We start from the raw sequence: 114,650 nt of genomic DNA, 5'->3' as shown, positions 1-114,650 counted from the left end.
TGAGGAATTCAAGAAGATATCCTCCACTGAAACTGCTAAGGAAGTATGGACCATCCTCCAGACAACCTATAAGGGAACAAAGACTGTCAAAGATTCAAAGCTACAAAGGCTCACTACAAGCTTCGAAGAAATCAAGATGGAGGAGGATGAGTCATTTGATAAGTTCTATGCCAAGCTCAAGGACATAGTGAACTCAGCCTTCAATCTTGGGGAAACCATTCCTGAACCCAAGATTGTGAGGAAGGTGCTTAGATCTCTACCCGAGAGATTCCATGCCACGATCATAGCAATAGAGGAATCAAAGGATATTGACAAGATTCCTCTGACTAAGCTAGCTGGTAATCTGCAAACCTATGAGCTAGGGTTGACAAGAATTGGCAAATCAGGAAAAAGCAAAAGCATGGCACTAAAAGCTAAAAGCAGTGAGGCAGATGAGTCATCAGACGATGAAGACTCTAAGATGAAGTCCTACATCACCAAGCAATTCAAGAAATTCATGAAAAATGCCAATGGAAAAGGCTTCGACAAGGACCGTAGGCAATCTAGTTCTTCTCAGTTCAAGAACCAAGATAAAGGGAAGAAGGATACAAGGGATGGCGGTCAATACATTGTTCTCACAGGACCCAAGTGCTTCGGATGTCAAGGTTTCGGTCACATGAAGCAGGAGTGTCCCACATATCTCAAGAGTATTGGGAAGAGCAAGGCACTAGCTGCTACCTTGAGCGACACTGAGCCTGAAAATGATTCCGATAATAAAGATCACGGAATTTTGAACGCTTTCACTGCCATTGTCAATCCTACTGAAGGGATTGTTGAAGATGTGGATGAAGAAGAAAAATTGGTGGAATCCAAGTTTAAAAAGATGGATGATTAAGATGATATCCATACAGCCTATGAGAAACTGTACAAGCTTTCTGAGAAGCATGAGAAACTCTATAGGCTAGCCACCAAGAAGCTCAGTAATGTGAAACTTAACCGTAAGGAACTTTCCACAAAGTTTGATGAAGCTAATCAAACTATTGGGGCATTAAGACTTGAGAACAATTTCTTGGCTGAGAAGATCAAGAAGCTTGAAGCGGAGCTGTTTCAAGTTAGAGCTCAATTGGAGAGGGCATCAAGTGCGAAGTTAGATGAGATGCTCAGCATTCAGAAATCTGCTTTTGATCGAACAGGATTGAGGTATGAATTCTCTTCTTCCAATATTGCTTCTGCTAGTACTACTGTTTTTGTTCCTCCTGCTAATAATATTAAAATTGAGAACAATGATGTTAAAACTGAATTAGCTAGTGAGAATTTAGACTAGGGTAAATCTATCTTAGGAGCACCCCCTAAGCTTGGAAAAAATGACACTAAAAACCCTAGGACTAAGAAGGCTAACTCTCAAAAGCCTAAACAGAAGAAGTAGCATCTCTGTCATCATTGTGGTATTGCCAGTCATACTCGACCAAATTGCTATAAGTGGTTAGCCACTCAACAAAGCAATGGCATGATAGCATCTAGGAACCAGAATCAGCTTCAAACCTCTCTTGCTCCTCTTGGAGATCTTCTCAAAACCCTCGTGTTCCTTTCGAACTTGAACGGTTTCAATCCTTCCCCCTCATCATCGGTTCAAGGATTTGCTAAGAGGAAAGTTCTTCCAAGTTGTGGAAGGAAAAGGGTTCCAAGTGATTTATTCACTTTTTCTCTCCCTCCCCTTCTTGTGTTTGTTTTTGCATCACTTGTGTGTTTTGCTTTATTGTTTTGAGTCAGTCTAGTTTTTATGCTTTGTTTGCTTTGTTTAAACATGTTTTTGTTTGTGTGTTTTCAGTTTTGTTTTTAAAAAAAATAAAAAAATAAAAAAATAAAAAAAATACAAAAACAGTGTGTATTTGTGTATATCGATTCCTGTGAACCTTAAAATGGCCATTGAAACAGAGTTTTCTAAACTTTGTATCTCTTGTATCTTAGATGAGCATCTCTATGCACAACTAAGCAAGTGAGTTTTGTAGCTCTTTGTTTGTGATGAGTAAGGTTAAGTGATCTCTTGAACTTAACACTCGTATCACTTTTTTGACGGGTTGAACTAGAAAATCCTAAAAGAAATGCATAAATAACCATCTCACCACTGTTACCCACCAATCATGAAATGACATCTGTATATTTTGGCATAGCAAAATTGCAATGTTAATGACATCTGTATGCTTCGGCAGAGCAAAAGTGCAATGTCAAAAGCTTAACATAATTGGGTATTTCTTTTCTCTCCTTTGTATACCCATGCATGGTTTGCTTAATAAAAAGAAAATAATAGCAAAAAGATCAAAAATGCTTTAAATATGATTGCAAGCGTGTTTTTAAGGAGATGTGGGAGTTATAGGATGTACCTCAAAGGTAATAGTCCCCATCAAATAGTTATGATTGTGTGTGAGTTAAAGTGATTTTCTCATATCTCAAATTGTCATAACATAGAGACACTTATGCAATCTTATAATATTTTTCACACACAACACGCAATATTCTTTGCTACTTTTGATACATATGCAAGTACAATGTGATTTGAACATCACAAGGGTTACATGTGTTGATGTATGCTCACTAAACTATCTTAACTTGTTTTTGAAATATAAAATTGGTTAGACTTGTTTAGTATGTGAGTGTGTGTTTTGAGATCCATGTGCTTAAGATTGTTATTGAGAGATGTTTTTGAGAGTCCTATATGTTGATTGGATCATTGGTTGAGTTGCATGATTGATTGCATTCATGTTTGTGTTTTTCCCTTATCGAATAACTGTTTTGAAAAGTTGGCTCGACACCTCCTTGACACCTCCTCGATACCTGGCTGTCTGTCGAGTTTCTCAGCTTTTTCTTATCGCAATCTCGATAACTTTTCGACACCTTCTGGATCAATCGAGAAACTTTCTGTCCTCTCGATAGCTTCTCGACACCTGGTGGATCGATCGAGCTTCAGCTCTTTTGTTTGTGTTTGGTTCTCGACACCTTCTCGATAGCTGGTTCTTTCGACATGTATTTCTCGACACCTACCTCGACAGATGTCTCGACACCTCTCGATACCTGCATCTGTCAAGATTTACTGAGGTGCTATATAACTGTTCTGCGCGATCCGGTTCTCATTTCTCTCGATCTCTCTCTCGACAGTTTTGTTTTTTCTCCTTCCCAAACACTCTCTTTCACTCCAAATCTTTTTCTCAAGGTTTCCTCAAGCTTCTTCAAGTTTTTATTCACTTGGTAAGCTTCTTATTCATCATTCTACATGCATTTCATTTTTTTGAAACCTAGATTTTGGGGTTTTTCAAAATTGATAAGTTTTTGTTGAAATTTTTGGGATGAGTTTTGTAGTTTTTATCTTAAAAACTCCATGCATTGCATCACATTCGCATTATAACAATATTTTCATACATTTAGATGTGTGAAATATGTTTGTGTGCTGGTAGAATTAGATTGAGTTGAGCTCATGATGTTGTTCATCGTGCATGTCACATATTCATGCATTCCCCATGCATACGTCCTTTCTTTTCAATATACTTGTTATATTTGAACTGTTTTGGGACTTTTCTGATTGTTTCTGTCTCCCCCCTTCTCTTTCTGTTACATTAGTAGTGTCTATGGCACCAAATCGTAAGTCTATTCTGACCTAGAACCCTCTTCATTCTAAGGCCTCTTCATCTTCTGATTCCACTCCTATCTCTATTCGGTTCCATGATGAGAAATCCCATAAGGATTTCTTGAAGAACTTCTCTAAACGAGGTGTTCATTCGGAACGCCACGTTGTTCTAGCAAACTTTGCCGACACTAACCTTCCCGATGTCTTTCAGAAACAGGAATGGGAGTCACTGTGTGACGTCTCGGTCACTTGTCCTTCCGTGCTGATTCATGAGTTTTACTCCAACATGCATGGATTTGATCATTCAATACCTTTCTTTGTCACTCGCATTTGAGGTACATGCATTGTCATCACACTGGAGTTGGTATCCGATGTGCTCCATGTTCCGAGGGTTGCGCATCCTGACTACCCTGGTTGTGAGGGTCTACGGATTGTGCCCAAAGACGAGATGATTTCTGCTTTCTGTGAGCGCCTTCTGATTGGGTTGAGCATCAGTATACGTCATGTCGACCTTTTGCTAAAGGTCCTCGGTTCTTAAACATGGTAATGACGTTTGTTTTGCATCCTTTTTCTTACTACAACTCTATTACAGAGCCTCGTGCTCGTTTTTAGTTGTCTCTTATTGAGGATCTTACCATTGACTTTCCTTCACATTTCATCTTTTCTGTCTTAGATGTGTATAAGGATACGGCTACCTATGATAAGCTCATCTTTCCTTCCGCTATCACGAGAATTTTACGCCATTTTTCTATCCCTTTTCCTATCTCCGACCCTTTTTTCTATTATGGTTGCCATAGATGCCGCTACTGTAAAACATAGTAAGGCACAGTTTCGGTCGCATTAGACAGGTTCAGCCGCTCCCTCCTCCCGTTCCGCTCCATCCTGATCCGCTCGTGCTTCATTCGCTCCCTCCTCCTCTTCGAGTGATATGTCACTAGGAGATATCATGGCGCAACTTCAGCGCATGGATGCTCGCCTCGATGCACTCTCTACAGAGTTGTATCAAGTGAATGTTCGTGTTGATCGCATTGCTAGGCGACAGGCAACCATGAGTGGTTTTGCTCCTGAGGCTTCTCCTCCACCACCTCCTATGGCTTCCACGTCTGGGGATGATGATGGTGATGATGATGATACTTCGAATGATGATGGAGATGCTAGCTCTACCGATGAAATGTCTACTTGACACTCTACCTTTTGTCACTCGTGACAAAAAGGGGGAGTAGTTTTGGGTTATGAGAGTAGTTATGCTTAGGGAGAGTATGTATAGGGACATTTTTATTAGGGAGAGTGTTAAGTGTTGAGGGATGTAGTGAGGATTACTTGTATCCTTTTCTTTTCTTTACTTTAGATACATTTTTTTTTCTTCTTATACCTTAGGTCTTGTGATCATTTTTACATACATTGTGCTCATTTTGTTATATATATATATGATGTTGTATGTTTCTTTCACCTATCTCTACATGTGATGTTTCTTTTTTTTTCTTATTCACATGTTTCTTTATTTGTATGCAATCTATTATTTCTGTTGCATACTAAGATGTCTTGATGAGTTTTATTTAAAGTGTTTCAGAAATACAGGTTGTCAAAGTCTACTTATCATAAACTCTCTTCTTGCAAAGTTGTTCAAGAGTTTGTGTTAGGATAAATTTTATTGTATTCAACAAGTGTATATGAGTTGAGTGATTTATGACTTCTCTCATATGTTCATTTGTTGGTTGTGGTTTTGTCACAGATTGCCAAAGGGGGAGATTGTTAGGACATATGTGTTTCACTTGTTTAGAACATATGTCATTCATTATTTATGTAATTGGCTAATCCTTTGTCAAAACGCACTTTACTTGTAATTGAGTAGATTTAGGATGAGGTTAATGCTTCAAGAAACAAGGTTTCAAGATCAAGTGTTAAAATCATGCAAGTCTGTTCAAGAAACAAGTTGAGAAGTGTTCTTCATTAAAACTCGACAGTTACATCTATCGAGCTTTAAAGAAGCTGTTCTAGCTCTGAGGCTCAACAGCACCTCGACACTTGTAGCTGTCGAGATTTAAGAAAAACAGATTCCTAGTTCTGTTTTAACTCTAATCCGTGGATGTGTCTTTGTGCCTTCTTTTCTCCTAACCCTAGACATATAAAAGAATTATTTTAAGGGCCGTCAAAGTGTGGCAAGTTGCACAAGCATTGAGAACTCTTTGTTCATGCAAATTGTAACTTGAGACGAAATTTTTGCCCTAGTTCATCTTTCTTGTGAAGAAGTTGCTGTGTCTTTGCACCGTAGGGTTTTGTAACCAAGCATCTTCTTGATCTTCATCGTATGGATGAATTGAAGAACTTTGTAGCCAACAAATCTTCTCTAGTTGGTGATTGAAGTCGCGTACTAGGATCCGCGCAATTGGTTAGTCACATACTTGGGAGCCGTGCATCAAAAGGAGAGTACTACAGAACAAGTCCAATTGGGTATTGGGGTAAGGGTTCAACTGTAGGTTGGTAAGGTACTTGGGATTCCTTTACTTGTAACCGCTTGTTGTGATAATAGTAGAGTTTCGCGAGTGGTGACATAAAATTCACCTGGCGGGGTTTTTGCCGTGTTAGTTTTCCCCATTCGTAAACAAATTACCGTGTTATTTATATTCCGTTGCATACTTAGTTTTATTGGTAATTTGTTTGTGCTACCACGCGTTTGCATGTTAAATTGGTTAATTAATTGAACTTGGCTAATTAATTAATTAATCCATAACAAGGGGTCAATACGTTTTTGGCCAATCAAACGGTTTGGGATTATTTTGAGAAGTTTATAGATAAGGAAGGTAGAGCTAAGTCAAGATGCATATATTGTAGCAAGGAGCACATGGTTGATAGCAAAATTTATGGGACATCTAATTTAAAAAACCATACACCCAATTGTCCTGAATATCTTTTTAATAAATTGCATGATGGACAAGATCCATTGTCCAAGAATGTAGAGGAGGGAAATCTAGTGCTTAGGACTTTTACAAATGTTGTGGGTAGAAAAGTTCTTGCTGAGATGATCATATTGGATGAGTTTCCATTTAGGTTTGTAGAGAATCAAGGATTCATAAGGTTTTGTAATGTCTTCCAATCTAATTTTAATATCCCATCTCGTTTCATAGTAACTAAAGATGTGAGTCAGATTTATTTTGAAGAGAAGGATAAGTTGAGAAATGCCTTGAGAGGCCATAGGCTTTGCCTTACCACTAACACATGGACTTCAATACAAAATTTTAATTACATTCTTACTTGTCATTTTATAGATGATGATTGGAAGCTACATAAAAGAATTTTGAATTTTTGTATTGTTGATAACCATAAGGGGAAAACCATTGGCAAAATGGTTGAATCTTGTTTAGAAGAGTGGAATATTGAGGGGTTTTTCACCTTCATGGTGAATAATGCTTCCTCAAATGACGTATCCATTAGTTATTTTAAAGAAGCTATTAATATGTGGAAAGGTACTGTTTTGGGGAATAAATTTGTTCACGTGAGGTGTTGTGCTCACATCCTGAATCTTATTGTGACCGATGGCTTAAAACATCATAATAAGTCAATTGATAGGGTGTGTCATGCGGTTAAATATGTGAAAGTTTCTCCAAATAGATTACAAACTTTCAAGAAATGTGTGGAGAAATTGAAAATAGATTCAAAGGCTATTCTATGTTTAGATGTGGGCACTAGATGGAACTCCATCTATAAAATATTGGAAAATGCTGAAAAGTTTGAACATGCATTCAAGCGGATGAAATATGAAGATCTTGATTATATTCTACACTTTTGGGATGGGGATTATGATAGGAGACCTCCAAATGAGGATGATTGGGAGACTTGTAGAAAATTTGTTAAGTTTTTGAAACTTTTTTATAATGCCACAAAGAGGTTTTCGGGTTCCTTGTATGTGATATCAAATGCTTTCTTTGATGAAATATATATGATTAGAAAAAAGATAGATCTATTTTCTAGGAGTGAGGACCATTTTTTGTATTCAATGGTAAAAACAATGAAAGAGAAGTTTGACAAATACTGGGAAAGCATGGAGGATTCATCAAAGAAGGGAAATGTGCTTTTGTATGTTGTTGTGGTGCTTGATTCTCGAAAGAAGTTAGATTATTTGAATTATTGTTTATCAAATTTGTATGGGGAGAATGTTACGAAGGATATCACTAACCTTGTGAAAGGTGTATTGGATGATGGAAAAATGCATTTGCGCAGCGGAAAAAAAAAATGGATCTACTTCATTCATAAAAGTTAACATGTACAATATAAGTTTCAGAATTTAAGAATAAAAGAGTGTACCTTGAAGCGGTGAATTTCAAAATCTGAAGATCAAAATCTCTTGGGAATACTTTCAATTTTCACTCTAATTTCACTAATGCCCAATATGTGTGGTCTCTCAATCAGTTCCAAAGGGAGAAGGTCAAGGAGTGTCTAACACTTCTTACACCACTTCGCAATGATGTTTTTACAAAATTCTCTACAGAAAATTCTGTATGTTTTTCCCTTTGTGTCTAACCGATTATTTAATTGGGTTGGTCTTTTGGGCCTTTCCAATTGGGCTTAAGTGTGTGGCTTGGAATGGGATCAAAAGAAACCAGTAAGACACCAGCTCCAATGGACCTTGGACTTTTCTGTCAACTTTTGACAATTCCAAAATTACCATTAACTATATTTAATACCACTATATAAATATAGTTGCACTCTAGGTCTTATCTATAAATTATATCTCAAGACTTTATTATACATGCAACCTCTTCATAAAATATTCGTAGTAACACAAAGTCATGAATGTAAACTGCCACTTTGTAAATTACTACATCTTATCCTTGAGTACCCGGTTTAATCCTTTAAGTTATTCATCATATATTTATGAAATCCAATTTCATAAATATATACTCTAGTAACTATTTACTAAAGTAGTTAGGCCTAACATTCTGAATAACAAACTCATTAAACTTATTTCAAAGGAATATTTTGTATCTCCGTTATGAGACTATGAATTTCATCTTGAGAATATATGTTTCATCAACACTAAATGTGATTGCCCAACATACTGAGGTTTTGATCGTCTCTTTAAACCTCACTCCTGATATATCAAAGCAACCTACACCCCATAATCAGGTCCATTATTCTCTCAGGATTAAGAGTTCATGTAAATATAAATCGTGAGTTTATTATTTATTTGACAGTCGTTAGGAGAATAATAAATCTCACAACGATCCAGTTCAATATGTTTTAAATCTTAAAACATATCAACATATCAACTAGAAATCTTCATTTCCATGATTAAGACAAATCATCTTAGTTGATATGTTATAATCTTCGCAGATGAAATGCCCAATTTCATCACCGACTACGAACTAAAATTCTGAGTTTACAAAGAACTTGTGATTTATATCTTCTGTGACTTTTCACATAAATCACATACTATGCATCTCATGGACTATATAATAATTTCACAATATTCATGTTACCATTATTTTAGATAATAGCAAAACAACTTTATTAAACACAGCATTAAGTCATACATAATGTCATACGTAATAACATACTTAGCATCATACAATAGGATTTAAGGGCACACATCCTAACATTGGAACGCTTGTATGAGCATTATAATTCAACTCATTCATCAATGTGTCTATACAAAGTGTGAGTGAGATATCAAGAATGATGTTGATGATGATACAGACAGATTTATTGCCTCACAATACAAGGCTTTTAGGCAAGGAAAACAATCTGTTGAGTGTGTAGATGAGGTTGCAAAATATTTGATGGAGAATAATGAAGGGAAAATGACTAAACCTTCAATATACTGGCTTGGTGGAAGTATAATACTAATAAGTATAAGATACTATCTCGACTGGCACGAGATGTGTTGGTTGTACCTGTTTCTACTATGGCTTCTGAGTCGGCATTCAGTATGGGAAGAGGTATACTAGACCCATTCCATAGTTCACTTGCCCCTGAGATGGTACAATCTCTCATATGTACTCAAAATTAGCTTAATCTTCAGTGCAAATTTCACTTCGACAAGCCATAGATGATGTTGAGCTATTTGAAGATTAAGGAAAATATAATGTTCTTAAAATTTATTAACTTGTGATTTAACTGAAATTTAATATATCTTGTGTATTTAATATATCTTGTAAGTGCATTAAATAAAATTCAATATATATTGTTGTTCTAAAATGTTTTGAAGCTTTTTTGGAAGCGAAGTTAGCTTCACCTTCAGCAACATCACCTTTAGCAGCATCACCTTCAGCATCACCTTCACCATCAAGCACTGTTACAAATCTTGACTGATCTGCCTACATACGTTGGTGAGTTTTGCTTCTGCCTAAATCTTTTGAATTGTGGTTTATCTTCTTAGTCTTTTGAATTAACCAAAGCACATGTCAGATTTACTTTGGTTAAGTGATATCCTTAGCAACAATCATTTGTGTGTGTGAAAAATCTAAGATACCAATGTTGAAAATATGAATTTAGGGTGTTCCACCCTCTATATTGTATGTTCTATAAATTGTTGTTGGACTGGCACGTTCAAGTCACAATAATAGTATTACCATACATCCAATCCATAGCAGTAGATGTATTGTCTGAATTTGACATAGTTCTATTTGATGTTTTTCTTCCTTGCAGGGGAGCAAAAAAATCTAAGAAGTGAGAAGTGTAACATCTCTAATGAACACATAGCAAGAGCTCAAATACGCGAATACTCTTTTGTTTCCTCTAAAGGACTTCATTTATCTTATCTATTTTAATATGTTCAATGAATTTTGCATTTTCATTACAAAGATTTAAATCTTGGAACTCTCACCTGTTAGCTTTTGTGACCTTATGGATACCTGTCTCTTTGGGACATGGGAATTTTGATTCACATTACTGTCAGTAGATGTAAGTACAGCTTTGCTTTTATTTTTGTGAGTTCTGTGATTGCTGTAGCCTGCATTACTCTGGTTTGACTGATTGGTTAGCTTCTATTCTTTTTTTTATTGCTTGGTGACTTATGGAGCTTGTCCATATATAGACCACGAATAGATGTTATCGTTAGTGATAAGTATTCATAAGTTACAAATAGTCAAGCTCAAGTTGAGCTCAAGTTGTCAATGATCTGGTTAGTCATAGTCTTTAAGTCCAAGGTTATATCAAGATTGATTAGCTAAAACAAGGAAATAGTCTTGGCAATATCTTTGGCCATATCCTGCATCTGCGAGAGTATTGAGTTTGACTTAAATAAGAGATGGATGTGACCACTGTTTTAAAAACCGGACCGGACCGGCCGGTCCGACCGGTTCAACCGGAAAAACCGGTGCAGTCCGATCCGGTTAAATGCCTTAAAACCGGTCAAAAATCGAAAATTTTGAAAAAAACGGTTTTATTCTCGGTTCGGTTTTTAAAACCATGGATGTGACTACCAGATTTGCAATCTTGAATGATCTTCCAGGCTTTATTCAGCTGGAAATTCAAGTTCTCCAATGCAGCTCTTGTTGATTCTAAACCTCTTGCTTCAACAACTTTCTTGGCATTCAATGAGCCCAAGAGGCTTTTAAGCTTAAAAATATTATTGGAGAATTCTTGAAAGTTGTTCTTGTTCAACATCACATCCCTTGTTTCGCTAAAAAAGTTTCACATTAAAAAAAAAAAAAAAAAAAAGGTCCAACCTGAGACCCGAAAATTAACCCAATTATTCGGGTTGGGTCGGGTTTCATGCAGCTAACAATTTCTATTGGGTCGGGTTTCGGGTCACATCAAACCCGACCGGACCAATATCACTCCTAAATAATTATTACTTGTGTTTCACATTCTTGGATACTTGAAAAGAATGAAGACGCACTGAGATTTTATCTGTTGACTAAGAACTTAGAAGTCAACTGCATGAGTAAAGAATGCAACCCCACGGTTTACGAGGAATTATTAGGAAAGTTGTATGATTGAATGTCTAAAATGAGCGTGAACGCAGTGAAGGCTACCCTCTGACATTGTCTCTCCCAGAAATTTCTCTCCCACGCTTTGTACTACAATATTCCTTCAACCCCAGGTAACATCTTCTATGCCTTGCTTCTTCTTTTTTTCTTGTTCATGTTTTTCTTTTCTTTTTTTCTTTTTTTCATGCTGTCTCAAAGAACCCTTTTGTTTAACTTTATATGTGTTGTGTCTGCTAACCTTCTTAGAGGTCTACTCAGTCCACAAACCTCCCACTTCTTTGGGATCTGGGAAAGGTGATTGGTAGATAGAAATTTTCCCAATTCTTGCAACTTCAAATATCTCTGATGCATTTTGCTTTGGTTGTTCTCTCTCAAAACTTGCTCCAACTGATTTTGTAGTTTTTTTGCATTACAGAAATTTGAGGTTACTGGTGAGCATGGCATCCTCATCCTTTGTCAGAATAACAGGTACTTAGCACTAGTTTATAAATAATCAAAAAGTAATTTCTTTGAAGCACCATTTATGTTCATAGATCCTTAATCCTTATAATATTCCAACTAGGATCTTTTTAGAGTTTTTTTGGGTAACTTCACCTTGAAATTCTTAAAATCCTATCCATTCAGTATGAAATTAGTAGTTCTGATTTTGCCACATTCTAATCCAAAACCCAATGGAAAAGGCAGTTCTTCAACCCTTGATACCAAGTGTGCCTACGGAAATTTGTAAGATTTCAATTAATTCAATTGGTGATTAGTGCTTTAAAGCCAGTTATTTTCCTTGATGCTTATGTCATCGAAGGGTTAGTTCAACTAGAGGATTACAAATTATACATCTATATATTAAGCCACCTTAGAGTTTTTGTTTATTTAATTATTGGTGTATTATAAAGACACTTTCTCCTCTTCCATTGCAGTTCTGCTATGGGCTGACATACTAACAGCTTATGCCCTATTTGTGATGATGACATACTTGACAAATGTCTGGAAGCTTAACTTTACCCATGCTGCTGCAATTGTGAATGTGTTTTCTGGTGTTGCGACCATAATGCCTATAGGCATGGCCTTCCTTGTCGATGCTTTCATGGGTGACTATTGGATGCTCTTGCTCTCTAGTCTTGCTTATAGCTTTGTATGTTCTCAAAATTTCCCTCATTTTTTAAATGTGTTTCTACCATGCTATGAGTAACGAGTATTGCCACTTTTGTTGTTTAAATCTACTTTAGTTATATTTATCATTTCGCCAAGAGTCTTGTAGCTCAGTCACATTGCCTTGTCTTGGGGTTCAAATTCCCCCTTCCCACTTGTTGTAACAATTGAAATTATATAAATAAATATTTACCACTTCAAACATCATAGTAATATAGGCACAAAACGTAGAATAAGTGATCAAGGAGCAACATTGGGCATCTCATCTATATAAATTGCTCAAACATCATTGATACATGGATTATTTTGACTGAGGAATATTATGCTGCATGATACATATCTTCTTCTTCTTCTTCTTGTTTTAAATTTGAATTAATTGCAGCTATCTGCCTTAAATTTTGGGAGCATTTATATTGCCCACCCTAAATTATAACATTATGGAATCAACACCCTACTTGAGATTAACTTACATTGTTCACCCTGCCGTCCATATTACTATGTAAATTTTTGTGGGCAATTTCTCTCAAATAAAACTGTCAATTGCAAAAATTTTATAGGTTAGGTTGGACATTGCAAATCCTTTCATAGTTTAGGTGTATAGCTACTCATAAATATGTTTATTAAAATATTGAATTGGATGATGCAGTGAACATTACAATTTGTACTATGCATTAAAAAATAAGCCAATTATTTATATCAATTTGTAATGCTGTTATGACAATGTTATTGATCAGAAAATGTTTCCCAATTCATTCTTTTGCACAGTATTGGTTTTGACAGTCTTAGGACTTACCAGAAGATGCACTAATTATTGGGTGTAACTGCAGGGGTTAAGCTTCTTGGCAATGTCAACACCACATGTTCTTCCAGATGCTGCAAGGAACTGTGATGCGCACAAGCCAGATTGCATTGGTGATGCCCAAAAGGTTCTCTTCTATACAGCATTAGTACTGATAGCCATTGGGATATCTGGTCATATCACATCCTTAGAGTCTTTCCTGGAACAACAAAAGGAGAACCAAACAAGTGCTCAAGAAAATTCTGAAAAGCCAATGCCACATCAAGTGGCAGGCAGCCTTTTTGTGGTCCTTCTTGCAATTGTTGGATGTATTGCACTCCCATATATAAAGCCATGGTCTGTCCGATTTGGAATACCAGCAATATGCACTGTAGTGGCAACTTTTCTATTCGCAACTGGCTCACGTTCATACAAACCGTCTGGACCGCAGCCAGAGGGGAGTCCTCTTACAACTGTATGTAGAGTCTTTGTAGCCTCTGCTTCCAAGACGTTTCGTCATCTCCCACCAAATGATATTCAGGAGCCTTACACGCGGAGTCTCAGGTTCTCTCTCTCTCAACCTAGAAACTTGATAATATGAAGTCATTTATTTCAAAACCAAGTGCCCACATTTTTGCATTTAACAGAGTTATTAGAAAGCATAATGACCTCACCAATGTTCATGATTTCTACCAATAACTATTTTCCAATTTACTAACTTCTAATAGTTGGCAGAAATGTTACAATATGTAATCAGCTATTAGATATGACAAGCCACAAAAATTTTGACCTCTGAAACATAATTTTTTTATACAGGTGCCTTGACAAGGCTGCCATTGAAGTCCAAACCCAAAATCAAGAGCAGATTGAACAAAGTAGATGGAAACTTTGCACCAGAGAAGAGGTGGAGGATACTAAAATGGTTATACGCATGATACCCATGTGGATGACCTTCATTATGTGTGGGGTTGTGATTTCCATAGGAAACACTTATTTTTTAGATCAAGCAAATGATATGAATCGCAAGGTTGGAGAATTGAAGGTCCCTCTTCCCATATTTAAATTTTTCTATGACCTTGTAAAAGACAAGTTCCATAAAAAGTATGTCAAATTAACTGAAAAATTAATGATTCCTGGAAAATATGTACCCCCCTATGGAATCATAGTAGCAATGCTGTTTTCTATACTTTGCTGTATCACAGCTGCAAAAGTGGAAACCAGGAGGCTTGACATGATTAGAAGCCATGGATTACTTGACAAACCTAATGACAGTAAGGAGATAATCCCAATGAGCGTGTTCTGGCTTCTTCCACAGTTTCTCCTTCTTGGTGCTGTTGAAGGAATGTCTAACTTCAGCATTGATCAATTCTTCACTAATCAAGCTCCTGCCTCAATGAGCCGCTACTTGAAACTTTTCCGCCACAGTGTAATTGGAGCAGGAACTGTAGGTAGTGTCCTTTCGGTTTATGTTGTGGGTAAATTCAGTGAAAGGGGAGGAAGAAAAAATTGGTTTCAGGACACACTGAATAAAAGTCGATTGGATAACTACTATTGGACACTGACAGTGTTGAGTTGTATAAATCTTTTTTTGTGCATCTTGGTGGCATTACAGTACACCTATAGAGACCCACCAAATGAAGATGTCAATTAAGCATCAAAGAATGAAGAACCTACCCAACATTAGGAAGATGATGTGCATTGTTATTGTTTGTTGTTGTTAATATTCTTAGACGAATTTCAATTTACATCCATTTCCTTGTATTCTCCAATTCAATGTGTCAGTATTCTCTGTATTGATTGACGTTTGTGAAGTTAATGGAACTGAAGAGTTTTCTTTTTCCCTCTCCCTTTTTTGATAATGTTTCTCACCAGACCTAATTATTAATTCCCTTATTTATCTTAAAGAAGGTAAGAAGAAATTATTATAAGGGCTTTTTTAACTATGATAAGAGAAGGGACTACAACTCAAGAACTGATCTCTGGTTCTGCAAAATGGAGGGAAGAGAGATGCCACTGAAACCCCGACAGGAAAGGACCTCCATTATTGATTGATGCAAGTTCCACTTCAGACAAGCCTGCCTGTGAAGGGGCTCCAGTCCACTATAACATTGAAATTTAAATCATTTGTTGTGTAGCCACTGCTCAAGCATGTTAGAATTATGGTTAAGGGATTAAACTCACAATTTCCTAACAACTTAAACTTTTGGAAAAATCGGTAATTTAATATGGTATTAAAGCAGGAGATCCTGAGTTCAATCCCTGTCTTTCCTAACAGTTTAAGCATTTAGAATAGTCGGTAATTTAACAAAGCGAAGACACAAGGCCAAACGTAATTAAGTACCATGGTGTGTTTGATAAGTAGGATGTGAAATTCCCAAGGTTGTGTTTCGATTTGAGGATTTAAGATCAAAGGATTCGAACAATAATTGCTAGTATAAATGTAACAAAACATGATAGTGTAAGCTTTGGGGATTTAGTTTAAACAAAAACATTTGTGATATTATGAATTTAAAATGGCATTTTACTCCTATTCATTTCAAATTCACATATTAACAAAGCTCAAATCCCCCCCCCCCCATAAATTTAATCAATAGAAAAAAAAAAAAAAAAGTCATTTCATACTCTATTTAAGTCATCTAAACTAAATATTGAAATCCAAATCATTCTCATTAAATTCCTTGATACAAACAAACCACTAGCACTAATCATCTTCATGAAGCTGGACTGATTGTTCACACTTCTTATTGTACCACAATGCCACCAAGATGTACAAAACAAGACTAATAGAACTCAATACTGTCAGTGTCCAATAGTAGTTATCCAAACGACTTTTATTCAGTGTGTCCTGAAACCAACTTGGTTTCCCTCCACTTTCACTGACCTTTCCAACAACATACACTGAAAGGACACTACCCATAGTTCCTGTTCCAATTACCCCATAAGTGAAAAATCGCGAGTAATGTCTCATTGATGCTGGAATGTGATTGGAGAAGAAACAGTCAATGCTGAAATTGGACATTCCATCAAGGGCACCAAGAAGGAGATACTGTGGAAGAAGCAAGAACATGCTCATTGGGATTTTGCCATTAGGTTTGTCATGTAAACAATGCCTTCTAATCACATCTAGCCTTCTGGATTCCATTCTTGCAGCTGTGATACAACATAGTATTGAAAGTAGCATTGCTACAATGATTCCACAGGGGGCTAAATAATTTCGTGGAATTATTTTTTTTGCTTCAATATACAGTTTGGTGAAAAGATCTTTTACAAGGTCATAGAAAATTTTAAATATGGGAAGAGGGACCTTCAATTTTCCAACCTTGTGATTCATATTTTTTGCTTGCTCTAAAAAGTAAGTGTTTCCTATGGAAATCACAACCCCACAAATAATGAAGGTCATCCACATGGGCATCATGCGTATAAAGATTTTTGTATCCTTCACCTCATTTTTGCTGCCTGGTTCATATGAACATGACTTACACGAGCCACATATGAATAGAAAAGTTGACAGTACTGTACATATTGCTGGTATTCCAAATCGGACAGACCATGGCTTTATATATGGTAGTGCAATACTTCCAATAAGTGCGAGAAGAATCACAGCAAAGTTGCCAACACAATTCCATAGCTTTTTCCTATCACCTGTTTGGTTCAGCTTTTGTTGATTCAGGAAAGACTCTAAGGATGTGATATGGCCAGATATCCCAATAGCAATGAGTGCTAATGCTGTGTAGAAGAGAGCTTTCTGGGCATCACCAATGCAATCTGGCTTGTAGGCACTACAGTTGCCTGCAACATTAGAAAGGACAGGTGGTGTTGACATTGCCAAGAAGCTCATCCCCTGCAGTGACACCCAATACTTAGTACATCTCCTGGTAGAAGTTCAGACTTTTTCAAAGCCTATATGGTGGAAAAGATTGAATTGAACATTTTAAGATCTATACTAGTACGAACATTATCAAAGACAATGTTGCTTCTCGACTATTCATTCTACATTGTTGCACCAATATTATATGATGTTTGAAGTGGTAAATATAAATTAAAGCAACTTAAACCAAAATAAAAATTGCAATATTGGTTGCAGAGTAGAAACACATGAATGAGTGAAGGAAATTTTGGAAAACCTACAAAGCTATAAGCAAGACTAGAGAGCAATAGCATCCAATAGTCACCCATGAAAGCATCAACAAGGAAGGCCATGCCTATAGGCATTATTGTGGCAGCACCAGTAAACACATTCACAATTGCAGCAGCATGGGTTACGTCAAGCCTCCAGACATTTGTTAAGTATGTCATCATCACCCACACAGCATAAGCTGCTACCATGTCAGTCCATACCAGAACTGCAATGGAATAGGAAAAAAAGTGCCTTTAGAATACACTAACAATTAAATAAACAAAAACTAAGGTGGCTTAGTATATAGATGAAGAATTTGTAGCCCTCCAGTTGAACTGACCTTTGATGACATGACTATCAAGTAGAATAACTTTAAAGCAAAAGTCATCAATTGAATTCTTTGAAATTTTACAACTTTCCATAGGCAAACTTGATTTCAAGGGTTGAAGAGTTGCCTTTTCGATTACTTTATGTTGAATATTCTGGATTATCAGGGGGCAAACTTCATTCACAATGAATAGATAGGGTTTTTAAAAGTCTTTGGTGGAGTTATCTTAAGAACTATACAGGATGTTAATATGAATATTTTAAAGATCTATGGCCATAAACGGTGCTTCAGCATAGTCACTTTTCACCATTACAAATTTTGGACGACTTTATGAAAAAATGGAGCAAATGGAAATCCTCTCCATCCAAATATGCCAGCTTTTGCAGATAGGTTTCATATCACTTGTAAGGTAAGGAAATTAAGGATGAAATGCAGGGGACTTATTCTCTATTGAAACTAATAACATTCACTGTATTGTAAAGAACCAAGTAATGACATCGGTTTCATGTGTTGTTCAGTTTTTTGAATTCACAATCACTTATTTGTAAAAGCAAATTTCTCTATAGCATGTGAATCTGTATTACATTAGGTCCTTCCTTAATAAGCATGCCAAGTTAAGCAATCATTCAGTTTTTTTGCACCTTCTGCTCAAAGTAATGTCACTCTACATTTTTTATTTCAAGTTAAGTGTTTTAACATACATTGTGATGTTAAATTTTTTATGATGCCTTAAAACTAAGTAAATAATATTATAAACTTCTAACAGATAAAAACCCTGTCGCATTAAATTAGTTTACAAGCTAGATTTTTTATTAACTTAAGCAGATGTACTGAAATGGTAGATTATTTATAAACTGTTAGATGGATTACCTGATATGCTGAAAAAGGATGCCATGTTGACCAGTAAACCTCGGCTTTCTATAATACAAAAATACTACAAAAACAGTGGGAAGTTGGAACCAGTATATTAAAATACTAAGTTCAGCACATATGGTTGAAGACCATAAAGTTCAAAAATATGCTTACCTTCTAGGAATGGTAAGCTTGTAGGATCTCCTATATAAAGATTAAGCAAACTTTAGATCAAATGTATATCAAAATGATGTTCATAAAGAAACCAAGAGAAGAAAAAAAAAAAAAAAAAAAAAAAAAAAAAGAGAAGAATGAAGTCATAGAAGATGTTGCCTGAAAATTACTAGTAAGGGGTGAAGGAATATTAAACAAGTCACCTCTTTTTGGTGTTATTTTGGCTGATGAAAGAAAAATGAGGTCCATGAGCAGCATAATTTTTTTCTAATCGGTTTCAGATTCCTTTGAATCGAATTATTTCCTTTTTCTTTCCTTGACCTATACTGTAAGAAACAAATATGCTACATGTGACTCACATAATATAACTATAAGAATACATTCCTCAAAAAAAACCTATAAGATCATACGATTATTGCCAGTTTGCCACCAAACTAGCATCTATATTTAACATTAACAAAATATATAAGTAATCTCCTAAAATTTAAACTAAACTAATATATGAAAAATAAAACTAGCAGCTATTTAATATTAACAAAATATAAACAAAAGAAAAGATACAAAATTATTGTTCTTAATACATTTCTACTTAATCATTTGTTATTTATCAAAATGAAATTTGAAATTCTTTTCCATCAAAATCACTTATGGTTGATTCCGTACTAAATGTCACAAAAATTTTCCTTTTAATATAAAAATTTTCTAAGAATCTGTTAATGCATCACTTTTTATTTAGAAAGCTAGTTTTTGAAAAAAATTATGACTAAAAATGTTTGCTTTATAACTATAGTGTAAAATTGAAAGAATAGATAGAAATACAATTATTCTATAATCAAAATAGTATGAACCATGAAAGTTGAGTCACACGTATAATCATATATGTCCATTATTATTCTTACTAAATCCAATTAGTGTTGTCAAGTAAAAACTATATATATAACCAAGCTATGAAATTGCACGCTTACCCCCTAAACTATATATTAATTAGGATGTCTTGGAAATGACTAGTTTTCCACCCTTATTTGCTGTTGGTCTAAAATTCTTACCTATGAAATTAAAAGGTATTCCATGTATTGGATAGGTTTTGAGGATATGTTTTTTGGTTCAGTAAAAAATGAAAATAATAGATAAGACCAATACTCTCTTCTACTCAAAGAGAGAGTGAGAGAGAGAGAGCCCTTTAATGAATTTATAATTCAATGGAAATTTTTATTAAATACAAATACTAAAAAAAAATAAAGTAAGGTTTTATTAGTATAGAAAAAATTTTCATGATATCTGATCAATAGAAATATATATACACATATATTATTGTTATAGTGTGATTATGTCCACAAAAGATCGCAATGAATTGAAATGGACTAAAGTGGTCCAAATTAGACTGAATGAATCGAAATATTATGCTGATATGGCTTAACAATAATAAATGTTACACTTCAGGTTTTAGATATTATATAAATATAGATGTGTTGAAGATGTTATAGTCCAAAAGAGTTAAGCATAATCCATTATGGTAAACCTGACCTAGATCGACCTGTGGTCACCCCTACCGTGAACATTTATCATCAAGTGATTGAACCAACCTTAAAAAAGTTTGGAGACTTAAACAATCATCTATGCACAAAAGCCCTATATCTCTAATTTAAACGACAAAACACTAGTAGCCGACACCACTCCAATCTTCCTTCTAATTATCGGTAAAACAATATTATCATCAATTCTCAAATCTTACATCGGAAAATGCTAAAGGTACAAACTATTTTATAATTTTTTTTTTTTTTTTTTACAAACTGCTAATATATTAAATGGTTGGTTATTAGTGAGTAAAAAAATTTATGTTAACAGTTGACTCAAGCCAATTCGCCAAACACGTTGTTAGATACAGCTCGTTGACAATCACATTCCATAAAACGCGATCTCACAAAGCGGTTTCAGAGTAGAGAAACTATTAAAAAAAAAAAACTCCGTCTCTGTTTCGTATTTGGATTTTGTTTTAACTTTTAACTCATTTCTTTCTACACAAGACACTCAGAAAAACACAAAGCAAGAAAGTACCAAAAACAAAAACATATTTTCAAAGTCTCTTCGTCGGAAAGAACAAAAAAAATTAAGCTATGGATGTGATAAAGTCACAGCAAATATCGTCGAAACCAATCGAGAAGGTGATCGTCCACCCATTGGTTCTCCTCAGCATCGTCGACAACTACAACCGAGTCGCCAAGGACACTCGCCGCCGAGTCGTCGGCGTTCTACTCGGTAGCACCTTCAAAGGCACCGTTGATGTCACCAACAGCTATGCAGGTCCCAAATCCCTCTTTTACATATATATATATATATATATATATATATATATATATATATATATATATATATATATATATATGTATATGTTTACCTCCTCAATTTTCCTTTTTTTTTTTTTTTTTAGATCTAATGAAAGTTGTAGATTTTAGGGTTTCAAAACTGTGGATTTTAAAGCACTATGTAATGTGATTGGAAATTTGAGCGTGGCATTACGTAATTTTGTTAATTATATGGTTTTGTGAAAACTTTTATTTTAGGGTTTTTTAGTGAGTTACTATATGAATCTGGGTTTTATAGTGGAAACCTTGATTGATTGTTAGATTTATTGGAAAGAGAGTTGCTATTGTTCGAGGGCTTAACTTTGCGATTTGTATCAAACTTTAATTTTCAACAATAGAGCCAATGCTACCCAAAAGTACAAGTTAAGTTACAATTAGGCTCCTTGTAATAGTTTGTACTTTATAGACACTAAATTGATTGACCTAGTATAATGCCAGATGTGAGACTTAGTACACGTGCCGCTGCTCACACTCGTATTGAATCCGATACTGGTTTAGACAATTTGGGCTATCAAATGTCTTGAAAGATTGGCTCCACTTTAAATGGCACACTCTTTTAATTATTTTTTGTGATGACACTAGTTTAATAGGATAATTAGGATTATTTTCTGAGTGGTTTCAAACTTTCAAGTCAATGAAATCACTGTTATGGCCTCTATGCTTTGTAATAGTTATATTGAGAGTGGTGTTTAGAGCAAGTGTACTAGTTAGGAAGAGTGTAGTCTAAATATGTCAATTTACTTTTATGTGTTTCTGAAAGAAAATCAAGGAGATTTTTTCTAATGTGTTATTACATATTGCTTTGTTGTATGGTAGTTGCTGTATAGTGCAAACTTACTAATAATTAAAAGAAAAAAATGTTGACCAATTTTATCAGGTCAAAGGGTTTCTAAGTTTTGTATTTCATTTCAAAGTATGATTCATTGCATAATAAGGGTTTCACTGGTATTACCTTTTCTTATTGGTGATCTTGTAATTTCAGTGCCCTTTGAAGAAGACGATAAGGATCCAAGCATATGGTTTCTTGACCACAATTACCACGAAGCGATGTTCTCTATGTTCAAGAGAATCAACGGTAGTTTTTGTTTTAGTTTAAGGGTAAATATGATGTCTGTTAAAAAAATTCCATGGGGAATTCTAACTTTTCTCTATATGTTCTAATAATGTTACAGCCAAGGAGCACGTGGTAGGTTGGTATAGTACAGGACCAAAGCTACGGGAGAATGATCTAGATATTCACAGATTATTCCACAAGTAAGATCATATATCTTAATTTATGAGGAAAAGTTTTTACAGCTGGCTATTCATGTAACTGTATCATGCGTTCGTATGTATGTATATGTGTGTGTATGTTATTTTCTGTCTTCAATACTAGCTTTAGGCCCTCATGTTCAATATCTTGTTGTTTTGACCAATCAAATATTGATTGAACTCTATAACACCAGCATGAGGTTTGGTGGGTTTGCAATATATTCTGTATCTCTCTCTCTCTCTTTATATATATATGTGTGTGTGTGTGTGTGTGTGTGTGTGTGTGTGAGGTTCATTTTTGTGATAATATATATATTTTTTGGGTGGTGTTGTAGCTATGTCCCAAATCCTGTCTTGGTCATTATTGATGTCCAGCCCAAAGAGCTGGGGATACCCACTAAGGCTTACTATGACGTTGAAGAAGTCAAAGAGGTAAGAAAAATATCTCGTTTTCTTATCTGCTATCTTTATATAGAGATTGCATATGGTGAACTATTGAGTGCAATTCCAATATATCATTTTAGAAGAGACTAATGGAAGTCTCAAAGTTATTGTTCTTTTCTCAACAAGATGTATCCAGTTTCCTCCCTTGATGTTAATCTAATGCTTGATTATGTGTAACAGAATGCTACACAAAAGAGCCAGAAGGTTTTTGTCCATGTGCCTTCAGAAATTGCAGCCCATGAGGTCGAGGAAATTGGTATGCCATGACATGAAAATTGCAATTTTCCTGCTAGCATTTTCCACCATTTAGAATTTGAAATTAGATGCAAAGTGACTTCATCTTTGAATTTATGATCTTTCATCTCCATTACTAATTGCATTCTCTTATGATCTATCTACAGGAGTGGAACACTTATTAAGGGATGTGAAGGATACAACCATTAGTACACTTGCAAATGAGGTTTTTTTTTTTTTTTCCCCCACACAGTTTCTTTTCTTTGTTTGCTGAAGCAACATCTTGTGTAAATTTCAGAATTAAGCTTTTATAAAATGGATGCTTATCTCTGAGCAAAAACATTTTGAAGAAGTAGATTTGCCTTTTGTTTTGTTCAGGTTTCTGGAAAACTCACAGCTTTAAAGGGTTTGGATGCGCGACTACGAGAGATACGTGGTTACCTTGATCTTGTTATTGATGGGAAGCTTCCTTTAAATCATGAGATACTTTATCATTTACAGGTATAGTTTGTTATTGCACATTACTCTTTTCACCATGATATTGTTATTTACCTGCCTCTCTTTTTTATTTTTCGTGAAGATAAGTGTATCTTTCTTCCCACATATGGTGTCAGCAGTTTTTTCAGAAGATTATCTTTTTTCAATGAAGTAAATCAAGTTTGATTGAGTTCAAAATAATATTTTAAGAATATCAATCGATTTGGTGCTTCCAATACTTTCTCTTCTTCATTTACCTGTCCCACATTTCCTCATATCTTTTAAAACTTCAGGATGTGTTCAACCTGCTTCCAAATCTCAATGTGAATGAGTTAATCAAGGCATTTGCAGGTAATACTCTATGCCACAAATTTAGACATTCTAATTTAGGCAGGTAGATGGGAGTAATCTGTACATAAAGTTTTTCTTTAAATCTCTCTTTTCCCTTTGTGCAGTTAAAACAAACGATATGATGTTGGTAATATATCTTTCCTCTCTTATCCGAAGTGTCATCGCACTCCACAACTTGATCAATAATAAGGTGACATGCCCTCTCCTGACACAAATAATACTTGCTCTCTCTCTCTCTCTCTCTCTCTCTCTCTCTCCCCATTGAGCGCACCTGTATCAATTCGGTTGATGTATGTAGGTTGTGTTTTACAGATGTTAAACAAAGAACATGAGAAAGCTGAGGATGCAAAGCCTGCCACAGTCCCTCCGGCCAGTGGAAACTGATTTTGGGTTTCATGATTCATCCTTTACAGAGCTCCATCTTTTGGGGCAGTGAGAAGAAACGATCTGCTGCTTTTGAGGCTTCTCAATCATGAGAATTTTGTGTTCTCCGTGGTGCAATCTGATATAGCAGGGTTCCAAAATTGACACCCATGTTGATTTGTTACATGATGTTAGTAAACTGTACTGTTTAACATCTTATGCCATGTTCAATTAGTCATTTTATGTAGACTTCCAAGCATTTTTCCTCAGTGTGCTCCAAGTTAAAACAATTCCTGCTCACCAAGATTAGTTTGCATTGTGGATATTGCATTGGCTGCTTGTATGCAGGTTGTGCGTGATATCCTAATCATTTGATTACATTCTTTAGGAACTTTTTTGTTTTCCTGTTTTTATCATTTTTCTAAGGGCCATGTTTGGATGTTGCTAGAAGTGTGACCAAAGAGCCTACTGTCTTCGGTAGGCATCTGTCGTAGCACACCAGATAGCGAAAAAGTGGCTCCACTTTTTTAAACCATTGGATTTAAGTCGATCTAACGGTTTAAAAAAATAACCTTTATTAATGCTAATATTCTCATTAAGATCTCATTAATTATCCCACATTTATTATATTTTATATCTTTTTCTAAACCCAAAAGTGTTATATTCAAGAACTATTTCAAAGCCAACTTAGACTTTGTCAGACAGGACTTGAGGGACTCTGGCAAAGGTTATTTCAAGAAGACGGTCCTTTGATTATCTTTAATCCGTACGGGGGAATGATGAGCAAGATTTCAGGAAATCCCATTTCCTCACAGAAATGGACTTTGTTCAAAATCCATTACTTAACTTTGTGGCAAGAAGCAGGTGATAAAAATGCAGCAAAGCATTTTGACTGGATTAGGAAGCTTCACAACTGCATGACTCCTTATGTTTCATCGTTTCCAAGGCAAGCTTATGTGAATTATAGAGATCTTGATTTTGGGATAAACAACCACACAAACATTGTACAAGCAAGCTCTTAGGGGAACAGATATTTCAAGGACAACTTCGACAGATTGGAAAAAGTGAAGAGAAACGTAGAGAGAGGGTTCAAATATAACACTTTTTTTTTTTGGGTTTAGAGATAGATATAAATTATAATAAATGAGAGATAATTAATGAGATCTTAATCAGAATATTAACATTAATGAGAGTTTTTTTTTTACCATTGGATCTAATTAAATCTAATGGTTTAAAAAATGTAACTTGAACCCCTCTCTCTCTCTCTCTCTCTCTCTCTCTCTCTCTCTCTCTCTCTCTCTCTCTCTCTCTCTCTCTATATATATATATATATAGACACACACACACTTGTATGTCTTTGTGTAACGGCGTGAAAGTTATTGGCCAAGTGGATACAAATGGACTATAAGGGTCAAAATGGATCAAATTAGACCGAAATTTATTATTGATACAAATGCTTATTATAAATATGAACTTAATTAATCTTTAATTTAAAGTGATGGGTAATATTAAAAAAAAATGGGAAAAAATATATTTAAGAAACCTTGAATTTTGGGTGAAAATCATATAAATCCAATGTCCTTTTAATTTGAAATTAGAAACTAGGTAGTAGGTTTATTGGTCATGTGACATCAATCCGCTCCCCTGTCAATCCATAGGATTTTCAGAGTGTCTTATGAATAAGGAGTAAATTAATTGGCCCAAAATTTAATACTACATTTGCACTTCAAGTGATTGCATCTTAATATAAAAAAAAAATTTTTTAGAAGAAATAAAATACAATAATTTAATTACCTTTTCCCTTCTATAAAAAAAAATATTTTTGTTATCAATATATATATATATCCGAATCTGTCAGAAACTTTTATCATTCTCAACCGAATTTGCCAGAAACTATTACGGCCCTTTGCAACAACTTTGTCCATTACTAATAAAGTCCATACAGCTTACTATATTGTCAGCAAGAACTATTTGTAAATTATGTTTGATTTTCATTTGAGTTTCGTGATCTATTTAAATGGCTAGTCAGTATTTGAAGGAAGACAGAATAGAGCCTTAGAGGTTTAGAAACCCTTCATTCCTTTCTATGTAAAAACCTTGTTTAATATAATAATATTACGCAATCTTATATAATCTTCTACTCTCCTTTATGCCTTTAAGCATCTTTTTATATTTCTTTACATGCTAGTCTTACACCCCTTTTGAATCTCTTATACGTTCACCTTTGTATTACTCGTGTTTATCTGTGTCTTTTCTCATATTCTCTAAAGATATATAAAAGATTGCTTAAAAGCATAAAGGAGAGCGGAAGATTGCATAAGATTAACTAATATTATTATATTAAACAAGGTTTTTACATAGGAAGGAAGGAAGAGTTTCTAAACCTTTAAGGCTTTAAGGCTTTAAGACTTTATTCTACCTTCCTTCAAACACTGACTAGCTATTTACAGACCACATAACTCAAATGAAAATCAAACATAATTTACAAATAGCTATTGTCAACAATATAATAAGCGTATTCTCTAAAGATATATAAGAGATTGCTTAAAAGCATAAAAGAGAGCGGGAAGATTACATAGGATTGACTGATATTATTAGATTAAACAAGATTTTTACATAAGAAGGAATGGAGGGTTTCTAAACCTCTAAAACTCTATTTTGCCTTCTTCAAACACTGACTTGTTATTTATAGACCACGGAACTCAAATAAAAATCAAATATAATTTACAAATAGTTTAAGTGTATATGTGTATAAAATTTCCTCTAGAGACTTGAACCCCGGTATTTATCCACCATATCTCACAAGCTTTTATACTTGTAGAGTGACTACCGCATCAAGAGTGTGCAGTAGTTAATATTACAAGCGTTGAACACTATTAGTCCCAGTGGTTAATATTACAAGCGTTGAACACTATTAGTCCCATATATATATATATATATTCCCCTCTCCCGTGGTATTTTTTAGGCCCATTATTATTTTTGGTTTGAGAATCTAGGCCCAATATTGCAATCGTGACTTTATTCATGTCATGAGAAGGCAGCAGTAGCAGGTCCAACATTAATCCCTGCAAACTAAATTTCTTCTGTCAGAAGTCCTGAAATAAACCGCCAACGACAACAATTTAGGTTTAAAATTCAGCGAACATACGTGTGTAACCACCTGTCGATTCCAAAACAAAATCCGGTAAGCTTGTATCTCTATTCTCTATAATTTTATCTGTGTTGCCCATGATTGTTTGATCCTATCAGCATACACATATGTTTGAGTTGCTTGTTTTCTCTATTCATATCAATGTTTGAGTATGCACTTAATGTGTTCGAAGAAATGTCTGAGAGAAAAGTTGGTATGTTTTTAGCTTGGTTGCCTTAGCAAGTTTTTCCATAGTGGCAATCAATCATGGAAAGAGCTGACAATTAAAACCTAATGCAATGAGAACAAATATTTGCTTTCTGCTAATACAGGGTTATTGTGGATTATATTTTTTCGTTAATTTTTTTTTTCTTTTAGAAAGAGAATTGTTGCCAATATGGGAATGTTGGACCATCATTAATTATTATTAATTAGGACTAGAGGGTGTTAATAGTTCAAAATTGAATATGGGCATGGTGGTTTTTACTTTTCAGAGTTGGATTCTTTAAAAGCTATTGCTGGCTTTGTTGCTTAATGCATTAAGGAATTACTCAGTCTAGGCTTTGTTTTGAGACATGGGTTTTGGTACTGGTACCAAATTTAACTTTAACTTAGTATGTGAATGATGGCAGTCTGTCATATTCTTGGTCGTTAACATCTTTAATAAATGTTCCTGTGATGCATAGTTTCCAATGTTTGAGCTGTTTTTGCATTTTTGGCTCTGGATGTTAATTTTTAGAAGGAAGTAATTAAACTTACTTGCTTAATTCCTGTTATCATCTTGAACTGACCCTGTTAGCAGGAGTCTTGTCTTTCCAGTTACCACCTACATAAGTACGAGTTATTTACAACATGGGCAAAGCTTCAAGAGACAAGAGGGTAGGTTTTCCATTTTGTGAGAATTTCCTTTCTCTCTTTTGTTTCCCAGCTTTTTAGTGATTAGTTCATTCATTTGCAGGATATATACTACAGAAAAGCAAAAGAAGAAGGTTGGCGTGCTCGAAGTGCCTTTAAGCTCCTTCAAATAGATGAGGAATTCAACATATTTGAAGGTGCATTAGAACTATATTGGACCCAATTTGTCTTGTTTTAAAATGTAGCTCAAGTGATTGTCAAAGCATTCTATAGAAATTTCTATTCATTTGATTGATTATCAATAGACAAATAGAAGCAAAAAAAAATTAACCATATTGACTTACAGAAGAAACCAAAAAAAGAAAAGAAAAGAACTGTATTGGACCCAATTTGTGTTGTTGATCCTACTACACTCAAGGTGTAGATGTTTTAGGTTTTAATGATCCTTTCCTTGAAACTGAGAAAGAAATAATAAAACCTGTAAAATTATTGTGTAAATAGGCATTGTTACCATTAACAGTTTATTTTATTTTATAAGGAATTTTCTTCATTTTGAGGCTGAAATTGAAAAATAATAAAATATTGATCAAATGCCTCGAAATGTGCAACTCTCTTTGGTTAGCCTACCATCCTAGAAATCTGAAATATTTGGCTGCACACTGATTTAGGAAATAAATTGAAGTTTGTGAAAACATTTTTTTTTTTTGTTCAATATATTTTGTATTTATGATTTAATTTCATATCGAACCTTCAACTCCTCAATTAGAATTTGATTGACAGGAGTGAAGCGTGTGGTAGATTTATGTGCTGCCCCTGGTAGCTGGAGTCAGGTATTTTCTCTTGGAATGCTAATTTTACCTTCCTTTGAACTATGTTGTGAAACTGCTTTTATAAAGAAAGCCATTACTCACCTTCTGGGATAGGTTTGCCTTACTAACCAGGCTACTCTTGAGCTTTATAGAAAATGTTACTGTTTGCAATGATGTGACTTCAGCATTCACATTGACTGTCACGGAAAGGGTTCAACCTCAAGATTTATGTTATCACTTATCAGTTTTTTCTCAGCATCTTACCTTCATATCATGCTTTGTCAGTACATGATTTTCCTCCTTTCAAATGACATGTTACACCACAATTTGGAACTTTGAAACATATTTCCTGCATCCCATCTTGTTGGAGGCACGATATATAATGATTGATGCGCCAATGCTTGCAGCTGACTTCCCTACCCTGTATATACCTAGTGGAAAAAATTTTGTGGTAAAAATATGTGAAGCATCTTGAATGGTTTTTAATACCTTGTTCTTATGTGTAGGTTTTGAGTCGTAGATTGTATCTGCCAGCAAAGCTTTCTCCCGATTCAAGGTAGGCCACCTTGCTTATGTCAGGTTTTCTTTGGAACTTATGTGCTTATTCAAAAAATTTCACGTTTTTCATACGCTCTTTTGTCAAATTTATGTTCTAAATCTACAACAAAATATAAGGTCAGGTATTCCCTAGGTTGGATGTATTAGATTCCTCCCTTCCAATCAATAGGAAAAATTGGAAGAATGTAAAAAAATGTGTATATTAGGATATTCATAGGAATCAAATTTGGTTAAAGTTGAGTTTGCATTTATATTATTATTTTTGATAAGTAAAAAAATGTGCTTAGACAAAAATTTGCATTTTTATATTATCATAACCAGTTTTTCAATCCTTTGAGTTCTCAATAATTAGATCCAATGAAATAAGAAACTCTTGTTCGGATAACTATCACCAAGCCTTTAGCATGTCGCACTCAATGTTTCAGAGGTATTGCATATAGTTACTATTCTGATCTGATGTTGGTGTCTATAAATTTTCTTTGAGGCCCTTAAAATCAGAAAACTCTGATCTTTGTTATGACTTTTTTAGGAAGGATTTATCCAAAAAAGTGGTGACATCTTGAGGAAGATAGCATTAATCAAATTCCAATGAATATATTTGATGTTGGCATTTAGAAAATCCTGTGGTCTAACAAAGATGTAGGTTCTGATTTCTGTCTGTTGGTATTGTTTTGAAATTTGGAGATTGATCTGGCCAATGCATTTTGCCTATAGAGCTAAATTTCATTCCATGTTTCTTTATCTAGGAATCTCATGGAGTTGTTATGATACTTAAAATCATGTTATAAATATTTAATTAAATTTTGGAGTTCCCTTTCATTTGCCTTAAAGTTAACTTATATACTACTACCAATTGAGGTTGGCTGTCACTCTTAAACAAATTCATGTTTGAAATGTGTTTTGTAACCCTGTTAATATCAAATCTTCTCCTTGCATACTACTTCCCTAGCAAGACCATAACTTCCTACTTCAACATAATATGCAGGGAGAGCGATCTTCCTCTGATTGTAGCCATTGATTTGCAGCCCATGGCTCCAATTGAAGGTGTTATCCAGGTGCAAGGTGATATAACAAATGCTCGAACAGCTGAAGTGGTAAGGACAGCCTTCAAGTCTATGTTATATGTTTTCATTTGATCTATAAAGACAAATTACATGTGATGCTTTTGCAAAATTTTATAGGCCACTTGAATTTGTTATGGCTCGTGTTCTAGTAGGATTTCAAATTAATTATTGTTTTTTCTTGAGCACTTTAAATTTGATTATCAAGTTTCTTTAGAAAGTTCTCCTATCATTAATACTACTTGGGAGACATTAGTGTTTAAGTATTCAACAAAGATTTGCATTAAAATGATTGAAGTTTTGTTTTGGCTGGTTACATGATCCATTTGTGCACTTGATGTCCCAAATATTACTTATCAAAAAATAAATAAAAAGAATGTCTATTTGATGTCCCTAACACCTACCTTAATATAGACTCTTGATTGATTTTGAAGATGATGAAAACCAAATGGTTTAGATTGACTGCATATATGTCCTAGCTAACCACAACTAGTTGGGCAAGACATTTTCATTTCAGTGGAATCTTTCCCTGTTATTTCAATCATTTTGGGTTCCTTTTGGTGGCTATGCTGGATTTGGGTCAGTCACACTATTCAAGTCTAATGTTTTGATGTTGACTACATAATCAGTTCAACTTCAATCTACATGTATAGATTCATGATGGCCAAATAACTCCAGTGAGTTGTATGTTTCGTTAGTTAGACAATATGGATGATACATACAAGAGACTCCCATTTTTTTGTCCTACTTTGCAGTCATTCATGTTCAATGTTTTTTACAAAGATTTTCTTTGCTGCATTATGGATCATGATATTGGTCACCCATTGTTTATCCTACTCTCTTTCTTTCTTTCATTTTTTTTCTCTCAAATTTTCTTCAGGTTATTAGACATTTTGAGGGTTGCAAAGCTGACCTGGTTGTTTGTGATGGTGCTCCTGATGGTAAAACAATTCTTTTTTTTTTTTTTAATGGTCCAGTATTGTTGTTTACCTTGCTTTATGCTGTACTGTTTTGCAGTAACTGGTCTTCATGACATGGATGAATTTGTTCAGTCCCAGCTTATACTAGCGGTAAATCCTGGTTCCTCATAGACCACTCAATGTCTTTCTTGGGAACAACTTCCTATAGTGAGTAGTTTTGGATAATGATTACCTTTTTCAGAAGAAGCACAAATACATGTAATGGTTACACGTGTGCTAGTGTCCCTCATTATTCATTTTCTCTCAAATATTCTATATTAATATTGGAACATTGACTACTGTGAGGTTTGTCTACCTTGTTTACAGTAGTTCTTTGTGACATGCATATGTTTTTTTACACCTTTTCTTCTCCTGATATATATATATATATATATCGATTTATTTATGTATCCATGTTAAATTTATATCAATATGAACAATTTAGATTTAAAATTAGGTGAAAGTTAGGGAGAAATGTATGACTTTAATTTATGTATGCAGTTTGTAAGAGGAACATTTGATGTTCTTTTCTTTTTTTTTAATCAATAAAATAAAAATTTATAGCATCAAAAATAGCTAAAAAAAAGACTCCCCTGTACACAGCTTGTGTACCAAGGAATCCATAATGCTGGCAAAAATTACATGAAAGTAATAAAAAAGAAAATTCCTCTTATATTTCTTGGTTGCTTTATTTTGAGAGATCATACAGTAACTAAATTGTAGTTAGAAAATTTTGCAATTGAAATTTGAACCAGTGCCATTCCATGAATCCTTTATATTTCCACAAATTCTTCCAATTTGTACTGCTGTTTTTGGCCATTTTATTCCTTGCTTGCTGTTTTTCAGGATGCAGTTGCTTTCAATGATATCTGAATTTTGTTGAAATTTAGAATTGGATTGATTCCACATGGACCATCTTTCATGCAGGGTTTAACAATTGTTACTCATGTACTTAGAGAAGGTGGAAAGTTTATTGCAAAAATATTTCGCGGGAAAGATACAAGTCTTCTTTACTGTCAGGTAAATCAAATGTTGTTGAAATTCCCAATATCAGTACTTAAGTTCCTGTGATATGATACAGCTGTATACTTATCCCCCAAAAAAAAAGGTCCTGTGATGATACAGCTGTCTTTATCCAAAATTATATCATGAGGTTTAGGGGCAAAGTGTGTGTAATCCTTTTTCCCATTCAATTTAGCCCCCCTTGTCAAATATGTTAGGTTTTGCCAAGTATTCACAGTATTGGTAGATCACATTTTCTGAAAATTCGAAAATAAGCCTGGAATAGGGACCTCCTTTTATAGCCCAAGCCAAAGGGCTTTTTGTTGGAACCTGACAGAGAATAAAATAAAAATGAAACAAGAAAAAAAAAAAGAGGTGAATACAATTCTCAAGTTGATTTTATATATACTGATCAAGGCTAATCTGGAAGTGCACTACTGGATAAGCTTTCAATCAGTGGGTACCTACTTATGGTAGACCTGAGGAATTTCTGTTGAGCTTTTCTACTTGTGGTGCAATGTTACTTCAAATTTGGCCAAGGCATCGTAGAGTTTTAATACAAGTAGATATCAGTTAAGGTGTAACCCACTTTATAAAGGAATAGTTTGGTGTCGGCATTGTGCATGATATTTCATGCACCTAACCAATTGATTCAAGCCCCATCCAACAATAATTAATCATGTCTATGATGAGTATCAATTGTGCAAATCTTGCTCTACCACCCCTTTCTTTAAAAAGAAAGAACTATAGTGAATATCTAAAGAGGAAGTGCCTTCGGAAAGTGTTGGCACATCTTTGTTCCCTTTCTATCCTTGTCATCTTTGGCATTAGTGTTTGTCTGTTTATGCCTTATTAGTGTATGATGAGAACCAAGCCTAAATGGAATGTTCTTAATGTTTTGCTTCTTTGCTGCAGCTGAAATTATTTTTCCCTCTCGTGACTTTTGCAAAACCAAAAAGCAGCCGTAATTCCAGTATAGGTAACACTTTCTATTTCCCTCTAGTACACAACCCCTGTACTTGGAGGCACTTTCTCTTCTTCTTTCAGTAAATAAAAAATAAAATAAAATAAAAAAGTTAACACTTCTATTTTACCTTTCCGGAGGCACTTAGCAATTTTGAAAATTATTACAAATTAAGGAAAATCTGCCTTAACATAAGATTAATTGTTATGGTCATCACTATTTCCCGAGTTAAAACGAAGAGTAGTCTTCTTAATCATCTTTATGATAAAATTTGTAGTAAAAGCTAATTCTTTTAACTCTTTTCATACAGAGGCCTTTGCAGTTTGCGAGAATTATTCCCCTCCCGAAGGATTTAATCCAAAAGATCTATATCGCCTGCTAGAAAAGGTGGGGAGTCCATCTGGAGGAGAAGATCTAGGTATTGTGATGTTCTACATGATTGCATTTGTATGTATGGTATATTGATTAGACATGCTTAGAATTGCATTATTGCTTAATGGATTATGTCTTGAACTTGGACAATTTACAAATGGTCACAGTTTGAAAAGAAAATTCCCAAAGCTTTCATCTTCTTCCCCTTCTTTTCTTGGATTTTGGTTGAATTATGGGTCTTGTTTGATGGGGCCAATTTATCATCATATATGTTAGTTCACGTGGAAGTAATGATATTATGTTGGATAACAGATTGCAGTAGTGGATGGTTGGAAGGGCCAAATAAGGTGTATATCCCATTTCTAGCTTGTGGGGACCTTTCTGGGTATGATTCTGACCGTTCGTATCCGTTACCGAAAGTTGTTGATGGAACTTACAAGAGCTTGGATCCTGTACAGCCCCCAATTGCCCCTCCGTATAAGAGAGCTCTTGAATTGAAGAAAGCATCCAGTCATGGGATCCAAGAGCTTGAAAAGCTCTCCTTGGATTCTTGATCATGATGTATAACAAACTCAAGATTTTAAATTTGTTATATGAGTAATTTCTTGATGAATGGATAGACAATAATTAGTGTAGGCCTTACAAACTTTTTGTTGTGCTAAAACACCCATTGCTTTTCCTCATACTGGTTTACTTGTCCCACAAATTGTTGGGAGCATCTTTGTTAACATATTTCAATTTATTTATGGTATATTGGCTACAAGATAACATTGAGGTGATTTATGGAACTGACTTGCAAAATTATACGGGAAAGCATTCAGTACTAGGAGGTGGTACCGTGGTATCTTCACTCTCTTGTACAATGATTGTATATTTCTTGAGTAAATTTGTCTGTATCGTCAGGTCAAAAGACAGAAATAAAAGCAGAAATCAAAGTGGGATATTCGCTGATTTTCAAGTTGTGGTCCTGACAACAGTGACTTTTCACTTTGAATATTAGACAGGCTCAACGTCCCAGTATGGTCCATGTCTATGAGTATGAGCTGTGTGGTTGTGAAATATCAATCAGACTGGTAACTTTCAGTGTAGTTGATCTACCATACTCTCTCTCTATCTCTCTCTCGGACCGATGATCAACCACTCCATTATGTTCCCTAGTTGAAATCCAGCTAAGATGCTGTAGATTGCACTGCATATTTTTGCATTGTAAATTTATCTCAGGTGGATTTAGATGGCAGCTTTGCAAGTTTGACTGTAGGTCCTTATCCTATGGATGCATGTTTTTACTGCCTTTTGCAGTATAGTACACTAATGGTGCAATTTTCATGATACATAGTTTTTCTATATCTAAACAGAACTGTTTCTTATGCTCAATGAATTGTAAAGGGGATTTACATGGCAGCTTTACAAGTTTGACTGAGTTTCACTGAAAGTTCATTGGATGTAAGATCATGAAATGTTCTTACTGCCTTTTGTAGTATAATATACTAATGGTGCAATTTGCATGATACATAGTTTTCCTATATCTAAACAGCACTATTTCTTATGATCAATGAATCTTAGACTTGCTTATGGTAAATGAATCATAGAATCGTTTTCATATACATGATGATACATGTTTTCCAAAGCCAAGCCAAAGTACTCTAGCAAGATCTTGAGGAAACTGAATTTGATCGCGGCAAAGATGAAGAAGAATTCAAGAACTCAATGCAGTCCTCTATGGCTTCAGCTCGATGGGAGTCAATAGGGTCGGATACTGAGCGCGACCTAGCCAAAGATGAGGAAACCTTCCGTGAAGATGACCTTCTCAAGGACATTAAACGTATGGTTCCGACCACCTTAGCCTGCAGGCGCTCTAGAAATTTGACAGGAGAGAATTCTGAGTCTTTGGGCAGCCTGCTGAAACTCCAAATTCCAATGACCCTTTTCCTGCCTCCAGCCACTCTGGTACCTCCACCATGTTTGAGAAAGATTGCCGGCTTATCATTCACATCCGGACTGAAACTCACTCTTTTGCTTGCTTTCCTAGACATTTGATATGTATAATATGGCTAGCTCTTACCCTTTGGGAGAGACAGAGAGCCAAATAGGAGAGGGAAGAAGAAGAGAAATCTAAGAGCAGAGGGGACAGTTTGTTAGTTGTATAGGGTGTATTTATTATTGAATTCATGCAAGGAAAAGAGGGAAAAACAAAAAAATAAAGTAAAAGAGGATACTGAAGAAAAAGAAAAAGAGAGGATAGGGCTTCTCACTGAAATGAGAATTTATAGGAATTGTATGCCAAAACATTTTTTTTTTCTCCTAAGGCATAAGAAAACTAGGTTTGTTAAAAGAGGTTTGAGTTTGACTGTAAGACCAACTAGCTAGCAAGCGTTAGGTTCACGCACTCACATAATGAAATATATATACGTCCGTCAAGGACAGCATGAGCCATGCACATATATAGCATATTGATATATGCCTAACAGTAGTGCAATATATAAAGCCAAATCTCCAAGGTTTTGGACTTGACATTTCAACTAAGATGTTTCTTACTATAACAACTTTTGTGGGTATTGTAGGGACGAGTGTGAAGAGCAAGAAAATTTTGGGAGCTATGAGAATTTTACACGATCAAGAAAGAATAGGGTTTTGGTCAAAAAAAAGATAGTGGTGGAGCCATGAAAGAGGAATAGAGGAGTGAAGTAAAAAAAAAAAAGGGAACAATGGAGGCATGCACACTTTGATACTCTTCTTATCAGCGTTGCTTTTTAGGTGCTCTCTTATGGCCTACCCTCTCCTTTTGTTGGCCATCTTGATTCTGCTTAGAATCAGAATTCTATAAATCATGGTCCATATATTTTCAGAGAGAGAGAGAGGGAATCTCTTTGAATATGTGGGGGGGAGTGGGCTTGGCGTGTGTATTAGGAAACTCATCTTTTTCTTTCTTTTTACCATCTTGTCTAAGAAGAAATTGGGGTTGAAATTAAATCTGTTTGCTGGTGTGTCTTTTTGACTGGGAGCTAAAAGGCCCCAGTTTCCAATGGAATGCATTCACTGTCAAGAACAAGGAAGTCTAAATGTCTAAATACTGCCCAATAAAGCAGTAAAACTTCACGTGCCAGCATAGAGTAATATTAATATTACTCTATTAACTATTAAGAATACCATAGAGTAATATTAAAAAAATATACCATGGTAAATACCATAGAGTAATTTTAAGGATGGGTTTGGATTGGGCTGAAACGCGCGTCTGATTTTTTTTTTTTTTTTTTTTTTTTTTTTTTTTTTTTTTTTTCTGGACGCACACTTGTCACTGTTCATTGGCAATGAACGGTGATTTTAGGCGTGAACAATATTTTTCATCCATTAAAAATTATTTTGCTACAGTGTTTTTTAGTTTTCAGCTGTATACAAATGGACCCTAAGAATATAATATATTTTTTTCAAAAATTATTTCACAACTTGTTAAAGTGTCCGTTTGTGAATGGTGAAACATTGTATTGTGCACCAATTATTATCAGTAGTAGCTCCAGTAATTTTGTTCAGGGTGTTCCTTAAGAGGCATAAATTACACAATCTTATTTCTTTTTAGCCTTTAGGTAATTAGGTTTGATTCAATGTTATTAATTTCATTCTGTTCCAGCTGTAACGGCCAGAAAATACTATGCTAGTAAACAAACCAAAACAGTAACCCACCCTACTCCACTTTAGAAAAAATTTCAAGTCATTCCAGCCCATTTCGAGTGTTTCGGTAAATACCGGCCGAAATTCAAGATTTGGCCGGCTTGAAGTTTGTGCTTAAAAAAATTGTTCTTAAAACCAAAACAAATTTGCATTTTGTAAACCAAAAAACCTCAAAAGGAAAAAAAAAATGAAAAGAAATGAAATGAACAAAGGTACCTGTATAGCTAAAAAAAAATCGTATTAAGAAATTTGAGACTTAAAACTTGAGAAGAGGCACTGTTGCATTGGTACTGGTAGAAGACATAGAAGTTACGAACAATGAGGAAGGCAAAACGTAGATGTAAAAGTGTAGATGAAAATGTGACAAAATTTAAAAGTATGAAATGTAAAAATCGATGAGACAGAAGATGTGTGTGGTTAAGAATAAATAAGAAAAAATAATTAAAAATAAGAAGTAAGTAATATATGTATGGTGAGGAAAAATAATACTGTTGTAAGTGCACAATTGCGCCTGGACCCAAAGACAAACGTGGGCTCAGGCCCAATGAGCCTTAAATAATAAAATTTGTAGAGTGTGAATTTGAAATCTAGTTTTAGGGGTGTTGAAATCTTGACAAACAGGCTAAAGTGTTACAATATTTGCAAATAGTAAACAAATGTGACAAAGGAATCTCCTCGGACGTAAGCCGAGGACGATCAATGTATTATTTCTCTTTTTCTTCCAAAGATTATAGTTCTAATTTCTTTTTTAGCTAAAAACTCCCATTCTTTACTCTCTTCTCTTCTTAAATACTTCTTCTTCCCCCTTTGTCTACGTGTCACACAAATCTTATCCTCCCCCTCCCACCACCTTCCTAAAGTCCCTAAATAATGGCAGGAAGGTGGGATTCTACTGTTCAGGGGTCACTTTCCCATTAATGCGGCCAGGGAAGTAGGTGTAAGATCTTTAATGTAGAGGTAGCAGCCTTTTTCTGAAATATTTCTCTCACACCGTTGCGTCTAGAGGGTACTTGGATCCCCCTCTTAACCAACAGTTTTTCCAGAACTCTGCCTTGATCTTTTTGGCGAATCCCAGGGTTATCGTGGGTCTGTCCAAGGAGAGATTCGTCCTCGGACAAATCCTCGGACCTTCGCCCTGTGGGCCGACTTGCATTCTTAAAGGCCTTTTAGTCCAAAACGGGCTGGCACCTATCAGTAAAGCTCAAGGCCCAAAATACTTGCTTAGGTCTTTTTATTCCCCACAACTGTAATAAAAAATAATAAAAGGTTGAAAATTGTGTTGTATTGCGCAGTGTGCTTAGTCGAAGGAATCAAGTCACTGCCCAGCCTGTAGTCGTTTATTATAATTTTTTTTATTCAGATTTAGTTATTTATTTTTTTGAGTTTTTCATTTTTGCTTGAAAGACCCCAATATATTGTTAAGTTACTCAAATTATGGACCAAGATTTAATTTTATTGGCATAAAAAAATTAAGGGTGGTCCCAAATTTTTTTTCAAAGGTAAATAAATATAAAAAATTAAGGGTGGTCATAAGGTGGCGCCACCACTAATTATTATCAGCCAACTCAAATAATTATGAAAAAAATTATAATATTTTTTTATTTTGTTTCGCTATACGTATTGATACACAAACGGTGGTATAGGACCATTGAGCCTATGCTAAGCTAGCTAGCCCATGAAAATAAATTTATTTCAAGACAAAATTTAGAGGGTGTTTGATACTGTTGTTTAAACAACATTATACGTATTTTTACATTTTTTCACTCACACGTAATTCTACAATATAACAACATTATTAGAAATCTCTTACCAAACTTTTCATTAAGTTTTGCATATAAAAAGCAACTGAATTTCTATTTATTCGATTAAGCAAGTATTTTCTTTCATAATTCATGGGGTGTTACATTAATGAGTACCTACAGCCCTTGTTTTCTCTTAAAAGTAAATTTGGTTTGGCAATGCTCCAAAAAAAATTCAAAACAATGACGTGGGTTCAAATTTCCAGTCTTTAAATCAAATTGTTGAATAACTAAGTTTGTCTCTACCCTTTGCATTTATTGCATTTAGATGAAATGAAGGAAATTGGAATGGATGTAATAAAAAAATTAGATCCAATAAGAAGCACCTAATTCAATAGTTGGACCCATAAATAGGAAAATTGACTTATATCAACTAGAGGCTTTTGTAATCTGAAATGGACCACTTTGGAGTTTGGACTGGTATCAAGAAGATTAAATGCGCCTTTGAAAGGAGATGCCCATTGCCTTCAAATGAATCCATTTGGACTGCAAAATTAGGATTCTTTGCAACCCATTTGGACTACAAAATTAGGACTCTTTTTCAAGTGTATGAAGTGCATTGAATATGTAAAGGGTAAGTGGAAATGGTATCCGAGTCTATAAGCATTTGGAAATTTCAAAGGGCATCATTTACTGAAATAGGTTTCCCATGAAATCTTAAGGTGTGAACTCGCTTTTTTATTCTTTTTCTTTTTCTTTTTTTAATTTTGTTGAAAACCACTTTTTTTTATTTATTCTTGTTTATCAAAAGCTCAAATAATGTAATAAGTATATATGCAACTTCTCTATGATATACACAAGGTCGGCAGATGTTACAGATAAATATTCAATCTCAATTTGATTCCAAAAAAAAGAAGTATTGGAATGATTTTAGAAAGAAGAAAAGAAAAAAAAAAAAAAAAAGCACTAGATTCTTAATTCACACTATTAGTATTGTCCGTCGGCTAAAATGGAAATGGTTGCCTTTTTGAAAAAAGAAGACAAAATCAAAATGTCATCAAAATTTAAAAATAAAATGAGGCATGCTTTTGCAATATAAGTAAGATTCTTCAAATTTGTCTTAAAAAAAAAAAGTATTCAAAATCAACTTCTTCTTTTTTCAATCAACAAAATCAACTTGTTTTAAACCTTAAAACTTAAAAGGATAGCAAAATGGAGTCGATTTCAAGAAAAATACTTGTGAAACCCATATTCTAATCTAGAATTAAACCTTCCTTAACAGCCATTAATTCTGCAATAATACTAATTGAACGTCCTACATTGCTAGAAAAGCTTGCCAAAGTTACCATCTAGTGGCCATCTAAAGGCAATAGTTTGGTTGCTGTTTTGGCAGTTTTGTAGGCAATGTATCTAAGGAGCAAATCTATAAATGGGTAATAACTATTGCACACATTGTTGCATACAAAGTACACATAGGCAAGTCACGAGTTCAATGTAAAATTGTGCCTGTGTTAGGCTGTGTGTAATTTGTTTGTAATAGTATGTGTGAAATAAACACCACTCCATCTCACAAGACGGGCTCAGAAGATCACCTCTTACAATTTGTGAGACTCACACATATTATGAGATGAGGTAGGGTGACAATTTTTCCATCATAAGGGTATAAATAAAGTCATATACAAGTACAACTATGGGTTTCAACCCCATGTGAATATGGACTAAAGCCTAAAGGCCTGCATAGAAAACAAAATAGGAATGAAAGCAGGCCCAGCTCTATCCTTTCTGGACTACACCAACTAGCCCTGTTCAAGTTTAATACGGTTGAAGAACACTTTGAATTTGAGCCAGAGATCTGTCTCTTCTGCTAGCTTAGCCCTTTCAGATTAATGCCGAAATTGCCAACATAATGCCAGTCACTATATGCTAAACATTACTGTCATCACTCACATGTTCACAGCATAATTAACCTTTAATACCTGTTCTTTCTGGGAATAAAATAAGAGCACAGAAGTCAGACCATTAATTTTCCTGCCTTCCCAGTTGATCTTATTTTTTTTCACCTTTTCTAAAGGACGAATAAGCAAAATAGTACAGTATTCTTTTCTTTTTTTTTAAGGAACAAATGGTACAGTATTCTCCAGAAGATAATATGCCCATTTGTTAGTTTTATTCGTTTCGTTTAAGCATGCGTTAAGATTAGCTTCTTCTTTTTTCTTTTTTTTTTTTACTTTATTTGTTCATATACCGTATTTTAGAATCTTAATTTTTCTTAACTCAAAAAAAAAAAAATCTCAATTTTTCTAAATATGTCGTTTCTTTTACCCACAATTTTTTAGATTATTTTATAGAGTTTCAACCTAGATTGTAGTCTTCATCATCAGATCAAGTATAAGTCGATTTTTAGTGTAAGCAGGGATTTAACACCAAATCTATTATTCAATTATCAGAGATATTATTAATTGAGTTTACTAGAACTCACTTTTACCTACTTTTAATGAACTAACAAATTAACAAAAAGTTAATCTAAACACAAGAAATTTGAAGTTCAAAACCTACGCCGAAAACCATTAGAATTCCTTTAAAAAGTTTAAAAGTAATAATAAAAAATAAAAAGAAGAAGAAGAAGTTAATAACTTTTTGAATTTTCCTTCTTATAGAGATGAGTTCAAGTTATATATGGTCTACACATCCAGTGGCGTCTCTAGGATTTTTTTTCTACAGAGGTCAGCAATGCAAAGCTAGGACTTTATCATTTGTCATGAGGGTTGAGTAAAAAATTAAATGATTAATCTTTTCTTTCTATAGATAAACTTCCGTATTATATAAAATAATCTAAAATAATATTCTAAATTCAATTTAGTATACAATACAACTATATTATAAGACAACAACTATTAAATGCATAAACTAATATAATTAAATTACTAATCATACATTTTTGTCAAATTAATAATAATTTATCTTATTTATATGTAATATCAATTATATAAAAATATATGATAAAGAAGGAAAGGACTAGCAACACTTAGGAGTAGGACTAGGAGTAAATGTGAAACTAAGAAAATAAAATAGTAACTTATATAAGTTTTTGCATTTGAAGTAGATGACTTCTAAACCATACACATACACATGGCAAATCACTTTGAATTGGAGATAAATGGAGATAAAAAGAAAAACTAAGAAAAAAATAGAAGGGAGAAAGCGAGATAGAGAGAATGAGGAAAAAATTATAGATATAGATACAGATTTGTACAGATGTGTCGGTGTAACAGTGATGTAATTTTTTTGTTAATGAAGAAGAAAAGTGCAAGGAAAAACTACTTCATTTCATTGTCAACTAAAAAGTAAGCTAAAATCCTGGAAAGAATATTTAAAAAAAAAAAAATGAATGAGCAAAACTTTTGGAACTGACACAATACTTTCAAAAAAACTCCACAACAAAATGTAGGTGGCTAATTGTTAAAGGTAGATATATATATATATATATATATATTGTTAGTTGTGGGTCCATAAAAAGTAGTTACAAGTTGCCTCATATTATTGTAAAAATATTGTGAAATTAAAATTAAGATGATCATATTCAAGCTTCAAGCTTATTTCAATTGGGTTCAAACAAAATTTAGAATTAGGGTGTTCCAATTTTTATTTTAGGGGTCAAAATGAAAAAGATTTTAAAAATTTTGTATATAAAAATTTTGTTTGGGCCAAGTCAGGGGGTTCATTTGAACCCATTGGCCTTAATGTAAAGCCGCTTATGTACACATCTTAATATATTTTTTATTGTATGTGAATTTCAACAAGTCCACAGTTGAATTATATTTTCTCCATATAAGTTTCACGTCTATGCTAGTCTCAAGTTAATTAAAGATCAATATCTATCTCATCCATAAGTTATTTAAAATTAAAGTTATATATATATATATATATATATATATATAGATAATAATTTTTAATAAGATTTTATAACCTCATCTTTTATACATAATTTTATAATATAAAAACTTTAATTTTATATAAAACCGAAACTGTAGGGATAAAAGGCCCTAGATACGTTTTTAGGCCATGGGCTTGGTCAGAGGACGCTTACTTGGCCGATGACGAATTGATGGTAATAATGATATCAAACTTGCATACCCAAGAGCAAATATGGAGGATGAAGCGACTGTAAATAATCTGAGGAGGGGTACATCTTCGGCTAAATGCAATGAGGATTAGGTGGTACGTCCTGTTAACTAGAATGATATTTTGGAAGGTCTTGGCATGAAGATATGTTTCATAAGGGCACAGAGGGCAAGGGTGATTGGGAAATATCTCAGAGAAAACTGCTGTCACCGCATTGAATGCTCTGTACCTAAGTCTCTGGTTGCATTAATGAGGAAGTGATTCCTGAACAGTGATTCTTAGCCTTACAGCTATTACCTAAAGATTTCAGGAATGTGCTAATAGGAAAAATACCCATGTTAGCAGTCTAGATTTACACGTGGAGAGCAAGGATGAAGGAGGGGATGAAGTATAAAAAGGAAGGAGACACCGGAGAAAAAGGGATCGAGAGATAGAAAGAAAAACACTATAGACTGAATATAAGTAATTAATCTTTAAGTGGGGAGAAATATAAGCACTTGGTTCTTGGCTTGAGTCCGATGATAAGTTTCATCTTATAAACTCGTTCATCTTTATTGTTTCGTAATCTTGGGTCATTGCTGTTACTGTTTAAGCTCATTAGAATCAAGATTTCTGACTCACACTTTATAAATTTATTGTATTGGTATCTTTGGGCCTATACCCTCCTTCTTGTTGGGCCTAGGCACGAGTTGCGTCCTTACAGAAACCTTTGAAATTTTCACAATTTTTCATATCAGCACAATATTTAAATAAATTATCATTTTATTTAAATAACTATATATATATTTATTTATTTATTATTATCTATATATGTATATAAAACCAAAACCTCTTAAACTTTCATAATTTTTCATGTCAGCACAATATTTAAATAAAATTATCATTTTATTTAAATAAAATTATTATTTTTAGTTCAAACTTAACCAGAAGTGAAATTCTATCTCTCTAATAAGTTCAACTTAAATTCAAATTGATCATTATCTTTTTTTTAAATAAAATTATTTTCGTTTAATCAAAACTTAACAATGAGTGAAACTTTATCTCTCTAACAAGTCCAACTTAAACTTAAACTCAAACTCAAACGTTAATAATCTATATAAAAACAAAAATTATGATAAGACTAAAAACAAAAAGACTAACGTTGAAAAAAAAAGAGATTCACGTTGAAATCGTGAGTTTGGTTTTTGAGTCGAAATTTTTACTAATTATTTTTATATTGTACATGGCAGATAAAGATGCAACCTATGTCTTCCAGCTATGGGGACGATAAATTTTTATTTGGTATGTTATATATAAATTTGTTGAATTTGGTTTGGTTTTGAAGTAGAATTTGGAGATTCTATAAATTTTCAAATTTTAAGTCTTGGGGTTTTTGATATTTACGACTCAGTAGGTTAATCTTAATTCTTCACCATAAATGCTTTTTATTTAGATTCATGTGATTTTTTGTTTTCTTATTAAAAGCTATATTTTGGTTGATTAATTATTTGTTTGGATTAATTTCAATTAATTATTTTTTTTAGAATGTCAATTTACTCATTGTTAGATTTTTTTTTCAGAGTCAATAGTTTTTCCGTATATCGCACAGGTTAATGACTAGTTATTATATATATAAAACCGAAGCCTCTGAAACTCTCACAATTTTTCACGTCAGCACAATATTTAAATAAAATTATCATTTTATTTAAATAAATTTATTATTTTTAGTTTAAATTTAACCAGGAGTGAAACTCTATCTCTTTAATAAGTCCAACTTAAACTTAAACTCAAACTCATCATTATCATTTTTTTAAAATAAATTTTTTTTTTGTTTAATCAAAACTTAATAATGAGTGAAATTTTATCTCTCTAACAAGTCTAACTTAAACTCAAATTCAAACGTTGATAATCTATATAAAAAAAAATTATGATAGGACTCAAAAAAAAAGAAAAGAATAACGTTAAAAAAAACATGTTGATAATCGTGGGTTTAATTTTTGGGTTACAATTTCTACCTTTTTTTTTTTTTTTTTTATATCATACATGGTTGATAAATTTTTATTTGGTATGTAATATATAAATTTGTTGAATTTGGTTTGGTTCTGAAGTAGAATTTGGAGATTCTATAAATTTTGAAGTTTTAAGTTTTGGGGTTTTTTGTATTTGCGTATCAGTAGGTTGATCTTAATTCATCACCTTAAATGCTTTTTATTTATGTTCATGTGATTTTTTGTTTTCTTATTAAAAGCTATATTTTTGGTTGATTAATTATTTTTTTAGATTAATTTCAATTAATTATTTTTTTTCAGAATGTCTATTTACTCATTGTTGGATTTTTTTTTTTTTCAGAATTAATAGTTTTTTCGTGCATCACACGAGTTAGCAACTAGTTAAATAGTATAATATTACTTGGATTAACACAACCATGTATATCCGTATGAAAAGAACATATCAGGACAATCATGTATATGCACCAATAATAACGTTTACTCTTCCTATGTTTCCAACACATTTTTAACTTGTTATTTTGTGTTTTACGAAAGCTGTATTGATCATTGACAACTCATTGCAGAGAGGAGAAACAGCAGGGGTTTTCATGTTCTTTACTTCACCAAAATGGAAAAGGAATTGAAACAAAGATAAAGCCAAACTCAAATTCAATTTGATGTTGCTTTCAATTCTCAATTAAGTTTGAGTGCATGTGCCACACAAAAATACGAATTAAGGCACTCCTCCTTTATTTTTTTTAATTAAATTAAGGCACCACTAAAAAAATAAAAATAGATCCATTACGTAATATAAAACAAGTTTCAAATATAATGATGAACCATGCTTAGGGTTGGACCATTGTGATACCCAAGAAGCAAGAAGATATTCACTGGAATATCTTGTGATTCTTAGATATTTACAATAATATACAATTTGACTTTAGAATAGTCATCAATAGTGATTCTATAATCTATATTAATTGAATTGGATCATAGAGGAAATCTCCTAATTGCTACACATTTTTATATTATAAAATAGAATAAAGGTCGAGTAGGTCATTATCCCAGACAAACTGTCAATAACAGTTGTCATCAAGTGTCGTATTGCTTTCTCTTTCAATAAAAAAATAGTTTCATATTGCTTATTCTGGGGTTTATCGGTGATCAATCAAAGGGTATGAAGTTTTCATGAAAGTGAAAAAGAAAACACTATCAAATCCTGTCATGGACTCATGGAAAGTCAAATTGTGTTTGTCTCACCAAAATAAAGAGGGTTAACTTTAGTTTTTAGTAATTCATTTATTATTTCATTTAGTGCTAAGAATGATCAAATTGCTGATCTAAATGATGGCAGGCAAAGAATCCGTATAAAAAGACCACAAGGGAGCACCTAGCTATAATGAAAAAGGCCAAATGTCACATGCTGATAGCTGGATGAGCCATTTGAGCTCATTTTGCTTTCAATTTTTGTTTATAAGAAAAAAATATATATCACAGTGCAGAGGGGTGTGGGACCCTATATAGAACAGATTGAGTAGGCTAGTAGAATATATCTTCTTCTTTTTTCTTTTTATTTTTATTTTTATTTTTTTTAATGAGTAGTAGAATATATCTTATATCTTGTGGGTTCGTGTAGATTTAATCAGCACACCAGGGGTCCGCATACACACCCCTGGGGCCACAAAATGAAAAAGAGGATAAAAAATGACATGACACATGAGAGAGAGTTTACTGTGACAAAGTATCTTTTTTTCTTTCGGAATAGACATAACAAGTCACGAATGTCACAACTCTCAATCAATAAGTGAACATTACCTAGCCGACCACGGTGCACCCCGTTCTGCGAATATGTCTAGAATTACAAATTTTTCATCAACTTTACTATGGGTCCGTTTGGATAGAACTTATTGCTGAAAACTGAAAATTGAAAACTGAAAACACTGTAGCAAAATAATTTTAAAATGTGTGAATAGTACCGCGGGACCCATTTTTAATAAAAAAGTGGCTGAAAAGTGAAATTTGTGGATCCGTGAACAGTGCACGGATGCACTGTTCACGGAAGACTGGTCAACATCTGCGGCTTGGAAAAAAAAAAAAAAAAGCTTGAAACGCAAAACGCAAAACGCAGCCTTGAATCCAAACACATTCTGGTGCGGTTTGGATACAGTGGCGTTTGCGTTTTGATGAAAAACAAATGCGTTTTTTTTTTTTTTTTTCTTCTGCTGATGCACGATTCAGGGGACAGCGGTTACTGTTCATGCACTGTGCATGAACAGTAGCCGCTTTTGTTGACTTTTCAGCACCTCTGTGGGTCCCGTGTACTGTTCACGGGACCCACAAACTTCACTTTTCAGATTTTTTAAAATTAAAAATGGGACCCACGGCACTATTCACACATTTAAAAATTATTTTGGTACAGTGTTTTCAGTTTTCAGTTTTCAGTTTTCAGCAATAAGCTGTATCCAAACGGACTCTCTATATGACAATTAACAAATAATGAAATTATAGACTCATATAAATTGACTGTTTTATTTTCATCGCATAATAAAGTTGTGGTAAAATTGTGAAAATATTTGTGACATTAGATTTACTCCCCTAGAATATTCACAGCCCAAAATGTCATCTTATTCTACTTTACCATCCCAAAAAGTTACTTTATCAATTTATACAATACTATTTTACAATATTCCAACATCCTAACTTTTATTTTACAATACTACACATTAAAATAATATAAAATAAAATAAAAATAATAAAAATACATTTCTCACTTCCCTCTCTAATCTCTATTTCTCTTTCTCTCTCAACCACCCACCACTACCATCGTCCAGCTTCTCAGACACATCACCCACCTCCGCTGAGCAAAATTCATAGCAAAATTCAGCCAAAATAAAAACCCATCACCCTAAAGCAATGCCACCACCATCAAACCAAAACCAAACGATCAAACCCAAACCTAAACCAAAAGCAAACCCATTCAAAAAAAAATCATCATCGGAGCTACCAACGATCAACCCAACCAATCCACCCACCGATCAACAAATCCACCGATTCAACCCCACCATCAGCCAATCCCAGCCCATCGATCCAAACCCAGCCTGTCGATCCAACCTCCAAAATCCAAAACCCAGCACCAGTGCAAGCTTTGAATGAGAGAGATGTGAGAGAAGGAGTGAGGAGGGAGGAGCTGTGACTTGTGAGAGAGAGAGAGAGAGAGATGAGAGACCGAGAAGAGAGAAAGGCCTAATATATACGCATAAATATTAATATATCTTTTACCATTGAGTTACAGTGCGATTCTACATTTAGAATCGCATTGTAGCACAATTTTATTTTATTATTATTATTTTTTTGCAATAGTTACATTTTACAAGTTCTAATGGAGTGAGCATTTTGGGCCTGAATGCTAATATACCCTTACATTTGGTATTCCCCCTCTCCATTATTGATGCTCTAATCACACAATGAACAAAAAAGTATCCAGGGGAGAGAAGAAGTTCATCAGTTCGAATAGTAAATAGAACATTCTAAACACACTCAGAATAAAAAACTAATAACGAGCTTGTAAGAGTAATTTTAACAAAAGAATAAATCAAAACGTAATTATTACTAAGCATACAAGGAGGATTAAAAGTATCTAGGGAAGAGAAGAGGTTCACCGGTTTAGATAGTAAGTAGAACATTCTAAGCACGCTCAAAATAAAAAACTAATTATATGATTGTAAGAGTAACTCTAACAAAATAAATAAATCGAAACGTAATTAGTGATGAAACCTAAATTTGATTTCATGGGGGACAAATTTTACAATTAATTAACACACACGGTACACATACATATATAATACTTGAGATCAATTTAAACAATTAAATCCCCCTCAAAAAAAAATTTAAACAATAAAATAACACTTGTGTAAATACTTTAAAAGATAGTATATCAATTTATTATGTTTAGTTGTTAGAAATTTTCAAATATATGAGTAAGTTGTGTTTTAATTTTTTTTCGAAGTCAAAATTCCACTTATAATTCTTACTTTGGTAAGTGAGCAAGTGAGTGTATGTATTTGTGTGAGTAGAGAAAATGGGGGGAGAAAGTAGTGGGGAAAATTTAGAGTTAGAATTTCAATTTTTAGCATGATCAAGTAGATAGGGCTCAATTTAGAGCATTCATATTGGTGGCTATTTTAGTACCCAAAATACTAAAAAACATGCTACATTGGCGGTTGTAGGGTAAAAAATTTATACAAACTAGCTACTATAAACTGACACAAAGTGATAGAAAAATTTAGTTTATTCTGCGGAGGTCATATCTTTTCACTACTGTAGCACAAAGTGTTAAAAAAAATATATAAAAAGAATATTTAAATAAAATGGTATCAAAATAGATCATTTGATATTGGATGTATTGTACCCAAAATACTAAAATACATGCTACAGTGGTGGAGGCAAAGTAAAAAATTTATACAAACTAGCTACTATAAAGTATAAACTGACACAAAGTGATAAAAAATTTAGTTTATTCTATAGAGGTCACATCTTTTCATTACTGTAGCACAAAGTATTTAAAAAATAATATAAAAAAAATTAAATGAAGTGGTATCAAAATAGATCATTTGATATTGATTGTATTATAAAGTGGAGTGTTAAAATAAATAAAATATTATTTTTAAGTTGCTAAAAGTTAAAATTTTTAGTACCACTGATGTGAATGCTCTTAACGAGGTTGCATTGTGTCAAATTTTTGTTTATTTGTTTGTGTTTTGATTTTTTTCTTAGTTAACACTACTTTGATTTTTTTTTAGTTTATATAGACTTGAATTATATAGCATTTTTTAGATAAAAAAAAAATGCACTTAATAATTCATATGCTTTAATGTTTGTCTTGCCTTTTGTTGGAAAAGTACACTTCCATCTCCACGTGATCAAGAAGATGGTACAATCCTTCTCAAAAGAAGATGGTACAAGGAATTACCTGTATGTTAAGTTGAGTGGTGATGATGATGATGAGACTAGAAGTTGATATAGTTGTATCTTGTATGGCAGTTGTTGGCTAGAATGGCAGTTATCAATGCTAATTGACACCATTGATGGTTATTTGAGGTCAAGTACGGAGTCAGAGCTTTGAGTTAAAAAAGTGTGATTTTATTATTGACCGTATGTAGTTGTTTCAACTTTTGACTATGCTACTACTTAATTGCTGAGATTTTTTTTTTTTTTTTTTGTAAGAATAAAATTATTTTTGTTTAAAATTTTTTAAATGACATGGTTATTTATTTTAAATAAAATTGGTTAATTTAGCTTAATTTTCATTTTAAGTTTTACTATTGGTAATTTTTGTTGTTGAGCTATTTTTTGGGCTTGTATATTTTGTTTTAGATTTTAGATCTATAAACTTTTTTATAGTCATTAAAATGAGGAAAATACTAGCGCTACAAACTTTTTTATAAATTATTGATGTAATAAATGGTTACTAGCAAATAAAAAAAATGATGTGAGTGGTGGGTCCATGTGGAACTAATAAGAATTTGCTACCAAAATAGCTTATAAAAATGTTGTAAAAAAGTTTCTAAGTATAACATTACTCTTAAAAGAATCAATGATATTATTTAAGAGAAAAAAATGTAATTTTATAGAATAAAATTGCTAAAATTAGTACACATACATATATATAATAATATTTTTTTTTTTTTAAAATTAGGGGCCATTGCCCCTAGTCCAAAGCTAGCTACGTTCCTGTCTGAGGGTGAAAGTGAAGGTCTATTTTGCCATCTTAACAATATGTCCCTATACCCCTAATTTGTGTGCTTCTCTATATTTTAAGCCTTCATTTGGTCTTAAAATGAAATAAAAGGTGCCCATTTAATTTGTTTAGGATCTGTTTATTTTGCTAAAGCTGAAAACTTTTTGCTGAAATTATTGTAGATATGATATAAAAAAAAAGTACTGTAGATAACGGTAAAAGTTAGCTGAAATAGTACAGTAAGATCCATCAATAGTACCAAAAAGTGTAGTGAAAGTCATGAATAATAACAAAAATAAGTTGAATAGTAAAATAAGCTGGCTTTTTAAAGCAAAGAAAATTTATGGTCTAGATTTTGCCTACTTATTTAAACTTTGACTGATTAAATTTAACTATTTGTTAAACTAAACTAGAGTTATTAGTTTCTTAAATGAGTTGGCACACAATCCAGATCTTTTTAAAAATTTTTTATTTTATTTTTTATGATACCACAATCCAGATCTTTATTTCGCCTCGGTCATAGGTATGCATGTAATATTTTTTTTCTTTTCTTAAGATTTTTTTCGTAACCTTAACGTTTGTTTGGAATCCGCTTATTTTGTTGAAACTGAATTTTTTTTGCTAAAGTACTATAGATAAAGGTAAAAATTAGTTAAAATAATATAGTGAGACCCATGAATAGTACCAAAAATAAGTTGAATAGTAAAATAAATTGGTAAAATTAATCATGCCATCCGTTTGGCAAAGATTGTTTTTGCCAATTTATTTTACTATTTAGTTTATTTTTGCTATTATTAATGGGTCCCATTGCACTTTATGATACTATTTATGGATTCCACTGTACTATTTTAGTTAACTTTGACCTTTATCTACAGTACTTTCAGCAAAAAAATTTCATTTTCAGTAAAATAAGTGGATTTCAAACATACCCTTTAGTGTATTTAATATATTTTAGTGGCTATGTGTCCGTTTGGAAACAACCTATTTAGCTGAAATTGAAAATTTTTTGCCGAAATTATTGTAGATAAAATTAAAAGTTAACTAAAATAGTATAGTGATTGTATTGCTTCTTAGTTTATTTCTCAAGTAAAATAAGCTAACAAAAAATGAACCATATAAACCTCCACTTAAAGTGAATATTCTTGTAACTCAGTGACATATATTGTCATGATTTTGAACTAGTCTCTCCCTAATTATTTAGGGGCTGTTTGGATTTGCAAGTTTTCATCATTTATCACTCTGTTTTCATCACCCATAACTCAAAACTGGTGGGTCCCATGGCAGAAGGGTGTGTTTGGATTTGTTTTGAGTTTTTGTTTTCATCACTCAATTCTCACTAAATTGAGTTATGAGTAATGGAAACTGGAAACAAGTTTTTCATGTTTTTGAGTTATGGAAACTAAGTAACAATGGCAGTTTGGTAATTTCATGAGGAACACTTGGGATCACGGCAGTGAGTAGTTAACTCCAAGCTCAGACCTTTTGCTCTCTCCAACACTCCACTAACGGCTACACTACTCACGTGTTGAGTCCCCTTCACACGAAACACAACAAGTTCCAGCAAAACCCACATTTTCGTCAGAGCAAAATCTCACCCACACCGAAAGACAAAAGAATCCCAGCCCTCCCCATCCACGGCCTCTCTTCTCCGATTTGCTTGCTATTCTTTGTCCTTCACCTTCTATTTTTCTAATTTATCGTAAACTCGAATTATGCATATAAACTTAAAGTAGAGTAATCTTTATTTTGTTATTGAAGACGGTAGATGTTCATTTTTTTTAGAAGCCCAGCAAGAGGAAAAGCCCAAAGACGTGGGCAGAAAAGAGTAGGATAGAAAATGTCATTAAGCCCAAGTGGCAGGAATAATAGATCATAGGTCCATAAAGCAAGCAAATGGACCCTGAAGAAGTAAATGGGCTTAAGAAGGTCCGGAAGAAAGAAATAACAAATCCATGGGCTGTATGGATGTAGAAAAGTAAGAATGGACTACGGTTGTCACGGCAGACCCAAAGCAAAGTAAGTAAAGAAAGTAAGGGGTAATGGAGAATCCATGAGCCCTAAGGATGATATAAGAAGCACTTGGGCCAAGGAAGCCCAAGGAGTTAGTAAAAGTCCATGGGAAGCATAGAATTGGAACGGGCCAAGGATGCCCCAAAAAAGTAAACGGGCCAAGGATGCCCAAAGGAAAGTAGTCGGGATGAGGGAGCTCGCAAGTAGTAAAGGGCCCAAAGAGTTTATTGGGCCTTCAGAGAAAGAAAGAGCAGAAAAGCCCGAAGAGGCCCAGCACCCCTGGGTCAAACAAACCTCATGGCAGGTATAGTAGAATGGTGTGTGGCAAGAAACACATAACAAGGGCTGGGAATAAAAGCACGGAACAACCCACAATTGGGCAAAGCCTAGCCCCCTAAAAAAAGCAAGCCATAAATGAGAAGTTAGGGAAAACGGTCCACACCATAAGAAGTCAAAGATGAACGACAGACTAGACAGATTGACCTTCAGACTGCTGGAGACATATGAGCAGCGGGCAAAATTTGGATGAGCATGGAGGTAAGGCACGCGCAAGGCCCAAGCACCACCAGCCTATACCCAGCTAATACAGGAAATGGTGAGGTCATGGGTCAGAGGTAAGAGAGCACGATTTGGCGGTGGGGAGGAGGAAAAACCCATTTTCGTGTTTCCTACTCAAGTTCTTTTGGAGGCAATATCCTATTGGGATGACATACTACTCAAAAGAGGCAAAACTGAGTTTGAACCACTAGGTGCATACCATGAGAGACGGAGAGAAAGAGAGTATTTACACTGTGGCAGGTAAGAGTGCCACGACAAGCAAGCAAACAAAAGAGTTTTTTTTGTCTGGTGAAGCAGAATGGCACGGCTAGCGCAGGTAAGTGGCGCTGGCTGGGTGACTGACCAGTCAGTAATGGTCAGCAAGAACACCCATACCAGACAAAAATGATTAAGGGCTAAAATGGTAAAATCCCGCTACGGCTGGCCCTATATAAGGGACCTTTGCTGTGCACGGTGGGAGAATGGCAACCTTTGGGGTATAATCGCTAGAATCAAAAAAGGCAGTGAGTATAAAAGACTAAGAAAAAAGAGAGAAAGAATTAGAGAAAAAAGAGTAAAAAACGAAAAGAAAGAGAGAAAAGAACTAAGGAATAGAGAGAAGAAGCAAAGAAAACAGAGAGAACAGAGCGGTAGGCATGCACCGGATGGGTCAATCTCCCTCTTCCTCTCTAACTCATGCTCTCTAGTAACGGAGAAAGATCTCGTTAAATACAAGCCATTTAGGTCCGCCCCTTCAAAGCAGCTAATTTCCCCTTTTGTGGAGATTAGTCACATTGAAGAGGTGATTCCCCTTCTTGACTTAAACTTAGCAGCATAACTTAAAGCGAAATGTTGACATTTGTTTCTTTCAATAAGCTTGCGGTTGTTCATTCAATACTTACTATTTTGTTGCTGTTTTGTAAAACGGGCACTTCTTATCAAAGCCCACTATTTATTTTATTTGAATCCTAAAGAACCTTTCTATTATTATCTTATTGTATATGTCTGCCGTAGTTGATATAATAGTTCTACCTGTTATGGGCCTGTGATCAAAGTCTGATTAACAGGAGCATTGTTTGCACACAAGCCGGATCAAGAAAGGTTGCTCTTGGACCGGTCCCAATTCTCTGATCCATAAATCTTTAGGCTTAGTGCAGTGGCAGGTGGCCCAACCCAACATTCACAAAAAAGGCCCACACAAAGACTCAACAATGTGTCTTTCTTATTCATTGAATAAAATACATGCTTATTGTTTTTAAAGCTCAGCAGACACATATCAAAGTGTCTTACAAGTTCAATGGACCCAGATGAAAAAAACCCAAACTATCTTTTGAAAGTAAACAAACTTGAAACTTGAACATTACAAGATGAACACATGCTATTACACAACCACTCAAAACCATTCTAATATACTAAATACTCCAAGGTTTAACGAAGGAACCTTTTTTTTTTTAATAATAATAAACTAGTAGATGTTCATTGAACTGAAAAGGATCCAACATTAGTTTCACAAAGAAAATCTAACATCAGCCTTCCAAAACTCCCAACAGCGACAGAATAGGGGCGTCAGTTTTAGCGAGGACAAGGGAGGAAGAAACTAGTGGCATCGTAGGCGGCATCGGCGCAGGTGGGTGACGCTTGAGCGGAAGCCATTGATGGGCGTTGAGCGTGCAACACGAAATGGAGAAGAATGCGATGGCAAAGTGAGGTTTCAACTGGTAAGTGGAGTTAATAGGTCGGGTAGGGGGGGTCAGGTGCATAGGTGAGGTCAGAGTGTGTGGGTCCCAATTTTTTTAAACTTTTTTGGTTGAAAACATAACTAAGTGATGGGTGCCAAACTAACTGAGTGAGATATTTCCTCATTATTGGGTGATAGAAAATGAGTTATAGAGTGACGAGTGATGGGTGATGAAAATTGAATGATGAGTGATGAGTGACCATTTTTTTTGAACCAAACAGTCCCTTAAATTCTTGGGAAAAAAAAAACTCCAATTAAAGTTATTTTGTGACATTTTATTAACTTTTTAATGTCCTATATTTTTTTTCCAGGTCTGATTCTTTTTAATTGCAATATCTTCTTTCACTTTTTTTTTTAAGCTTACAATGTTATTAAACTTTGTGAAGAGTGTCAAATATAAAATTGATTTGGTCAGAAGTTTATATTAGAATGAAAGATACGTTAAATGAACAATGTGACAAGCAATTCAAAATTTGAAATAACTTAGATTCATTGATATTTGATACACCATACGCCAGATAACAAACCAAGATTTCACTAAAAATATTATATAATAAATAAATAAGTAACATACACGACATTTCACAAATTTTTATTATATAATAATCTTTCCCTGATGGACTGAAATAATTATAAAAAAAAGAAACCTAGGCATTTCTTAATTTATTATGGAATGAATTTTTTAAAGATTGGTTTGCAATGATAAACTTAACCGTATAAGAAAAGAAATAAAAAAAAAAGAAAAATTGACAAACGTGGTTCTTAAAGTTTGTCCTATTTTTTTTATTTAGTCCTTAGAATTTCAAAAGTAACAATTAAATCCTTAAAATTTTAAAAATTAATCAATTTGGTCCATATTTTAATTTGGGTGTAAATGGGTCATGCAATTACTCAACAATAAGACGCTAATAGTCTAAATGATTTTTTTTTTTTGAGAAACAGTCTCAATGAGTTAAAAGTGCTACATACCTACCTTGATAACTCAATTTGACGTGATATAAAACAAATTAAATAAGATTTTCATGTTGTTTCTCCAAAAAAAAAAAAAAAAAAGAAGCTTTAGGCATTGTTATTTTTATTTATTTATTTATTTTATTTGTTTTGGTGGAAGAGAATTATTGCTTTCTTGAACAGACTCTTTACCATAATGTAATTTCTTTCTTTGTTTAATGAAGTTGTTAGTCTTTCTATATATAAAAAAAAGATTTTCATATTTTAACAGACCAAACTAGAAAATTAAACATAATTTTTTTTCTTTGTTTTAAGACAATTGTATTTAATTTGATTGAGTTATTATAATTTTCTTATTTGAATTAGGGTGAGTTTGGTTGGGCTTTTTGAAAAAGTGCATAATGAAAAAGTTGAGTTTTTAAAAAGTGCATAATGAAAAAGTGATTTTTCAAAAAGCTGAGTGTTTGGTAAAAGCTGTTAAAAAGTGCTTTTTAAAAAAGCTGAGTGTTTGGCTAGCATTTATAAAAGTTGCAGTTTAAGAGATAAATTACCAAAAAGGACAATGTATATATAAGGGAGTTTATTTCATACTTAAATCAACTACTTCATATACTTAAATCAATTTTTCTCTTTCTAAAAAATTATTTTTTTTTCTCATCAATATTAGCTAATAATAACCTACAACTTAAGATTTATTGTGAAAGTATTGTGAAAATATTGTGATAAAAATTGATATTGATTTTAATTTGAACATACTATTAAAAAATTTTTTTATAAAAATTATTTTTTTCTCACCAATATTAGCTAATAATAACTTACCACTTAAGATTTATTGTGAAAATATTGTGATAAAAATTAATACCGATTAAAATTTGAATGAACTATTAAAATTATTTTTTTCCCTTTCTATAAAAATTATTTTTTTCTCACAAATATTAGCTAATAATAACTTACCACTTAAGATTTATTGTGAAAATATTGTGATAAAAATTAATACCGATTAAAATTTGAATGAACTATTAAAATTATTTTTTTCCCTTTCTATAAAAATTATTTTTTTCTCACCAATATTATCTAATAATAACTTATCACTTAAGATTTATTGTGAAAATATTGTGATAAAAATTAATACCGATTAAAATTTGAATGAACTATTAAAATTATTTTTTTCCCTTTCTATAAAAATTATTTTTTTCTCACCAATATTATCTAATAATAACTTACCACTTAAGATTTATTGTGAAAATATTGTGATAAAAATTAATACCGATTAAAATTTGAATGAACTATTAAAATTATTTTTTTCCCTTTCTATAAAAATTATTTTTTTCTCACCAATATTATCTAATAATAACTTACCACTTAAGATTTATTGTGAAAATATTGTGAAAATATTACGGTAACATTTCTAAATTGTATTTTTCCTTTCTTTCTTTCTTTCTTTCTATCATCCACACGTTTCCTTTTTTTTCTTTTTCTTTTTCTTCTCTTGAATTTTCTCCACCACACATGTATCACATTATCTCCATCCTCTCCTTTTTTTTTTTTTCTCTACACATTCCAGAACTCTCTTGTCTCTCTTTCTCCAGCTCTCCAGCTCTGTTTCTCTACTTTTCTTTTTCTTTTTTCTTTTTTCCTTCTTTTTCTCCTCCACACACGGTATCCTATCTCTACCCCCCTCTTTTATTTTCTTTTTCTCTGAGAACATTCCAGCAGTCCAGATGGAAGAAGAAGAAGAAGACGAAGAAGAAGAAGAAGAAGACAGACTCTCCACCGATTCATCATCAAGCTCTCATCCTCCTCAAACTCTCACCGATTCAACCATCATCCTTACCGATTCATCATCGTCCTCATCGCCGCTGCCAAAGCTCACGCACCATCGCACCGAAGCTCACGCATCGTCGCCGACCCACGCACCACCGCCGACCCTATTCATCATCTTCCTCACCCATCTTCGAAGCCCAGCTCCGTTCATCCGTCATCCTTCGACGATCTACCTATTTTGCATTTGGGTGTGTGTGTTTGCATATGGGTCTCAATTTGCCTTGTTTACCGATGTGTGTATGTGTTTGCATATGGGTCGCAGAGCAAAGAGATGAGAGGCAAGATAAAATCAAGAGTATTTGTTCTGTTTTGGGTAAAGCAAAGAAAGGGTAAAGTAAGGTCAATTTGGTAAAATCATCTGTGGTCCAACGGCTATCTTCATAACGCCCACTGCGCTTTTCCAAAATGGTCCGAAGCTCCCCATAAATTTTTTGCGCGTTTAGTTCAGCGTAGAGAAACACGCTTTTTCATTAAAGTCAACTTTTTCAAGTTGCCAAACACGTAAACAGTGTACACTTTTTACAAACGCGCATAAAGGGGCTTAAAAAGTGGAAACAAACGCACACTTAACCCAATTAAAAAACTTTCAATTATCAAATCAAAAGAGAATATCAAATATCAAATATTCATATAATATATTAAATCAATAAATGTCGTTTAATTTGCTGTCTATATGTTTTAAAATCCTACTGCAATCTAGTTTATTCTATAGGAATTTTCATTAGAATTGATGAACAACTAATACCAATATTAGTCTTTATAAATGTTGAATAGAAATAAAAAACAAGGTGTGGCCAAGTGGTAAGACAATAGGTGTTGGTCTCAGTATTCGAAGGTTCACACACACACACACACATATATATATATATAATATTTTGTATATATAAAAAAAAGATTGCCTCTTTTAAAAAAAAAAAAACCTTGAATCACAACTTGAATTTATTTATATACAGGTAAGAGATAAGTGACAGCATAGATAAAATAATATTTCTATATACGTTAGTTACTCTCACTTATTCATAAACTAAAAATAAGAGCCATTACTTAATATGTACTTGTGTTAACTAGCATGTATACAGAATGTACTCTAAGCCGATCTTGGCTAATTTTCTGTTTAATGAAATCTATCAGTCTTGTTGCTAAAAAAAAAAAAAAAAAACTAGCATGTATACAAAATAGTATACAACACCCTGATATCGAATAAGATTGTTTTTTTTATTTAGGATTTATCATCTTTATAGAATTGCCCGAAAAATCGAATGAACAAGGTAAACCTTACAAAATTTCAAAACTTAGAAGACGGAAATGAAAAAAAAAAAAGGCAAAAATTCCATAAATAAAATAGGGTAATTTACTAATTTTCTAAAATTACAAAGATTTAGTTGTAAAATTTTAAACTTTAAGGGCCAAAAATGTAAAAAAAAAAAAGGCAAAAATTGGTAATTGGGCAAAGAAAGAAGGCATAGAGAGAAGGTTACCCAATGGGCTGTAGCCAATAGCATATGCTTAAAGACATTTTGTTTGATACCTTACATAGTCCCCTCCATGAAGAGAATATCCAATAAGAGAGTCCCTTACAAGTCTCCGAGATTCCTTCAAAACCATTTTCACCCACCATACGAATTCGAATATTATTCAATCAAAAATCCCAAAAAACCAAAAAACTCAAAAACACACGCACATATAGTCACACACACACACAAGCGCACTGACACACACACACACAAATACACACAACCTAGAGAATATTTATAAACAAACACTCTCTCTCATTTAACCATCATGACCACGTCTTCTCTCTCTATAAATCCCACTCTCTCTCCTCCATTTTTCTCTACCTGTTCTTCATCCTTTTCATTTTCACCTTATTCTTCTCCTTCTTTGTACTCAAAGTTTTCCGTTAAAGTTTCCAACTTTAGCTCCCAAAGAACAAAACCCATTAGCCTTTTTGCCAAACAAGCTTCCGGGTTGTGTTTTCTTGAAGGGTCGAAGAGTTCGAGCCATAAAAGGAGAGAGCTTTTAGTTGTTAAAGCAGACGGTAACATTAACAATAACAATAACAATATGACTATCACTGAGGTTAGAGAAGAAGAGGAGATGGATGCTCCTTTGCTTGATTCTGAGACCTTATCAAGGCCTCGCCGTATTGCTCTCTTTGTTGAGCCTTCTCCTTTCGCGTGAGTTTCTTTGAAAATTGTATACTTGATCACAGTTTATGGGTGCTTGGTTTAATTAGATCTTCAACCATGAGAGACCCATTTACTCAAATGCTTTGTTGATTTTGTTTTTTTGGTCAATTTTTGACTTTCTTGTTTTTGTTTTGACTTTGCAATTGTTTGCATTATCCAGTGAATTTTTTGTTTTAGGTTTATAAATATTTGAAAGAATTTTTTTTTGGTTGGTTGTTTGTTCTTTTCGTAGGTTAGACGTCATTTATTTATTAGTTATAGCTGCAAGTTGTTTTTGATGTAATTGATTTTGGACTATGTCATTTTTTATCTACTCTGGCTTTTGCATTTATGGTGGTCAACACAGCTATAATTATAGCTTGGTAACATTTTAAAAATTTAAATAAAATGATCTAGTTTGCTATGCAATCTAAGTGGCTGTTGAAGTTTAGATCTGAGTAATTTCTCTATAATTGGAATGACTCGGATAACTTGCTAAATTTCAGCTACAGCTTTTTGGGTTTTGTTATGTTTATGTGTAGTGTCATTGGTTAATTCTTTCTATATGTATGTGATTGTGCTGGCTCTATCAGTTGGCTGCTTCTGAGTGTGAAACATTATTTGGTGAGAAGGCGTTCTTGGATACTTTTAGCTTGGATTTAAGTTGCTGTATTGCTACATTTGGCTGTTACAGATATTTGTGTTGTTGTTCTGAATTGATGCGGTCTTATAGCCTACTCTGTGGATTTTATGATTTAGCTGGTGTATTTTACCAATGGCTTCGGTTGTGGTATTTGTGGACCTTTGATGATGGCTTCTGTGACTATTATGCTTGTTTCAAATGTGGATCACATTATACTAGCTGATAATTTTTCTTCAGTTTATTTATAAGTCTCTGGGTCTTAAATTTGTTCATATTTGGTTTCTACTTTGCATACCCATCTTGGTTATGAGGCTATGAGTTATGAACCTTGTAATTTTTGCACCTACTTGCCCTCACTTTCCTGTTATTCTCAATTGTGCCAAACCATGAAACCTGGGAAGAGGCACAAATTATAGAATTTGTAATTGGTGATTTGCCTCTCATATATGCATTGCCAATGCCAATCATTTGGTAATTGGCTTTAGATATTGAATTACAGTCCAGATTGGAGAAGCCATTCTTAAAAAATTTAGAATTCATTTTTGCTGCATATTATGGACACTGTACTTCTCTCTGTTTTCTTTCTTGAGGTTGAGTTAAATAGCTATGGTCCATATATGCCCTGCAAGTAATCACAATAATTATGCCAAACTGCATGCACCAATGGATTCATGATTAGAAAGTTCCAGGTAATGTTAATCAGTTCAATGTCTGTTTCTTGGGATACCTTAAGTGGCAGAGAGTCCATATGACATGAAATTGGTTTAAAGCACTACAATCTGTTCAAACATTCTTAAGAGGAGAATGCCAGTTATTTTAGATGCTATTATGAATATGTTTCATCTGCATTGTGGTTTTAAAGAAATGTTAAGAATGTTTGACACAAATGCATGATTTTTAGTAGTATTTTTTGGGATAAATGTGGTTCAGTCATATTATAAATAAGCAATTAGCTTAGTGTAGAATCATATGGTGAGATACAATAAATTGTATCATGTTTCTTTATATCAAAGATGGATTTTTACTGAAAAATGTCTGTTCTCTGTTTCACTTGCAGATATGTATCAGGGTATAAAAACCGGTTCCAGAATTTTATTAGAAATTTACGTGAAATGGGGGATGAGGTACGTTATTTATATCTCTGCAGCTGTGTTTTCTGTTTGTCTAGGGGTGTCCTTGACCAAACCTTTTAATTTCAAGCCATGCGAACTTAACCTGAGCCTCATTGCAAATTATGCAGGGTATCATACTTGAGCATCTTGTTTCCTGAAGTTGTACTTATTAAATGTTTATTTTCCTGGTGCTGATTTTGATTAAAATTAAATTAGATAATTTAGATATGCATTTTACTACCAGTCTTTCAAAAGAACCATCCTCATCAAGCTCAACTGAACTTGAGCTTGTTCTTGTATTAGCAATATCTAGTCAAATTGATATTAGATTGGCTTATATAAAACCCCCCATGGAAGTTGCCTTTGTCTTAAAAAAAAAAAAGACCCTGTGGAAGTTTAACATAAAGTTTGCTTTAGGTTCTGAATGTGCTTCTTTGGTTAACTGACATCTTATTGATGATGTAGGTAATGGTTGTGACCACACATGAAGGAGTGCCCCAGGAATTTTATGGAGCAAAATTGATTGGATCACGGAGGTTGCTCTTACTACTTAATTTGAAATGCTTTGTCCTTATAACTATCTCCTCATCATACCTAATTGCTCTTTAACTTCTGTCACATTGAATATAAGCTGTTTTATTGTGTTGATAAATAACTTGTAATTTATAGTGTAATTAGGGCAAAACAAACTATTTAAATCATAGATCACTATGTACTTACTAATCTAAGGTATTCAAATTCCGTAGCAGTGTCAAGTTAGGCGATTACTTGTCTTCAAGAAAAATCATTTGATAATATTTATTGAGCTCATTAAAATTATAAACTGGGCAAACAAAGTAATAGACAAATATAAGTAAATCTAGTTATCCTTTCTTATTACAAAATAAGTATTTGATTGTGTTTTGGGTTGCCCCTTCATCCTACGTTCTAAGGTTTTTGAAGTCAAGGATCAATTCTTAAATTTTACAAGAGCTGAACCATCAGATTTCTAATCAGTTTGCTTTCCACATCTTGACCCCTTACCCCTGTTCAGATTAGCCCGAGGTTGCATCTAAGCTACTAGAGATTTTTTTTTTCTTGAATCATTTTCAGGCAGCCATTGCTAAGGCCTTGGCAATCACATGTTTTCTCCATACCTCATTTCTATATAATGCAGTCCTTTGTCCTTTCATGCCTTCATCATAAATCAATTAGTCACACATACCTATGCATCCAAGATACTTGTATAACAAATGCATTCATTCCTTATCCTAGGTTTCATCATATTGCCTCTCTTCAACTCCTTATACTTTCTTGCATATTTCTATGTCAATCCACTTTTACCATTTGAGCAGTCCAATTTTTTAGATGAAGTGTTTGACTTACAAACAAGAAAAATTGTTTTGGTTAATGATGTAGGTGTGAAAGCACTATCTGTCTGCCTAATTTCCTCATATATTTATTTATTTTTTCAGCTTTCCATGTCCCTGGTACCAGAAAGTGCCACTTTCCCTGGCACTCAGTCCTAGAATAATTTCAGAGGTTGCCCGATTTAAGCCTGATATAATTCATGCTTCATCACCAGGAATAATGGTAAATTTTCAATTCTTGCTAGAATTTTCTGTTGTCTTCTTATTTCTTTAATTTTTTGTTGCAAATGGGGGTGTTTTGAAGTAATAAAGAAAGAATATTGCTTTTCTGGTGGGTGACATATATTGACCGTATTGTAGGTATTTGGAGCTCTCGCCATTGCAAAACTATTGTGTGTCCCCATAGTTATGTCTTACCACACTCATGTGCCAGTGTAAGTGTAATGCTATTCTTGACCGAATTCTTATTATGCACATATTACAATTAACTTCTGTTTTTGATTGGTAAAAATAATATTATTGAAAAGAGACTATTTCATGAAACATATTACAATTAATTGCTCACTTTAAATGAGTGGAAAATTGCTAATGAGCTCCAACTCAGATGGCATTTACCCCTCCCAAAATTATGGCATGGAGGGTTAGGTCTTGGGTTCATTGGGTGCATGTGTAACTCACCAATACAAGAACAACAAAGCATTAGTTACCAGTAAAAAAATAAATAGATGAGTGGGAAACTCACAAATTCAAAGGCTGCTTCTCTAATAAGTTTAATAATGTTCCGAGTCCCATGTGTGTACTTTCTCTCTAATATATTGCTGAATTTCTATGAGATATGTCAAGTAGGCTGATTGTAGTTTTCATTTGCAGATATATCCCAAGATATACATTCAGTTGGCTGGTGACACCCATGTGGTTGGTTATAAGTATGTAAATGCTTCCCTTTCTCTCTCCTTTTTTTCCTCCCTCCCCTCCTCGCTTCCTTCTTTACTGTTGATACTGAAGCCTTTAGGTAACAATTTGGTCTTTCATTTGCAGAGTTTCTACACAGAGCAGCTGATCTTACACTGGTGCCCTCAGTTGCTATTGGCAGGGATCTTGAAGCAGCTAGAGTGACAGCTGGTGAGTATAACTATAAACTGTCAAGCACCTTGTTAATAACCACACTATAATGACTTCAATCATTATGGGGTTGTTATATACCATTATGCACCAAACTCATTTTTTTAAGGATTCTCTTTTTCCCCCTCACAGTAATAGTTTCACTTAATAGCCTCCAAAGTTCCCTTTGTGGAAGTTTCAGCTAAAAAACTTGCATCTGTGCCCGTGCAGCTCTATCCTAAATTGACTGCTTTGTTATGCTTGTTTACAGCCAACAAGATTCGTCTTTGGAAGAAGGGTGTTGATTCTGATAGCTTCAACCCCTGTTTCCGTTCTCAAGAAATGCGATTACGACTAAGGTATGACAACTGTCCAATCCTGTTTTCTTCTGTCTTGTAATTGCCCATGTACAATGAGTTTCACTTATGTTACATATACTTCCTCTTGCACAGCGATGGTGAACCTGAGAAACCATTGATAGTTCATGTTGGACGTCTAGGAGTTGAGAAAAGTTTGGATTTCACCAAGAGGTAGTGCTCTTCGATCGCAAAGATTGGAAATGAATAACTGGTGTTTTCCTCCTCTTTAGTCCTGTTTATACATAGTTGGAAAAACTAATGCAGTAACAAAGTTTTCTACGCACTGATGGTTTAAGTTTCAATTTTGCAATTTGCTGTCCTTAATTTTTTTTTGGGTAATGTTTACACTTTCCACCTCCCTCTCCAATTGCTGACATTTGAAACTCATGTTTTAACAGGGTAATGGATGAGCTTCCAGAAGCACGAATTGCTTTTATTGGAGATGGGCCATATAGGTAATCTACTTTGACACTTAATCCGTTGCATACCTCCTTACTATTTTGAAGGCCATTCTAAGAGAATATCAGTATTCTTATATTGCACTCCATCATGATTACCAACCCCACTTTTAGAGAGGGAGATATCACCTATGAAGCACGGGTGCGTTTCGGGATTCGGGTGCGGGTGCGGGAGCGGGTGCGGGACTCGGCAATTTTTGAAAAAGTAGGGTGCGGGTGCGGCGATTAAAAAATTATTAAAAATATTTTTATTTATATTTTTAATATATTGCTAAACATACTTTTTTCACATTATATAAATATATACCAAATTTAAGAACAATGGTAAATAATAACTAGAATACAGAGAATAGGAGAAAGCCTAGCAGAAGAGTGAAGGTAGAGAGTGGGAGAGAGGCTCAAGAAAAATGAAGAGGGAGAGGGTTGGGTCTTGGTTTTTTTCCAAACGGTGCGTTTGCACCTCTTTTTTTTTTTTTTTTTTTTTTCAGCCATAAGCACCTGTTGTTGTTGTTGTTTTTTTTTTTTTTTTGAATTTCGGCCGGTATCGGCCGGACCGATTTCAACCGATACGGACCGATTCGGGCCGAATCGGCCCGATTTCGCGCGCGTCGGCCCGAATCGGCGCCGTATCGGCGCGAATCGCGCCGAAAAAAATAGTTTTTTATTGCCGGACGCGGCACGGACGCGCAGGCAGCGGCGTCGCCTGCGCGTCGCCGCGTCCGACGCGGGTGTGGCGGCCCAAACGCCGCACCCGTGCTTCATAGGATATCACAGCACTAAGGGGGTACCAAAATAATGAACTGTAGTCTGATTTCTATGAACTGCGCTGATGTAGCCAACAGAATTTAAATATTACTCTAATTACTTTGAGTTCATCTGCACTTCATTTTACAAAACATACCTTTCTTGGCAGGGAGGAGCTGGAAAAACTGTTTGCTGGCATGCCCGCAGTTTTTACAGGGATGCTAGGAGGTGAAGAGCTTTCACAGGCATATGCCAGTGGGGATGTTTTTCTTATGCCTTCAGAATCTGAGACACTTGGGCTAGTCGTTTTGGAATCCATGTCTTCTGGAATTCCTGTTGTGGGGGTTCGTGCTGGTGGAATCCCAGATATAATACCTCCAGAACAGGAGGGCAAAACTGGTTATCTATATAGTCCCGGCGACCTTGATGATTGCTTGAGCAAATTGAAGCCTTTGTTGCATGACCGAGAATTGAGAGAGACCATGGGGAAAGCTGCACGTGAAGAAATGGAGAAGTATGATTGGAAGGCAGCCACAAGAACGATTCGCAATGAACAATACAATGCTGCCATCTGGTTCTGGCGCAAGAAGAGAGCACAGCTACTGAGACCTCTTCAATGGCTGGCAAAACGCCTTTTTCCATCCCCAGAGGTTATATAGGTGACGCAGAAAAATTCCTTCAGTTCATTAGTGGTTTGTCAGCTTTGCTCTGGACTTCAAAGAACGATGAACGTGTGATTGCGATACATTCATTTGTTGTATATAATGAATGGACCATTCAGTAATGGTCAGCTGCGCTGTATTTTGTGGCATGATTTACTTAGATGTCAGTTTTAAATGTAATAACAGGGGAACATTTTTAAGTTTTTAAGTTAAAGTAATTTTGCCTGGTATTTGTCTATGACATTGCTTAGTATTTCCAAGCATGTCAAACTGTTTGTCTTATGAGGCAGCACACAGGTGTTAACCAGATGAAGCTACAAAGAGAGCCTCCTTTTCCACTGGGAAGAGAATTGGCTGGAAAAGCGTTATCAGGACACATTTTCAGTCATCCGTAAGGATCACTGTATTTTCTCATATCTGTGTATATTTTAGGTGTGTAGGTTGAAGAATAAGAATCACAACAGGGGTTTTAGCTGAATAAGAATGGTGAAACGATCAATCATTGTTGAGTTAGCACCCTCAGGGAGAATGCAACTACTTTATAGAGGATCAACCAGTGGAGTTGATTCAGAAGCCCTCTTAGTGTTGTTGCAATGAAGTGGTATAGAAGAAAAACTGCATAGTGACAATGGCAGTTAGGAAATGATTACCTCTTAATGATTTAGGAAGGGGTATTCCATTTATAAGATTTTGTTTAAGAGTTTGGTTAATCCCTATCTTGTAACATTAAATGTGAAATTGAGGATTGCTACAACGTTATAAATATGCAGATGTGATATACCGTGGCTTTCTAAAGATGCTTTTTATTTTCTGTAAATGGGAGTGATTGACTGTGTATCGAACAAATTCTTTTATCCCAAACACCAAAAACTTTGTATTTCAGTTAGCATCTCCTAGTGTTTCTAATTGAGATATGTAGGGTTCAAATCCCCTCATCCCTCCCTAATTATCGAAATATCAAAGAAAAAAAAAAAAAAACTTTTATCCCCAACACACCATGGGTGGTCATGTGTTGGTTCAAGGGTAGCAGTGGGGTGAGGTAGTATCGAATAATGGGTGCCTCATTCTCATTGTGTTTCCTATTTATGATGGAAAAAACCCACACGAGACAGTAGTGGACAAGTCATATTCAGGGCAGATTGGAGATACTTTACTAATCTTAATGAAATCGCTTTAATATTTATAAAATAAATATGAAACATACGGGGAAAGAGTGGGAATACTAAAAAAGAACTAGAGACAAATGTTTTGAAAATAGTGTATAAAATATGTATAAAAAATATATTATAATTGGAACACATATTGAAAGAAAATTATATAATTTGTATAAATAAGTTAAACATATATATATATATATATATATATATATATATATATATATATATATATGAAATAAATTCAAGGCGAGGCAAGGTAAACAAAACTTATCCCTGTCTTGTTACCTCTTTGGAGCAAGGAAAATTCACACCGAGCACAACGGGGTAGGATAGGTCATTTTTGCTATCCCTTAAATCTGAAATCTCCAAGTATTTCTTTTTCGGTGAGGACCAATCTTCACGAGATCGCTTAGACATTGAGCCTTGGAGACAAGATTCGTTCATGCCTAGTTTTCTCCTATGTTTTTGTATTGGGTCGTGTAGGTAAGAATGTATTGAAAGTAACATGTTATACATGACAAATGTTACTAACCCGTGGCCGCAGCATATACATATAGGGTTCGTTTGGATAGAACTTATTGCTGAAAACTGAAAACTGAAAACACTGTAGCAAAATAATTTTTAAAGGGGTAAAAAATACTGTTCATTCCAAAAGTTACTATTCATTGGCCTAAAATCATTGTTCATGGCCAATGAACAGTAACAAACACGCGTTGAAAAAAAAAAAAAACAAAAAGTGGACGCAGCTAAAAAAAGCTAGATCCAAACGTATTCATAGTCTAGCTAGGTGTGGCCATGGAGCATGAACCACACATCCCCCTAAACATCTATGCTTTTGGATTTGGTGCATTCACTTTGCTATTTCAGTGCATCCCCTACTCATCTATGCTCTATGCTTCTAAATTGGACGGTTGAGGTCATTCTCTACTAGTCAATTGTGGTGGCTTGCCCTTGCACCCAAACTATTACATGTAGGGGATGTGTGTAACATGCCTCTAGTACATGTACAATCATTTTGCTTACAATGGTACGATCAATATTGTAATCTCATGCATACAATGTATACACACACTTGCGTGAGAGAGACAATACATATATCTAATCATGATGCCTCCATTATAATTGATGGAGCTCAATAATTCAAGTTGAATTGATACTTGTGGATCTAACATATGTAAAATAGAGACTTTATATACACTTAGTTATGACGCCTTCATCACAATTCAACAACTTTACAAAAGTTTTGAAGAAAGTAAATATGTTTGAATTTAAAGACTCTTTGTCTAATTAAAGACAGTTCTCTTTAATAATTAAATAGCAATGATCATTGCCTAGGTTGGAATTTGATCTTAGGTTTTTGATTAGATGCAAAGAATTTTTTACAAAATTACAAGTTAAATTAATAAACACCAAGAGACTAAATGACCAAGAGTTTCGTACTATGATCTCACCATCAATGACTTACCACCAAATTTATATAATTCACATGATGAGTGCCTTTAAACTTGAGCATCTTTTCTGAATCTAGAATAAATTTTTTTCATTGTAAATGGCTACACCTAGCCTGTGGCCATCGCACAGAATATTAATGGAATTACTACTTATTATGTGCAATCAATTGGTTTGAGATGACTAAGGAGAGTCTTTCTTGTGCATTATATGGACCATAAGATATGATCAACTTGTGCTGTTTATAAAAAAAAAAAAAAAAACATAGATTTGGATGTGAGTTTAATGTAATTATACCACACTTTGTATATATTGTCATGTGGCAATGCTAAATATGTATATAAAATTAGAAGTCACATTACTGGTTATATGTATATATAATTTTTTTTTCCTTTTTCTTTTTTGAGAATGTGTATGGAATATGGATAATTATAGATTATATTAACCAGTAGTAACATCGGATTAAAGTCCCCATTTCTTACTTAAACATCATTTAGCTTACATTTATATGAGATGAAAGGAGAGAGAAAGATAGTTAATTTATTTATTATGGCCACTTTCCTTAAATATTGTGAAAGTAAGGAGATTTTGCTCATTCCAAAAATTTGAAATCATACTAGTAGGAGATTTTAACACAGTTTGATGTGCAATTAGATTTGGGTTTGAAGGCATAGGACATCCCAATTGGTCAATTTTTGGACCAAGGGGTTGCTCTCTACCCATCACAATGCTTCACAGCTTAAGCCCTAAAAATTTCCTAATTTTTAGGCCAAATTTTAATAAAAAGGAATTATTATAATTAAACAGTATCATTCTCTACCTCAATCTAATTGTAGAACCTCTGTACTTTGACCAAAACTATGGCTGCTATATTTTAGACTCATATAAAGTTTATTTTCGTAACGTTTTCTCACTTCTCATATTGATTACCCCCATCCTATAATTCCTATTATTAGAAAAAAAAGGAAAGGAAAGTGTGCTAAGTATAGCTCGTGGCTATCTATAAATGGACTTATTCTGTTTAAGTGCAAGAAAAATAAAAGTACAAAACTTAATATACAATACTTTAGATGGAGTTTCAGTTAGTATATACGTGTATCACATATACTACGCGTAGGTACGTAAACAACAAAAAAAACATGCGTCTTCCATTTTGTTTTCAAAGGTACATAATTCTACGCAAACTTTTTGGACTACAAGTATGTTACGTGTTCAGGTTAAAATACGTAGAGAACGGTTTGTTATATACGGATATATATACAAAAGATAAATTTTTTTTAACGAACTTATTGAGTTATTGTTGCTGACAAAGACTCAAAATGGGACACTAAATATAAAAGATTAAAATAATCTCTAAGGTGGCGTTTGGTATGGGGTAATGTTTTAGGATTCCCAGGAATGTTTAAAGATTCTCATGTTTGGTTGCAAATTACGCTAGGGAATCAAATGCCAGGGGAATCCTTAAACCCCTCTCAGTAGGAATGTGGATTCCCTTTAAAACAGGTGGGAATCCAGATTCCCAAACTTAAAAGAAATTGTATTTTTTATAAATTGACAATTTTAACCCTTTTTCCTTATCATTTAAGCAATTAAGATAAACTATAAAACAAATTATCAATATCTTCTCTCTTGTCTTTATCTTTTCCCGCCAAAACAACATAAACAGGATAAATAACTCTGCTAATAGTTATTTTTGTATTATTCTTGTCATTTTGAAATGTTAGATCACAGTTTTAATGAATGTGTTGCTAATTGATAGTTTATATAATGTTTTTTATCCATCTATTTAGAGTAAGATATTTTTTTAAAGGACTAATTAATAGTTTATATATATTTTTTTATTATTTATTTAAAGGAAGATTTTTTTTTTTAATGGGCTTGGTACTTCATATTCAAATCTAAGGACAAAATGGGAAAAACAAATAATTCATTTAAGATTCCTGGGAATACACCAAATATTATCATCTCACATTCCTGGGAATCTCCCAATGAAACCAAACATAGGAATAGCTACATTCCTAGGAATGTGATTCCTAGGAATCACATTCCTGGGAATCTAGATGCCAAGAGTAATGTGGATTCCCCGTACCAAACGCCACATAAAGGAAATGTATTGCACTCACCGTCAAGGTTCAAACACAAATAATAAGCTTAATTTTTTTTTATATATAAAATAAAACTTTTTTTTCTATTTTAAAATAGTGGTACAGCAAAAAATATTTTCACAATAATTTTACAATAAAATTTAGGTGGTAAATTCATCTAAGTTCATCACTAATATTATTTTTTTATTTACCATTAATCGCTTAACAAAACACCTAAGCTCTATTGTAAAATTATTTTAAAAATGTTGTCCCTTCTTTAATATTTATTTTATTAAATTGTTAGACTCCCAAAAAGTTAAACACAAAAATTTCGGAAACCTATTGCCATGCTTCATCCCTTCACTAGTTAGAGGGCACAATAATAAGTAACCATTTGAGAAAAACTTATCTAGACTTAAAAAAAAAAAAAATTTATTGAAAGTGATGAGGGTGATTTTACAATTTGTTCCTAACACCTTAAGAAGGCTGACGGGAGTAACGAGCCCGTCAGCTCTGGTCACTGAACCATCTTCCTTCGACGTCCGCGGCTCTACCTCATATCTGACGGCATTGGGCTAAAGGGAGAAAACTAATGACATCAAAACTGAAGATTTTAAGCTGACGACCTTTTCGAAAACAACTGAGTAGGTTGACGACCTTAGGAAGGAAAGACTGATGGAGGGAAAAGCCAAAGGGGATAAGCAAACCTTCATCCATAACCTATCTTGTCCTCTACGTATGCGTGTATAAGGAAAGTTCTTGCACTACACATTTGACCCTAGTCGAGAAGATTTCTATAAGGAAAAGGGCTCTAGGTGATACGTAAAATCCACAAATTACTCTCCTAGAAGGAAAGTACTTCCTCACCAGGGCGCTTATTTTAGCCTCACACTACTATATATACCCCAAAACTCTTATAAACCAAGGTACGCATAATTCACTTCAGCTCTACCACTTTAGGGTTGCGAATAAGAAAGAAGCTCTAACTTGACCTTCGGAGGGTTTTTAGCCGGCACCACACCGGTGCCCTTTGTTTGGTCTTGTTTTTTGTTGTGCAGGTGTTGTTTCGAGTCAAGTGAGGGCCACGCGACAACTGGTGGATTTTTCTTCATTATCAGTTGGCACCGTCTGTGGGAATCAACATCAGCACTCAAGAGTAATCAGCCTTTGCTCTACCCCTAAGACAAAAGTTGCATGGTACTCACTCGATTGATGGTAACAATCAATAATCAAGGCGACGAACCGCATACCACAGTCTTAGAGAGGCAATTCCAAACGCTTGTGGCGGTGGTTGAGCGCCTAACCAAGCAAAATCATGATCTAGAGGAGCAACTGCGGCAAAGGAATACACACCTTAGCGCATCGGAGGAAGACTAGGAAGGTGCAAGCGCGGATGAGACAAACCCGGAAGGGCCTGAGGGTAGCAACGCTCCGAGTAGACCAGAGCGGCAAGACACTAACCGGCCATCCATCTTGGACACCCTACCACCTCACATAGCAGCTGAGATGCAGGAGATGAGGGAACGGATGGATGTGATGATGAACGCCCTCAGAGGTCGAATCTCCAGCGACCTGGATGACCTAGTCCAGAGAACTGATTCGCCTTTCACAGCGCTTGTAAGTTCATGCCCCCTTCCCCCAAAATTTCGCATGCCTCAGGTGGAGAATTACGACGGATCCAAGGACCCATTGGATCACTTGGAATCCTTCAAGATCCTAGTGCATCTTTAGGGTGTACCGGATGAGATCATGTGTAGGGCTTTTCCCACCACATTGAAAGGTCCTGCGAGGGACTGGTACAGTAGGCTGACGCCTAATTCCATCGACACTTTCAAGGAATTAGGTGCACAATTCGTATCACACTTTATCGGGAGTCATCGGCATAAGAAGTCTACCGCGTGTCTGATGAACATTAGACAACGAGAAGACGATATTCTAAGATCATACATAGCTCGCTTTAACAAGGAAGCCCTCTCAATAGATGAGGCAGATGACAAGATACTTGTAGCAGCATTCACAAATGAGTTGCGGAAGGGTAAATTCCTGTTTTCTCTGTATAAGAACGACCCAAAGACTATGTCCGAAGTATTTTACAGGGCAACCAAGTACATGAACGCAGAAGATGCGTTACTGGCTAGAGAAGAAAAGCCTAGACAAAGGGGAAGACAGGAAGATGCACGCTCGGATAGGGGCAAAAGAAGGCTAGAACTAAAGAATGACGGGATGATCGACGCCCTAGACCACCCGCGGGGAGATTCACAAGCTTCACTCCCCTAACCGCTCCTATCGACTAGGTACTAATGCAAATTAAAGACGAAGGAGCCTTGACTTTTCTCGGCAAGCTGAAGGGAGATCCCAACAACAGGCCAAGGGATAAATACTGCCGTTTTCATCAAGATCATGGCCATGACACCGCTGATTGCTATGACTTGAAGCAGCAAATAGAAGCTCTTATTAGACGAGGAAGGCTGTAGAGGTTCGTTAGCAAGGAGAGGGCAGACCCGCCACAAAATCAAGCTCCTCGACGAGATAACGATCGCCCCAGGCAACCCCTAGGAGATATAAGGATGATTGTAGGGGGCACCACGACCGCCGGGTCGTCGAAGAAAGCCTGAAAGACATACCTCAGAATGGTTCAGAACATCCAGATGACGGGTTCCGCGCCCAAAATGTCGCAGATTGACAATCCCTCCATTGGATTCTCAGAAGAAGATGCATGGCGTCTTCACCATTCCCATGATGACGTGCTCGTCGTCACCATACAGGCAGGAGACTATAACATGCACCGAGTCCTCGTCAACAACGGCAGTTCAACAGACATCCTCTACTACCTTGCATTCCAACAAATGGGGATTGAAAGGGAGCGACTAGGGATGGCAATTTAGATCCGGCCCGCGGATACCCAGCCCGGCCCGACCCTAATGGGCCGGATTTTACCCGGCCCGATAAAGAATAGGGTCGGGTATGGGTTTTTTAAAAAAAAACCCGAAGCGGGTTCGGGTCGGGTCCGGGTTTTATAAAAAAAATCCGAAACCCGCCCCGAATAAAAACCCGGTTATGGAGGATAAGACATTTTGTAAGAATTTCTTAGTCTTTTTCATTTGTTAGTTGGAGGATAAGACATTTTGTAATTTCCTAGACTTGTGGGATTTATTTTGTAGCTTTTTAAGTGATTTGTTGATTTAAAATCTTAGTTGTGATTTGTTGATTTATGATTAACTTATAATTTGGTTTGATTTGGTTGCCCTATAATGTGACCTAAATGCCAAATTTTGGCATTTGGGCCATGTTAAATGGCTTGAATAGGCTTGAATTTAGGGAAAAAAATTTAATGGGCTTCAAAAAAAAAAAATTTTGTTAGGCTAGATTTGGGCCCAAGAAGATAAATGGGGCCCGCGGGGCCCGTGGAGCGGGTATGGGCCCCGAGAAAAAAAACCCGATTAATAATCGGGCTGGATCCGGGTTCCGGGTATGCAAAAACCCGGCCCGAACCCGACCCATTGCCATTCCTAGGAGCGACTAGTTCCGACTAACGCCCTGCTCGTCGGCTTTGTAGGAACGAGGGTATTTCCACTTGGCGTCATCACTTTGGCAGTAACCATTGGAGACTACCTATAGCAGATCACTAGGAATGTAGCATTCCTCGTAGTTGATTGCTCGTCAGCCTACAACGCCATCATAAGACGTCTAACCCTCAACTCATGGAAGGCTGTAACCTCAACCTACCATTTGATGATAAAATTCCCTACTGATTATGAAGTAGGAGAGTTGAGAGGAGATCAAGTAGCCGCACGCGAATGTTACGTAGCCATGATGGAGATGGACGACCACCTTCAGGCCATGAACATAGAAGAACGTCGGGCAGCGATGGAGCCCGTTGAGAGGCTCGAAGATGTGCCTCTTAACGAATCCCAACCGGAGCGGACGACCAAAATCGGCACCCTTGCAACCTGACGGTGCGTCAAGAACTCACGACCTTCCTAAAAGAAAATCGGGACGTGTTCGCATGCAGCCATGAAGACATGCCAGGAATTGACCCGTCAGTCATGGTACACAGGTTGAATGTGTCGCCATCTTTCCCACCCGTCCAACAAAAGAAAAGAATCTTCGCCCAAGAGAGGGATCGGACGGTAGCAGAAGAAGTCCGCAAGCTACAGGAGGCAGGATTTATCAGGGAAGTTTACTACCCTGATTGGTTGGCAAACGTCGTGATGGTCAAAAAGAACAATGAAAAATTGAGGATGTGTGTTGACTTCACGGACCTAAACAAAGCATGCCCCAAAGATAGCTACCCCCTCCCATGAGTTGACATCCTGGTGGACTTTACGGCCTAACATCAGCTGCTGAGCTTCATGGATGCGTTTTTCGGATACAACCAAATCCGAATGGATGAGGCTGATCAGGAGAAGACTTCGTTCGTAACAAGCCAATGCCTTTTTTGTTACAAAGTCATGCCCTTTGGCTTGAAAAACGCTGGCGCAACCTATCAAAGGCTCATGAATAAGATGTTTACATGACAGATTGGAAGAAACGTCCAAGTATATGTCGATGACATGCTAGTGAAAAGTCGAAGAGAAGAAGATCATTTGGAAGATCTCAAAGAAACCTTCGATGCTCTAAAGAGGTATCGAGGCTAACCCGGACAAGATCCGGGCCATAATGGAGATGGTGCCTCCTAAAAATATAAAGGAAGTACAAAGCCTTAATGGCAAGGTCGCTACGCTTAATAGATTCGTGTTGAGGGCAACGGATAGGTGTCTACCATTCTTCTGTACACTGAAGAAATCTTTTGAATAGACGACCGAATGTCAACAAGCGTTCAAAGATCTGAAGGACTACCTCTCTTCACCACCGTTACTAAGTCCCTCACAACCAAGAGAAGAATTTTTCCTCTATCTGGCCGTCTCCCTAGCCGCTGTCAGTGCAGCCTTAGTTAGAGAAGACGACAGGGTCCAAAGGCCCGTGTACTACGCTAGCAAGGCATTGCATGGTGCAGAAGAAAGGTATCCCCCCATGGAAGAACTCGCCTTCGCTCTAGTCACGGCGTCATAAACTCAAGCCATACTTCCAAGCCCATACGATAGTCGTCCTAACTGACAAACCTTTACGGCGAGTAATGGGCAGTCTTAAAGCTGCCGGGCGAATAGTATTATGGTTAATAGAGTTGAGTGAGTTTGACATACAGTGTCGCCCTTGCACCGCCATCAAGGGACAAGCAGTCGCCGACTTCATTGCAGAGTTTGCCAGCGCAGAAGGTAAGGGGGCAGAAAATCCCCAATGGAGCATATTCACGGATGGGTCATCCAACAAGAAGGCTGGTAGAGCAGGAATTGTACTCAAATCTCCAGAAGGCAATGAGATCGAATGTATGATCCGTCTCGATTTCCCTACAACTAATAATGAAGCCGAGTACGAAGCCCTGATAGCGGGTTTAGACCTCGCCAAGGTTGTAGGGGCCGCAAACATGGTTGTTCACTGCGACTCCGAGGTCGTCACAAGCCAAGTGAACGGCGAATTTGAGTGGAAGGGCGAAAAGTTGAAAAAGTATTGGAAGCAAGCGAAGAGGAGAGTGGATGAGCTGCAAGCCAAGATAGTCCAAATCCCAAGAGGAGAAAATGAGCAAGCTGACCGTCTTGCCAAAACCGCGTCAGTAGAGTATATGATCGCCCTCGACAAGGTACTTTCTTTTATTCAACCCTCACCAATGATAGACGTCGTCAACATACAGGAGATAGGTTCCAAAAATAATTGGACCACCCCCTTAATCTCTTACTTAAAAGACGGCACGTTGCCCGGCGAGAAGGAGGTGGCGAGGAAGCTAAAGGTTCAGTCGGCGCAGTTCGTCTTGATAAAAAATGTCCTGTACAAGAGGGGATTCTCTCGACCATACTTAAGATGCTTAAGTCCCAAAGAAGCGGATTATGTCATGAAGGAAGTACACGAAGGGATCTGTGGCAACCACTCAGGGTCGCGATCATTAGTACATAAGCTGATCCGGGCAGGATACTACTGGCCGTCCATGCAGCAGGACGTCGAGACATATGTGAAGGCTTGCGACAAATGTCAAAGGTTCAGCAACATAATTAGGCAACCAACAGAAGAGCTGACTGCAATCACAGCTACATGGCCGTTCGCCCAATGGGGACTAGACATCATGGGCCCTTTCCCTACAGCAATAAGGTAGCTGAAGTTCCTAATAGTCGGTATAGACTATTTCACCCAATGGGTGGAAGCTGAGGCGTTGGCCACCATCACCAAGAAGAACGTGCGAAGCTTTGTTTGGAAAAACATAATTTGTAGATACAGAATCCCCAGGGTCTTAGTCTCGGACAATGGAAAGCAGTTTGACAATGATGCCTTTAGAGACTTTTGTTCGCGGTTAGGAATCCGGAACCACTACTCCTCTCCGGCTCATCCTTAAGCCAACGGACAGGTTGAGGTCACGAACCGATCCTTGCTTCGAATCATCAAGACCCGGCTCGAGGGGCAAAGGGCATATGGCTAGAAGAGTTGCCAAGCGTCCTATGGGCGTACAGGATGATGGCCAGAACACCCACAGGAGAAACTCCGTTTCGACTAACATACAGGAGCGATGCAGTCATCCCAGCTGAGATTGGGCTCACGAGTTACAGGGTGGACAATCACGACAAAGGGAGGAATGACGAGACCATACGTCTACAGCTTGATCTAGTTGACGAGGTCAGAGCAACAGCTGAACAGAGACTCGCACGATATCAGGACCTTATGGCCAAACACTACAACTCCCGAGTCAAACACCGAGACTTCAAAGTCGGAGACCTCGTCTTAAGGAAAGTGATGGGTGCCGCTAGAGATCCCGCACAAGGAAAGCTTGGCCCAAACTGGAAAGGACCCTACAAGATAACATCATGGCTAAGGAAGGGAACCTACCACTTAGAGACACTTGACGGGCAGAAGCTACACCACCCATGGAACGCCGAGCACCTCAGGAAGTACTACCAGAAGAAGATAGCACGAAGAACACCACTCCTCATTTCCAGTTTATCCAATATATTTCTTTTAATCATTTATCTTAGTTTATTTTTTGCCTACAATACATTTTAAGCCCAAGGGGCTGAAGGTTTATTCTTTTTGAAACAATTATTCTACTTATGCATTCATCATAATAAGAGGAATTTATTCAGAAACGATTGATGGATTTGTTATATTAGCCAGTCTTCAAGGAGACAGCACTGTTAAGACCACAAAGTGGACGCCCTTGTGGTTAAGTCCACAAAGTGGACGAATCTACTATTAAGACCACAAAATAGATGACCTTATGGTTAAGTCCACAAAGTGGACGAGTCTACTATTAAATCCACAAAATGGACGACCTTATGATTAAGACGACAAAGTAGACGACCTTATGGTTAAGTTCACAAAGTGGAAAAGTCTATTATTAAATCGACAAAATGGACGACCTTATGATTAAGACCAAAAAGTAGACGACCTTCTTAAGTCCATAAAGTGGACGGGTTTAGTATAACGTCCACTAAGTGGCCAACCGTTACAAAACCTACAAAATGAATGAATAGTCAGCTAAGAGAAAGCTGACGTTGTTTCCCATAATACTGACGGGTAGATAAAAACGGCTTGACATAAGTTTCAGCTAAGAAAGCAAACGCCGTCACCCATAAGGCGGATGGGTAGATAAAAATGGCTTGACATAAGTTTCAGCTGAGAAAGCAGACGCCGTCACCCACAAGGCTGACGGGTAGATAAAATGGCCCCATAAGGCTGACGGGCAGATAAAACGGCTTGGAGTTTCAGCTATAAAAGAAAAAAAAAAAAACTGACACCGTTACCCATAAGATTGACGGGTACATGGAAACGACTTAAAATAAGTCACTTATTAATCAGTTAAAAGAAAGCTGGCGCTGTTGCCCTTAAAGCCAACAGGTATAGAACAACCTAAAGTATGTTCAGCTGAGAAAATTGACACCGTCACATGTAAAGCCAACAGGCACATAAAACTGACGTCGTTATTATTAAGCTGATGGGTTCATCACCAACAACAGAGTTTTGCAGAAAAGAGAAAAATGCCTCAAATATAAAGCAACGCATTGAAATTAACATAAATAAAGTAATGTCTTTGCAAAAGCCCAAAGCAACGGGCGTCAAACATTGAAATTTGTTTATATTTTACAAGAAGAGAAGTGCCAAAGTTCACGAAGCGGGGGGGTCTTGAGACTTTCCGTCCCCTTTGGCAATAGAAGACTGGGCGCTAGGAGTAGAAGGGTTGATGGCGTTCTGATTGTTGCCACGAGGATTAATTGATGGAATCGAGGTAATGGGCTTGTCCACGGTTGGCTGAGCAAGAACAATGCTATCATTCCTTTGGTTTACCTCTAGCTCGTTAGCATCGTCACCTTCCACATTGACAGTGTTGCCTGTAGGAGTTGACGGAGTAGGCTTGTCCATGGTAATCTTGGATAAATCCAAATCAGGATAAACGGACTTAACTTGTTTCAAGCAGTCTTCAAACCCGTCACCATAATAGGCAGCATAAGCGTCTATATAGGATTGCGAGTCTTTAAACTTCGTCACAGCGTCGCTCCTAGCCGTCTCCACCTGAATTAGGATGGACTTCAACTCCTTTTATGCCGTCAGCTTGGCTTCTTCTTCCAGCTTCTGCTGACGACTTTCCTCTGCCAACTTCTCCTTTAAATCCTTCAGCTCCGTACCAAGGACACGGTTCGCATCCTTATATTGCGCTTGTCCGTCGGCTAAGTACTTGATACACTCATACAGACGGGTAATCACCCCCTCCTTGGCAGAACACCTCTCTGACAAAGCCTTCATGTGAACCATAGCCTGCATGGCCAAAGAAAAAACAACGTCAGATCATTAAAACTGGTCGGACACCAAAATAAGAGAGAGGCATACCCGAGTAAGATCAAACAGGCCTGACGCCCCTATCTCGTCCGTTGCCCGCTTGGCACAAGGGTCCATCTCCTCATCCTTTAGAATGGACTCCGTCACCTCCATGGCATAATCTTTGTAAGTTAAAAGGCGGCGGACGGATCCCTTGCTGACGGGGCCTGACGACGTCATCAGCCCTTTGCTTGCCCCATGGACGGACTTGGGAGGTGACGACTTCTTTGAAGATTTATCTCCACGAGTTATGGCAACCTTCTTCCCAGAACGCTCATCCTTGCCGTCAGCCTTCTTCTTGGCTCCTGCCTTCCCGACGAACTTCAGGACAGATGACGGTGTCGACTCCCCTTTAGCCTTCTCCTGTTCTTTCTTTTTGGCAGCAGCGGCAGCTTGTATTCTTTGTCTGGCTGACTCCATTTCTGCAAAAAGATAGAGAGGGTTAGAAAAGAAACAACGTCAGGGTGCAGACGGAAGAAATTGGATAATACTCACGTCGACGAGAGTAAGCGTTTAGCTTGCAAGCCTCCTCCGTCGGCTCCGGACCACCATAATACAAATGTAAAGTGTCTAGCGTAATTAGGTCCCGACACTTTCACTCGTCCAAGGGGATAGCCGTCACTCGATGGATGAAATCCTTTTGTTCCTCGGTAATGCGTGGACGGGTGTTAGCTGGAAAGAAAAGGAGATGGGGTTAAGGATCAAATAGACAGACGAAGTAAAAAAGCAGACGGGGTCAACCTGAGTTCCTGACATATGCCTAGGTGTTGTCAAAAAAACCATGAGGCATTGACTCCCACTCCTCCTGACGGCATACCCAGTTCGTCCCCTCTACAAAGAAATATCTGCCCTTCCACTTTCTATTGGAGTAAGGCATGTCCGATACCAACTTTAACTCTTTCTCTCTTACTGCGAAATGATATACCCCCTTTGATGAGGAGATATGCTGAGGGCGGTAGCACCAAAAGAACTCGTCTAGGGTTAACTGACGGTTCCCACCACTCAGACGACCCCACAGGATCTCGGCACCAATGAATGTTCGCCAGGCGTTAGGGGCAATCTGGCTGACGGATATCCCCAGAAAGTTAGCCAGCTGACGATGTAACACTGTCAGTGGTAATCTTAATTCGGCAGCGAACATGGCATCATACATGCCAACATCTGCGGTTCGTCCCAAATAACATCTCTCACCCTCCTCGGGGAGGCGAATTGGGATATCGTCTGGTATTTGATAACGGGCCCGCAAATTTTTGAAAATATTTTCCGACATCGTCGGAGGGAATTTGTTGACGGACCATTCTGGGGGTAAGATGAAAGGACGATCGTCACCAGAAGCTCCCGAGGTACTCTCTAAGGTTTCCTCGTCACCGTCACTCCCACCCCCGTCACTGGTTCTTTCCTTTTTCCTCTTCATTGATCCTCTGGTCTTCGTCACCTACCCTCTCCTCTTCACCGTCCTCGCTCACCTCACCTTCTCTAGAACTCCCTACTTCCTCGTCAGAAGAATGGGTTGACGTTTCCCTTTCTGACGACCGGGATAGGTCCTCCTTGGGCTCACGGCTTGATTGGAAGACCTCGTCGTAACCTGATCTGTCGCGGATCAACGATTGATCACTCGTCGCCTCCCTAGACATCTGATTACCTACAAACGACGGGTTTATTCTAAGAGCCTAGGCCGACGACCTCACTAAAAGGCACTACTAGAAAAATAAAAGAAGGTAAAATAAAGGAAGAGAACTTACTTGTAAAAGGATGGTCCCAAGAAGTTGACGGCAATTTGGTTGACGGAGTCAAAAGATCAGCGGTGACATTCTCTCTCTCGAAATCAGCAAGGTGTGAAAATTTGGAAATAAGAGGGAAAACGAAATATATATAGGCGAAAGAGGGCACGGAAGACGAAGCGACACGCTCGTCTAGGCACGAAGCCAATCAGTCCATGCCATGTGTCCCACCATTTAATGAAGGTGGCTTGAATTACCACGCATGAGTGGCTTCCCAACAACCTCAACTCCATAACTCGTCATCTATAGCTGATGGGATCATGGAGTAGGGGGCAGCTGATGAGAGTGATTTTACAATTTGTTCCTAACACCTTAAGAAGGCTGACGGGAGTAACGAGCCCGTCAGCTCTGGTCACTGAACCATCTTCCTTCGACGTCCGCGGCTCTGCCTCATATCTGACAGCATTGGGCTGAAGGGAGAAAACTAATGAGATCAAAGCTGAAGATTCTAAGCTGATGACCTTTCCGAAAACAGCTGTGTAGGTTGACGACCTTAGGAAGGAAAGGCTGACGGAGGGAAAAGCTGAAGGGGATAAGCAAACCTTCATCCATAACCTATCTTGTTCTCCACGTATGCGTGTATAAGGAAAGTTCTTGCACTACACGTTTGACCCTAGTCGAGAAGATTCCTATAAGGAAAAGGGCTCTAGGTGATACGTAAAATCCACAAATTACTCTCCTAGAAGGAAAGTACTTCCTCACTAAGGCGCTTATTTCGGGCCCACACTACTATATATACCCCAAAACCCTTATAAACCAAGGTACGCATAATTCACTTCAGTTCTAGCACTTTAGGGTTGCGAATAAGAAAGAAGCTCTAACTTGACCTTCGGAGAGTTTTTGGCCGACACCACACCGGTGCCTTTTGTTTGGTCTTGTCTTTTGTTGTACAGGTGTTGTTTCGAGTCAAGTGAGTGCCACGAGACAACTGGTGGATTTTTCTTCATTATCAGAAAGTATGCTAAAGTATATTTGTACTTCAAAAAAGTGAGGAAAAAATGAGATTTTAAAAGCTGTATACAAAAGTTAAAAGTTGAGTTTATAAGCTCAAGTCAAACAAATACTAATTGTAAGTGAGTATATATTAATAATTGTATTTATCTCACAAAAAATATATGCTAAATGTTTTTGTATTTTTTTATGCGAACTTTTAAAAAAGAAACGCTTAATACCCATACTACACATGTAACGTTACTTTTCCGTTTCCGTATTTTTATGCCGAATTTTTGAAACGTACTTTTATTGAAAGATACCAAATTGTATCCGTCCGTATGTTTACCGTAATATACGCGTCCTGTATTTTACTAGCTACGAGTTTATTATTAGTTTTTTGTTGAATTCAAACACATAATTGTTTTAAATTTATTTATTTTTTTGAAAAATATAATACTATTTATGTTTAATTGGTCAACGACAACAAAGTATTTGAATTCAATTATGTTACATTTGGGTACTTGAATTTAGATTTGAATTTGATTTTTATTTCATAAGGGTTAGATATTATTTCAAATTCAAAGATTTCAGGGTTTTTAAACCCTTATCATTGATCTTTTTAAACTATCAAAACAAAATATTTTTATTTTAATAATTTGACTTCTAAAGAGTTTCTATCAAAGCACATTGAGAATGACTTATGTTCCAAGAACCAATGCTACATGTGGTCTGAAACGATGCCTACTACTAATAATGAGCTACTATTCAAAATGCAACTATTGAGGTGACTGTTGGTGTTCCGTGTTTATCATGCTAATGACCTAATCAATCTAGAACCAAATTCAAAGAGAACGGTTACATTCACAACATTTTTATAACATATTTACATCAAATTTTAAATGACACGTTCTTATTAATTATAATTTAAATTTATAATTAAAATTACATTTTTATCTACCAATAATAATTAATAACAATTAATAACAACCGGGCTATATAGCATTTTTGAAATTGAAACTCACATACAAAAATTCTGCTAACGCGTTATTTACTAAATCTAATCTACTGCATCCAAGATACTTTATTACCTAAGTTTTTCTCTGCAATGGGCTCAGACAGCACCAGTCACAGTCACACATAGAAGGTGATAAAAACACGTACAAAAGGATTTTGATCGAAAGATATTTCTCAATCCAAATTGGCCAAAACAGTACCAATCCAATACACACTATCAAACTTTTTTTTCGTTACAAACTACAGACGGCCGAAACGTGCCCGCTTTGACTATTCATTCCCCACTTGAGGATACAAACAAAAACAATCACAACCGTCCACCCATCCAGATCATTCGAATCCAACGACCCATAACATCACTGCCTTTAACGGTCCAAATTCCACCCATACCCGCCACAATTAACCGTGATAAACCGAAATTGGATATAATGACAGTTTTGCCCTTTTATTTTATAACAAAAATCAAACCGGTTCCGATACATATTGCATGAACTCCGTATCGGATTCAAGTCCGGCCATCGTTTCCGGCGACAAAACCACCTCCAGATCCACGCTTCCGTTGCCTTCTCTTCCCGGAAAAGCCGAAATCTTACCGTCGAATTTATTAGCTCCGCCGCTCCGAATCGCCAAAGGTTTGCCCCACCCGAAATCGTTATCGTACATCGGAAATCTCGGCGAGCTTCCCATCGTTATCATTGCACCGTCGAAATTCCCCAACGGGAAAAGCCTCGGCTCTCTCTCCCAGTCCTTGACTCCGCGACGCACCGTTTCGTTATCGTGCGCCACTACGTTTTTGTGTAGGAGATCCCCGCACCACCGTAGATCTCGATTGACAACGTCTCCGACCGTCGCGACGGTCGGGATGCTCTGAATCGCGTTGCCGAAGTAGTACGGATCCAGCTTCGGCTCGAGGCGGTGGCGGCAATTCACCGCCATACGGAACGTCGTCGTTTTGTTCGTATCGAAATTTCTCGCACGCGTCACCGATCTCCACAGCTGAGCGCAGAGCGACTGGAAAGACGAAATCTCCGCCGCTCGATTCTTAACGGCTCTCCAAGCCACGTCGTTGCATTGCTTCCCGAGAATTTCAGCGGATTCGTCGTGACCGTTACTACGCGTAACTTTCTGTAACTGATTATTATAGTCATTATTGCCGTTACTGCTGCTGTTAGCTCTGAGTTTCAATTTCAGAATCGATTCTCTAGTGAAGTGAAAGATTCGCTCGCGCAATGGCTCGTTGCCGGAGAAAGTGACTTTCGGGCCGCCGGGAGGGAATTCGAGCACCGCCGGCGAGTTAAACACGGTGTCGCGACCAAAATCCGGCAGCTTCGTAATCTTCTTCGTCTCGCCTTTGCAAATCTCAGCGAACGTGTTGAAGAAATGCCAGAAGGAGGTTCCGTCAGTAACGGCGTGATTAACGGTACAGCCAATGAAAACGCCGTCAGAAAGCTCTGTTACTTGAACAGCAACCAAGGGCCTGAAGTGCCCCGAGTAACTTAACGTCCTGTCAAGAGCGAAGAACTCCCTGAAACAGCCAGGGACGTCATGTAACGGCGAGAGGATCGGTTTGATAGAGAGGTGTTTAGCTCTGGCTAGAATGAAGTCGACGCCGGCGTCGTTACACTCGATGTGGACGTAGCCGTTAGAGTCCGTTATCAAACGGCCAGCTAAGGCGGGAAAGTGAGTGAGAGCGGAGGAGAGAGAGTGTTTGAGGAATGAAACGAAGTCGTCTAGAGAGTAAGGTGGGTAAGTGAGTAAAACACCCTTTTGAATATAGTGGCATGAGAGCATAGGCAAGTCTGAAACTGAGAGCTTAAGAAGTGGTTTTTTAGCGTTGGATTCTGATTTTTTTTGTGGGCATATAGTGCATTTTGAAACTATGGACACTGAAGAAGAAGGCATTTTTTTTTTTTTGGTTGATACGGGGCTTATAGAGGGTGTGTATGTGGAAGTGTGAGAGGGAAAGGTTGGAGTTGTAGATGTTTAAATAGAGGACTTGGATTCATGCACTTGAGGCCTGTTGTACTTCCTTGAATGGTTGTTAGTGGAGTGGCAAGTGGTTATAGGCTTCTTATTATTATTATTTTTCTCTCTTTTCTTATCTCTCTGTGACTGGACCTCTTTTTTGTTTATGATTATTTATAATGGTGACGTGGTCAGTGAAGGTGTAGGAGAAGGAGGCTGTGGTTGAAGTAAGAAGGACACATGGGATGGCGCCAACAATTTTAAGTCTTTTTTTTTTTTTTTTTTTTTTACTATAAAAGTTTTTTTTTAGAAGGTTTTTACTATAAAAGTTAGTGTTGCGGTTTGTGATGTTGTGGATTATATGTGCTTGCAGCACCAATATTGGTGGGCGAATTTGGCACAGGAAGATATTTTATTTATTTTACAATTTTATTTTAATATTTAACATAATAAAATAATATAAATAATACATAATAACATTTAATAGCCACAAGACAACCCCAACCATCATCAAAGCTATGAAAACCACCGCACAACCAGACAACCCAACCATCATCAAAGCTATGAAAACCACCGCACAACCACGACCACAACCACCATCAAGGCTTTGAAAACCACCGCACAACCACATCCACACCAATGTGACCAAAACCCATCAAGAACTAACGAAGAAGAACCAAAAAAAAAAAAAAAAAAACAGGAAAACGAGCAAAAATACAAGTAGAAAAAACCCACAGATCGGGAAAAAAGAATCAGCAAAAACCAGGATAAAAACCAGCGTGAAAAAACCCACAGTTCGGAAAAAAAAAAAAAAAAAGAGCAGAAAAAACCCATGGATCGGAACAAAATCCAGCAAAAAAACCCACAAATCGGAAGAACAACCCGCAAAAACCAATGCTAATGCTGTGATAGTAGCAGCAAAATGCTGCAGTATAGGTTCTTTTTTATTTTATTGCTGTTGCTAAAGATAGATTGACTTGCACTGTGAAAAAGATGAAGTATGGAAGGGCCTAAGAGCCTAGGAAGTAGGAGCTGGATCATAGTTGAAGGACCTAATTCATGAGTCATGACCGACTTGTTCCTTGTTCTTTTACGATAGAGTTATTTTAGCAAGATCCTCGGGATTCATATCCATTTTTTTTTTTTTTTAAAGTTTAGTGTCACATAATATATGCTGTTGTCCATTCTCTAGGGATATAGTGTACTAGGTTTTAGACTATTGTTAAATTATTAAAAAACTCAATAGATTGTGGTTTGGAAGTAAAAATCTAGTGTACCATTCTTAACAAGTTGTACTATTGTTATGGGGAAGGATCTCAAAATCCCAAACAAATTGAACAGAGGAAGAAAATAATTTTTCACCCAATGGTTCTTTTATGAGTAAAAAAGGACTCAGCATGTGATGAAATGGCACGTGGCGTGATGACATGGTATTTGAAGTGATAAGAAGAAATGGCATTGTAACATGGGAGCATGTGGCTGAAAATTGCATGGGGAATAGTCATGTCTCTGACATTATTATTATTATTATTATTATTATTATTATGTTTTGCTATTGACATTAATTTAGTTAAAGACTAGGCAATTTTATCACACATGTGGTTAGTTAATTGTAACATGAGTAATTTAGGAAAATAATTAGCTATGTTGTATATTGGGGTTACGTGGATATATATTAAGTTTCCACTAGTGTGTACATGCTCTAATTGTAATTTAATTAATCATTTTGGGTACAACTGTGACATGACTAACACTTCTCAAAAATGATATTTGAGCCAACTTGATAACGGTATATGGCTAGAGGAACTACAACATGTGAGACTCGACGAGGCCTTCAAGAATTTAAGTAGCAAAATAAGTGTATGTTTGGCGGGTGTATAGTTGTATACGAGTCTCACATTAGATATTTATTAGGTTGGATTGCGTTATATAAATAATTATGAGTAATTTTGGGATATTCTTTTATCTCGCATAACCGACATAAGACTTATTCCATGTCAAAACATCTAGTTCCTAAGATGCATGCCATTTGCTCAATGAAGCCATAAAATCAAAGGAGAAAAAAAATGTATAAATACAAGAAATATGAATAGATCTTTAGAAAAATGGGAGACGTTTGGGTCTAACGACTTCTGTGCACTGGGCCCAATATGATGCAAACATATGACCGTGCAGTTAACGCGTCCTTAAAAAAGCACTAGCTTACAAAATTGCTGATATCATGAACAGTAGCAAAGGCACTCAAGTCAGTAGTAAAAAGACACAACTTTCACTTTAATCAACATCATAGAGAAAACGCTACTATATGCTGCATGCATGTGCGCTATTCAATCCTGCTTCTCGGAAATTCACATTTATGGTAAGTTTACAAGGCAAAACCCAATTGGTAGGATGGTTCCAACAAAGCCTAATTCTTTTGACCCAAATGAAATAGATTAGCATGTTCAACGCGAAACAAATGTTGGATACTTTCTCTCTAAAATCACGTTTGAGGGTTTATTTCGGCTAGTGTAAATTCATGAACTTTCAAACAACCACTTTTTTTGTTCAGATTTGGGAAAGTAACTAATTTCAGGAGAGTTCCTGAGTCTGAGCAGAATTTTGGACTCTTTAATTTAGGTCTCCAGCCTAATCATTTGATGGCCCTCTTAGACAATGGCACTAATCCTTAATACGCAGATTTATCAGTTAGAGCTCCAATTAAAATAGGTTTGGCAGTGGGTCTAAATTGCAGGCCGGGGAAGAAAATCGCATGTGTAACTCAATAGGCCGATGGTATGTGAGCCTGATTTTGTGCTTGATTCGGTTTCTGATCCAATTTAGCTTCGAAGTGTTATAGTTGTAAATGTTTTTTTTTTTGGGTGAAATTTAGTCTATGGAGCGAAAGCTTGGGCAAAGCGCTTATTTTTGCCCCTTTTAGATTCATTGTTTAGGGTAATATTTGTTGTTTCAAAAGTAGGGTTTGTTGTATCATTGTATCATTCTGTCACTTTTATATTATTCTCCTTAATATAGTGACATCACTACAACTCCATGGACCAAGCCGGATCTATAGCATAAGCAACTGAGACAGTTGCCTAAGCTCCCAAAGTTTAACTAATAGGGTTATTTATTTCATTGTAATAGTATTAATTAAGCGCAAATATTAGCCAATAAATAATATAATATTTTCTACTATCGCGCACCTTTGGTGCGGTGGTCACTTTATAAATATAAATATTTGTGGAGTGTAGGAGACAAGGGCCGAGGGTTCAAGTCTTCAAGAGGAAGCTTTACACACATATATATTTAGAATTCTATCTTGTATAAAAAAAAATATAATATTTTTTCATCAAATGAAAAATAAGAAAAGCAAAGAGTTGAGAAATGTTATGTTCACAATAAACTCTAAGCGGCAGGTTGGTACTAGCTGTCACTGGTGGGGAAAAAAGTAATTTAAGTGGTGGGTTCAATTTATAACTCGTAACAACTTAAATACCTAGGAATTGTTGTGAAATTTTAGTAAATGTAACACTTCTAAAAAAGAAAAGAAAAGAAAAGCAATACCCAAAAAATTTCAAACATTTTTCATAACAATCGAGTTGGTAAACTTTTACTAATTCCTAGTAACATTACTTTTTTACTTACCACTATTAGTATGTCATATCAACAGATGTGAAAAGTTTTATCAATTTTTTTTGGGTGGTGTTTATAGATTTTCTCATACACACACACATACACAAGTGATTCATGTTAATTAGTAATTTTGCATCTAAAATAAGAGAATAAAGTTTAAGTAATATTTATTTTTTTTAATAAAAAGTTCATAATTAAATATATAAAATGCCTCAATTTAGTTTTCGACTCAGGTCCCAAAATGCATTAAACTATCTCTGCTGTGGACTGAACATATTGATGAATCACGTAAATCTTTGTCTTTTGTGATTGTTCTTTGTGCACTTTTTTACTCTATTTTATTTCTCACGTGTTCTAAGAATTAGGTTATATTCCTAACAAGACAAAGCGTCAAAATCATGATACAAAGAAAACTAGGGCAGGGTTAGACAAAGCACTTCGTAGAAAATCCTCTCTATTCCAAGTGAATGCCAGAAAGAGAGTTTTTATATCACCGTTAATATTTTATTTTTAGAATTCTAATTTGTATAAAAAAAAGAAAAGAATTGTAATATATAATTTGAACCATAAAATGGATAAAATGGATCTATTCGTAAAGCATGTTAACACATTTTATTACCAATTGAGATAAACAGAAATCATATTGTTGAAATTATTATTATTATTATTTTAAATTTTAAAACCACATTGTTGAAAACAAGGAGTAATAAGCGTTGACGAGTTTCAAAAAGTTCATGAGATGATCCGACAGTCCCTTGTTGGAAGAGATATTACCCAAAATCCCCACTTCACTATATAGGTGCGTAGTTATTAATTATTTCATTTGAACTTGTAAATAATTTAGACCACAACAGGTTTTCAAAGGCTAGCATTTATGTATTAAAAGAAAAATGTTAAAGAATGTCCTAAGGTTACTTGTTAGTAAACCATTTTAAGAAAGTTTTTATGGGAAAAGAAAAAAAATATCCATCAATATAATCCATGTTAGAATTTGTAAAATTCTATTTCTCGTAACACACTCCTTTTTAAGAAATCATAGATATGTACTCGAGAATTATTAGCTCTTGTGCTTACTGCTTAGTGACATGGATTGTCACTAATACCATATTTTAAATACAAATCACGTTTACTTATTAACTACATAATTTATTACATGTATCATATATGGGTAGGTTAGGCACTTTTCTATATATCGATCTTGGATGAAGGAACCCCACTTTTTCTTGTTCTTCTTCTTTCTATGTTAAGTAAACAAATGAAAGAAATGAGTGAATGAGGTTTATAGGTGTTAATCTCAAGCTTACCTCAAGAAAATTACTCTAACATCCAAGATAACTTAAAATACTTATAAGTACACGTCCTTACTCATCACTATTTAGTAATGTGTGTCCAAACTGATGAGACCCAGAGATTTTTTTTTTTCTTTTCTAAATTTATAAAAGTGTGCTCCCTTAACACGTGGCTACAATGTAGTAATAATTTATTCCACGCACTTGGTATGATACAATGCACCATGACATAGGGTGAGGTTGATCAATTAGATAATTCTAAGCTTAGGTGGTATGTATTGACTATTGATCAATGCTCTTTTTCATTAGAGAAATCTTCTATTTTAATTGTTGAGGGGAGGCCCAGTGGGCCAAGTCCAACATCCCCCAGAGGCGGAAGTTAGGTTGGTTTAAGTCTGAGTCAACACTGAACTGTCACATTTTAATGGTCCGCTTGTATTGAGGAGGAGGAAGAGGGAGTAGAGTAGAGTTTGCTAAAAATAGACTAATTTTGGGTCAATTTTACTCTACTCTATTCCCTCTTCCTCCGTCTCAATCCAAACATAATCTAAGAGAATAAAGTTGCACCGTACCATCAATTGTAACTTTTGGTACTGTGGTAAGTTCTTGGTACTAACATTAATAAAGGTAGCATTAGATTTTAATTGTCTTATTATGTCACCAGTATATGACTATTTGCTTACACCATTTAATAATATACCACTATGCCTCCTTTTTGGTTGAAAACATCCAACCACTCCCTTTAACGTATGTTGTTAGAAATTATAAAATTATAAAAACGGTGTTTCTAGTCAAGAATTATTATCATCCATATTAGTTGGCATATGATTATGAATAAAACTTTCATTCTTACCTCCAAGTACTATGAAAAATATCTAAGTAGTGTGGCAAAACATATCCATTGTGATGGATAAGAACCTAAAAAGTTAAAATCCAAAACACTTATTAAGATTATAAGTTTCAATAAGTCTAGTGATACAAAATATATTGTACTTTTCTTCTCTTTTCTTTTTTTTTTTTGGACAAAAATTGATATAAATTTTTGTGAATAATGTAATAATAAAAATAATATCAATAATAGATTTACATGAAAATTACGTCGTTTCTATCACTACTTTCCATCTTATTGAATAAATTATCTTGTCTAACAAATGGGACCTTCATGACTTGTTGCCTAAAAAAGACAACCAGCTTTATACGAAGCTAAAGATCGTATATATGAGCTCGAGGACTTGTCGAAACTCTAGTATAGGTATGAGAAAATTGATTTTGATGAAAACTAATTTGATTATTTCATTGAATCAATAGTTATACATATATATACATTCAAAGAAACCAACTCTGTTCTATAACTAACTTAACAGATAGATGCACGTGTGAATAGACCTTAACAAACTTAACAAACTCATACACGTGCCTGACTGAACTAACTAAACTAACATACAAAACTACACACCGTTTCTATACATACATCAGTGAAGCTACGTTGTCGTTTAGGTGAATTTGTATATTTCTTCAATTTTCAACTCTGTAGCACAAGACAAGATCCCTTAATAACTACTTAATGCTTTAATATGAGTTTCATCTACTCCTACATCAGCTAGTAATTGTTGAGATTGTCTTGCTTGATCCAGTGCTTGCCTGTGCACCTCTGATGCACGAGTTGCTGCACAGTGTGGCAAGCTGAACTGCACTGGTGTAGCAGTTGATGATGCACACTCTTGCCTTTGACACTTCCCCTCAAGATGGACTAAGGAAGAGTAGATATTAAGCAATCCCATCTTGGACACCAATTCAGAAAATTGTTTTTAACTCAAAGCCTTAGTTAATAAATCTGCTAATTGACACTGTGTTCTCACATGATTCACTTTAATCACCTTAGCCAACACCTTATCCCTTACAATGTGACAATCAATCTCTATGTGCTTGGTCCTTTCATGAAATACTGGATTGGACCTTATGTGCAAAGCTGATTGGTTGTCACAAAACAACAATGCCTCTCTATCATGCCTAATCTGCAAGTCTTTTAGCAAATAAAGAATCCACATAATTTCACAAGTTGCCACAGCCATGACCCTATATTTTGCCTTAACTGAAGACCTTAACATAGTAGCCTGCTTTTTTGATTTCCAAGAGATCAATGAGTCTCTAAGAAAAATGCCATAACTTGTGATAGACCTCCTTGTATCTGGATAGGATTTCCAGTCTGCATCACTAAATCCTTTGACATGGAGTTCTAATTTTGTAGAAAAGAAGACTCATTTCCTTGGTTCATTCTTAAGATAATGAAGGACCTTAAGTGCAGCTGCATATGAGGCTTTCTTGGCTTTGCCATAAACTGGCTGAGCTTATGAACTGCAAATGTAATGTCAGGCCTGGTAATGGTTAAGTACAACAGCCTCCCTACCAACCTTCTATACTAACTTGGATCATTCAACAATTCACCTTCATGCTTGCTAAGTTTCAATGTATGATCCATAGGAGTTTTAGATGGTTTGCATCCTAGTAAACCAACATCCTCCAAAATCTCTAGAGCATATTTCCTTTGACACAAGGAAATGCCTTTTTTTGTTCTAACTACCTCCAAAACAAGAAAATATCTCAAGTCCCCTAAATCTTTTAGCTTAAACTTCTGGTCTAATAAGACCTTAAACTCCTTAACTCCCTTTTGATCATTGCTTGTCAGAACATCATCAACATAAACCAGCAACACAATAAAAGACTCAACTTGCTGTTTAGTGAACACTGATTAATCTGCCTTAGACTAAACAAAACCAAGATCAATTAAGGTAGCTGTGAATTTAGAAAACTACATTCTAGATGCCTATTTATTACAAACCCATGGGTAGAACTCACTCTTGAAAATCGGCTTGCAAGGGGAGGGTGCCCAAGAACTTATAAACACATGGTTAAACTTACACTTAACCAATGTGGGACGCTAGGATCATAACATACCACCACGCTTCGCAGCCGACGTCCACGATGGCTCACTCTAGCGATACTAACCCGTTGGTAGCCCTTTCTCTTTTTGGTGGCTCCACTCAACTATCAGTAATTTTAATCTAGCCTCTAGGTCGCCCATTCTAGAATTCGACCACAAAGCTGCAACTCATTTGATCTCATGAGCTACACCCAATTAATCGAGGTGATGGTTGGCTCTGATACCAAATGTTAGGAATTAGGGAATTTGATAGTTGATTTCGAGGACAACAGACCTCCAAGAACAAGGAAAGAGTAAGAGCAAAGAGAGTAGAGAGATTAAGAGAGAAATTTTGGCAAGAAACATCAATCAAGTTCATTCCCTTTACGCACTCATCTCCCTAGTCTAATACCCTCAATAACCAACTTCCTAACTGCTCCTAACCAGCTGTGTATCCACCTTGCCAGCTAAGCCATCCAACACACTCTAACTAACTAACTATCTTAACTAATTCTAATGCCACACAAGGCTGATGTAGATATATCACCAATACAAGTATATCTATGCTAAAATACAAGTATACAATGCCAGCTAAGCAAATACAATATTATCTATAGCACAGTCACATTATACACTCTGACAACACTGACACAAGCACACCTCATCAGCTACACAGGCATGCCCCATCAGCAACCCATGCACACCTTTTAGCACCTCACCATGCATCATCACTCGCATGCCTCATCAGCACCACATGCCCTCCTCATTAACACCCCACGCACACATACAACTTCACACTCCTAACAATGTTTAAGGCCATGGAGTGATTTATTGAGCTTGCAGACTACTTAAGGTTGCTCCCCCTTACTGTGAATCACTTGAGATTGCTCCCCCTTACTGTGAAAGCTTGGTGGAAGTGACATATAGACCTCTTCATGCAAATTTCCATGGATAAATGCATTGTTGACATCAAGCTGACTGAGAAACCAACCTTTCACAGTAGCAACAGCAAGCACAGTTTTAACAAATACCATCTTAGCAACAAGAGAGAAACTATCAATGTAATCTAGCCCCTCCTTTTGGGCGAAACCCTTAGCAACCAATCTGGCCTTATAACTTTCAATATAACCATCTGATTTGTACTTCGCCCTATACACCCACTTACAACCAATGAGCTTCTTACCAAGTGGCAATGAAGTAATAGTCCAAGTATTATTAGCTTCCAAAGCTGAAATCTCAGCATCCATGGCTTCCTGCCACTTGGGGTTACTCACAGCTTGGTGATAGAATGTAGGTTTTGTGATGGAAGAGATGGCATAACAAAAAGACTTGTATGGGGAAGACAGTTATCATAAGACAAATAGGTATGAAGGGGATGAGAAGTACTTGAAGTGGGAATGGAGGAACTTGGAATGGAAGCTAATGTGACTTGATTACAATGATAAGCCTCAAGGTAGGAAGGTGGTTTAGTAGGTCTTGTAGACCTCCTAAGGGCTATAGAAGGTTGATTAGATGCATAATAGGCATGAGACCATCATAAATAGGCAGAGAGGAAGAAGGAAAATCAAGAGAAGTAGAGGAAGGATTAGAAGGGAAAAAAGGTAAAGGAATGAGATCATCACACTTAGGAGAGTTATCCGAGGCAAAAGGAAAAATGGACTTATAGAACACTACATCCCTAGACAGAAAAACAGTATGAGAATCAAGGTCAAAGAGTTTATAACCTTTGACATTGAAGGGATAGCCTAAAAAAACACACTTTCTGGCCTAGGAGTGAATTTGTGTTTATGAGGAGTGAGATTGGTAGCATAACACAAGCAACCAAAGGTTCTAAGATGTGAATATGAAGGAGATTTGTGAAAGAGAAGTTCAAAGGGTGTCTTATGATTAAGAAGTGGAGAGGGAAGTCTATTGATGAAATAGACTATAGTAAGAACACAGTGACCCCAAAAGGATAACAGAATATTGGATTGAACCTACAATGCCCTAGCAGTAGCAAGTATATGTTGATGCTTTCTCTCCACAACTGAATTTTGTTGTGAAGCGTTAGCACAACTCAATTGATGAACAATTCCTTTAGAACTGTAAAAATCATGAAAGCTAAACTCCAAGGCATTATCAGATCTAATGGATTTGATTTTGCTTCCACATTGAGTGAGAATCATGTTATAGATAGACACAATAAGTGGTCTAACCTCAGATTTAGCCTTTAGCAAGAAAACTCAAGTTTCTCTAGAAGCATTATCAACAATAGTAAGAAAATACTTGTGACCATCATATGTTAAAACAGAAAAAGGACCCCAAACATCCATATGAACAAGATCAAAAGGATAAGCACGTTTATTATTATTGAAAGGAAAAGGGATTCTCCTCTGTTTTGCCAAAGGACAAACAGTATAAGGCTTATTACAACAATTCTTAATAAAAAGTAAAACATTGCTCAAAGACTAAACCGTGACATCATAGGGGTGCCCAAGCCTTGAATGCCAAAGTGAAAACACATTGTTGGAAAGAGAGGAAGAGCAAGCAATAGAAAAAGACTTGAAATTATGCTTTGAAAGGAAATCAGAAAGACAAGCAGTAGCTTGAAATAGGCTTGAATCTTGTAACAAGTATAAAGCAGCATGCATTTGGCCCATTCCAATCGTGCTCCAACATGTAAGGTCCTGTATAAAACAAAATTTTGAAAAAAAAAACAAGACATATAGGTTGAGATTTAGTTAAGACACTGATTGACAGAAGGTTGAAAGTGAAAGAGGGTACACAAAGAACTGGTAAGGGTGATGTGAGAGGAGAGTTGAATGGTTTCAATATGTGTAACAATAGCTGCTCCCCCATTAGGCAATTCAACCACAGTATGGGAGATTTCAGTATAAGAAGTTAACAATTGAATGGAACATGCTATATGATCACTTGCACCAGTATCAATAACCCATGTATGAAGATCATAAGCTCTTCTATTAACTATTTTAGCAGAAAAGACAGAATGCTTGAAGTTAATAGAATTACTTGCAACAACATTAGGGGGACAAGCTACATTATTAGCCACATGGAGTTCTTGACCTTTAGAGGATTGCTGTGTAGAACAGGAACCAATTAAGGTCGGAAGCTACTGGTATTGATCATGAGTGAAGACTGGAGCTTGAGATGCAGGCATAGATGAGGCAAAATTAGTGACCCTAGCAAGAGCATTGCCTTGAATCAACTTAAGATTAGATGAAACTTGCTGAGTAGTTGCATTTTTATTGTTCTTGAACTTAAAACCTGGTGGGTAACCATGCAGCTTATAACATTTGTCCACAGTGTGGCCTAGCTTTCCACAATGAGTACATGAAGGCCTTTCTTTGCCTTTGAAGTTGTTTCTTGAGTTCTTGGTAGCTAAGGCAATGGATTCAACTCTAACAACATTATGCACATACCTTTGCATCTCTTCTTGGATGAACAAAGAATGAGCCTTATTGACAGAAGGCAATGGATCTATTAGCAAGATCAGTGTTCTCACTTGAGAAAATGAATCATTCACTCCCATGAGAAACTTCATTGTGGACTCTTTAGCTTGAAGACTCTTCAACCTCTGATTAATGCTACACACACATTGTCCACAAGTGCATAGGGGAAATGGACTAAGATTCTGAAGTTGATCCTACAAGACTAAGCTGAGTGAAATAATCAGTGAGTGATTGCTCTCCCTGATGAATCTTAGCAATTTTCTTTTGGATATTGAAGACTTTAGTGCTATTCCCTTGGCTAAACGTGTTCCTGAGATTAGTCCAAATCTCAAGTGCAGTGTTCTTGTATATGATATTGGCTTGGAGTTTTGGTGAGACAGAATTGATGATCCAAGTACCAATCATATTGTCAGCACGAATCCATGCTTGAGCAGCAGTTGGTGAATTCACCAATGGAGAATAAATGGTTAAAGAACCATCTATGAAACCAAGCTTGTTCTTGGCAATAAATGATTTTCTCACTGATCTTGCCTAAGCAGGATAGTTCTCTCCCCCCAAAAATGGTTGAGAAGTGAGAACAGCTTCTGGATTCTCTCCAGGATGCAAAAACAGAAGGTCATTGAGATTATATGAATCTTGCGAAGAAGATGAAGATTTAGTAGTGGAAGCATTAGCTGTTGTTGTGTCTACCATTGAAGGAAAGGAAAAAGCTCGAAGGAAGTAATAATGGTGGATAAGAAAAGCTTAAAGAAAGTAACAATGGTGGATGAGAAATTTGAGAAATTCCTAAATTTGATTTGATGAACCCTAGAAATAGAAGTGTCTAGAAGTTTGCTCTGATACCATATGAGACAATTTATTTTGATGAAATTTGATCTAATTATTTCAATGAATCAATAGTTGTACACATATATACAAGCAAAGAAACCAACTCTGTTCTATAACTAACTTAACAGGTAGATGCACATGTGAACAGACCTTAACAAACTTAACAAACTCTTACACGTACCTGACTGAACTAACTAAACTAACATACAAAACTACACACTGAATCTGTACATACATCAGTTAAGCTACATTGTCGTTTAGGTGAATTTGTACATTTCTTCAATTTCTTCAACTTTGTAGCACAAGACAAGATCCCTTAATAACTACTTAATGCTTCAATCTGAGTTTCATCTGCTCCTGCATCAACTAGTAATTAATGTGATTGTCTTGTTTGATCCAGTGCTTGCCTGTGCACCTCTGATGCACGAGCTGTTGCACAGTGTGGCGAGTTGAGCTGCACTGGTGTAGTAGCTGATGATGCACAATCTTGTCCCGCAGAGGTTGAAGTCAGGTTGTTTTAAGTCTGAGTCAACTCGTTGGCGTTGAACTGTCACATTTTAATGGTCCGCTTATATTGAGGGAGAGGGAGAGGGAGTAGAGTAGAGTTTGCTAAAAATATACTAATTTTGGGTTAGCCCTACTCTACTCTACTCTCTCTCCCTCCCTCTCAATCCAAACAGACTTTAAGAGAATAAAGTTGCACATTACCATCAATTATAACTTTTGGTACTGTGGTAAGCACTTCGCACTAACATTAATAAAGGTAGCATTAGATTTTAATTGTCTTATTATGTTACCACTATATAACTATTTTCCTACACCATTTAATAATATACCACTATGCCTCCTTTTTGGTTGAAAATATCCAACTACTCCCTTTAACGTATGTCATTAGAAACTATAAAATTATAAAAAATGGTGTTTTTAGTCAAGAATTATTATCATCCATATTAGTCGGCATATGATTATGAATAAAACTTTCATTCTTACCTCCAAGTACTATGAAAAATATCTAAGTAGTGTGGCAAAACATATCCATTATGATGGATAAGAACCTAAAAAGTTAAAATCCACAACACTTATAAAGATTATAAGTTTCAATAAGTCTAATGACACAAAATATATTGTAATTTTCTTCTCTTTTCTTTTTTTTTTTGACAAAAATTGATATAAATTTTTGTGAATAATGTAATAATAAAAATAATATCAATAATAGATTTACATGAAAAATACGTTGTTTCTATCACTGCTTTCCATCTTATTGAATAAAATTATCTTGTCCAACAAATGGGACCTTCATGACTTGTTGCCTAAAAAAGACAACCAGCTTTATACGAAGCTAAAGATCATATATATGAGCTCGAGGAATTGTTGAAACTCTAGTGTAGGTTCTTAATCAAAGTTTCATTTTCATTACCATGACTTTTCTGATATGAAATCACAACTTTCACATAAATAGTGAAGCCCCACTAGCCTTGAGCTCATCCAATAATTACTGATAGAATGAAACCTAAGGCCTACTTTTGTTCATGAAAAAATCGTAAGGCAGATGGTGAAAGATATGAGTCAATTGTGCATCATTTGTTCATGAATCTAGAGTAGATGACTGTTGACTGTGTTTTTTTTTGTTGTTGTTTTTTTGTTTTGTTTTTGTTTTTTTAAAATGATAAAATGAGAACTAGGCCAGCCATTTAGGCCTACTTGTCACTTAGTAATTCCAAAACAAAAAGTTTAACGCACTAGTTTATTTTAGTTTATTTTATTTTTTTAGGGAAAGTCTTTTCCTTTCACTTAAAAAGAAAAGAAAAAAAAAAAGAGAGTGAAAAGAAAAAAGATGTACACACTTTTAGCCCGTATTAGATTTTGTGGGAACGGGTGAATCCCTCCTACTTTAACCGTACCATAGTCAATTTGTTTGGGGTCAAAAAAGTAAAGTGTGATTATTCATAATTAACCCTAACCCACAATGATTAAATATTTGCATCCATTCCCTTAAGAAAAGGGAAAAAATTACAACCCTACATAATCCAGACTACATCGTAGAGTACTTAGGGACAAAATAAGAGAGTTTAAAGCGGTAATACGGCGGTAAGTGACATCTTTTATGATACTCGTTTATGTCTATGGTTCAAATCATACATTCTCCATTTCTTTACTATTTACCTTTATAAGAAAGAAGAGTTTACTTTGAATTGCACATCAATAAATGTAAATCAATTAATATAATAATTAATATTTTCATATTAATTTATGAGCTTATATATAAGTCAAACTTTTTTTTTTTAAAAATTTAGAAAATGGTAAAGAATTTTTATTAGCTCAAATCATTTTGGAATATAGTCTCCAAATAAGACGGTAGTTCTCCTACCCAAATATCTAAAATGTAGATGAAACTACTCCTCTTGCCAAGACATGAGCTAAATAGTTTATGTTTCCCTCCCTTTTAACATGCTTAAAAGTAAACTACGATACGAAACTCGCCAAGAATTTGGTCTCCTCTATAATGTGCTTGTGCATGGAGTTTGTTAGATGCCTTCTGTGGTGGGCATTTTTGAGATTATGGGTTGGGCTTCCTTCTGCCACACTACAGCCCAAAGGTTTTGGATAAGAGAGTTAGGATCGGTCTGATTGCAACTCACCTCAATTTGGCTTGTGCGCAAACTAGAGCCCCTTTGTTAATACCTTGGTCACGTGCCCATGGCTGATGAGACTGTTACAAGAAAGTTATGGTAGACAAGTATAATATAGCGACAATAAAAGAAATGCTCCTACTGTTAGCCAGGACAAGCAGAAAATTTCCAACTAGGATAAAAAAAAGAGCAATATGACAATAGAGGCACAATAAAATGTCAATAATGCAGATGAGATAACACCAATATTCAAACAATAAGAAAACAAAGAAGAAATGGTTAGTTTGCCACACTTGATTGCCTTACAGAGTTAAAACCAAAGAGGAAACCACTTCCTCAATGTGTGTAACCTCACAGGAAAGTCCTGCCACAAAAATTACCCACTTTGATAGAATGGGCATGAATGACTTATGTTCTAGAAATCCTTAATCCTCAGTAGAGGGTAGGCTTTTAGAGGGAGTGAAGGGGATTAGTCGATTGGTGTATGCCTGTCGTCTCACTCTTGCCTACTCTCTTAGTTTTTCTTTCTTTTTTCTAAGTTTTCTGCTATATTTCTTTTTACTCTTTTGTTTCGTGTTTTTGTGATGTGTTTAGTTGTGTGTTCTATCTTGTGTCATCCTCAATGTGCATGGTGGAGGCTCCTTTTATACTGCCTACCGTGATTGAGTTTTTACCATTTCACCCCTTAACCACTTTTGTCTAGGTGTGAGTGTTCTTCTAGACCACCCACTAGTTTGTCAGCTACCCAGCCACCATCACTTACCTTTGCTAGTCGTGCCACATCCCATTAGCAGATGAAGAGCCTTATTTTTTTTGCTTGTTCACCATGGCATTCCCATTCGGATAAAGATGGGTATTCTCTCTCACTATCTCTCATGGCATTCACCTAGTGATTTCAACTCATATTTCCCTCTTTTGGGTAGTATGTCATCCCAGCAGGACATTTCCCCCAAAAGAGTTTAAGCGGGAACCCCAGAATAGTCTTTCCCCTTCTCCCATCGTCAGACCATACCCTCTCTTACCTTTGACTCATGGCCCACCACTTCTGTATTGGCTGGGTACAAGTTGGTGGTGCCTGAGCCTTGTGCGTGCTCCACTTCCATGTGTGTCCATAGCTTGTCTGCTATTCATGTGTTTGTCATGACTTGAAGGCTCGTCTGTGCATTCTGCTACTCATTCTTGACTTCTTGTGGCGTGAATGGATTTTTGAGCCTTTATTCTTTATAGCTTGCTTCCTTCTTGGACTGGGCCTTGCTTGAATGTGGGCTTTCCTTCTTTTATACCCGTTCTTTGTTCCTTTCGTGGGTCTGCTAGCTCTTCTACCATGCCATCTTGCCTTTCCTGCTGTGCTATTGTATGACCTGTGCTTGCTGGGCTTTCCTTTGGGTTTTCTGTATACTTTTCATCTACTTAAATTCAGCGGCCCAGTGTTATCATTGGGCTAGCATTTATACTAGTTTGGGCTTTCTTGACCCATTCCATTGTTTCTAGGCTTCCTTGGCCCATTTCATCCATTTGGGCATCCTTGGCCCATTTCCTTCTCTTGGGCATTCTCGGCCCATTCCAATTCTTCACTCTCATGGGCCTTTGCTAAGTCTTTTGGGCTTCCTCGGCCCAAATTTCCCTATTATTTTCCCTTGGGGTTCATGGGCTTCCCATCAACCCCTTACTAACTTAATTCATTACTTCGGGCCTCTTTGGCCCAGTCTTGATTGCTTTCTATTTCTCATAGTGCCCATAGGTTTATTACTTCTCTCTTTGGGCTCCCTTAGGCCCGTTTGCTTTCTTTGAGGCCCATTTGCTATTTTAATGTTATTTGGGCTTAATGGTTTTTCTTCCCAATTTACTAACTCTTTTTCCTCCCATATTGTTGGGTTTCTTTCTGCTATTGGGCCTCTTGCCAAAATGACCTTCAAAGCTGAAATGGCCATAAGGGAATCACCTTCACATTCAAGCTTAGTAATACAAAGATTTTTGGTAAATTGGACAGCTGCACAAGCAACAATAACTTCAATTGTATCAACTGAGTGAGGTAGAGTTAAACATTCTAAGAAACATTTAAGGCCATTTTGGTTAGAATTTTTGAAAATCATTTATAAAATCTCTAATTACTTATTTTTGAGATTGAGAATGAAAAATAACTTTATTATTTAAAAAAAAAAAAAATACATAGGGAAAGATGTAAATTGAAAATTATTTTTAGAAAATAAAAAAAATTGAAAACTTAGTTGCTATAAAAATAGAAAATTGAGGTTACTATTGTGAGTGTTACTGCTTCTACTTCCATTAAATAAACATCTCTCTCTCTCTCTCTCTCTCTCTCTCTCTCTCTCTCTCCTATTTGTTGACTCAAGACTAATACACAAAATGAGATACAATTGGAGGGGGTTGGACCAAGCAAGCCCAAATAGGATAATCTCTCTGTCCAAATTAAAGGGCTATTAAATGGCATAACAAACTCTCCTAAGGATCGATGTGATTAGTACATGAGGAATCATCACTTGAAACCCAAGTTGTCTTGACCTACAAAGGAAGCACTCTTGGCTCGCTACTTTAGCGAGGATGTGTCTGTAGGCATATGGGTATTGATCTTTAGGTTGATCGCTACTTTAGAACACTTGTAGCAGTGGAGCTAAATAGTTATATAGGTATTTTAGCTCCACCAAAACACAAAAATCAGCCATGCAGCAGTGGAGCTGAAGGTATTTTTTTTTACCTTCATTGCTATAGTGCACATCTATAAATAGATGTGCACTGTAGCTAAGAGCTAAAAAAACAAAAGTTTTTTATTCTCACTTCCTATTAAAATATTATTTGTTTGTTTTTTTCTTCTTTTTTCCTTTTCCGTTCAGAACTCTCAACTCTCACCTCTCTTAACTCTCTCTCAACTTCCTCTCACTGCTGCCAGCCCACCCCCACGTTGCCGACCCATGCCACCGGCTCACGCCTCAGACCCACGCCGCTAACCCATCTCGCCCTTACTTGGTTGCTTTTAAAAAAAAAAAAAAAAAAATATTTCTTGCTGTGGCTGTGGTGTGGTGGTGGTTGTGGTTGTGTGGGTAGATCGGCATTAGTGGATGGCTGGGTTTGTTGGCATCAGTGGGCTGTGGGTGGGTTTAGGGGTAGATCGGTGCGTTCGTGGTGGTGGCTCAGGTGGGTTTTGTGGTGGTGGGTGTGTGTGTTGCCTAGTAGGTTTGGTGGGTGTGGGCTTGGTTGATTTTTTTTTCTTTTTTGTGGGCTGTGGTGGTTGTGTGTGTGGCTGTGATGGTTGTGTGCGTGGTTGTATGTAGTGGATGTATTATTTTATTATAATTGATATATTATTTTATTGTAGTAGATATCTTATTTTATTGTGAAGTTTATATTATTTTATTGTGTTGAAATCTAAAATAGATCAATTGCTGCAGCATATGCGTAAGTAAAATAGATAAAGTAACTTTTTGTAACTATAGATGCTCTTAGCAATCATGATCTTTTTTATCCAATCTCTCACAACACTCATAAAAAAGAACATTAACTTAACTAATATATATGGCAATGACCTATAATTTAATGATATTCCATCTCCTTTAAAGCAGTAGCCCAAGGTTGACCCATCTGAGTGAAAGATAAAGATGTATATAGGTTTAGAATTAATAAATCATATGGGAGAGAAAAAATCCACAAATTAAATATAGGACAATTTTCTTATGCTTTTAGCTTTACATGAATTTTTTATGTCCTCATTTTGACCCTTGTACATTCTAAATGATGGGCTCATTTTGTAAGAAATTTCTAGCAATGTTGTTTAAGTGTTGGGGAAATACATGTGAGTAAAAAAATGTTGTGAAAATACGTGTTGTGTTGTTTAAATAACAAAAACTGTTGTTCAAACAACATTACCATACAGACCCTAATTGTTTGGAAAACACAATATCCGAATGTGGTCTTTGCATGTCCTCTCATTGTAAAGGCTACTTAAGAGAGAAAGGTCTTGCATTATATATCTAAATCATTTTTTTCTTCTTTTTGATTAAGTGGGGATAATCTAAATCTATTAACCTTGGCCTGGGGAAGAGGGGACAAAAGGCAATCACGAATTAAAGAACAAAACATAAAATAAATAAATTGTTATTTTATAATAAAAATGAATGATGATGTTGTTAGGTTGCTCTTTTGACAAGGTGCTAACTCCCCACTAGTAGGTGCTTTCATCATTTTGGTAATAACAACTTAATTATTGGAATATGCTAATCATTACTTGTCAATGGTGCATGAATGTAATGATGAACCAAGGTAGAATCTGATCAATAATATCTGATAGCTGGAACGTACGTCTCCCCAGATACTTGTTTAGAGGTTTGATCAATTGCATACATACTTTAATTTGTACTTAATATTGGGGTTTGTTGAAAAGACTAATGTTTTCTATTTTGGCAGAAAGCATTTTAATTAGATTTGCCTGCTTAGTGATTGAGTTAGATGAAAAGCCACTAGAGAGGATAATGCCAAGGAATGATGCTATGGAAGAAGATGACTATAGCGCATGTAATAATCTCCTTTTTTTTTTTTCCCTACCTCACTTGAGTAGATTCTCTTAGGTAAAAGAGATGAAAAAAAAAAAGGATTTTGGATATGGAAAAGATAATGATGACAAATATGTGAGAGAAAAGTGAAATTATATCCTTTTCATCTATAAAAGTTGCCAAGGATGAAAAAGTAAAAAGGAGCAAAACACCCTTCCCTTGGCTCCCCCTTTGTACATCATTCCCTTTTTCTTCTTACCATGCTTTGAGAAATGTTGGAGATTTATGTTAACAATCTTAGTTTAACTAGAAAGAAAGAGATCGAGAAAATCATTACGGAGATTTATGTGGTTTGACTGTGTGTCTATATTCTTAGGGTTAGGCTATTAAGAAATCTACTATGTGAAAAATTATGGTTTAGATCATATTTATATCATCTAAGAAACTTTAATATGGGAATTTTCAATATTACCGCTCCGTTCATAAGGTCTCTAAGTCTAAACTAGAGGCATGTGTTACTTTCTCGTTCAAAATGTGTGTTACTATCTCTAATAAGAAAGCATCATCAATTATGTATTTTCTTTTTTCTTCGTCTTATATCTTTAAATTTAATGGAGTAGTTTTAATTTCATAAGAAAGATGAAGTTTTCACAAGAGTTAGCTAATATTGTCGATAAACTTTTCTTAGGATTTAGGTTTCAGGGTCAACTAGATGTAGAAAATATTCTGAGCAACTTCGCTATGGTACTGAGGATACTATATGATTTGGAACGTATGTGCTGTTGTTGTTGATAAGCAAAGTTGAAACTGAAGACGAGGAAGTATCTATTATTATTAACATGATAGACTAAATAATTAGCACTTCTTGGTATGTACCATAATATATATATATATATATATATATATATATATATATATATATATATATATATATATATATATATATATATATATATAAAATTAAGTTGGTACCCTAATATATTTGGAACCTTATGAATGGTTCTGCTTTTTTTAAAATATATTTATCATCTATTGGTACAAATATTAGCATGGGCCATACAAGAACAGCTAAACAAAGTAATGAAGAAGATAAGTAAGTATAAACATAGATAGATACAAACAATGCTTGGAAGTTCCAGCAAAAATACAAATAGAAAAATAGAAACAAATATAATAGTAAAATTGAATTGAAATATAAATCATAATAATATAATTCGATCAATTCTTCATTTCTCACTCTCCATATATACCTATCTGTGGGGACGGGTGTTCTTCCTTAGAGTCCATTGTATAGGCACAATTAATGTATTGACAACCGATCAATCGTAATCTCTCTATCTCTCTGATCTTTCTTGCCTTAGTAAGGTTCAATGCTTGGATTTGCTGTATGAAAAATAGCCAACAAGGCATCCATTTCACCAGTTCGGTGATTGACAAGCGGACATTCACAGCCCCATGCCCTCTCACCATACAGGTAACTATGCTGACACATCCCCCACCTTCCCCTATATGTAATTATGTATACATTGACTGGACATAATTAGATTCTTTTTTTTTTTTTTTTTTTTTTTTTTTTTTTTTTTTGAGAAGCAACATAATTAGATTCAATGACGTAGTTGGGGTGAAGACAACTGGGCAGCTCACTTGTCACCCTCTTTACTAGCTAGCTAGCTGATAACCCTAGTAGGTTGGCAAAGCTTCACGAGAGTTGTCCTCATGTTTTAGGCACTGTTTTAAAAACCAGACCAAATTGGTCAGTTCAATCAAGAATAAAAACCTAAATCGATCTGGTAAAAATTAAGAAAAAATGAGTTAAAACCAGGAACCGAACCCAAATTTGGTTCTTTGATCGTTTTGGTTTTCAAAACCATGATTTTAGGTCACATTTGCACCCACAGTTCTTGGTAATGAGTGGGAACATGACCGTGCTTCAAAACCCTTCATTTCAATTAGAGTTCATTTGACGATTAAGATCTTGTTTTAGGATCTAACAATATACGTAATATATGAATATATTTTTATATATGTAATATATCACTTGTCCGTTCGAGAATGATTTATTTAGCTTTTTGTTGAAAACGTTTTGCTGAAAGTACTGTAGCTAAAAAAGAAGCTAAAAACTAGCTTATAATCTAATCCCAAATGCACACTAAAAGTATTAAATTACCATTTATTCTCAAAAATTAAATTATTAAAATATAATAAATTTAATCATTTAACCACATCATTTTAATAAAAAATATTAGTATTTGAGCTTATAAAAAATACATTTTTTTAATACACAAAAAACTACTTTAACACATAATTTTACGACGCACGCTATATCTCATTTCTTATTTTTCACGTCACATCACAACTACCACTATTTATTTATTTATTTATTCTTTTCACTCTCTCTCTCTCTCTCTCTCTCTCTCGCTGCATTTGAAACCTCATACCAAGGTAAAAACTCACCGCAAAAACCTAAATCTTAAAAACTCAAATCCTCCAACACTGCATTTGAAACCTCATACCAAGGTAAAAACTCACCGCAAAAACCTAAATCTTAAAAACTCAAATCCTCCAACAAAACCCACAACCCACAAACCACCAGCCACTACCACCATAGCATTGTTGAACCACAGACCCAACAAAATTTCAAAATCAATAGAACAAAATCAACAAGTCAAACCATTGCCGCATCACCACCCACCACTGCCAAATTCACTATCACTATTCGAGATCCAGACTATTTAATACATGCTCCACCAGCACAGGAAAGAAAGAGAGAGAGAGAGAGAGGGAGAGAGATTAATATAAGAAGAAGTAAGAATTGCTATAGTAACTTCTAAATTTAAGAAGTTACTATAAAAATGTTCTAAAAAAAATTATGTATACCCATCCGGATTTTGGTATTTGGTAGTGTAAAATAACAAATTTGGAGTTTTACTCACTCCAATGTTAATGCTCTAAATGTATTAAAGTTTAGGTATTCGACAATTGATTGTGAAGAGGAGTGACTAAAAATGTGGTGACACCTCGCATTCATGCCAACCACACAAACCCATGGAAATGAGAGAGACATGCCATGAGGTGAGCAAGGTTCCTTGGCTAAGTGGTAGTGTATGATAGTGGTTTTGGCAATGTACTTGTGGTAATTGGTCGACAGGTTGCTAGCCATGTGTGTCCTATGGGGTAGCATGTGCAGTGAGATGAGCCATGGTAATCTTGATTGGGCTTGGTCATTGGTTGTTTTTTGTGCAGTGGTTAGGCTGCATGCGTGTGTGCAAGGTATGTTGGGTGCCTGAGTATGTATCATACTGGGTTAATTATATGGGAAAAACGTGTTTTGAGTTGAGCCTCATTTTTCTTTGAACTTTTGAGGGTAAAAAGTAAAGATTGTGAGTGTTTTCCCATTAGTTTTATGTTTGTAGTGTATGCTTGAGTTGTGTCATGTATGCTTCCATTCATATAAAGTTACAAACTGATTTGAGTGTTCTTTGTGCGAGTATAAGGGGTTAGAGATCGAGTAAGATATTAGTCTCATTACAAGACAAAAGACTTTGGCATGAAAATCTTCCGTATGAAACTAAAATTTGAGAAGAAGCCAAACCAATCCAAATCACGTAAAATGTTTTTCTCACCCCTACCATATCCTCCAAATTAAAGCAGATTTATGCGCATAGACTCATTTGGCAATTATTGTGAAAAACATCAAGTTGCACCAACACTTTTTCAGCCTTCTCCGACCATTTGATGTTCAGTGTCGTACAACTTAGTGTCGAAACCACGGATCTAGACGAATAGGACATTTACAATCAGTTGGAAAAAATACAGAAACCATAACGTTTAAAATGAGTTTTACTAAATTAGTAAATATTTTAAGAAATTTTTTATAAAAAATTAAAAAAAATACTAACTTTTTGATAATTTTTTTAATTCTTCGTAAAGTATTCATAAAAATAGATGCTTTCCCAGAACAAATTAGATGGTTTTGTCCTTTTTTTTTTACCACTATATGGCACATTATTTGGATAAGATATTTAATGAGGTCTTATCATCCCAATATTTCACACTAAACGAGATAAAAGTACAACGTTTTTTTCTTTGTTAACATGTTTTCCTTGATTTGAAATTATGGTCAATCTTAATGCACTTGCATCAGTAGTGAATTTGTGAAGTGAGCAACAAGGAAACAACTAGCTAGCTAGACAAGCCCAAGGCGGCTGGTCAAATGGTCACTCATGGTCTTTGCCTTGGCAACACGTGGGTGCACTTTGGTGCATTGTGTTTTGACGAAGTACCAGGAATATTAATAGGTGATAAGAATTTTCTTTTCCCCAATGATATATTAATCTCTTTTTTCCTACACTTTGACACAGCCTTGAGGCCAATAATGATTAGTTGTTTTCTATACTCTAATATTTATAACCAAGAAAAATTTTGCACCTTGCCACGTAGTGATGAAAATGATGTTTTGGGGTCTTGGTCTTGGTCTACATAAATGATGAAACTGAAGAAAAACTCTGTACCTTGCAATTGGGATTAGAGACAAAGTATATACAGACATTTTTCCTAAATAAGCATTCTACACTTCATTGTCATTGGCTCTATTTTAGTTACCATGTTTGGGTGCCAAGAATATTAATGATGATATAGAGAGGAGAATATCTTCCACAATTTTGTATGTGGAAAATTTCAGAGTTGAATAGGATTTCGGCCCATGATTTGGGATTTGTAATAGGCTGGGCCTATATCAGAATTAGTCCAATTTTTTTTTTCCTGGAGGGATGAGATGGTTACCAGTCTAGTCTTGAGACTCTGTGCTACTCTTTTGGTTCTTATGAATTATTTATTCAGCAGAGTGCCTGATACTGGCCCAAAGAGTTTTGTGGTCGCATATAAAATGTGAATGAGCTGGCCCTCACCACTTAAAAAAAGTCAACAATTGTGAGGCCCAACCCATTCTCTGCTTCTAAACTTCTGATTTATTGCATGTTTATGACAATTTTGTTGTATACAATCTTCTCCATTTGAAATGGATCAATTTAAAGCTCAAGCTTCTATTAAGTGTGTGTTTAAGCACTGATGAGTAGTAGTTTATGTCAACTAGTTGCACACTCACGTGTTGCGTATGATAATTTTTTTAGAGTTATCTCATAAATAAATAAATAAATATATATAGTTTATTATTATTATTGTTGTTGTTGTTGTTGTTGTTGTAGTTGTTTTACTTTTGTCTATGTAACTTATGTAAAATTCTTATATGGTAAAATTATCCAAATTATGTTTTGTAATAGAATAATATTATATTCTTTATAATTCAATAAGATAATATTTAACAATCAAAGAGAACAAAAAAGAAAAAAACTTAAAACACAAAACTAAATTGCATCAACTCAAAGTAGAGTTCTTAAAGATACAAAAAATTAATAACCTAAAACAGAGATGCAAGAAAAATAAAAAATCCAACAAAAAATTGAGAGAGAGAAATAACATTTTTTGTGAGGGAAAATTATGTATAGAAATATAGAATAGAAAAGAAAATGAAAATTTTATAATAAGAGGATAATAATAGGAAGAAATAAAATAAATGAAGATAAAGGAAAAGATGGAGAGTGATATTAAGCTAGACGGTAGTGGGGAGATGAAAATGTGAAAGGAATGAGAAATGTTGAAGAAAGTATAAATGTTAAAAAAATGAGTACACTTTTATAAATTTTTATTTATTTATTTGTATTTAATTAAAAAATTATATGTTTCATTTTTAATAATTAAAAAAATGAGAAAATATTACTAATTTAATGATAAGGAGGATATGACTGAATATAAATAGTCAATCGTAGTAGTGTTATTGATGTAAGCTTGAATATATATATTTTGCAATATGAAAATTGATAAACCCTATCCATATAACTAAATTAAAGTTACTTTATGATGTTGATTTAACAAAACGAATTGGTGGTTACCAAAAAGCTAAGCATTTAAAAAAAAAAGAAAAGAATAAACCTGAAAGTTGAACATGAATTGTCTTATTTTATTGCTTGTCATTTGGGTGAAATTGAAGTCTCACATAAATTAATGAAGCCTCATTAGACCTATCAACCATTATAACTCTAAAGAATATCAATAACAAAAATTTAGTATAAATCAGTACTTACCATTTGCAAGTCCAAAGGCTACACATACAATCTAACGTACATCATTACCCAACAATGTTTCAACTTACCACACAGCAAAGTAATCATGCAAATGAACTTTGAAATATCCATTTGGTGTTACAATCAAATGGTATGTAGCTTTCAGGAAAAAAAAAATAGTATTGGTAAATTATACAACAATACTATTCAACTACTCAAATTTATTACAATATGAGGAGAACATGAATGCATTATGACCTCTTTGTTCCTTATGTTACAGTTGATTTTTAATTCAAATGATTTAGATGGCCTAATTAGTAGGGTATATGCTCCACAAACTTTCAAAAGATTAGAAACATTAGTTACACAGACAGACCAAATATTAGTTTTTCTCACACTACTTTTAAGGAACAATGTATAACTTAGAGGAGTTGATTCCTATAAAGGAAATTATTGTAGGATTTATTTTACTTTTATTTTATTTTTCATATTAATTTCTCAATAGAATCCATTGCCCATACAAAATTTAAACGGTTGGGATTAAGAAGAAATAGATTTCTAAATATATAAATAGAATATTTTTTGCCAGAAGTCAATCATTGCACATGAGGAGAGAAAAAAAAATTTAATGAAGAGATAACGTATAAAGTCTAAAAGGAATTTCATAGGACAAATGTCATGTTGTACAAAAATAACATATATAGAACAACAAAATAGGTGAATTCGAAGCAACCCAAACTAAGAATTTAATGAAAAACACATGTAATAAAATTAACAATTAAAGAGAGAAAAAAACTTAAATCACAAAACTAAATCGCATCAACTTAATATAAAGTTCTGAAGAACATAACAATTTATCAACCTAAAGCAGTAATGCAAGAAAAATAAAAAATTCACCAAAAAATTGAGAGAGAGAGAGAGAGAGAGAGAGAGAGCATTTTTTTGTGAGGGAAAAATATGTAAAGAATGGATGAGAGAATGACAAATTTATAGTAAGAGTGTGAATAAGAAAAAAAAAAAAAAAAGAAGATGAAGGGAAAAATGAAAAGTGATACTAAGGTAAGGAGTAGTGGGGAGATGAAAAGGTAAAGTAGAGGGTAGTGGGGAGATAAAAAGTAATATTAAGGTAGAGGGTAGCAGAGAGATGAACATGTAAATAATAGAGAAAGGTTAAAGAAAGTGTAAATATATATATATTTTTTAAAAAGAGTAAATGTTACAAAAATTATAAGAAAATTAGAAAGAAAAATGATAATTACGTGGACGTTAATGTGGTTCAACTGGAGAATAACAATAATAAATACAACGTTTTAGTTTTTAGATATATATATAGAGAGAGAGAGAGAGAGAGAGAGAGAGAGAGAGAGAGAGAGAGAGAGAGTGAGAGATTTATTTGGAAGAACTTTTCCAACTTGAGAAAGTCTTGATTCATCACATTGAAAGCAGGAGTATTTGCAATTAGTAATCTTGGAAATACTTAATAACTTCTTATAATGGCGTGTTATATAGAAAAGCAATAATGCTTTTAGGAAATAACGGAGCTTGTCCTCTACATATAGATGCTATGAGATTTTAAATGAATAGGCATCTTGAACAAACACTTGTTAGATGTTATACCCTTTCAAATGTGTGTTTAGGTTACTGTTTTCTAATTAGTTTTTTTTTTAATTAAGTTTTGGGCAAATTCCACTAAACCCCCCTAGAATTTGAGTTAATACCAACTAGGTCCAAAACTTTTCAAAAACGACCAACTTGATCCTTAAAAGACAAATTTGTCCCTGACCCCGTTAGGGACGTTACTCTAGCCCAAACCATTCTCTTCTCCTCATCTCAGACCCAAACCCTTCTCCTCTCTCTCTCTCTCTCTCTCTCTCTCTCTCTCTCAGACTTCTAGCTCTTTTTTTTTCTCTTTCACCCACCGTGGCTCCCTCTCTCTCTCACCCACACCCACGATAGCTCCCACTCTCTCACCCATACCCACAGCAGCTAAAGACTCCCTCTTTCATGGCCAAAACCCATTTTTTCCACTACTATCTTCCACTCTCTTCTTAAAACATTGCCATGGAGACATTTGGCTAGGGATTTTCAAGCTTCACATCACCACCACTGCTATTGTTCCATGCCAATAGCCCTGAGCTGGTGCCAAACGTGTTTGAGTCTTCATTTCTAGGTTTAGGTCTCTATTTCGAGTTTGGGTCTTTGTTTATTTTTGGGTTTGTGTGTCAAACGTTAAACCAGCGTGTGACAAAGACCCACAAGCTCTGCCACCACCATTGGTGACGCCACCAATCTCTATCCTCTTTCTTTGTTCTAATTTTTTTCTCTCTTTTTGTTTGGTTCTTAGTTGGTTTGGGGCTTGGTCAATTTAGGGATTGGTTTTTCTTATGTGATATAAGGATTTGGTTTCTACCAAAAAAAAGATATAAGGATTTGGTGATTTTTTATTTGGGTTTGAAAGGGAGTTTAGGTATGGTCATTTGCAAATTTGTGGGTATTTTTTGATTTAGGGTTTGTCTCAAAATGGCTCTAACATGGTAATTTTGTTGGTGTGTGTATATGAATCTATGTGTATGATTGGTAACCTAGGATGATTTTTGGGGGTTTTAGGTTTTGGAATTTATATGGCTATGTGTGTATGTTTGTGTTCTATGACATGGTGCAGTTGTGTAGTGTGATTTGTGCTCAAATCCATGCTCATGTTAGTGTAATCACAGTGACTAGAAGAGAGGGTCTGAGATGAGAAAGAGAAGAGTGAATAGAAAGCGAGATAAAAGCAACTATGCTAAACGAAGTTAGGGATAAAATTGTCTTTTAAGGACCAAGTTGGTTGCTTTTTAAAAATCTTGGACCTAGTTGGTATTAGCCCAAACCTCAAGGGGTTTAGTAGAATTTACCCTTAAGTTTTTAATTGAAATGGAAGTGGCCATAGTAAAGGCCGATCTTCAACTGGGTGAGAGTAGGTGTCTAACACTTGTCTATGACACTTTAACTCTAAACCTAGAAATTCTAGTTAGGA

At 35.4% G+C, this 114,650-nt stretch overlaps 7 protein-coding genes across 12 annotated transcripts; 5 read left to right on the top strand and 2 right to left on the bottom strand.

The window, feature by feature from the left end:
- Positions 1–11,440: 11,440 nt before the first annotated feature.
- Positions 11,441–15,293, top strand: LOC142609774 (protein NRT1/ PTR FAMILY 5.5-like). Of its 6 annotated transcripts, XM_075781489.1 has the most exons (6): positions 11,441–11,642; positions 11,776–11,823; positions 11,945–11,997; positions 12,444–12,658; positions 13,503–14,017; positions 14,270–15,293. In XM_075781489.1, the coding sequence occupies exons 3-6, from the start codon at positions 11,967–11,969 to the stop codon at positions 15,102–15,104; spliced, it is 1,596 nt and encodes a 531-aa protein (XP_075637604.1). In that variant the 5' UTR covers positions 11,441–11,642; positions 11,776–11,823; positions 11,945–11,966; the 3' UTR covers positions 15,105–15,293. The 6 variants fall into 6 exon arrangements, with proteins under 6 accessions (XP_075637604.1, XP_075637606.1, XP_075637603.1 ...); XM_075781491.1 differs by lacking the exon at positions 11,776–11,823 and having other exon boundaries at positions 12,471–12,658; XM_075781488.1 differs by lacking the exon at positions 11,776–11,823.
- An 861-nt stretch (positions 15,294–16,154) lies between these two features.
- Positions 16,155–18,889, bottom strand: LOC142608786 (protein NRT1/ PTR FAMILY 5.5-like). The gene is made up of 3 exons (XM_075780467.1): positions 18,769–18,889; positions 17,582–17,796; positions 16,155–17,294 (listed from the first exon to the last, which is right to left on the bottom strand). Exons 1-3 carry the CDS (start codon positions 18,791–18,793, stop codon positions 16,155–16,157), a joined length of 1,380 nt encoding a protein of 459 aa, XP_075636582.1. The 5' UTR covers positions 18,794–18,889.
- Positions 18,890–20,862: 1,973 nt separating this feature from the next.
- LOC142610817 (26S proteasome non-ATPase regulatory subunit 7 homolog A-like) lies at positions 20,863–24,711 on the top strand. Its single transcript, XM_075782759.1, has 10 exons — positions 20,863–21,225; positions 22,270–22,362; positions 22,460–22,541; positions 22,874–22,970; positions 23,163–23,238; positions 23,384–23,442; positions 23,595–23,717; positions 23,987–24,044; positions 24,149–24,234; positions 24,357–24,711. Exons 1-10 carry the CDS (start codon positions 21,039–21,041, stop codon positions 24,426–24,428), a joined length of 933 nt encoding a protein of 310 aa, XP_075638874.1. The 5' UTR covers positions 20,863–21,038; the 3' UTR covers positions 24,429–24,711.
- Positions 24,712–27,410: 2,699 nt separating this feature from the next.
- On the top strand, positions 27,411–34,896 carry LOC142609351 (uncharacterized). Its single transcript, XM_075780924.1, has 12 exons — positions 27,411–27,591; positions 28,340–28,416; positions 28,496–28,589; positions 29,173–29,222; positions 29,708–29,757; positions 30,745–30,853; positions 31,701–31,761; positions 31,838–31,890; positions 32,707–32,799; positions 33,697–33,760; positions 34,056–34,163; positions 34,430–34,896. The coding sequence occupies exons 2-12, from the start codon at positions 28,390–28,392 to the stop codon at positions 34,669–34,671; spliced, it is 951 nt and encodes a 316-aa protein (XP_075637039.1). The 5' UTR covers positions 27,411–27,591; positions 28,340–28,389; the 3' UTR covers positions 34,672–34,896.
- A 25,213-nt stretch (positions 34,897–60,109) lies between these two features.
- LOC142610243 (sulfoquinovosyl transferase SQD2) lies at positions 60,110–67,234 on the top strand. Its single transcript, XM_075782004.1, has 11 exons — positions 60,110–60,585; positions 62,277–62,343; positions 62,797–62,867; positions 63,786–63,903; positions 64,041–64,114; positions 64,551–64,606; positions 64,719–64,802; positions 65,053–65,140; positions 65,234–65,311; positions 65,539–65,595; positions 66,512–67,234. Exons 1-11 carry the CDS (start codon positions 60,191–60,193, stop codon positions 66,999–67,001), a joined length of 1,578 nt encoding a protein of 525 aa, XP_075638119.1. The 5' UTR covers positions 60,110–60,190; the 3' UTR covers positions 67,002–67,234.
- A 9,576-nt stretch (positions 67,235–76,810) lies between these two features.
- On the top strand, positions 76,811–77,878 carry LOC142608785 (uncharacterized). The gene has a single exon (XM_075780466.1). It carries the CDS (start codon positions 76,811–76,813, stop codon positions 77,876–77,878), a length of 1,068 nt encoding a protein of 355 aa, XP_075636581.1.
- A 6,590-nt stretch (positions 77,879–84,468) lies between these two features.
- Positions 84,469–86,285, bottom strand: LOC142609577 (putative acetyltransferase At3g50280). Its single transcript, XM_075781192.1, has one exon. The coding sequence runs from the start codon at positions 86,214–86,216 to the stop codon at positions 84,777–84,779; it is 1,440 nt and encodes a 479-aa protein (XP_075637307.1). The 5' UTR covers positions 86,217–86,285; the 3' UTR covers positions 84,469–84,776.
- Between the last annotated feature and the right edge of the window lie 28,365 nt (positions 86,286–114,650).

The sequence above is a fragment of the Castanea sativa genome, chromosome 9, assembly GCF_040712315.1.
Source record: "Castanea sativa cultivar Marrone di Chiusa Pesio chromosome 9, ASM4071231v1".
Taxonomy (NCBI): Eukaryota; Viridiplantae; Streptophyta; class Magnoliopsida; order Fagales; family Fagaceae; genus Castanea; species Castanea sativa.
The sequence above is the reverse complement of the archived record's forward strand: the minus strand, read 5'-3'. Positions and strand labels throughout refer to the sequence as shown.

What these genes read in the sequence shown, in the direction of transcription:
- LOC142610817 (XM_075782759.1), top strand. Translation starts at nt 21,039, where the DNA reads ATGGATGTGATAAAGTCACAGCAAATATCGTCGAAACCAATCGAGAAG. An exon ending in AGATACTTTATCATTTACAG is followed by an intron (nt 23,718 to 23,986) that starts GTATAGTTTGTT and finishes TTAAAACTTCAG; the next exon opens with GATGTGTTCAACCTGCTTCC. An exon ending in GTTAATCAAGGCATTTGCAG is followed by an intron (nt 24,045 to 24,148) that starts GTAATACTCTAT and finishes CCCTTTGTGCAG; the next exon opens with TTAAAACAAACGATATGATG.
- LOC142608786 (XM_075780467.1), bottom strand. Translation starts at nt 18,793, where the DNA reads ATGGCATCCTTTTTCAGCATATCAG. An exon ending in ATCCTTTTTCAGCATATCAG is followed by an intron (nt 17,797 to 18,768) that starts GTAATCCATCTA and finishes ATTCCATTGCAG; the next exon opens with TTCTGGTATGGACTGACATG. An exon ending in CTAGTCTTGCTTATAGCTTT is followed by an intron (nt 17,295 to 17,581) that starts GTAGGTTTTCCA and finishes GTGTCACTGCAG; the next exon opens with GGGATGAGCTTCTTGGCAAT.
- LOC142609577 (XM_075781192.1), bottom strand. Translation starts at nt 86,216, where the DNA reads ATGCCTTCTTCTTCAGTGTCCATAGTTTCAAAATGCACTATATGCCCA.
- LOC142609774 (XM_075781488.1), top strand. Translation starts at nt 11,967, where the DNA reads ATGGCATCCTCATCCTTTGTCAGAATAACAG. An exon ending in ATCCTTTGTCAGAATAACAG is followed by an intron (nt 11,998 to 12,443) that starts GTACTTAGCACT and finishes CTTCCATTGCAG; the next exon opens with TTCTGCTATGGGCTGACATA. An exon ending in CTAGTCTTGCTTATAGCTTT is followed by an intron (nt 12,659 to 13,502) that starts GTATGTTCTCAA and finishes GTGTAACTGCAG; the next exon opens with GGGTTAAGCTTCTTGGCAAT.
- LOC142610243 (XM_075782004.1), top strand. Translation starts at nt 60,191, where the DNA reads ATGACCACGTCTTCTCTCTCTATAAATCCCACTCTCTCTCCTCCATTT. An exon ending in GAAATGCGATTACGACTAAG is followed by an intron (nt 65,141 to 65,233) that starts GTATGACAACTG and finishes CCTCTTGCACAG; the next exon opens with CGATGGTGAACCTGAGAAAC. An exon ending in ATTGGAGATGGGCCATATAG is followed by an intron (nt 65,596 to 66,511) that starts GTAATCTACTTT and finishes CTTTCTTGGCAG; the next exon opens with GGAGGAGCTGGAAAAACTGT.
- LOC142608785 (XM_075780466.1), top strand. Translation starts at nt 76,811, where the DNA reads ATGGGCAGTCTTAAAGCTGCCGGGCGAATAGTATTATGGTTAATAGAG.
- LOC142609351 (XM_075780924.1), top strand. Translation starts at nt 28,390, where the DNA reads ATGGGCAAAGCTTCAAGAGACAAGAGG. An exon ending in AAGCTTCAAGAGACAAGAGG is followed by an intron (nt 28,417 to 28,495) that starts GTAGGTTTTCCA and finishes ATTCATTTGCAG; the next exon opens with GATATATACTACAGAAAAGC. An exon ending in ATCTGGAGGAGAAGATCTAG is followed by an intron (nt 34,164 to 34,429) that starts GTATTGTGATGT and finishes GTTGGATAACAG; the next exon opens with ATTGCAGTAGTGGATGGTTG.